At 34.5% G+C, this 115,988-nt stretch overlaps 2 protein-coding genes across 5 annotated transcripts; one reads left to right on the top strand and one right to left on the bottom strand.

Moving 5' to 3' along the window:
- Positions 1-53,396: 53,396 nt before the first annotated feature.
- LOC128214750 (uncharacterized) lies at positions 53,397-89,250 on the bottom strand. 4 transcript variants are annotated; one of them, XM_052921381.1, is made up of 3 exons: positions 89,104-89,250; positions 54,163-54,777; positions 53,397-53,827 (listed from the first exon to the last, which is right to left on the bottom strand). In XM_052921381.1, the coding sequence occupies exons 1-3, from the start codon at positions 89,150-89,152 to the stop codon at positions 53,727-53,729; spliced, it is 765 nt and encodes a 254-aa protein (XP_052777341.1). In that variant the 5' UTR covers positions 89,153-89,250; the 3' UTR covers positions 53,397-53,726. The 4 variants fall into 4 exon arrangements, with proteins under 4 accessions (XP_052777341.1, XP_052777343.1, XP_052777340.1 ...); XM_052921383.1 differs by lacking the exon at positions 89,104-89,250 and adding an exon at positions 87,864-88,017; XM_052921380.1 differs by lacking the exon at positions 89,104-89,250 and adding an exon at positions 74,676-74,832.
- Positions 89,251-102,998: 13,748 nt separating this feature from the next.
- On the top strand, positions 102,999-113,905 carry LOC128214749 (uncharacterized). Its single transcript, XM_052921379.1, has 11 exons — positions 102,999-103,094; positions 103,211-103,248; positions 103,997-104,045; positions 104,649-104,887; positions 105,603-105,623; positions 106,998-107,134; positions 109,180-109,331; positions 110,127-110,223; positions 112,023-112,227; positions 113,035-113,164; positions 113,592-113,905. Exons 2-11 carry the CDS (start codon positions 103,213-103,215, stop codon positions 113,747-113,749), a joined length of 1,224 nt encoding a protein of 407 aa, XP_052777339.1. The 5' UTR covers positions 102,999-103,094; positions 103,211-103,212; the 3' UTR covers positions 113,750-113,905.
- Positions 113,906-115,988: the final 2,083 nt, after the last annotated feature.

Raw genomic sequence — 115,988 nt, 5'->3', positions numbered from 1 at the left:
GTCATAATTCTTTCATTTTACTGCATTGCAAGTGGATTGCGTTGTAATTTTAATTCAGCAGTTTAATCAATGGACTTCACTCTTATATAAATATTGATTTTTTATGCAATATTTAACTTTACTGGGAATCAATTTGAACTACGTAATACAAATTACACGTTAAAACACTACAATCAATTAACATTAGTATTATATTCAGCATAGGAACAACTTCCAATTAATACAGCGGAATACATGACCAATACTTTCCGATATTTCCCCATACGCCATTCAAGTATGTAATAAATCGGAGCATTTTGGCCATTTCCCTCGATGAAACAACGTCGTATGGGGGAGATGGCCAAGTTGTTCCGTTTAGTATTACATTATATAATATCCAATCGGAACACTTTGGCAATTATCCAATAGATTCAACCTCCGAAATAATACGGGTCTATAAAGTCCATCATGCCAGCGCCCATAATAGAAACGTGTTGTGTGTGTTTTTCAACCATTAAAGGCACGTATTTAATGTTTTAGGGAGAAGAACAATCTGAACATCTCGGCCAGTTTCAACAGGAATTGACCTCGGAAATAATACGGGTTATTAGAAAATAGTCCATCATGGCTGACCAAAGAGATGTTCAAACAACCAAGTGATATTTTAGACCAAAAACAGAATAAGGGGCGAACTAATAACACTTATTTGTGTGTAAGTGTTATTTTTATACTTGATATATTTATTAAAATATAAAAATGTTATAAAAGGGGTCCTAATGAGAATAAATGGAAATGCCATTTTTTTTAGTGGGTGGGGTAAGTATGCTTCCATTTGACAGATGCTAAGACAGGAAAATAATTTTGGAGCTCCAATGATCAGTGGCAAATATCAAGAACACATATACTTTATTTGATGTCTGTAAAATACACAAATTAGACTGAATCAGATTGATAATATGTTAGACTTTCTTAACTCAGTGTTTTTACAAGTTTTATTTTTTTTTATAATTAAAATTTAGATGTCTTTAACAACGGACGTATGGTTTATATGTGCTAAAACAAACCTCTTCTCCAAATATAAATTATAATACGTTGACTGTCAGTGACAGTCGACGGGTGGGGAAAGGTCACCTCCGCCACAACCTTGTACTCTAGACAGTAGCCCCTCACATATCGTACCAGGGTCAGGGAATCTTTGGAATAGTGGGGATTTGGCCGATATTGACTTACTAAAACAATTACCTGTAGACGTAAAAATGAACGTTTTGCTCGAGAACATGGTGGCATTGAATTGACACATATACGGCTAATGTAGGCTAGTGCAATCGTGTATTTATAATCTTGCCTAGCACGATAGTGTGGATGGGCGATTGCGTCTATTGGAATACAAATCCATTGATCTGGAAGCTAGTCGGAAAGAAACTAACATTTTCATCGGTGGCCTACAGGAAGTCGTGGGAAAAAATTGCACTGAACTGGTCCTGAGCGTCATAAAGGATAACCTCCAGCTTCATGAGGAGGACTTTGCAGTGATAAGTGTCTACAGAGTGGGGCGTAAGTCCTAAAGTCAGGGTACCCACAACCACAGGCAGATTTTTGTTAGCTTTCCACACCCAACCCAAGTAAATCAAATCATGAAGAATGCTTTCAAACTAAAGGGCACCACGGTGAGCCTCAACCGAGACTACCCTAAAGAGATCAGGGACGCGCGGCAAATGTTGTGGAGTGAGCATAAGGAGTACAGGAACAAATTTGGAAATAACAATGTTAAATTGAGGTTCCCTGCAGCCCTAGTGGTCAATGGTGAAATAGTAAGAGACATGCTCCCCCATTGGTTTAGTGTATTTGCTGAAAGCAGAGCCACCAACCTCCAGAAACGTGAAATGGGAGCTTATGAATTCCGGAGAATGGAAGTACACCAGTCACTACCACGGGAAATGCCGGAACAACTAAAAGCAGCATAATCGCCGGTAACGAAGTAATCGGCAACTTCCGGAGAATCACCGATTGAAACGACGCCGACAGATCAGGGGCCTACGGAGAGTGAAACCGTCCAGGAAACCCCAAAGCTACCTGAGCCCAGTGCGTTGATCCCCAGCGCGAGGAGTGCGAATGAAGCAGAACCGGAAGGGAGAACATCACGGGACAATGGCTCAAAAAACGCTTCATTACATAGAGCAGGAAGAAGTGTCGCCCCTCGCGGTCGCGTGACACCAACAGGAGCAAACAAAACCAGTAGCAACAGTGCTCCCAGTAAAGCGCCTACACAAAAACAGGCTTCCACCGATTTGCAAGAGCCATTTATCTAAATATGTTTATGTTGTGGGAACTGAATCTGATTATGTTTTGTGAATCCATATAAAGTAGGGATGCAAACGAATATTCGAATATTCGATTGAACGTTTGATATTCGAATGTCAAAATCGGTATTCGAATATTCGATGTTTTTCGTTTGATTAAAAGAATACCCGTAATTTTACGAAAACTTGCTTTTAGATAAGTGACATCAAACAAGTTTCAATTATTTTCCATTTTTCAATATAACGTTGGTGCTGTGAAATGTAACTGCATAGAATATCGTTTTAGGACATTGTTGTACAATAAATGAGTCAAAATTCAGGGTTATTTTCGTTTTATTTTTTAACTGATTCCCGAGTAGGTTCGGTTTTTCCATAGTTATGTTTGGTAGAGATCAATCCCAGAACGAAGCTGCTCGTCCTACAGAACGACCATCCGTTAGTGCATCACGACATTCAACCGGGAATTTACAATCATCTCACAGGGTTATTTTGGGAAAAATCAGGGTCCGTCGCGTGTACCGGCTATTACAAAGGCCCCGGCTATAACTGTAGCGAATGATAATAGTAGTTTACTACATTTCTTAAATATTCATTTTAGTAATCGAATATTCGAATATTCGATCGAAAGAATTACCGAATATTCGAATATCAATTCTGTCATTCGTTTGCATCCTTAATAATATGAAATAAGGCATTGCCTTAGACTGGCTCTAGTTATGTTATCAACTGCAGTAACTGCTAATGCAGTACATTTTTTCTTAGGTAAACAAGTGTCAAAGGCAAAATTCATTTTATATGACATACTATGACTTTGACCACACAAATTAGATTATTAAGGTGCATAACAAGTAAGGTTAAGGCAATGCAAAGCAAATTTAATATTTTAATGTTTGTAAAAACTCATAATAACAAACACAAGTATATTAATTTACCTAATAATGAATATCATACAAGCATTTACAGTACAAATAAATGATTCCTACTTTAAACATAAGGTAAACGAAACAGATTATGTTTACTTAAAACTAATTATTACAGTTATCTGACAATTAACCTGTACTAAACTTTTTTAATATGTAAAACAGCATTGTGTATATTTTAGATTTTTAAGGTTCTGCAAATAACCTGGAAAAATGGTTTGACTACCTCAGCAGTTTGAAATGAATATAAATTCCCTGTAGTTAATGTTGTTAGCACCATTCCATCATTGAATATAACAATGTATGCAGAAAGTATGAAAATATTTAATTATTTAAAGTATGAGTCTTTAAACTGAATTATACATCTATAACAGTTAAAAAAACAAGAGGGCCCTGAAGGCCCTGTATCGCTCATCTAATCCAATACAGATCATCAAGAATAACAATCTGATCAAGTTCCATGAACATATGGTCATAAATATGGCCTCTAGAGTGTTAACATGCTTTTCCTATTTCTTGACCTGGTGACCTAGTTTTTGACTGCACATGACCAAGATCGAACTTGGTCTAGAGCTAATCAATATAAACATTCTGACCAACTTTCAGGAAGATACAGTCGTACATGAGACCTCAGGATTCAATTTCTCGAAACTTCTTAAGTCCCTTATAACCGGATTAAGCTAAACTCACTATTTTCGGTTTTCAATAATTTGGATAGTATTTACTTCTTTAAGAGTTTTTATACTTTAGATAGGAATTACCTATATGTTAGTTAAATTAAACCATTTTTCATTTATCAAAATTCCATTCAAGTATGTATTTTGAGTAATTGAAATATTAAAAGCTACTTAAGCCTGTTAAGCTTAAGAAGTTTCGAGAAATTGGGGCCTAGAGTATTAACAAGCTTTTCCTTCAATTTGACCAGGTGACCGAGTTTTTGACCACACTTGACCCAGATTCGAACTCTACCTAGAGATTATCAATATATAATTCTGATAAAGTTTCCTGAAGATACGGTCATAAATGTTACTTCTATAGTGTTAACAAGCTTTTCCTTTAATTTGATAGGGTGACCTAGTTTGAAACCCCAGCTGACCTAATATCGAACTCGTCCAAGATTTTATTGAGAGTAACATTCTGACCAAGTTTCATTAAGATATTGGCCAAACTGTGACCTCTAGAGTGTTAACAGTCAAATTGTTGACGACGGACGACAACGGACGACTACGACGGATGACGGACACAGGGCGATCACAATAACTCACCTTGAGCACTTTGTGCTCAGGTGAGCTAAAAACAAGCACATAGATTATTCAACAAAACATTAGTTCTTGTTATTGATACATATATATTTATGTTGTAAACTTATAATATATGCACAATAAAGCAATTTAACTGTTCACAACATTATCAGAACAAAAATGTACTATAATTATGCTTACATTAGCTCATTCATAAGCTCATTCAGTTTAAAACTACAAAAAGTATATACTTTGCCAATACACTTAATTGTTCAGAACATATTTGGCTGTGTTTTAATTTTAACAATGTCACTGTATTTTAGACATAATAAATTGCCCCCCCCCCCCAGCAAGAGTTTAACAGCTTACTGACAAGATGACTGTAATAAACTATGATGTATCGATCTATTGATAGGGGAATACTCTCCAAGAAAATTGACACATCTCTCTGCATTTGATACATATGCAATTCTTGTCTCTTATTTCAATTGTTCATGATGATTACAGTACTGAAGTCATCGATCCAAGATATATAATGCACTCTGGTATAGGGTACTGAAGTGATCGTCCCATATGCCAACTCTGGTATCCTGGATGAAATGTTACTGGTGAATACAGTACTGAAGTGATCAAATCCTGATGCCACTCTGGTATCCTGGATAAAACCTTACTGGTAAATCCAACTTACTGAAGAGATCAATCCCAGATGCCACTCTGGTACCCTGGATAAAACCTTACTGGTGAATACGGTACTATAGTGATGAATTCCGATCTGAAACAGATTAACACCTATTTTGAACTCAGAATATAATAAACAAGGGTCAATTTGTTTACATTGACGCAGATGAAGAGACTATCACACTAACAAATGAGGTCACCGTTGTTAAAAATATGTAAATATAGACCACAGTTATTCTAACTATATGTTTCATATAGACACTAACCAAGCTTACAATGTATCTCTTCAAAACAGTATTTTCATATAATATTTTTGCAAAAACAGACTTCAAAACTCCAATAGTTCAATTTCAGGCAGCGCCATAAAAATGGCCTGCCTACTCTATTAAGATTTTTGTAAAGCAAAATAAGATTTTTCCACTTTATCAGCTAAGCGTTTATATAAAAAATGAAATAGAGCCAAACTGAAATGCTTCCAGGGACAAATGGCGCAGCAAAGGAAATGGTAAAAAACCCCACCAAAACTGAAAGATTCATGACAACTGCTAGTGTTTTCATGTATGAGATGGCTACATGATGTAGTTTTAAAAAAAATTGCTTAAAGTATCTGTTTTGAAGGCTAGATTTGCCTTAAAATTAAGATTACAGCTCTTAACCAGTGTCTATAAGTTGCTTATTTACACCTGATTAGTATAAATCTCACTCTTTGGAATCATTTACACACAAACAAGTACTACAAAGTTAACTTACATCTTCATTCTGAAATATTAGATTCAGAGCTGCAACTCCTGGATCTAGATTGCAGGACCACTGCCATGGGCGAAAAGCCGCAGCAAACTGGAGCTTATTGGCACATCATATTCTGCAAGCAAGACACAAAATCAATGTTTGACACAGAATAAGACTTCTTCTACCGTAAAAGTATGAAAAATGCCTGTAAACACTCATTTGAGACATACATAACCTTTTATGTAGGAATTATGCTCCAGTCAATTGTAAACACCACTCAAGCCCGGGGAATAGCGGGGACTTTGACTTTCAGTCCAGTCAACCCAGGGTAAAATCCCCGCCCTGCAGGGAAGAAATGACGTTAAAATACCCACCAAATACCCCCCGCACTGCCAGATTTTGCACCAAGACAAAACCACCGCATTCACCCGGCACTGCAGTGACACCTGAATGGTAAAAACACAACCCTTTTCCCCGGCTATCCCCGGTTTACCACTGGACCTGGAGGGTCCAAGGTTACAACTGACTGGTGCATTAATGCGATAAATGTGCAGAAAAGTTCATTAATTCCAAAAATTTATAACAAAAAAATATTAAATATATAGTCTTTTGGGCGATTTGCAATAACTTTTTTAACAACTCAAAGGTTAATCTTTACTAATCGAGCACCCAGATGCATTTTGAAAGCCTTTAAACCAGACTTTCTTAGAAATCTTTCTTACTTGCAGACAATATTCCTTATTAAAAATCCTTGCCAATAACGGGTATGGAATTCCATCACTAGACCATGTTTTGATCAGCATTGGTTCTTGTCCTTGAAAATACCTCTGTGGCTTCAGCAACCAGGATGGCTATATTAAATAAACAATAAATTAGTGATTTAATTTATTAAAGCTGCACTCTCACAGATTGAACGTTTTGATCAAATTGTATGAAACAATTGTACCGAGATTCGCTACAGAAAATAATATTTTGGTGCCAATCTGGTGTACCCTTTAAGGCATTTTAAGTGTATTTAGGTTTTTTCTTTAATGCATAAAGGGAAAAGGTACTTATCTAACCCCCCTGCTCACTTTTTATTGCTTTTGCCATCAGAGTTGAGATGCAAATGTTTTCAATGTATTAACTTCAAGTAAATGAATATATTCATAAATGATTGACAGTATGAATGAATGAAAAGTAGCAATAATTCTTTAGATAGGGATCTCATTGTGTTGCTGTGATTGTTTAAGTAGATGTTTTTCATGTTCATAAGCTAAAAATCATATGCACACTAAATGAAACATAATTCTGCATCATGTGTAGTAAGTTGTAATACTTGTTTGCAATTAATGCAATGTTTGCCTAAAAGAGCAAATAAAATGTGCAAATAGATGCACAATACAGTCCAAAGACCAATGAAGGTCAGCAGTTTTATTAGAAAATGATATTATTTCAAAGCCGCAACAAAAACGGCATGAAAGAAATTCAATTCGGAAAGAAACAGTTCATCAATGAGCTATTGAAATAAACACTGATCATGATGTCATAACAAGCGAATGTTAATATCAAAGAGCAAGAAACATACTGGCAATTTATTTCAGGGAAACCTTGACAAAAGTCTGGTTTATTTCCAAACTTATTGCCTCCAGTAATACATAACATGGCAATACCTGCATTGCTGAAAATCTGTCCACAGCAGTAATGTCAAAAGCCAGTTGGCATGGATGCATTCTGAAATACAAAAAAGTCTGTAATTTGTGCTAATCTTACATATCCCATTTACAAGTGATTTACACTGAAATCTAAACTATAGTAACACAACTACTTTATGACCAAACATATTGCTATTGAGCATTAGTACACTCTATGTACATGACTTTTTTATTTTGTATGTCATGTTTCTTTGCCCCAATTTATGGAAATATTTTATAACAGGTTCAAGCTTTTTAAGTCCGTTACGCTTAAGATTTATCGAGAAGCTGGGGTCTTATGCACCAGTCAATTGTAACCACGCCCCCCCCCCCCCAGGTCCGGGGGTATACAGGGTATAGACGGGGAAATGGGCCATGTATTTACCTTTCAGGTGGCCCTCAGTGTCGGGTGAATGCGGTGGTTTTGTCTTCGCTTTAAATATAACGGGTAATGGGCCTTACCTAGGGTCCCTGGGGTGCAGGGGCATTTGACAGGGATCTTACCATCTGTTCGTCCCCACAGGGCGGGGATTTTAGCCAGGGTTGGCTGGACCAAATGTCAAAGTCCCCACTATTCCCAGACATGGCATTTAGAAATGGTATCACAAAATAAAAGCAACAACGTATTTGCGTCGTTTGCTTTAGCTTGCCATTTAACGTAACTTTGATTAAACGAATCATTGTCTGTCATTTTACGTGGCGTATACACTAAGATTATTTAGATTAAACGGATCAGTTTACACTAATACACCATACACTAAGGCTATATTGTCATTAAACAAGCCATAGTTGTTCTTTAACAAGCTTAAAGCTGCCATTTAACAAGCACAAAGCTTTTATCAAACACTCCAAAAGCTGTCATTAAAAACATTAAACTGCCACAAGAATGACTAAACCTAAATGGCATAAATCAATCCACCTGTTGCCATTATACATGAGGCATAACCTGACATTGATAATCCATACGCAACCATTGAAAAGCAATCAAACATGCTAAAATGAAGACGCTGTTAAACTACACAAGACATCAGCTACCATTAAATATTGCTCAGTAGTGTTTTATATTGGACCTCTTACTATCCATTTGTTCTGAACAAAGACACGCGGCATAAAACAAAGACATCACCTACCATTAGACAAGGTACAGGTCAGTATTTTAATACTTATCATGCTCCTATATTAAAGTCAGTTTTCATATAAGGAAGACATGGCTACAGTATGTGTATAATAGGGTAATTGCCATTAACTGCACCGAAATGCAATCATATTCTATGGGAAACATTTTACCTCTTTTAAATATACTAAGTTAGATATCTTATGTAAAGCACCTATTGTGCTTTATGTTATTGTAGAAATGTAGTGTTGTAAATACGTGTTGTTTTTTTTCATTTGGGCATTTTTATTTATGCATGATATTTTTAAAATAAGAAACAAGTAAAGCGAAGAATACGAGATCAATGTGACCGTTTCACAAGAGTAGGAGAAGCGTGATATAGCAATGAAGCATGTAATATTTCTGTAAAAGAAATGTGAATCTTTCAGATGAAACTAGAAATAAAGCCTCAAGAGACCCGTTATGTTGACTAATGGTGTATCTGGAGTATTTGGGTTAATTTTATTGATATAGTCGTGATTTTGGTGTATATTTTAAAAACAAATACTACAAGTATTTCTATCATATTCACGTATTGAGAAATGCCTTTCACCCGTTAACCTGACGACTAACAAAGCATTTGACACATCATTTACTACAGTCTCTTTTTCCTTACACAAATTTGGTATTTTCAAACATCATATAAACTCATTTAAATCAAAATGAGATTAATAAGATGTATATGACCGCCTTTAGGTCATTGTTTCTAATTGTTGTCTGGTTAAATGGAGGCCGACAAGGCTGTGAGCATGTGACCTTGGTATGGGTTTTATGATGAAACGAGGGACGCTAAATGCCTCGACTCAAATATATGATCCATTCGAGGTTTTTGTTTTTCTGTGCTTACATTTTAATAAGACTTATATAAGTGTCTACATTATAATCATATGTCAAGAAAATTCTCGGATACACGACGTTATGTCTCCTCTAACCATTAGTAAAATATGTGAGTTGCTGTGAGGTTTTTGGTTTTCTGTGTCTAGAAGATTCGCGGACACCTTTAAGTCTCTTCTAACCATAAGTACAAAATGTGTGTTGTTGATCTTATTCCGTTGATTTATATCATACTACTGCAGAATAGATCATACGTAGAAACTTTACAATATGATGATAATGGAAGAGGAAGACTCAGCTGCTAACTTCTGTTTTACATTAGGCAGTATATTTAATGATTCATAGGAGATTAGCTAGGCCAAAGTAGAAAAAAAAAACATCTTGAAGGCATAACCATCTTGTCGGATTTTGAGGACATTTTTCACTTTTGACACGTAGTAGTTCTAGGAAAATATCTAGGACAACATAAAATCAATTGCGTGCCATGGGTTACAATACCTGATGCAGCTTCCCTAGTATTTGTTTTGACTTTGCGCCCAAAATAAATGAAGAAAAGTCTGGTTTGGGGCTACTTATTATCTAAGAAAGAACACAAAAATAATTATTTATCAAAATGAACCGACCTTTCACTCTATAATTCGTTTTGAACTTTGAACATAAGTTGACATAAAGAGAAAAAGCAGTAAGTATTTGTGAACGCAATAACACGAATAATTCACTTTTATATTTTCAGAATGTTTAAATAACAGAAAGGCGATATTTCTTAAACACGCTTAAACAATTTAAATAACGACGCGATTTCCTTTACATTCATAAGAATGTAATTGTTTGCCTTTTTATTGGATACAATCTTTTGAAGACACTGTTATAACCTAAGGATATAAATGTTTTATATAGGTATTTCAAAAGGAGAACGTATCATCATTTGTGCAAATTTCTAGACCGTCATCACACCGACAGGTGCCCTGGATACAGGAGAATGTTCCCTGACACGGAAGCCGATAGAACCAACACATGCTCCCATTACTGCACTCGGCATTAATGAAGATTAATAAACGTGTGGCAAGGAAACAAGTACAGTAAATCTGCGGTCGTTCGAACAGGCGGTCGTTAGAGAACCGGCGCTCCCTCGAGGTCGGAGCTTGGTCCCGAACATGTTTCCTTCTTTTTTCATATAAAATATACCAAGCTGCATCGAAACCTAAATAAGTCGAGGAGTCGAGAACAATAGCCGGTCCCAAATACACAAATCATGCACAAAACATTGTGGCTCCCTCGAGGTCATAATTTCACACTTTATCCCGAACGCATGTTCCAAAATAAACAAACATTTGCTAGGCGTTTTCGCAAGTTGTAAAAATTGCAATGACAGTTAAAAGGAAATTTGAAAAGATGTGAAAAGCTGTTTATCACTGTTTAAACATGACCGATGATAGTTTATAAGGGCATTTGAGAAGATAATTATGAGTTTGAACAGTTTCGCGAGACAGACAAGATGCGCCAATTATCAATCCTTGATTTTGCGAAACTTTAATCTGACTAATGGCATAATATGTACAGTCATATCTAAATGTTGCTTGTTTAGAAAATGTGCTTTTTGTAAAAAAAATCATAACTATGTATTCATTTATAATTGTTTTTTTCTTTTACATTTCGTATAAGACAGTCTTTGAACATATGAGCGATTTCCACAACGCAACACATAATCGGTGTCGTAGTCAACAGTCGGTTTGACGACTTCAAACTTAAAATACATTAAAAAATATTTCATAACAGACTGGAAAACTCGGGTCGTTCGAAACATCGGTTTCCTCGGGGTTTCAGCTCGGACCCCAGCGTCCTCAAGCGATCGCAGTTTTACTGTATATTGCATGTTTCTTTAAATTTTTTTCTACATATTGGATACGACTAAGGCATTAAAACAAAACCACTTACATATGAGGCAATAAAAATGAAATAGTTTATTTCGTTACGCAAAAATGCTGATAAATCCTTTAAGTTACAAAGCATAACACATGTTCATATATTTGGTATATTTTCTCGAGTAAGTTGTAATTTTGGACTTAGTTGTACATTAATTGCGAAGAAAGAAAATGTTTCATATAGTGTATGAATAGTTGTGTTATCCGTTTGAAATAAATACAAATCTCAGAAGGATCAAGAACAGCAAACAAACCATGAAATATATTTAAATCAAACGTTAAGCCTACCTTCTCTACACTGACACTCCCCTCGATAATCACAGTAAGGGTAGCTATTCAACACTAAACAAACAATGATAAACTGGATATCATGGAAATTTCTTGAGCGATTAAAATAATATAAAACACTTGATAATCAAATGAGGTGTTTTATCATTCAATAAAAGATCAAAATAGTATACATGCAACACACGACGAGCTAAGATAGCATTGTATTTTTTATAGCCCTTAGAAATATTGAAGTGCTATATTGTATAAAACATATTAACTTGTTATAATTGATACTTAAAAGAGGAGACTGTATATACATATATAAATGCTTTCAATGTGTCTACCTTCTAAAATGTGATTGAAAACTGACCATGTATTTGCCACCAATTATAAGACCCTGACATTTTTAGGATGATTTTAAAATCGACCCAATTATTTCCAATTTAGATTTTTTTTTTATTTATTTGCAGATAAGATGTTAGTTTGCATGCATTGTATGTCTGTGCGTTCTTTTTATTTGAATAATAAAAAATATCTAAAAAATAAAGAAAACCATAACACAAAATGGTAAAAAGTCCATGTTTTAGATGACAACAGAAAACATATTAGTTTTCAAGGAAAAGTGCTGCTTAAAACAAAACTCCAGTCTATGAATAAGCGTTGGTAGTCTGCTTAATTTTGGCATCTATTAAATATGACAGTTTTGTACAGGGATTTCAAATGTGGGGATTGCCACTTAGTTTCAATGGTATCATTTAAAAAAATACTTCGAACAATTTTTCGTCTCATTTAAAGTCGGAATCATCAAACAATTTAAACTCAAAAATTGTTTAAAAAGGATTTTAAGCAGACCCTGAAGTTAATTATAAGGAGTCGATAAGTGTACACCATTTTAATAAAAGAATGTAAGGCTTCTACGTCTTATTAATATTTGAAACATATGATTGATTGTCAGCCATTTCAAGATACAAATGTTACTTCACAGATTCTTCGATAAGTATCATACAATACTACTTCGTGTGAGTGCTTAAACTCGCAGCTTATTAATTCTTGATATTCCCAGATTGCCAGATCCTTGGTATTTCATTTAAGTGTTCGATACAAACTGAAATTATGGTGTACAAAGTCATTGTCTCTGTTAAGTTCTATATTACGGAACGTTTAAGACTTCAAATGCAATCATGTCTGTTGTTTTGTATGATCCCGATTAAAGCTGTATGATATCTAGATAGCAATGTTTCGCTTCCTTTGGATTTTAAATATTTATGCAATACACCGAATGTCGTTGATAATTATAAAACTGTTCGAGGTACTCTTAATGCCGTAGGACTCTTGTAGTATATCGAGGTACTTTTCATCTACGTAGGACCACTACTGTATATTTATCCAAACATTTACAACAGCACCTTCACAAATGCTCACCACTTATGCATGTATTTATATGTTCACATGCAACATAACGGAAAGTTGCTAAACTAATGCATCGGATATGCAAAATGTTGTCAATGTTTCCTTTCATAATACTTGAGATAGAACTCAACGACCTTTCACAGCAAACTGTTACATCCATAAATAATCAAACGTTACATTAATCTGGCAAAGAAATAAAATACAAATTACGTTTTTTTTGTATAATTTCCCATGACAGAATTAAACTTAATTCCGGAATTAAACAGTCCAAATACTATATCAGAAATATTTAGATCAATATTCACTCCACTTCGTTCTAATTGTGTCATTGAAACTGTTTCGTGGCTATGTATTATATTGATTGTTACAAATACAAAACAAGAACTTTTTTCATTAAGTTGGTTATTAATTAAATTCCCATAAAAACAATTCCGGCACCGAAGTTCCACTATTCGTCACTAGGATAAGAGTAACAAGGGCGAAAGATGGCAACAAATTGTCCCGGCTTAAGTCCATAAGAGGTACGATTGTTTTTATTGTAATTTTCTTATATTAGTTTTATTCGTAAGTTCCGTAATAAAAGGCGCAATTTTCTACTCTGTAAGTAAATAAAAGTCATGTTTATACTTTCAACTTGAAACAATGCAGCTGGAGAGATAAAACTGTCATAAAATCGCTGTCAGAAGAGCACACCCTGTATGATTCCTTACGCTGAATGAAAAAACAGTCCCAACCATTTTTTTCCTTAGTCGAGATAAAAACGAGACATCTTACAGAGGCAGCTACTTCTGATTGCCCTTAAATACATTTTGGTGTTTATGTTTTTGTGGGGACCAATGACAATCGAGGATTTTTCAAATGTTCTGGTCTATAACTTTACGTAGATCGATACTGACTAATGCACCACAAAATAGTTTCAGTGAGTGAATTTCAGTCAATGATATAAAAAATTTTATACATTTTTCAACTTTAATGTATTGTCGTGTTAAGCTTATTCGACTTAAAAGATAAAACAATACCACATATGATTTAAGAATGGCTGAAAATAAATTTATATATCTTCATTAACGTTTTGTTTGATTAATTAGTTTAAACTAATTTATTTTACAACGATTGTGAAACAAGTTATTACAACATTATATTAATCACTCTCGTTGGCACGGTTTTACGCCAGAGTGTGGTCCTGTGTTGTGTTTGATTAATTGCGACGTAGACATAACATCCCCAGTTTAAAAAACCCGTTTTATCAGTAATAGAAATAAATTATTTTTGCGAATAAACCAAAACTACCATATGAGTTGTAGTCATATTTTGACCCTCTCTATTTTCTGTGCATCGCCACAATTGAACGGTAACATATGCTATATGGTACAAAGGTGATCTCAACACTGTAGTAACATGAAACAATGGTGTAAATGTGCATAGAAAATGCAATAAATTAGTATCTTAACTGTTATCCATACGTTCATGTTTAATGTTGTTGATTTTGCTATTTGATATAAAAAAAATTATTTTGGAAATTTTGGGGACTAAACGTGTTCTTCAAAATAAATCTTTGATAAGCGAAAACATGTTCAGCCCTTTAAATTCCCTGTTTATTAAATTTCAAGACACTCTGTTAAACTTTATTCACATGAATGACGGACCACTTCAATATCTGGATTATTTTGTTCTGAGTTATATCTCTACAAGTGAGAACATGTGTACACAATTCTTTTCTTGTTTCACTTCTTAAGTCTGTTGATATGTTTTAAAGATAATCTAATACAGTTACTGTGAATGACGTGTGTAATGGTGTAGGATTTTAACTCGACTTCGATTGACGTACTGAGATGTTGGAAGTTTTGGCGGGGACTAGCCGATTTATGCGGGAGAGGGCACACCCGGCGACCCCCCCCCCCCTGTATAATCGTTTAAGTTTACTTTTTTATTTCAAGAAAGAAGAAAAGGGTAATAAATGCACTATTTTGGGCTAAAATTGTTAAAATGTTTTGAGGGGAATAGCAGCAATCCCCCTGCCAAACCTTTAAACCAAATAATTTCTGTTCCGCGGTAGGGGCAAAAGTCAAAAGTTTAAAACCTAAGTAACGTCCCCTGATACGTCAAACCTAGGACAGCCCTGTTAGCCGAAAACAAAACAAAACTATTATTATTATTATTATTATTATTATTATTATTATTATTATTTACCAAAATTATATAGCGCCCTTTTCATATACACGTTCAAAGAAGCTTTACAACGATATAATCTGATAGCTAACTACAAGCAATATCATTAAAATACTAGACAGCTTTTGAACAATAAATGTAAAACATACTAAAAAATATGAAACACAATAAAATGAAATTCAAATTTTATGTTTGTTACATTTACGTAGATCGATTCTGACAAAAGCCCAAAGAGGTATGCTCATAGATTATACTTCATTTATTTTTTCTCCTCCATTGCTTACCTGTTTAACTAGTGTATGTAGTAAAAAGAAGCATATACTTTGTGTTTGCATTATGTGTCGGCCAATTACAAACGATTTTCTTCTCAAATTTTCTGTTCATTAATTTATATATCTAGCATCAGACGAATGAACAAAAACCATCCAATAAGTGAAGAGTCCAAATATGACGATCTAAAGAAAGAAAAGCTGGCTAACCCGAAGTGCATTGATTTTCGCTTTATATATTTTTGTAGATCGCCAAAATTGAATCTGAATGTACCGTTTTAACAGAAAAAGCCTTTTTAAGCCGGATTTCACTTTATTCGGATCTATTAGTGCAAGCATTTGTACCATTGCACAAAGGTAATGCATATCAACATGATATTTATGAATCAATAACTGTTCTCCACTACGATAATGTTAGGTTTTGACATCTGTTTGATATATGTGAACACTTTGCTTTCTTGTCAGTCTAAATAAAATGAACTAAAAATTATTTTACATTGCGAGCTAACCAAACAATAACCTGATGACAACTTATCAACGTTCTATACAATTGGCAGATGTCTAGCATTCAGAGCGGTTGTTTTGATAGCATTTCATACAATATTTGATATTCCCTGATCGCTAAGTTCTGAATATTCTATTTATTGAACAATCCAGAATGAAACTCAATATGATGTACTCATTGACGCCATTGTCCCCGTTAAATTAGACAGTATGAAATAATACATATATAATTCATAATCATGATCAGTTATCTGGCATGGCTTCATTAAATCTGTTCGTTAAATTGAAATGGTTTGAAATATGCATCAGCTAATTTGGCGTTAGATTGCACAAAGCTTGTTCATTAATAATACAATTAAAAATGAAGGGACAAACCCTGAAGTCGAACATTGTGAAGTAAAGCATCGCTGGAGCTATGGGACAGCATTGCATACTATCTCAATATTTAGTATAAATGTTTCCTCTTTGTGTTTATCTTTAATGCAACTGATTTAAATCCTTTTTCCGTGAACATGATCACATAACTTCATTAACGAGCGGCTTAGTGAACCTTTCTGTAATTATCTTTACAATCAGTATGAAAATTTTCTCTCTGTGTATTTGGCACTGATATAAAAATGGTTAAATAGGTATTCTAATTCACTTTTGAAATACTCCCTTTTTGAAAAGGTGCTTGCTTTGTTGCTACCCGTGGGACGCCCCTAACGCATAGTTTTGATCGATGATCACGTAGCTGTCAATTCTACTTCGGTTCGTGAAGAAATTCAAAGATATTCAATGTGGTTTTTTATCAATGCATGTATGTTCCTAAATCAATTTTAATACATTATTGTGTTTTTATAGATTATTCATGGCATGAATACATGACCAAATTACGCCGGTCGCCATTTTCAGAATAAATATTTGAAAGGTCAAGTGCGTATGCAAAACAAACAAGGATTAACATTTGATTGAATACAGATTTTCGAGTTTTAGAGTTTGTTTCATGATACATGTGTATTCAGTCACCACTCACTGTCAGATTCACTTCAAGAACATCGAGGGCTTATCATCAGAAAAATATTGTCATCAATTTGATTATTGTTATTTCTGCCCGTGTCTCCGGAATAGCGCCGATATACAGCTTACATTAAATAGCCATGACTGATTAATATGGAATCATCTTACCCATTTTGTAATAATACTATGAAAATTACAAGGTCAAGTTTAGTAGTCAAATAATCAAGCATAAAAACTGCTTCACATACACAAGCTAAGGGCAACCTATTTTTACACAAGATACTTAACGGTTAAAATCGTCCCCTTTAGCTGCATAACATATACCGGTCATTGCGTAACTTTGATCTAAAGGGTATCACACAACTGATGGTTATTATATTTCCCTCAGAAATTGCTCTTGAAAACTCCTTTGGGATAAATTAAAGTGTGCCTCAAAACAGGAAGCATGTGATTGTTTCTTCAAATCTCGATTTCTCTTCAACATAGTACGAATCAAAGAAAAATTCAATAGGCAATTTGATTGTTAATGAAAAACATGACACAGCTATCGTCCGAATCTTTTATCGGTTGGTACATTGTATAAAGAAATATAATAAGATGCATTGGGTTTTAACATATTTGTTTGAGCAGTTGAAATTCGGTGTTCTTTAACTGATTTAATCTAAATTGTATCTTTATGACACAATCTTGAAATTATCAAGTGATGATATCATTTCAGTGAAAGTCTTGTAAAAAACCGGAAATTCTATCAAGATTTCTTTTATTACGGATTAACTAGCCCTGCTTCATTATCGCCAGTCCATAAAATCAGATTGAATTCGATCGTATTAATCACATGAAGTTCTTCTCCGGTGAAGTTAACACCAAGAAGTATTTCCTTTAACGATCAGTTATAACTCTCAAATTGACTGATGTCCATATTCCATGTCAAACAGTTCTTGAAATAAGACGGGTGCTTCTGGCCTCAATAGCTCGAAACCTATTAAGCGTAACAAGCTTACGTAAATTAAATAATAAAGCCAAATGCCTTTCTTAATCTAGATTTCATCAAATAAATCAAAACGTTTATCGTGAAAAGCATAAAGATAATTTCCTTTTAAAATCCAAAATACTCAAGTATATTACTATTACACAATTGACATCAAAACACATATATATTGAACTAAACTTAATTCAGACTCATAATGATTCAAAAATAAGGGCTTGAACACTTTCCAGATGTCGACACCCCATATCCAATGATCTGTATGTTTTCTTGTTTAAGAGCTATACGGTCGTAAAATGCCCGCATCTTAGCGTGAGAACGCGAATACAATAATGATTCTGTTTCTTTTTTATTATGTGTGTCCTGAATTCTAGCCACACAACGGATTGATGTTCTGTTGAGTAGTTTCTTTACCTTAGACGCATATATTGCCATTAAATAACGTGATTAGTCTGCATGCTTGTGATATTCCTGAAAGCAACAAAGGAGAAAATAAATGTTCTCTGTGTAATCTTACAAAAGCAAGAAATAAAATGTTAATGTATCTAGTCTTTCAAAATCTGAATACTCATGTAAGTTTGTGTACATTCAATCTTATAAGGTCTACAAAAATGATCGTGAAAACAACGTCAAATTTGTAAATTTGATAAAAATACCTAGTTTTTATATAGTTTATTTGCACTGTGTTGTTTGCGGAGTTTTGTGCTGTTGTTCCATGTTTCTTGTTTGTGATTTTTTGTTTTGTGTTCTATGTCTTTGGCGTTGACCCTGTGCCATTTTAAACGGGGTTTATGTTTAAAAATTTGGCTACTGAGCTTATTTCTGTAGTTTTTCTGGAGAAACTACCGAGAGCGGACATTTGGCAATTGTGTGTCCTGACCGCGAATCTCAATCTATTTCTTAATAGCCATACATCTTATGTTAAGCAAAATACATTCCGACAACTATAGCGATATGATATACTATTGTTTGGTTGAGCTGTGCAGTCAGTGTGTCTCTGTCTGTTTTCTAAATCTTGCTAATTTATTATAAAACGTCATGATAGCACGAACCTATTTGTTTTACCATATAAGCTGACGGAAATTAACAAAATCGTATAAATTTCTTCACAATCTCTCATAACCATTACCATAAAGCTATGCTCTTTGTCCAAATTCTGCATTCTTATGGTAATTGGTATGTCTTAAGTGTTTTAGTCTTAATATGTTTTCTTTAAATATGTAGAATACTTTTACATTTATTCATAGATTAGTGATAAGATAAGTGTTCAAGAGAACATATATATAAATAGCAGTACGTTCATTTATTCAATTTCTGAGGACCGATTCATTCCTTTGAAAAAAATGACGTCTTTAAACATCTTATAAATCAATTTAATCGGATCTTCTATTTAATGCAACTGAAAAACAGAAATGAGGTACCCGACAGCTACATTGATGACATTGATTTATGCAACTGAATATTCTGATTATTTAAGCCATTAATGAACAGCACGGCAGTATACCCATGCAATTATTCTGTGTTTTTCTATTTGTTGGACTGCCTTTACATTTTATAAATGTCATTGTGTACAGTGTGTTTACATAAAATGCATTCGATAAAGCTTAGGCCTAAAAAAATAAATTTTGTGGTTCGGGTATCATGGTCCCCAAGAATAGGTAGGGTAGGTCGGGATTTTTTTTTTTAGTTTGGTACAGGTTTGTTTGCTTTGTTTTTAGTTAGGAATAATTTATAAACTGTACAAATGGCAACATACCCAGTTTTCAGTTTAAAAGAAAGTCACATTTTGTCAGGCACCAGCCTATGCCGGAACTACCAGTATTTTATATTTCCTTTCAATACTAGTAGTATGTTTGCCCTGCTGCTATTTTATTTAAACTATTTTTTATGATTGCATCTGACAACATGACAAGTGAAAAGGGCCATGCCCTGTCCTGCAGTGGTGGGTAGGGTATATTAAAATTAGACCGGTATTCATTTTTATGTGTGGGAAAACTTATACTTTTATCTAGAGACATTTTGTTCCATTGTATATACCATACTCTGAAGAGCGAAAAGTCGGAGAATTTCTTGATAAATTGTACGACAGGAATATCGTACAGCTGTTCTTACTATTAACGGGTCCATGGCCACTTGTCGGATGTTGACATGTCAATCTCGGATGCAGATCCCGGCTCGAACAAAAACATGAATTCTACATCTTCGAAACTCATCTTGGGTGTTATGAGCTTAAACTCCCGACGTTCTGGATTTTTTTTTTCGCAAGTCGCACAAAAAAAAAACAGTAGGGTCGGCGATATTTTCCAGGTAGGGTCGGGTGACCCGAACCACAGAATTTTTTTTTAGACCTTAGTTTACTTTTGCCGTTCGAAAATCAATTCAGAAAAATTGTACGAACATGCTAGTCTCGATACAAATTGATTGCCAAAAGTGTATTATTGTTTAATAATAGACATAAATATTAAGATAACTATTGTTTCAGACGTCATTAGGCTTGCTTCAAGTGTTTGTCTGTAGGCTAGTGTTATGGGCATACAGAACAGCATATACCGTATACGAAAGAATATATTGTTGTATATATAGTATATTTTTGTATATTGCATTCAGTGAAATATGTAATTCTGGTGTGTTTTTGAGCTGAACTATTTATTTATTAATTGAAAGTAATATACTATTATGTCTCATAATATAATTAATAATGATTTATATAATTGTACGTTTTTGCATTTTATTTTTAAATAGTTTATTTTATTATACGGGTGTTCATATTGCATTATATGACTTGTACGTGTGCATGTATTGAAATGTTTGATCATAGGTCACATTGGCCTACTTCATTTTTGTGTGAATCGATGACATTTATATGTTCATTCATTTAATGTAGATCGATTCTAACAAATAGAACAGATAACACCAAGTAAGTTATAGTCCCATTTTAACGATCTACAGAAAAATGAGCGGGATACCTCGGTCGCCGAATTGCTCTAGATGGCCCAAATTGAACTCTAACATAAACATAGCTATTCAAAAACACACACATCTGTCAAGAATACTGACTTTACTACAAGAGGCAACCTCTGTAGTTCCAATTTTTTATTAACAAACCGTTGAAATTTCTCGAGTGTAAATACCAAAGGCTGTGTTAACTTATCATAACTGTAATAGATTTTGAAATAAACAACACAGTTAGTGGGGGTATTATCTAATAGAATAACCTAATTACGAGATAATATCTCATAATATCTCATAATTATGACCAAAATTCAAATTTATATTGTGACATGCATTTTTATGATGCGCACTAAAGTGATGGACTTTAAGCAAAGGGCAAACAATCATGTCCATACAAAAAATGGACGTGGAAAAAATTACTGAATTCGGCTAGTCCAAAACGTTTCACTTAGTCCAAATTGCAAACCTATTTCTGAAAGACTTAAAGTGCATCATCTATAGTTACAAGATATTTTCAAAATGTCTACCATTACTATTAAAATAATACGATAGTATCTCATGCTCTCACTATGTAAACAATTCATTATTTAGTGTGTTCTTCAAGCTGTATTGCTGAATGAGTCCTATTTTACAAAAATACGTAAAAGTAATCTAGCTTTGCCAATCACATAAGGGAAGGAAATTTGTTTGATGTATTTCCCCCTGGAGACAATAACCAGATCATTATTGAAGCAATGACATGGCAGTTAGTGCGTGTACCGTTTTCATTACTGATGTATGTTATGTTGTACTTTATATTTCAGACTTTTACATTGGACCTCGTCAATAACACACAACTATTACAGAGCATGAAATATATCAACGTGTATGTGAAAAGTATCAGGCGAAAATAACTCCAATAAATTAAAACATAAAACAAAACACACTAAAGAACATCATAATATATTACGGTACATTATATGTTTAACAATTTATAAAAGAGAGATAAAGAACTAGTTCTGTTTAATTTAATTCCTATATAAACAAAATTGGATTACTCTTTAAGAGACTCATAAACAAAACCATCAATTTATCATTCCTTCGGGTGCTCATGCTTCACCAAGAAGAGAAGGTCACTGAAGCGTTACATCGTGAAAACAATAGTTTTGAGTAAGTATAATGCCGTAATGATAAGTATCATCACCGTTGAAACATAACAATCAAGAGAAACATAATGGATTACATAAAATAATAATATTCATTTGAATATCTAAGTATTGTGATAAAAGGGAGGATAAACGTTTAAAGCCGGAAAGCACCTGAACCTCCCCTGGGTGAAAGGTGACGGACAAAGAACCTGGACGACCACCATTTGACCGGGACTTAACCCTCTTTCAAGTCTTCTCTCGGTTGTGAAAAGATTTAAGTATTATTCATCGTTATCATATAACATTATTATTTTAATTATTTTTTAAATATGAGGAGTACGGAGGGTACTAAAATAATCTCTTTGCGTGTAAACCTCGTTCAAGAATGTACGGGAAATGGTGTTGATTCAAGCCATGCAGCCAATAGGTGCGGGCAGACCTTTATAACCCAAACACTCTGTAAACCTGTTTAATCTAAGTTAAACACCATACGGAATGCCTTTACAATGGGAATAATACATTAACTGTACGCAAAGTGTAAAATATTTATCACCATAAACAAATCCAAACACCCATTCCTTAACTTGTTGAATTTGGGCAATAACAAATTCGATTTTTGTATATTTGTGATACTTTCCTTCGTAAGGGTTTCTTTTTATGTTATTGTTTTTTTTAAATAAAGTTTGATGCATTTAAGCATGTGTTTTATTTCAGGTTGATGACCATAAAAATGGTTCGATAAGAGGGCTTCATTTCTTTGCAATCAGTTTGAGGCCTTTATCTCGTGCTTTTATTCATATATAACTCATCGTGATGATTTCCGGGATGAATATAATTATGTTTAAAAGCGTTAAGAGGATAAACGCACGCACTGGCCGAGGCACTTTATTAAGGTATAATATGATAAGTGAAATATAATAGATTTGTACCACTGATAACAGACAAACGCGAATGTACCTTATTTAACGGATTAAAAAAACATTTCCCAGAAAGTGTGATTTTTAAAGTTTAAATACAAAAAGGTGAAACTTACTCGTGGAAACTATACCACATGCACAGAGGTAAGCGAACAAAAGCTGCATACCCTCGCCTACCTGTACCTGGAGCACTAATGCTAATGACAGCGTTGTCACAATATCAACAGACCGTGTGCTATAGTTCCAGTTCCCATTACCACAATGTGGAGCTATCGCTGCGCTCACATGCGTTTATCAGTTTAACAGAGTGCGAATACTCGATGTTTGATATTTCCAATAGAAACGCCTTTCGAGGCAATATAGGAGACGTGCATTCCGTTGGAATGTTGTTGAAGTCCAGAACTTTTTAATTATTTCTGGGTGGTATCAAGGTGATATTACCTCAATTATTCATATTCACACATAGGTCCAGCAAATCTTACACAACGGACTGTATTTATTTCTGAGCCAATCTGTTTGGAGAGCAGCAGTTGAAGCGGAAAATGCTAAGCGAAAAAATGCAAAAAATAAATTTTAGTGGCTCTAAGAAAAGTCTAGAAATATATTTTGCTTAGCTTTGCCTTTTCATTAGATATTTCCAAATCAGTGATGTTTTTTTTCGGAAATGTTTAAGGAAGCATTTTAAAATGTTTGACAAATTCATTGCCATTTTATTTTCGATTTCCGATTTTAATTTTGTGTTATAGTTTAAATGCAAAAAAAATAAATATAATAAATAAATTTCAAATTAACGAAAGAAATCTGAATATATATATATTATTATAGATTATTTTAGTTAAGTTTCATCATAATAAATTTAATTTACCTAGAGGTCGCAGGACTGTTTTATCATCACGTGATTTGTCTAGTTGTAGAATAGTTTTTTTTAAATATCCCTACGCGGTCATGTATGTACATTGTATCGATTATGTGCAGTGAATACTTTTTAAAATTCCCCTACTCGGAGGTTGACCTCATTTATGTGCATTGTATCCATTGGTTGCATGGAATTCTTTTATTGATATTTCCTACGCGGAGGTTGACCTCATTTCTGTAAATTGTATCCATTCGTTTCAGAGTGTACTTTTATAACTATACGGCGGTTAATTCTGTAGAATCTGTAGATTATATTCATTAGAGTAGTGAATTCGAAAAGGATATTTCTACTGTTTTTCTCTTGCAATGCATTCATTATCCATTCCGTTTGTTGTTCTTTTGTCGGAAATGGCATTGGCGTCGCAAGCCTGCACAGACGCTTTGTCTGTGACAATGCTGGACGAATACCATTCAAATATGAGATTGAGTGACTTGACTGCTCACGTCATGTTACGAGTTATCGATTTGATTAAAATCCTAATTAACTGCAAGTTATGATCCAAAAGAGAAATTTCCTTGAAAGCCTAGGGGTTGTACATTTAGATCTTTAGCAAGGTCTGCAAATGATTTATATATTATGCCCTATCATTCTTCCCTTCAACCTTCAATGAAATATATTGTTTTTGCACTTAATTGTATGTAGATGAGAAGTGAGTTTTAATACAGATTTTTGCCTGATTAAATTCCATAGAACGCTTTGACTATGACTATATTTTATAAAACGAATTATTCTTGAGAGATTGTTATTGGAAAAAGACAGTATTGTGAAAGTAGAACATTCGACGAAAAAGTCCTACTGATAGTCTTTCTGAAAATATTGGCCCGGAAGTTTTTTATCCAAAACTATTATGGTGCACACTTTTAACTTTTGAACATAGAATCTGTGTGAGTCAAAGTAATGTGTTCTCACTTCGGGCTCTTCTCTTTCCTATAGAACGTTAAAATAACACCATTATATATATTTGGTTATAGTATACCAATCCTATAGATTAAGCTAATGCGGTTAGGTAAAGTCGAAGGCGAGAATATTTTCAAAAACAGATTAAAATAGTGTTTGTATACCACGTGATATTTAACGTCATAAATACAACTAAACACAAATGCAATTTTTCTGATTTTTAATAAAACATAGCGCATTCTACGTCGCTTACAACGCCACATGATTATCTACCAGAAATTGCTTGGTGATCTATTTTCTTCAAGCCCTTTCAAACACATGTTCTTAGTACAATATATCTAAAGTCTTGTCGATACATACGTACCCAAAACAAGTCAAGTACAATCATTTAAAGTTGAGCCGTATCTTAACAGAAGTGTTGCTGAGCACCGCAGTTATCAGGAACATGTAAAATGATTTCAATATACAGGAATAACATGATATACCATGCTCTTTATATACTAAAAACTTAAATGTTTATCTTTATTTGTTTGATATTACAAGTATGCTCTTACGAGTGTGGATATATTTGAAATACATATATGTGTCTACCAATTCTTAGCTGATAAGCAGGCAAATAAAAAAGTGATGAATGACAAAGGTAACAATGCCTCGTTTCGTACTTGATCTCTGTACCTTTTACCAGGATCTTTCTTAACTTTTAAGCTCCTCAGCATTTCTCCGTTTTATTTATGACAAACAGCGAGACGGTACTTTCTGAGATCAAACCTTGACAAAATGTAGTTAACTTCTTAGATGGCAATACTATAAATTGTGAAAATATGTCATAACAGTCATAGCGAATGCTATGATAGACCAAAAAGTGCCTGCAACACTTCTTTGTGAACTTGTTTTGAGCAGGAAATTGACATTAGCTAGTTTTTCATACTGCAATTGTCGGTGAAAGACTTTTGACATATCGTGTGTGTAATCAAATAGTTTCTAGAAGCATCTTTACGTTTCATTGTCCTTTGGCTTTGAAATACAGTCTACAATTAAATTCTTGCTATCCAAAGTGTTTTCATAATTTAATACCGATATCAATGTGACATGGTTGTTTTTATGACTTATAAATATAGTGCCATAATAACCCGTTTGAAATCCATGATTTTCACCAGAAACTGAAATAAGAAATTTAATTTTTGCAATCCCTCTAGGATCCAAATGAACCACATCGCTAAATATTGTGCTGGGTTCAGTCATGTATATAACAAATGAAACAATCATGAATACAAATGCCAAAACAGGTGATTTTTCAATGGGGTTAAATGTATTCAAATCTTCTTTCATTACAAAGATTGTCAATAGCGCAACGTTTTCTTGGCGATTTATGACAATTACTCAGCTCATATTTTCATAGCAACCGCTAATGATTTACCAAACTTTTCGGTATTAATGTTTCATTAGGATTCTGTTCTTCGATAAAAAAAACACTAGTTTTTAGTATGAAGCTGGTTGTAATATTGATACGATAAGTATGCCTATCATTGCAAAACAATGCACTTCTATTATAACCTAATGTGTATAACATCAAATTTAGTATTCGAAATACGCAATGCATGATCTTCTTTGTAAGCACGTATCTTTTGCAATTTTTATGATATCGTTATGAACTCTTCCGTTTGGCCAAGCACCTTAAATATAATTTCATGAAAATAAACAATAAAACGCTAAATACAAATTTACATCCAAAGTATTTCAATGAAGAAATTATAAGCCATATGTGGTAAAGAGGCCTAAAGTCGCACAATGCCACTGATTTGCTTGATATTCCAACTTTTTAGAAATTTAACCTGATACACTCTTTAGCGAAAAACAAGTTCGATAGCACCAATTGGTCTATCTTGATAACATTAATTAATTATTGATATCATTATTTTTGTCTAGAAATTTCGGAAGTTCTTCTTTCTTTCGTGACTGTTTAATCGGTAAAACAAACATCGTCAACGAAGTGCCACTATTCGCCAATGGGACAAGAGTGTCAAAAGCGGATAGATGGTGACAACTTGTCCCGGCGAACATCCTCGAGGGGTAACAATAAATTATGGACGTGTGTTCCTTATTCTATGCAGCTAACATAACAACTGACACAGGCAAGCAGGCCCAAAATACACTTTAAACACTGAAGTATTTTTTAATCGTATGTGGTATCAAGGTGAGATAAGATTTTAACAACATAAAACATAAACCAAATGTGCATCGCAAATGCAATCATGTATTACCTTAAATGTTATCCATATTACGGTCATTTTTGTTTCATTTGTTTGTGCTGCTTTTTTGTTTAAATTTTGAAACTGCTAGTAAATACGGAGTTTTTATCTTCCAAAGTTTCATGGCGAATGACTTTCAAATGTTAACCTTATTAGCAGGACTTTTTATAATGTTATAATGCATAACCAAAGTTGTAAATGTCTGGAATACTTTTTCGTAGTGTTTTTTGCTACTAATGCGGGCATGCTCAAACAATATATTTCGGTTTACCCTTCTAAAGTCTCAAACAAAGTTCTTAGAGCTGCGGGAGAAATCGATCGGATGAATGTGCATCATGAGGCACCTTAACAGGAAGGAACATCAGTGTGAAAACAATGCATATGTGCCCTGTGTTGACCCGGTTCAAGCACGTAAACATTAAAGACACCATTAAAGCTGCACTCTTACAGATTGAACGTTTTGACAAAAATATTTTTTGTCTTGGAACGAGCCAAATTTTGCGAAAATACAAGGAAACCACTTATATAAGACTGCTGACAAAAAATTATATCGCAGATTTTAATACAAAAATTGATGTTTCATGTATTTTCCTTAAATCGTTAGTAACCATAAAACATTATTTTTTTAACAGAAATATGAAAATCTACGATCTGACTTTTTTCAGCAACCTTAAATCAATGGTTTGCCGATATTAACGAAAAATGTTTCTTTTTTCAAGACATAAAATAAAAAAAAATGTAAAGATGGTATATCTATGAGAGTGCAGCTTTAAGTTATGACCAATATGATTCCCAACCCTTCTGTTATAGTGGCAAATAAAAAAGGTTTCAGGTTTTCAAAAGTAAACGATAACTTTGTCTTTAATATGATAACTTGTAGTTGTTATCTCTAGAGATATAAATATCAATTAGGACATGATTTTGTATTTGTCGAGTATCATTCCGGAAATAAGAAAACTGAACAGAAGCGCCAGGCTCAATACTTTGACCGAAGTAAAGCGTAATCATAATTAAACATTAAGTAGTGGACAAACAAATAATGATGTATTTAGAGGACTGAGAATTAATTTGATATTTTAGAGGCTATTTTTGTATTCTGTGATTTTAATTTGGTACTGAATTCAGCATGAAAATTGTTATTGATTACATGAAGGAAATTGAAAAGAGTAAAAACAGAAAAGAATATGAATCATGCAATGCTGTCAGATATGTCGAAGGATGAGTTAAGATTAGGATTAAGAAATGACTTCTTTTTTTTAGTTAAATTGCGATCAGTTTATTAAACTAAGTAAGATATATTTATGACAATACGTGACTCCTAGACGGAATTAAACCTGTCAAATATCGTCTCTTTTGTCTACGCACATTATCCCACTAAAGCATCAACAAATACAACCATAATATGATAGTAGAATAATGTTTTGAAATGTCGAGAGAAATAATAAGTTATTTTGTACCAGAAACATAAGTGCAATGAGATCCCTCGGGCATCTACCAAAGCGATCATGTTGTCATTACCAGAAATTGAGATTAACCGAGGAACATGATATTGAAAGGGAGAAAATCGGTTAATATATAGATTAAGTATATGCTTTCCGACCGTTTATACAAAAAGTATTAGTGACATAAAAGTGACATATCACTGTTTCACCTATAAAAATATCAATTCAATAGTTTTTACTTTTAGAGATTTGTGACCGGCCTCATTTGCAACGCAAAGGTCAGTCAACATTGGATTGGGACAACATTTATACAATCGCGTCTAATTGGTTGAGATTTTCCACAAATAAAATGCATTTAACTGTTGCCTTATAATATCCTTTTTGGCATAAACTACAAAGCAAAACGTTTGTTTCAGTGTACGATTGCAACAAAATGTCACCTTGTAATCACAAAACGTAAGTATAACTGTTGGTGCTTTCTCGGTGAAACTTTACACTAAAACAAACACTTATCCTCTATACCTTCAAACCAAATTTGGATAATTCATTCACATGGATTGGTTTAGAAATAATTACGTACGAAGGTAGTTATTGTAAAATATGTTGACTCCATTATTCTCTTATCTTTTAGCTTCATAGCATAAATGATAACAATACTGATATGTCTTTATCACTTTTCATGTCAGTGTCTTAACAAAAACGATTCATCGTCAACAATTCAATGTAACAATATGTTTCGAGTTCTAGGCAATGTCCATCTATCAAAGAAATCTAAGTATCAACGTAAGTCCAAACCTAATTGCCAGATAATTTTTACCAATATGGCGACAGGAAGGAATCACCACGTTGAAGTTCGCTCAATTCCTCGCCATTAGCAAAATGTGCTAATGACAGCTTGGAAGGGATGTCGCTTCAAAAACTGTCATTAAAAATTCGAAATAAAAGTAATAACAAAATGCTATACTAACGTTTTGTGTTTACGGGGTAACATTTACTGCACTCGCTCACTGAAACAAACGTTTCGCTTTGTCATTTATGCCAGGGAAGGATATTAAATGACAGTTATTGTATTTTGTTTGTAGAAAAGCGAGCTCAATTGAATGTTATTGTTGAATGTTTTGTCCCAGTCAGGTGTTGGCTGACGTTTGGACCGGGATTAATTCTCAATACTCACCGATTTCTTCAGTTTCAATGTTATGTTACAGGGAAATGACAACATACCCGCTTTGGCAGATGCCTGAAGGCATCTCATTGGATTCATGTCTCTAGTACGAAATAGATTTTTATTTCTCTCGACATTTAAAATATATTATTTATACAAGAATGCTTGTATTTGTTTATGTTTTAGAAGAATAATGTGCCTAGACAAAATACTAGGCTTTTTTTTTGTCTGAAAGTCACGTGTTGTCGTAGAGATATGTTATTTAGTTAAATGACCCGATCCCTATATAACAATAACTAAAGTTATTCCTCAATCCTTATCTCAACTTTATCTACCACATATCTGGCAGCATTGCAAGATTAAAAGTCTTATCCGTTTTTACTGCTTTTAAATTCCCTCAGAGGATCTCGAACCAAATCCGTTTAGATTCAGTACAAATACTCACAGAATAGAAATTGGCTTCTACGAAATCAAATTGATTTTCAACAAAGTAAATAAATATTTAATTATTTTTCCGCTATTTGATTGCGATTAACCTCGCATTGTAATAACTCTTCAAAGCCTGAGGTTTGTGTTCATCTTACAATAAAGCTGCCAAAGAGTCACTGATATATTTGGTCAATGTAATTATAACTCCATTTAGATTTTTAGTCAGCAAACTGTAGCAAATCTCCTGGTTACGAGTGTTAACGGCAAACTTTAACTGTATTTTATGAAATATAAAGACATACTAGCGGAATCAGAAGGGAAAATCTCCAAACTAGCTATGTCCATTTTCATAGAAACACGTTATTGAAGTGTTTATTAAATACAACACACCCAATTGAACCATTTTGGAACAGAATTACGGTACAATGCCTCTTATAATAAACATGAATTCCAAATTATGAAGTCTTTTCTAATTCAAATCGCTTTTAACGACAACATCAGCCAACAGTTAAATGCCCCAATGCCTAAATAGTGTGTTTGCATAAGAGAGCTTGCGTTTTTCCTTTTTGGTATGAAACAGACAAACACCTATATTCAAGGATAATATGCATCTAAGTATCTCCAAAGAACGAAGTTTCTGAATTACTTGTCTTCAAAAGAATTATCGATAAATACAAAAACATGACCTAACTGTAATGTATTGCTCAATGGATGAAAGGTACAAGTTCTCAAATGATAAGACAAAACTTCCTTTTCATTTACTACCTTTCCCTTTGTATTTGTCATTGTAAAAAGGGTTTGTGGTCATATATGACATGCCTGAATTGCATCTCTTTGCAAGACATGCATGAAGAAAGAGCTGAAATAAATAGTTTGGGCGCGCCTACATTCGTAGGAAAAAACAAAGGATTCCAATCATTTACGTTTAACGTCAGGCACCGTAATGTATCCTGTTATTTAGGTCAATAATTTATGGTCATTTGACATGACAGTCTGGAATATCAACTCTGTATTTAATGGCATTGAAGAAATATAAGCAAAACACAACAACAGCAAATGACAAAATGGCAAAAAAGCAAGCAAAAATTTGTTAAATTTACGTACACGTGATTACATGTACAATGCACACTTTAATCATTGTAATCAAAGAATGGAGTTCATCTGTTATACCACATGATTTATAAAATACTTTTGTGTTTAAAGTCTTTTGAGAACATCAAATGTGATTCCCTTCTGGCAGATGTCGCGGTAATTATCTCGATTAAGGAACACCTACTTACACTTCAATGTTACCCCTCGAGGATGTAAGCCATAATCTATCCTCCCTGTGGCGAAGAGTGGCAATGTGGGGCCGATGTTTGTTAATTCCGGATTTAACATCAAAGACGAATTCGCTTCCGCCTTTCCTAGACAAAGATATTGATATCAATCATTTTGGAAGTAAATAAATAATGTCACCGGGAAAAGAATATATCATGTAAAATTGCATGCAAAGGAAATTTTAAGTTATTGTCACGTTTAAATTCGTTGTAATATGTGATGAATTGCGCATTGTTTTGCCGCAGACGTAATTTTGCTTTTAGTACTCAATTCGTTATTTAAATTAATGTTATTTAAGAAAGCAAAACGGAACATTTCATGACGATATATCTTAATTCGTATGATATGTTTACAAGTAAGACCGTGCATTGCGCAATTCAAATACATTTACGCCACACACATGATGAAACAATCTCTATGAATGTAGTCGAAGTCTGGTCTAAAACCCTGGTTGCAATGGAAAGATAATTGAAGGAATTGTCATTTATCGTCAAGACAATGTGGCGCCAATGACAATCATTTCAAAGATAGAAAATTGCAATAATTTAAATATGTTAAGTAATCATTACTTTTGGGAGTATATTCATGATTATTCCATTCGTTATATTTCGCGCGATGTTGAAATGGATCAATGTAATATAATTGCAACCATAGCGGGATTGCAAAAACACAAATGTTAGCTATGTTCCTAGTGAAAAACTGATGGATTCATACGGGTTATGATGACACCGTATTAATCAGTTATAAAAACGACCATGCCATTTGAAGAAACATTAATATCGGTATTAAATTATGCAAACAATAATCCAATTGTTGGCAGTATTCCAATGAAAACCATGGGAAACTGAAATGTGGCAATGCTTCCAGGATCTGTTTGCTTTCACACAAGAAATGATAGAAGTTAGCAACAGTACCATTGCCATATGGAAAATATGGCAATTTTAGATTTCAACTTTCTGCTAAATGTCTAGTTCACAAAAGGGAGACGTCGGGCTATCTCTAATTATTCATAGTTTCTATTTACAGGTCACCAGCTCTATGTAATGTATGTTTGTTATTCATGTCGAAATATAGCTCATCGAGATAATGTTTCTTGTTAACATATGCCCTACTTTAGATAAAGATTATTGTACCTGGTATATTGTGTTATTTCAACTGTGTTCTATTTTCTATGAATGTAATGGCAACTGTACATAATTAATAGTCTGGACATTAAAGATGTCTTTTACTGTCTTGCTGTTTGTCGTAAATAAAACAGTGTAAACTACAGGGGCATGATATGGCTTTACACTGTAGAAGGATCCTATTTAAAAGCACCAGTATCAGGCTCGAATCAAGAGGGTAATAACCCCGCAAGCTGGCATACATCTACTAAACTTTCGATTATTAGTATCGTCCTTGGTTACTGTTGGGGTAGCAGTCTCATTAAGTCCATATCGGATTGCAGTGTAAATTATATAACATGTCCTCCAGGCACGAAAGCCATTGTAAATATCCGTACACAATGCATCAGGCAGCGGCTTAATTTGAAACCTGGTTAAGTCTTTTTGACAAAAAATCTAGTAGCTTTGTTTATAACGCGTATGAACTTCAGGGTTTTGCATGTTATGCGTAGGTCCGCTCAGTCACAATTAGTCGATCGTTTTTGAAACGTATTGAATGTATTTTTTTATAGACAAAGAAAGGGCTGGAAAGACAGTTTGTACACCCAGTGTTCGTATTTACGTCCGGATGACACATTTATCAAAGTGCTTCTAACTGCACCATTAAGCTCTGCCCACTTGGTTAACTCTCTTTCATAGAACTAAATGTAAAGACCTTATAAAACAAATTACCATATAATATAGTACACAACACTATTCTATAGCTCGTCTGCTCGTCATGTAAAAAGAATTAACCATCAACGTAGTGAAGGACACGACACAATCAATTAAGTACGTAGCAGTGAATTATGTGGAAGGACACACGCGTAAAAGCTGAACTATCTGACATTGATTTAAGTCTTTCTCATAAAGTATGTATACCGTTTCACTCCTAAACAATGTTTAATCCCTCATTGGGACCCTATAGCGAATGATTGCGTTTATGGGGTTTATTTGACAGATTAATGTGTTTCTTTTTGGTTTACTGAAGGAATATATCTAAAGAATGTCGTTCTAAGGAAAATGAAATGAAACATTGGGAGAAATATGCATAGCAATGCAATGGTTCAGCAACAGTCCTTAATGTAATAGCTGTCGAAGAAGGCGTTAAAATAAATGTTTAGAGAAACATACAATAAGGGTCATTGGCAGAAAAAGAGTACCTTCTAAAGTTTTGAGCATATAATAGGGGTTCTACGCGGAAATATAGTACCTCCCACAGTTTTTATATATATAAAGTAGGGACCCTATGCAGAAAAAGAGTACCTCCCACAGTTTTGATAAGTTTATAATAATGACCCTACGCGGAAATATAGTACCTCCCAAAGCTTAGATGAGTTCATAATATGGGTCTCACGAAGATAAAGAGTACCTCCCAAAGCTTAGATGAGTTCATAATAGGGGTCTCACGAAGATAAAGAGTACCTCCCAAAGCTTAGATGAGTATATAATAGTGACCCTACGCGGAAATATAGTACCTCCCAAAGCTTAGATGAGTTCATAATATGGGTCTCACGAAGATAAAGAGTACCTCCCAAAGCTTAGATGAGTTCATAATATGGGTCTCACGAAGATAAAGAGTACCTCCCAAAGCTTAGATAAGTATATAATAGTGACCCTACGCGGAAATATAGTACTTCCCAAAGCTAAGATGAGTTCATAATATGGGTCTCACGAAGATAAAGAGTACCTCCCAAAGCTTAGATGAGTTTATAATAGGGGTCTCACAAAGATAAAGAGTACCTCCCAAAGCTTAGATGAGTTTATAATAGGGGTCTGACGAAGATAAAGAGTACCTCCCAAAGCTTAGATGAGTTTATAATAGGGGTCTCACGAAGATAAAGAGTACCTCCCAAAGCTTAGATGAGTTTATAATAGGGGTCTCACGAAGATAAAGAGTACCTCCCAAAGCTTAGATGAGTTTATAATAAGGGTCTCACGAAGATAAAGAGTACCTCCCAAAGCTTAGATGAGTTTATAATAGGGCTCTCACGAAGATAAAGAGTACCTCCCAAAGCTTAGATGAGTTTATAATAGGGGTCTCACGAAGATAAAGAGTACCTCCCAAAGCTTAGATGAGTTTATAATAGGGGTCTCACGAAGATAAAGAGTACCTCCCAAAGCTTAGATGAGTTTATAATAGGGGTCTCACGAAGATAAAGAGTACCTCCCAAAGCTTAGATGAGTTTATAATAGGGGTCTCACGAAGATAAAGAGTACCTCCCAAAGCTTAGATGAGTATATAATAGGGGTCTCACGAAGATAAAGAGTACCTCCCAAAGCTTAGATGAGTTCATAATAGGGGTCTCACGAAGATAAAGAGTACCTCCCAAAGCTTAGATGAGTTCATAATAGGGGTCTCACGAAGATAAAGATTACCTCCCAAAGCTTAGATGAGTTCAGAATAGGGGTCTCACGAAGATAAAGAGTACCTCCCAAAGCTTAGATGAGTTCATAATAGGGGTCTCACGAAGATAAAGAGTACCTCCCACAGTTTTGATAAGTATATAATAGTGACCCTACGCGGAAATATAGTACCTCCCAAAGCTTAGATGAGTTCATAATAGGGGTCTCACGAAGATAAAGAGTACCTCCCAAAGCTTAGATAAGTATATAATAGTGACACTACGCGGAAATATAGTACCTCCCAAAGCTTAGATGAGTTCATAATAGGGGTCTCACGAAGATAAAGAGTACCTCCCAAAGCTTAGATAAGTATATAATAGTGACCCTACGCGGAAATATAGTACCTCCCAAAGCTAAGATGAGTTCATAATAAGGGTCTCACGAAGATAAAGAGTACCTCCCAAAGCTTAGATGAGTTTATAATAGGGGTCTCACAAAGATAAAGAGTACCTCCAAAAGCTTAGATGAGTTTATAATAGGGGTCTCACGAAGATAAAGAGTACCTCCCAAAGCTTAGATGAGTTCAGAATAGGGGTCTCACGAAGATAAAGAGTACCTCCCAAAGCTTAGATGAGTTCATAATAGGGGTCTCACGAAGATAAAGAGTACCTCCCAAAGCTTAGATGAGTTCAGAATAGGGGTCTCACGAAGATAAAGAGTACCTCCCAAAGCTTAGATAAGTATATAACAATAGGGGTCCTACGCAAATAAAGCATCCCACAGTTTTGTACTTATCAACGTCTGCAGTGATTTACATGAAAATATTAAAATCCAAGGTGTTTTATCCCCGCAAACCAATTAAGAAGAGGAAGACAGAAATGTGTATAACAAAAATATACACGTTCGTAAGGACATTCTAGAGATAAATAGTTCAGATATTACTTAAAAACGGTAATGGTATACCAAGCTGTCTTAAAATTGTACCAACTCGTTCAGAAAAACGTAGAGTAGCAATGGGGACAGACAATAACACTGACGAAACCCCATTGAACTACCTAATAATTCAGTTTCATCCCTTTTGTTTTTGAAAATCGGTAAGATCTCATCGTTACACCATATATCAGGCATCTCACCAGAAACAACAGTACTATTAAATCATTTACAGTAAAGAAGTTACACTGCATCTTGAGAATACTTTATCAACATTTTAATTGCCTTATCTAAACTAAAATTGAATGATGCAGGGCCTGATTTAAAGCAGAAATGAAGTGAAAAGCAAATGCATCATCCGAGTCATTGTTGTATAAGAATGCATACACGGATTGTGGGATCCGGAAGTCATGCCCTTCATCGTGTTCCGGGCAAGGAGTTTGTGCATACTCTTATTGTGATTATCGAGGGGATGGTCAGTGCAGAGAAGGTAGGCTAAACGATTTTAAAGCTTTCTTCGTCTGTTTGCTTTTTAGTGTTGTTTTCGTTCGTTTCTTGTGTCTGATGGCTTTGTTTTTAATTTCAATAGGTCGATCAAAATATTTATACACACTACAGGACTATTTGTTAACTTTACAATTATCGCACAACTTTGTCCAAAACCACAACTTACTCCTTACAAGGTTGTATTTTAAAACAATTAAATGACCTGAAGTAACTCTTTAATGATGAAGAAACGCCACGCTCACTTTTAATCATTAAAATGTCACTTCATGTCATCTAACTGTTCCACAAAGAAACAACGGTGTGGACATCATAATATTAAATACCGAGAGAAATGATTTGCTTTTTTTGTACGGAGGACAAAAGGCTAATGAAACCCCTTCGGGGTAAAACTAATATGAACATGTTGTCATTTCCAGAAATTGTAATCGACCGAAATCGGTTAATTAATATATCTCTTTATTTGCTTAATGATAGTTTATAGATATTTATCAGTGAAAAAAAATACTGTTTCAAACAATGAACGAACCAAGTATGCGTTTCACTGTTTTGAGATTGTTCTCACTTCCGAATCATCGTCTGCACGCCCAGAAATGGGGACAAAATTTCAACGACAGTTAATTTTGCGCTCTTTTCTAAATAAAAATAACACTTTTACGCTGGTGTTTAATATCCTCCTACTAGGCTTAGAACAAACATGTGTTCATTTCAAAGTAAGAAATATAAGCAGCAAAACAATCACCTCATGAACACCAGAATTAAGTGTTTCACTCGTGGCTCCTTCTCGTGAAATATAGCCTTATTGGTGCCCCTCGGTGAAATATAGTGCGATCTTACACGGAAACAAACACTTATCCACTATTTCTTTTAAACAAATATGAATATGTTCATTTATATAAATCTTAGAATAAAACTGTTCAGACATAATTTGGTACGAAGTTAGTAAGTGTAAAACGTTTGTTTATTGTTTACATGACGGCTGGGTCGCATTTACGATCAAAGCATTGTTTATCAAATTGATTAATTTTTAATTGATTTTTTTTTAAGTTAGTTTTTTCAATAAAGGTCTGAATGAATAGCATGATATGATAAAACATTCATGATAAAGCTGGTATAATAGGAGGCATTAGCTACCAATTAACACACCACAATTTGCCGTTTCGCAACGCAAACGCTGAATTTGAAAGCGCATAGGCTGCCATTTAAAAGCCATAAGCTACCATCAAACAATTATTTCAGAAGACGCTATAAACGAGACATAAACTTCCACTACAAATGGCAAACTTGTGTTTTATATTTGACTTATTTCATTCAAAATGCACCGATGAGAATGCGTCTTTGTATTTAAAAAAACACAGGACATGAGCTACAATTGGGTTCGGCAAAGTTCAGTATTTTATACTGAACGCGCTGTAATATAAATATCAGTTTTCAAATCACAAAGAAAGACATGCTTATAGTTTGTGTTTGATAAAGTAACTATCATATATTTCTGCACCCATCTGCCATCATTTGATATAGCGATTACTTTGCCTGGAATAAAGATACACGCTACCAAATTTTTAATACTTTACAAAATATGTACATGTACAAATTATTCAGAGCGTGAATAATTTGGCTGGGAATTGGTTGTTTTGTGATCCGAGTCGGATTATCAGAAATGAAGTGATGTAAACATGCATTTTTTGGAATGTTGTTAACAAAAAGCAGACTACGTGGGAAAACAAAGAATACGGGGAAAATGCTATCTTTAATACAAGAGTATAAACTCGCAATTGCACTATCGTTTGTCATTTTTGAAAAATACATGTATATTTTGAGATTCAACAAGAGACCCATAAATATTTACTAATGGTGAAAATGTATCATTTTATTGAAATGGACGTGACGTGAGTATGTATTTTGAAAGTAATTACTTTTATTATTATTACTATATTCACATGTTGAGAAATGTGTATAAATATTTTCTAGTTGAGAACAATTATATTTTATCATTATCATATTTTTCCTTTCTGTTTACACAAACTTGGTGTTTTTACAAACACTCTGTATGTACATGAACTTAAACGTATACTGCTGTCTGTATGCCATCAACGGCAACAAGGGTGAATCAACGCGTTGAAGTTTTGCGTTATCCATCTTGGAGCTGAGAAACGTGTGCCGAATGACAACTGTGGTGGCAAGAGCACTTCATTTGACGTAACAGGCTTAGCTACACTGTTTTAGATCTGTTGTTGATGCGCTCACGAATCAGCTAAAATGACAAATAAAGTCAACGCGTGAACAATTGACATTTTAAATGCTATCAGGTTCTGTAAAAGAATAAAGCAAAAGCAATTTTCGTTGTTTGCTTTCCATATATCATTTCTACACATTGTCTGTCATTTAGTTAGGCGTATACCGTCATAGAACATGACAGAGGTTGCTTATGATACGCCTTAATCTGCCATTAAAGAAAATTTAAAATGCAATTAAACAATCTATGGCTTTCATTGAACAAACCTAAGACTGTCATTAAACAAGTCTAAATATGTCATTGAACAAACCTAAGACTGTCATTAAACAAGTCTAAATATGTCATTGAACAAGCCTAAGACTGTCATTAAACAAGTCTAAATATGTCATTGAACAAGCCTAAGACTGTCATTAAACAAGACTAAATATGTCATTGAACAAGCCTAAGACAGTCATTAAACAAGACTAAATATGTCATTGAACAAGCCTAAGACAGTCATTAAACAAGACTAAATATGTCATTCAACAAGCCTAAGACAGTCATTAAACAAGACTAAATATGTCATAGAACAAACCTAAGACTGTCATTAAACAAGACTAAATATGTTATTGAACAAACCTAAGACTGTCATTAAACAAGACTAAATATGTCATTTAACAAGCCATAGGCTGTCATTAAACAAGACTAAATATGTCATTTAACAAGCCTGCCATTAGACAAGGCATAAACTGACATTAGCAATATATTAGCTGTCCTTAAAAAGCCATAAAACAAACAAGAAGGTCGCTATAAAAACAAAAACAATCAAACTCGCTATGTCGACGTCGGATATCTTCATTTTCCGACTTTCTCGACACTACCATTAACCATGACCAAGTCTTATTTTGTTTTCGACTTATTCCATTCCATACAAGGTAAATGCGACTATTTTACAAGAGCAGGAAAGAGCGTGGTAGAACAATATCATGTGTATTTGTTTTGTAAAAGAACGTGAATTTTATCAGATCAAACTAGGATTGATGCCTCAAGAGACCGAGACTAATGGTGAAACTGATAGTGTTACGTTAATTCTATTGATATGGCCGTGAGGTTGTTGTGTATTTTGAAAGTAAACACTTCAACTATTTATATTATATTCACGTGTTGAGAAATGCGTCATTTAATTTTGTATTGAACAACATTTGCAATTCGTCATACGGGTCTATATGTATTTGTGAATTGCACTTGTTTTCAGTGTCCAACCTCCGTTTACCTGACGATTATCATGCCATTTGGCACATTATTAGCACAAGTATCACGTGGATTTTATATTCACAAACATCTTAACATATTTAATGAAATGTGAGTAATTTAATGTATTCGACTATCTGTAGGTCATCATTATTTTGTGTTATTTTTGGGTATGTGCCTATGTTTGTCTGTGTGTGTGTGTGTGTGCGTGTGTGTGTGTGTGTGCGTGTGTGTGTGTGTGCGTGCGTGATTGCGTGCTTGCGTGTGTGTGTTAAGATTATGTGAGGTCTAGCCGCGTCTTAAGCTCATTTTGTAAAAGAGGAAATCAGAGGTCTAAGAGGCAAATTTCCCCTCATTGGATTAGTTGTAAAGCCTAAGCAAATAAGTAAGAGTCCTAGTAGCATCTAACAGCAACGAATGACATCTAGAACGTTACACAACGGAGTGAAGAATGATAAGAGGTGCCAGCCCAGGTAAAATAAGGACCAACCGGGCCATATACACGTTACCTTGGTTTCTTGGTCTCGGTTGAAAAATTCATGGAATCACCTCCAAGGGACACCCAATGCCTCGATTCTATTTGACATTTTTTTGCTCTGCTTACATATTTATAATATAGATATATGAGCCAACATTTTAGTATGTGTCTAGACGTTACTTTTCGGAAACAAGGCACTCTACTCTATCCATTAGTAAACATTGCGATCTGCTGATCTTGTTCCGTTGATTTATTTATTATAGCTAAGAGTATGGAATACCTAGAAACTCTACAAGATGATGTTAATGGAAATAGATGATTCAGCTGCGAAATGTTTTACATTAGGCAGCATACTTTATTGTTCAGAGGGGAAAAGATAGGTCTAAAATAAAATTAATAAAACTATCAAAACATGCAGGCAAAATCACATTGCCGTGTTGGAGGACATGTTTCCCTTTCGGCACGTGTTCGTTGTAGTTTTAACCATGAAATACATCAAATTAGTCTGAATCACGCTACCAAGAACGATCACTCTGTCATTCGTTTTGACCTTTGAACAATAGTTGACAAATGTAGAAAAAAACAAGTATATTAAGGGTTTTTTTGTCACGCAATAATACAACTATTTTAGTTTGATAGTGTCAGGAACAAATACAGGAGTGCCATTTGCATTTACAACTATAAATAAACCGTTAAGCAGAAAATAAGCAGTAGTGTTTGAGAGCACCGCCGTTCTCAAAAAATTGTAAAAAAAGGATACTGTTTTAAGATAACTTGGTATGCCATAACCTTTGTTAAGTAAAAGCTGAAATATATAGTTCTAGTCGTCCTTACGAGTGTATAAATTTGACATACACATTTCAGTCTTCCAATGTTTAAATGCTCGGTTACTCAATTGTAACATCATTATCAACCACTATAACAGATCGCCACAGAAAAACAAACGTAAACGGACGTTTACTTGCGTTTTAGTCAATTCATAAGTGAAGTCACACAATCACGAATTATTTATATTCATACGCCATTCATATTTTAAATTGAAAATGTATACTTGGTACTATTTCTTCTAATTACTTACGTGTTTGTGGGTTCGATGAAATTAAAACGTAAACATAGCTTGTGTTTTACTCAGAAATAGTTTGAAGGTATATAATAAAAGGCAATAATGTTAGTCGGTTGATCCGTACTGTTGTATCCCTTCTCGTTGCTTGTGGAATAATCCATACGGATTTCTCAACAGTCAACTCGAAGTGACAAAACACCACGGATCAACCGACTAAAATAATTTCCCCTATATATAAGCTATGAGAGGTACTCTTCTTCTGGATCGGACCTACATTATATGTTTATATAAGGTATTGGCGGTACTCATTATATGCGTCGGAATCCTTTTATATGGTCAAATAATCTGTGAGAGGTACTTTTCTTCTGCGTGGGATCACTATCATTTGTGTTGTGTGTTTTTTTTCAAAATACTTACTGCAAAGTTTTTTTCAACTCATACACCATTAAGGAATGTTGCTGAACAATTGCATTTGATACGCACTTTTCTGTCAGTGTTTCAATTTCCTTATACTGAGAACGACATTCATCAGATGTAATCCTTAAATGAACAAAATAAAACACACTCATCCGTCAAAAAAAACACCATCAACGCAATCATTTGTTAAATGTTCCCGTGAGAAAATAAACAATGTTTAGGAATGAAACAGCAGTACGTACTACATGAGAAAGGCTAAACTAAAATCAGATATTTCTTCATAACGAGTGTGTCCTTCCACATGTTTCACTGCTATGTACTTATACACTTTCTTGTATTGATTGTTTCGTGTCTTTCACTAAGTTGTTGGTTAATTAGTTTACCTGGCGAACAGACCACCTAGACTGCGGATAGAACACAACGATATTCACTTATACTAACGCTAGTTTTTGTACTTATAGTCTTGACACAATGGTACAAACTATTTACTTCATCACAACCTCCGTGACAAAAATTTACAACTCGCCGCTGGTGCAATCACCAATTCTCATATTGCATTGTTTATGAAATATTAATTTTAGATCGACACAGGACATCATTATGTCTGGGGGGTTTTACTTCAGCTTTTTTACTGCTTTTTGGTTTGAATCAGACATTTTAAATTATTTTAACAATTTTTCACAAGGCGTATGGTTCGAATCAAAGGTAGATTTAAGACTTAACAGATTTCAAGACAAGCCGCTTCCTGATGCATTGTGAACGGATAATCAGATCAAGTTGAAATATTGCAATTTGGGCCAGGAGGTTACTACTACCCCAACAGTTTCCAATGACAATAATTATTGATAGTCGAATGAATATGTGTCACCTTTAGCGTTATTGTCCTCTCGTTTCGTGCTTGATCTGTGTGCCTTTAAATAGGACTTTACACTTTTAAGCTCCGCATCGTGTCCCCATAGTTTACACTGTTCCTTTTAGTGCAAACAGCAAGCCAGTACAGAATGAGGAAAACACTTGACGGCCAGACTAAGAATAGAGTACACTTGTCATAACTGTAATGAAGAAAAAACACAATTGTAATAACACAACAAACAAGATACTGGAATCTTTATTTAACGTCCGTTAAATTAGCTTAATGAGATACATCTATAAAATTATACTCATATAAATAATATAACAAAAAAACACATAACAAAGTGCTGGTGACCTCGAAAAAAAACCGCCTGGAGTGACCCGACGGCTCTTTTCTGTGAACTTGTCTTTTAGCAGGATGTTTGAAATTGCTACAAAAAATCATACCGCAATGGTATGGTTGCTGACGTCTGCCCTTTTGTGTTCATAATCAAACAGTTTCTGGAAGCACCGTAACGTTTTAGTTTTTTATTGAAATACTGTCAACGATTGAATTATTGTTTTCCCCAGTGTTTGCATTATTTAATACCGATATCAATGTTTCTCTAAAAGGCATTGTCGTTTTTATACTGATTAATATGGTGCCCGCATAACCAGTTTGCATTAATCGGTTTTTCACAAGTAACAGAATTAACAATTTTATTTTTTTTCAAACCCGCTATGTTTCCATTTATATAACATTGATCCATATGAAGCACATCGTGCGATATGTAACATATTGGAATAATCATGAAAAATATATTGCCAAAGTTATTATTGTTTATTTTCTTTTAATTAATTCAAATCTTCCTTTTTTGAAGGATTGTCGCATTATTTTATTGGCGATTTATGACAATTTCTTCACATATATTTCCATTCCAAACAGGGCTTTAGACCAGACTTATTTCTACTGCATGTATAGGGTTTGTTTCAAACGGCCAAATTATCAAAAAAAAACGAACATGAATCATCAGACAGGTATATCATAGACATTTATGTTCTCTATTTTCCGTGTAGGACCCCTTTCATATACTACCAAAACTGTGGGAGGTAAGCTTTTTCAGCTTAGTACCCCATTGTATGTTATGAAAACATTTCCTTCAACGCCTTCTTTAACACAAACAACACTAAAGACAATTGCTGAACCATTGCATTTGTTATGCTATATTCCGTCAGAGTTTCATTTCATTATCGCCAGAACGACACTCTTTAGATGTATGCCTTTTGGAAACCAAATAAAACACATTCATCTGTCAAATAAACCCCATACACGCAATTATTCGCTATATTTTTCCCATGATAGGTTAAACATTGTTTAGGGATGAAACGGTCTACATGCTAGATGAGAAAAACACAATGTCAGATATTTTACCGTTACGAGTTTGTCCTTCCAAATCATTCACTGCTTTGTACTGAATTGATTGTTTCGTGTCTTTCACTAAATTGTTACTTATTTCTTTTGGCATGACGAACAGAAAAGCTTTATTAATATAGTGCTAAACATAAGACAATGTACTATATTAGATAGTAAATTTTGTTATAAGGTCTATACATTTAGTCATATAAAATAGCGTTAACCAAGTAGGCGAAGCTTTATCGCGCAGTTTGTAGCACTTGGTTAGATGTGTTGTCCGGACGTATATACGGACACGGGATGTACGAACTGTCTTTCCAGCCCTTTCATTGTCGTCAAACATTATACAGTTAACACGTTTCAATAGAGATTCTAATTAATACTTAGCAGACCTCCTTATTACAGACAGAACACTGAATTTCATGGTCATTATGAACAAAACAACGAGATATTATGTCAACAAAATTTCACTTCTCGTAACATCCGCTCCATTACCATGCACTAATCATTGCAGTGTTCATTCAGTACGCTGCACATATGTAATTACTGAGAAAGTGAGGCCACATCCGTTCACAATACAATGGAGCACTTATTTAATAATTTGAGAACTTGTACCATTCATCTCTTGAACAAAACATAGCAATTATGACATGAGTTGGTATTTATCGATATTCATTCGAAAGACAAGTGATTTAGAATCTTCTCTTTTCTGAGATATTTAGATCCACTGTATACTTTAATATTAGTGTATGTTTGATTCGTACCCAAAAAGGAAATACGCAAGTTCTTATATGCATACACACTATTTTAATGATTCGAAAACATCATTGTTTTCATGGCGGCCGCGACGCATTTACGATCAGCGCAATGTTCATCACATTGATTATTTTTTAAAGTAAGTTTTCTCTTAAAAGGTCTGAATGAATAGCAGGATAATTATGATAAAACATACATGATAAAGCTGGTATCAAAGAAGACTTAGGCTATAAACCACACCACATGTTGCCCTTTCGCAATGCAAACGCTGAATTTGAAAGCCCGTAGACTGCCATTTAAAAGCCATCAAACAATTAGACAGAAGAAGCTTTAAACAAGAAATAAACTACCATTACAAATGGCAAACGTGTTTTTTATATTGGACTTATTTCATTTAAAATGCACTGCAAAGAGTGCGTCTTTGTATTACAAAAACAAAACAAACGACACATAAGCTACAATTTGGTTCGGCAAAGTTTAGTATTTTATACTGAACGCGCTGTAGTATTTATATCAAGTTTCAAATTTCAAAGAAACACATGACTATGTGTTTTTGTATGATAGAGTGACTGTAATATATTAGTGCACCAATCTGCCATCATTGAATATGGCGATCACTTTGCCTGGTATAAAGATGCACGCTATCAAATATTTAATACTTTGTAATAAATAATTTGGCTCGGAATTCGTTCTGTGATATCATCAGAAATGAAATGCTGTAAACATGCACGTTTTTGGAATGTCGTAAACATAAAGCAGACAACGAGAGAAAACAAAAAATACGGGGAAATGCTGTATTAAGATTTTAAACTCGCGTTGCATGACACTATCGCTTATGTCATTTTTGAAAAATACGTGTATATTTTGAGATTCATCAAGAGACCCATGAATGTTTACTAATGGTGATAGTGTATCATTTTATTGAAATGGACGTGTCGTGAGTATGTTTTTGAAAGTTGTTACTTTTATTATTATTACTATATTCACATATTGAGAAATGTGTATAAATATTTTCTAGTTGAGAACAATTATATTTTATCATTATCATATGTTTCCTTTCTGTTTACACAAACTTGGTGATTTTACAAACACTCTGTATGTACATGAATTTAAACGTATATGACTGTCTGTATGTCATAATCATTTGCACACAAAAAACCGGCAACAAGGGGGAATAACCGCGTTGAAGTTTGCGTAATCCCTCCTGGAGCGGAGAAACGTTTGCCGAATGACATCTTTGGAGGCTAGAGCACTTCATTTGACGTAACAGGATTAGCTACACTGTTTTAGAATTGTTGTTGAGGCGCTCACGAATTAAAATGACAAATATAGTCTACGCGTGAACAATTGGCATTTTAAATGGTATCAGGTTCTGTAACAGTATAAAGCAAAACCATTTGCGTTGTTTGCTTTCCATATATCATTTCTTCATTTAATCAACGCATTATCTGTCATTTAGTAAGGCGAAAATCGTAATAGAACATGAAAGAGGCTGCTTTTAATATGCCTTAAGCTGCCATTAAAGAAAATATAAAAAGCAATTAAACAATATATGGCTTTCATTGAACAAACCTAAGACTGTCATTAAACAAGACTAAAAATGTCATTAAACAAGCCTTAGGCTGCCATTAGACAAGGCATAAACTGACATTAACAATATATAAGCTGTCTTTGAAAAGCCATAAAACTAACAAGAAGGTAGCGCTATTAAAAAAAAATACAGTCCAAACTCGCTATGTCGACGTCGGATATCCCGACTTTCTCGACACTACCATTACCCATGATAAAGTCTTATTTTGTTTTGGAATTAATACATGCAATACGAGTTAAAAGCGACCGTTTTTCAAGAGCAGAAAAGAGCGTGGTAAAACAATATCCCGAGTATTTGTTTTGTAAAAAAACGTGTATTTTATCAGATCAAAATAGGATTGATGCCTCAAGAGACCGATATTGTTGACTAATGGTGAAAGTGATAGTGTATCGTTAATGCTATTGACATGGCCGTGAGGTTGTTGTGTATTTTGAAAGTAAATACTTCAACTATTTATGTTATATTTACGTGTTGAGAAATGCGTAATTCAATTTTGTATGGCATCATATAAATCTATGCACTTGTTTACCTGGCATTTGGCACAATATAGGCACTAGTATCACATGGATCACATTGATTTGATATTCACAAACATCTTAGCAACATATATAATGAAATGTGAGTAATTTTACCCATTTGACTGCTTGTAGGTCATCATTATTTGGTGTTATTGATATGTTTGTGTGTGTGTGCTTGTATGCGTGCTTGTATGCGTGCGTGAGTGCGTGCGTGCGTGCGTGCGTGCGTGCGTGCGTGCGTGCGTGCGTGCGTGCGTGCGTGTGTGTGTGTGTGTTAAAATCAGTTGAGGTCTACCCGCGTCTTAAGCCTATTTTGTAAAAGAGAAAATCAGAAGTCTAAGGGGCAAATTTCCCCTCATCATTGGATTAGTTGTAAAGCTAAAGCGAAAAAGTAAGAGTCCTAGTAGTAGGTAACAGCAACGAATGACAGACATCTAGAACGTTACACAACGGAGTGAAGAATGATAAGAGGTGCCAGCCAAGGTTAAATGGAGGCCTACCGGGCCGTGTACACGTTACCTTGGTTCCTTGGTTCCGGTAATATGACGCAACGAATCACCTCAAAGGGACACCCAATGCCTCGATCCTATTCGACGATTTTTTTTGCTGTGCTAACATATTTATAAGACTTATATATATACCAACATTATATTATGTGTCTAGACGTGTTTTTTTTCGGATTCAAGGCATTTAGCCTCCTCTATCCATTAGTAAACAATGCAATCTGCTGATCTTGCTCCGTTGATTTATTTATTATAGCGAAGATTATGGAATACCTAGAAACTCTACAAGATGATGTTAATGGAAATAAATGATTCAGCTGCTAATTGTTTTACATTATTCACAAGAGAATGGATAGGCCTTAATAGAAATAATAAAACAAACGTGCAAGCATAATCACATTTTCGGGTAGGAGGACATGTTTCACTTTTGACATGTATTTGTTCTAGATTGGTCGTTAAAACATACCTAAGACAACATGGACACACTTCTTAAAAGGTTTAACATTTGCAATTACGACGCGACTTTATTAGATTCATGATAGGGGTATTTGTATTTTTATTTTTTATAAGAGGTTTGTTCGTTCGAATACGAAAACATACAAAGCAAAATACCGAAAACAAATCTTTATGTAACGCTTCATAACACTTCTTCATACACTTCTTCATACACTGTAATCTATTTTCCGGTGTTAGTTGAGGTTTGGGACGTAGTTGTAGATTGATCTTCATTAAAGGCATCAATTCTCTTTCCTCAAACAACGCAGTTCGTTAAGTGGTGATTTCATAATCATTTCTGCGTAGGACCCCTATTATGTGATTTTCGAAGCATTCTATTTACACGCCTTCTTTAACAGGTACAACTTTAAGGACAGTTGCTGAGCCATTGCAGTGCTATACAATTTGCTTTCAATGTTTCATTTCATTATCGCTAGAACGACCTTCTTTAGATATATTTCTTAAGTCAACCAAATCAAAACACAATCATCTGTATAAACCCCATAAACGCAATTATTCGTTATATTTTTCCCATGAGGAATTGAACATTGTTTTGGATTTTAAATGGTCTAGATACTATACGAGAAAAACTAACTTCAATGTCAGTTACTTCACCATTACTAGTGTGTCCTTCAACAAAATTCACTACTTTGTACTTAATTGATTGCTTCGTGTCTTTTAAATAGATAGATGATGGTTAATTATTCTTAGAATACGAGCTTTACTTACATAGTGAATACCAGATGAAAGTGAACAATATTAGATAGTAATTTCGTTAATAAGGTCTTTTAAACATGTAGTCATATAAAGAGCGTTTACCAAGTAGGCGGAGCTTAGTCGCACTCTGATAAATGTGTCGTCCGGACGTTAATACGGACATGGGGTCTACGAACTGTCAATTCAGCTTTTTCTTTGTCTATAAGCATTATATATTGAACACGTCTCAATAGTATTTGTTACCTAGCGAACCTACTTATAGCATGCTAATTTCTGAAGTGCATACATTGTATGAACCAAGCTACCAGATTTTATCTAAATGTAATATCCCTTCACATAGCATGCGCTTCATTTCCATGCATTACTCTTTGCAGTGCTGGTTCAGGACTCTAAACATTTATCATTACTGAAGCCAGTGATGGTACATCCGTTCACAATTCAATGCAACACTAAGAAATCTAAACATAATTCACCTTATTAAACAAGAGTACCTTGTTGGAGAGTGACTACTTTGTTATCGTGTATACATTAACTTCCATATAGGATTGGAACCAAGGAGGCGGAACTTAACAGTGCAGTTTTTAGACTGCGGATAAACTGTAACGTATTTCACTTAAATGCTCGCATGAATTTGCAAATTGAACTTGACAATATGATACAAAATATTGACTTCTTTACAACATCCTTGACTAAAATTATGTACAATTTTAATAACACGCGCAGTTGTTTCAATCACCATTACGCATATTGCATTGTTTATGGATATTAAAGCCACATGAAATATCGTTTTTAGACCATCACAAGAAACCATTTTGTCGGGGTTTTTTACTGCAGCTTTATTGCTACTATTTGGTATTTTACTAGATATTTTAAAGAAAATTGAACAATTATTCCCAAGCCGTATGGTTTGCATTTAAAAGACTTACCATATTTCAAGACAAGTCGCTGCCTGATGCATTGTGAACGGATAATAAAGTTGAAACATTGCCAATTGGGGCCAGGAGGTTATGTTACATATTTAACATTTCATTCAAAAATGTACGCCATGTGTGACTTCTACCACAACAGTAACCAATGACGATAATAATTGATAGCCGTGTTAATGTGTGTCGCTTTTAGCGTTATTGCCCTCTCGTTTCGTGCTTGATCCGTGTGCCTTTAAATAGGACCAGTCTACAGGTATAAGCTCCTTATCGTGTCCCCGTAGTTTACACTGTCCCATTTAGAGCAAAAAGTAAGCCAGTACAGAATGAGGAAAACACTTGACGGCCAGACTAGGAATTGAGTACACTTGCCATAACAGTAATGAAAAAATAACCCAATTGAAATAATACAACAAGAAGATACTAGAATCCTTATTTAAAGTCCGGTACATTAGCTTAGATACATCTATAAAATTATACTCATATAAATTACATAACAAAAACACATAACAAAGTGCTGGTGACCTCGAAAAAATAACACACCTGGAGTGACCAGGAGGTGTTCCGACGACTCTTTTTTGTGAACTTGTCTTTTAGTAGAATGTTTGAAATTGCTTAATTTTTCATATCGCAATGGTATGGTTGCTGCCGTCTGCCCTTTTGTGAACATAAACAAACAGTTTCTAGAAGCATCGTAACGTTTTTGTGTTTTTCATTGAAATACTGTCAACGACTGAATTATTGTTTTCCCAAGTGTTTGCATAATTTAATACCGATATCAATGTTTCTGTAAACGGCGTTGTCGTTTTTATACTGATTAATATGGTGCCCGCATAACCATCCATCGGTTTTTCACCAGAAACAGAATTAACAATTTTATTTTTTTTCAATTCCGCAATGTTTGCAACATTAATCCATCTGAAGCACATCGTGCGATATGTAACAAATGAAATAATCACGAAAAAATATTGCAAAATTGATGATGTTTAATTTCTTCTAATTTAATCAAATCTTTTTTTTGAAAGAAATATATATATATATATATTAATGTTTCTTTTTTTCCGTGTAGGACCCCTTTTATATACATACCAAAACTGTGGGAGGAAATCTTTTTAAGCTTGGAACCCCATTGTTTGTTTTGAAAACATTTCCTTCAACGCCTTCTTCAACACAATTAATACTAAAGACAATTGCTGAACCATTGCATTTGTTATGCTATATTCCGTCAGTGTTTCATTTCATTATCGCCAGAACGACACTCTTTAGATATGATACTTTTGTAAACCAAATAAAACACATTTATCTGTCAAATAACCCCCACAAACGCAATCATTCGCTATATTTTCCCCATGAGAGATTAAACATTGTTTAGTGATGAAACGGTCTACATACTAGATGAGAAAAACTCAATGTCAAATATTTTAAGGTTACGAATGTGTCCTTTCAAATCATTCACTGCTTTGTACTTAATTGATTGTTTCGTGTTTGTTTTTCACTAAATTGTTGGTTATTTGTTTTGGCATGACGAACAGACGACTTTTATTGATATAGTGTTGAACATAAGACAGTCAACTATATTAGATAGTAAAATCTTATAAAGTCGATACATTATGTCATATGAAATAGCGTTAACCTAGTAGTCAGAGCTTAATCGCGCAATTAGAATCACTTTGATAAATCGTCGTCACTTTGGCGTCCAGACGTATACACGAACTGAGGATGTAAGAGTTGTGTTACATTGTCGTAAAGCATAATACAGTTAAAACGTTTCAATAGAGAAACTAATTGTTTCTTCGCGGACCTACTAATAACAGGCAGAACCTTAAGTTCTAATCATTATGAATCAAGATACCGTCAATAAAATATCACTTCTCATTAAATCCGCTTCATATCCATGCACTAATCATTGCAGTGCACTCATCTTTATTATAAGGCGCATTCTACCATTATTATTTTAAAATATGGTAAACTGTGGTGTGTTGTAGATGATAAAGACTTGAATTACGAGTTTTTATGAAAATGGACATAGTTTTTTTATGAGATTTAACCCTCTGAATCCACTTGTATGACTTTATAGTGCATACAATAAAGAACTAGTTTGCTATAAACACTAGTTACCAGGAAACTAGCTACAGTCCGCTGACTTAAAAATCGGAAATTAGAATTATATTTGACACTGGCCAAACATATCAGGGACTCTTGGTCAGCTTATTTGTAACTAGATGAACAGAACCTAGGGCATTGGAGAGATATTGAATGCGAGGTAAAGTGTAATTAAGTTGAAAACATCAAGGGGTGGACACACAAAATTAATTATTTATTTAAACTGTCAATCAATTTTGCAGACGCTATTTTCTATTATGTGATGATATATTAGCACTGAATCTGAAGCGGATTCCCTGAGGGAAAGCGGTTAAAACAAATAAGATTTTAAATCTTGCCATGCTGTCAGATATATAGTAGAACGAGTTCAGATTAGTATTGAAAAAATAACTTAGGTAATTGGTGTAAAAGGATCGGTTCATTAAGCTTAATAAGCTATCTTTATGACATCATGTGACTTTCAGATAGAAAAAGAAATCAGTCAAATATCGTATATTTTGTGTATGAACACAATCCATCTACAACATTAAAAAAATAGGAAATTTTGTAGAATTAATATATTTATGTCGAGAAAAAATATCAGCTTTTTTGTACTAGAAACATGAATCCAACGAGATCCCTTCAGGCATCATCCAAAGCGAGTATGTTGTCAGTTCCAGAAAATGGGATCGGCCGTGGAACATGACATTAAATTTGAAGAGATCGGCAATAGATCTCAAATAAAGCGAAGTATCAACGTAAGTCCAAACTTAAATGCAAGATTATTATTCACCAATACGGCGATAGGGGGCGCTTACGCTTGCTTAAATCCTCGCCATGAGCCAAATGTACAAATGACAGCTTTGATATGGTCGTGATTTTGGTGTATATTTGAAAGAAAATACTAAAAGTATTTATATCATATTGACGTATCGAGAAATGCCTTTCATCCATTTGTCTGACGACTAACAAAGAATTTGACACATCATTTACAATAGTCTCTCTTTCCTGACACAAATTGGTATTTTCAAACATCAAAAAAACTTAATATTTAAATCAAAGTAAGATGAATAAAACGTATATGACCGCCTTTATGTCATTATTTCGTATTGTTGTGCACAAGTCTGCGTGTTTGTATGGGATTATGTCAATGAAATTCAGTACGTTACATAACCGAGAAGCAAACAATGGAAAGAAGAGTTAGCACTGGTTAAATGGAAGCCGACAAGGCTCTGAGCATGTGACCTTTGTTCGGGTGTTATTATGAAACGAATCACCAACAAGGGACGCTTAGTGCCTCGACACATATCATATGATTCATTCGAGGTTTTTGGTTTTCTGTGTCTAGAAGATTCGCGGATACACAGCTTTCAGTCTCCTCTAACCATTAGTACAAAATGCGTGTTGTTAATCAAATTCCGTTGATCTATATCACACTACTGCAGAATAGATCATACGTAGAAACTTTACAATATGATGTTAATCGAAGAGGAAGACTCAGCTTCTAACTTCTGTTTTACATTAGGCAGTATATTTAATAATTCATAGCAGATAAGCTAGGCCTAAGTAGAAAAAAATCAAAACAATCTTGAAGCATAACCACCTTGTCGGGTTTGAGGACATTTTTCACTTTTGATACGTAGTAGTTCTAAGAAAATATCTAGGACAACATAAACTCAAGTGCGTGCCACGGGTTACAATACCTGATGCAGCTTCCCTAGTATTTGTTTTATTTTCTGACTTTGCACCCCCCAAAAAAATATCAAAATGAACCGTACTTTAACTCTTTAATTCGTTTTGAACTTTGAACATAAGTTGACATAAACAGAAAAAGCAGTAAGTATTTGTGAAGGCAATAACACGAATAATTTACTTTTATATTTTCATGATGTTTAAATAACAGACAGGCGATATTTCTTAAACAAGCTTCAACAATTTAAATAACGACGCGATTTTCTCTACATTCATGAGAATGTATTTTTTTCCTCTTTTTTGTTGATACAATCTTTTGAAGACACTGTTATAATCTAAAGATATAAATGTTTTATATAAGTCTTTCAAAAGGAGAACGTATCATCATTTGTCCAAATGTCCAGAAGTGACGTCATCGACCGTCATCACACCGACAGGTGCCCTGGATACAGGAGAATGTTCCCTGACACGGAAGCCGGTAGAACCAACACATGCTGCCATTACTGCACTCGGCTGTAATGAAGATTAATACACGTGTGTCAAGAAAACAAGTGTATTGCATGTTTCTTTATTTTCTTCTCCATATTGGATACGACTAAGGAATGAAAACGAAACCACTTTCATAAAACAATACAAATAAAATGGTTTATTTCGATACGCCAAAATACTGACACATTTTTATAACTTTGGTATATTTTCTGGAGTAGGTTGTAATTGCGAAGAAAGGAAATGTTTCATATAGTGTATGAATAGTTTTGTTAATCACTTAAAATAAAATACAAATCTCAGAAGAAACACGAACATGCAAACAAACCAAGAAATCTTTTTAAATCAACCGTTAAACCTACCTTCTCTACACTGACACTCCCCTCGATAATCACAGTAAGGGTAAGCGCAATCTCCTTGACCAGAACAGGATGAAGGACATGACTTCCGGGTCCCACAATCTGTGTATGCCATTCTCTCTTTGAGGGGGCATCTCAAAACGTCGTTCGTTTCGCTATTTTCATTGCTTTGATTTTGCGTATGTGTACCTTCTAATGTGTTTGGTATAGGGTAAGTTGTGGTGTTTCCTGTCGTGTTTCTGTCGTGTTCATTGTCAAATTCGATTTTTGTTTCGGATTTGTTGGACGGTAAAGAACCCAAAGTTTTTGATATATTGATCTTCGTTAAAGGCATCTGTTTTCTATCCCCTAACAATTTTGAATTTAATCTCGGTGTGTTTTGGAATTTTGAAAGGTTGTCATCAGAGAACACTGATTTTAAAAATTCTTCCCCTAGATAACTGTCCCTGTTTTCAGCATTTGCAGTGTCTGAAACTTCGCTTGATGTACCATAGTAATTTCTATTCAGTGTTTTTAGCCAGTCAGGCCATAATTCTCGGCTTTTGTCATCTTTAAGAGCCTTGGACAACTGCCCTTGTATTTTGTCTGCATTTTGAGGCGGAATATTGACTGCCACTACTGAAAAGAAAAAACAAACAGATTTATATGAAGATATTCGTATAATTTCTTTATCATGTCGTTTATTTCATCTATCCCATTTTTGCCGTGATAAATCGCTTTTCTACACTAAATAAAAAATGGTAAATCTTCGATTAAAATAATCTTAAAAACACTTGATAATCGAATGAGGTTTTCATCATTCAATATAAGATCAAAAGATATACATGCAAGTATCGACGATCTTAGAAAGCATAACTTTGTATAGCACTATGACATATTAAAGTGCTATATTATATATTATATAAAACAAATTAACTATATTTTTAAAACTGTGATTGAAAACTGACCATGTTTTTTTTCCACCAATTATAAGTCCATGACATTTTAGAATGATTTTAAATCGACTCAGTTATTTCCGATTATGAAAATGATTAAACTTTTAACCTTTTACAGGTAAAAATGTTATTTTGATTGCAATGTATATTTTTAGTACTTCTTATTTGAATAAACGAAAATGACCGAAAAATAAAGAATTTTTTTTTTTTAAATTTCCGCCGATTTAAAAAATAAAATAAAAAAGAAATGTCCATGAAAGAAAATTACAACAATATTTCAATGATAAATGTCTTAAAATGTTTTAGATGACAACAGAGAACATCATAGTTTTCCTAGTACTTTTAATAGTGTTACTCCAGTCTATAAATTAGCGTTGGATGTCTGCTTGATTTTGTCATCTATTGAATATGATAACAGATCTGTACAGGAATTTAAGCGGGGGTTGACATCAATGGAATTATTTTAAAAAACTTCGAACAGTTTTTTATTTTTTTATTTTTATTCAGTATCGTAAAACAATCTTAACTCAAACAATGTTAAAAAAGGACTAAAGCAAATTATTCCTTCCTTTGGATTTTAAACACATCCTGAAGTTAATCATAAGGAGTCGATTACTTTACACCATATTTCATAAAATAATGTAAGGCTTCTACGTCTTATAAATATTTGAAACATACGACAAATGTTTCTAGACAGTTTAACCTTCGGTAATAATCATACAACTACTATTTCGTGTGAGTGCTTAAACTCGCCGTTTATAAATTTGTGATATTCCCAGATTGCCAGATTCCTGGTATTTCATTTAAGTGTTCGATACAAACTGTTCATATGGTATTCAAAGTCATTGTTTGGAGAAGTTCTACATAACGAAACGGTTAAGACTTCAAATACAATCATGTCCATTGTTTTATATGACTTCGATTACAGATGTATGATATCTGGATAGCAATATTTCACATTCTTTGGATTTTAAAATAATCATGCAATACACTGCACGTCGTTGATAATTACTAAACTGTTGGAGTTACTCGTAATACGCGCTGGACTCTTGTAAGAAAGGGAGGTTCCTTTTATCTACGTTGGACCATTATTGTATATTTTTCCAAACATTTACTACAACACTTTCATAAACGTTCATCACTTATGCATGTATTTACATGTACACATGCAGCATTACGGAAAGTAATACAGAAATCAACGACCTTTCAAAGAAAACTGTTACATCGATAAATATTTAAGCATCACATTAATCTGGCAAAGGAATAAAATACAAATCATTATTTGTATAATTTTTCCTGACAAAATTAATTTTAATTTCGGAATGAAATACTATATCAGAAATATTTAGATCAATATTCACTACAAATCATTGTAGTTTGTCATTTAAACTGTTTCGTGGCTATGTATTAGATTGATTGTTACAGATACAAAAAAGAACTTATTCCATTAAGTTGTTAATTAATTAAATTCCCATAAAAAACACTTCGGCACCGAAGTTCCACTATTCGTCACTAGGATAAGAGTAACAAAGGCGAAAGATGGGAACAAATTGTCCCGGCTTATGTCCATCAGGGGTACGATTGATTGTTTTTTTTTTGTAATTTTCTTCTATTCGTTTATTTCGTTAGTTAAAGTAAGAAATGTTCCGTATAAAAGGCACAATTTTCTACTTTGTTAGTTTATAAAAGTCAATATTTATACTTTCAGCTTGAAAGAAGTCAGCCGGAGAGATATAACTGTCATTGAATCGCTGTCAGAAGAGCACACCCTGTATAATCCCAGTGCCAACCAATTTGTCGACAAAAAAACAATACATCTTACAGAGGCAGCTACTTATTGCCCTTAAATACATTTTGCTATTTACGTTTTTGTGGGAACAAATGACAATCGCGGATTTTTCAAATGTTGTAAGAGTTAAGATCACCTTTATACAATGTTATAACATGGAATCATTGGCGTAAATGTGCATCGGATGCAATAAAGTGGTACCTCAAATGTTATCCATACTTGCATGTTTAATCGGCTTTTTTGGCAATTTTTAATTCTCAATTTTGGATAGTTTGAGCCTAAACGTATTCTTCAAAATATATCTTTGCTTAGCGAAAACATTTTTAGCCCTTTAAATTCCCTGTTAATTGAATTGCAAGACAATCTGTATAACCTGATTCATATGAATGACGTACCAATTAATGTCTTGATGATTTTGTTCTGCAAACACTATCACCAAATATTTTTTGTTCTGCGGGAGGGGTAAAAGTCAAAAGTTTAAAACCTAATTTACGCACCCTCTTACGTCAACTTCAGGACCCCAACAAAACATAATTGTTTTTATATTCTTTTGTTGGTCAATGCCAATCGAGAGTTTTTCAAATTTTCTGTTTTTACATACTATTGCATCGTTTCTGACGAATGCCCCAAAATATATTCTCATAGAGTATACTTCAGTCGGCCCTTTTTCCACCTAAGCTTACTTTTTAAACTAGTGTAACTAGCAAAAAGAACCATATACTTTGTGTTTACATTTCGTCAATGACAGTCGCGTTTGTTTTCGACTTTTCTGTACATAAATGATATATATGTAGCATCTATAGCATGCACCCAATACACCAAATAAGTGAAGAGTCCAAGAATGACGATCTTGAGAAAAAAATGCGGGCAACCCCAAAGTGCGCACGCTCTATTGTCTGTAAATCGCCAAAAACATGAAAATATCGTTTTAACAGAGAACACTTCTCAAATGGCATAAACTAAACTAAGTTAATTTCAATTGTTCCAGATTTGTTATTTAAAGAAAAGATCCACATTTATTAATGTTTCTAATACACTCACATCATACATATTATCGAAATTATAATTAATTAAGAATCATGTTTTAGAAGAAAGTATTAGAGGCAATTTTGTTATTTTTAACTTGTTTTTGACTGAGAATCCTTTTAAGCCAGATTTTGCTTTACTGGGATCTATCAATGCAAGCATTTGTACAATTGAACAAGGTGATGCACACTAAAATTATATTTATGAATAAATAACTGTTCTATACACGAATAATGTACGGTGTTGACGTCTGTTTGAGATATGTGAACAATATGCTTTCTTGTAAGTCAGTCTAAATCAAATGAACTAAACAATCATTTATACTGTAAACTATCCAAGCAATAACCTGATGACATTTTATCAACATTCTATACAATTGGCTGATTTCTAGTACTCAGAGCGGTAGTTTAATAGCATTTCACACAATATCTGATAATCCCTTGTCGCTAAGTTCTTAATATTATATTTATTGAACAATCCAAAATGAAACTCAATTTGATGTACTCATTGACGCCATTGTCCCCGTTAAATAGGACAGTACGAAATAACTCATATATAATTCATAATCACGATCATTTATGTGGCATTGCTTCGTTAAATATGTTTGCTTAACTGAAATGGTTTGAAATATGCATCGGTTACATTGGCTCACAATAAAGCATATAACTAAGAAGACTGATTGGGGACAGAATATTCAATTAAGTTTTGAGTATATATTTATGTTGAAGACATATTGAGACTGCCTTTAGTGGAATATTATAAACTAAGTTGTTTGCAGATTGACGAGAAAGATCGAAAAGAGATTTAAGGCGGAACTGAGAGAGACAATGTAACTTTTGTAATAGTTTATTAGTCATGAACGTGACTGCAAATAAAATTTGACAAAAAACCTTAAGTTTCATTATCTTAATTTTATTGTTCATGAGTAATGGCTCTTACTTAGTTTTTCAAATAAATCTTGAAATTCTCAAGTGATGAGATCATTTCAGTGATAGTCTTGTTAAGATACGATAATTATTTCTATATTTCATTTTAAACGGATTAATTAGCCCTGTTTCATTATCGTCAGTCAATATAATCAGATTGGTATCGATCTAATTAATCGCGATTCATTACTTCTCCGGAAAATAAATAACGTAACGCAAGACGTATTTTCCAAAGACGACCAGTAATTACTTTTGTATTGACTCATGGCAATACTCCGTGTCAAACAGTTCTTGAAATAAGACAGGAGCTACCAGCCTCGATTTCTCGAAAGCTATAAGCCTAACAAGCTTAAGTAACTATCATCAAGGAAAATGTCTTACCTGAATCCGATCTTATTAATCCCCTAACGTTCTTCTCCGTTGAAGTTAACACTAAGAAGTACTTTCCTTTAACGATCAGTTATAACTCTCACATTGACCTATGTCAAAATTACGTGTCAAACAATTCTTAAAATAAGACGGGTGCTTCTGGCCTCAATAGCTCAAAACCTATTAAGAGTAACAAGCTTAAATGAATTTTATTATCAAGCCAAATTGTCAGGTAATGCTACTGTTCACTTAACTTGTTGAAAGTCTTTAAGTTATTAAACAACAACCGTTCGAATGTCAGTTCTTTATTGTTCCACGTTCTTTTTAAGTATAATAATAAGTTCTAAATGCAGTATGACATTTAAGGTAATCCCGCATCCTAACTGCAGTCCATTAAGGACCCAAGGCCGCTTTTCTTGCTTTCCCTAACCCTTCTGTTTTTACATCCAAAATCATCTCTCTTATACTAATTTGTTGTATAAATATGACAGCTTTACAACCCCAGGAATACATATTTTTGTAATTAACATGACCATTTTGTACATTTGTACCAGGTCGGCTGTCAACCACCTCCATATTCAAATGACAATCAATTATACCCTACATTACTAAACATACAGTATGTAGACACATATACATTTAATTAAATCTTAATTATATCTTAAATATAACTTTAATTAATGTATTACGGTATAACGTCACAAAATGTATTACTTAATCTTGATTATATCAAATAAATCAACACGTTTATCGTGAAAAGCATAAAGATAATTTCCTTTTAAAATCCAACATACTCAAGAATATGACTATTACACAATTGACATCAAAACACATATTACATTGAACTAAACTTAATTTTGTTATAAATGACTCATGGTGATTTAAAATTAACGGCTTGAACACTTAAGTTCTTTCTTAAAACACAGTTGATTTGCAGAAGAGCTTCAATTACTAACAAGAGGCACATCAGTGCCTGTGCTCCACTGGCCAAAAAGTTCAAGCAAAGACCACCTAACGAACATTTTCGTCAAGTTTCATAGAAATACAATTATCAATTTTTGAGGAGAAGTTATTTAAAAAAAAAATTACTTTAATAGCTCTGGCTGCCATGTTGTGCAGTGGACCGAAATGATTTGGGCAATTTGAGTAAAGGAGCACCAAACAAACTTTTCTGTCAAGTTTTATCGAAAAAAGGTCATCGGTTTCGACGACAAGTCGTATAAAGTTTTTTTTATTTTTTAGCTCTGGCAGCCATGGTGTGCAGTGGACTGGAACCATTTAACAAATTTTGGTAAATGACCACCCAAGAAACATTTCTGTCAAGTTTCATCAAAATCTAATCATCGGTTTCTGAGGAGAATTGGTGTAAAGGTTTTTCCTATTTTTAGCTCTGGCTGCCATGTTGTGCAGCGGAACGGAACCATTTGGGCCATTTTGTCAAAGATTTTGTTGAGATGACCCTTGTTATTAAGTCTCATAAAGATTATGTCAAAATTGTGACGCAGGCAATTTGTGGACTGACGATTGACTAACATGTAATCTTGTCTTGTCATATGACAGGCGAGCTAAAAATTACAAACCATTGTTTTCCAAATGGAAATGGAGATGTTTATTATTGTTTTTTGCGACTTTTAATGGCGACACGTCTTTTAAATAACCCGTTACCGAGTCATTTTCACGTTTTCTTTTCGCAGCCATGCTTGTTTTTCCGCGGGAAATTATCTGGAAATCGACGAGACGTTCCGAATAATCGCTGTCACTAAAAACCGACAAGAACCAACAACAGCAGAAAAGAACCCTCAACCTGAAGTAATATAAGCATTTACTGTCTTTTTAGTTTTTAACTTAAGTGATATCGATTTTAATCACTAGTTACTGATTATCAAAATATATTTATACAAGCAGCATTCAACACGCATCCACTTAGTCCTGCATAAGACCATCTTTTTTTCACTTCTGATGTGATGTCGGGTCTTTTGCCACTCGCGACACGTTGTCGCTGTTTAAGATATAAGTTTTTCCTTTAAACTATAAATATCGACTCAAAATAATGCTTAAAAGTTAAACAATTAATAAACATTTAATCTGAATAGATTATGAAGCAAATATCTAACCTGAACAAGAACTGACGAGATAGAATCGACTTGGTGTTTCACTTACACTTTTCGGCCATTTAAGTTACTAAAAATAGCTGTTTCATAAACTTTCAGAATGTCACTTAAACGAAAATTAATGTTCAGTCTATATATACTTTCCTATGTATAAATGTAAGGTTTTTAAATTGATCTTTTTGTGAGAACTTTATGCTTATATGTTTACTCATAAATTATTATTGTTTAAAAATTATTTAAAGATGCTATACGTGAAAAATTAAGACATTATTTTTTTTTCTATTAAAGGGAGGTAATTCAGTAGTAAAATGTAATCAAAGCTATTAAAGCATGGCATTTCTTATCTAACCATGTTGATATTATTACAGTCTATTCAAGCAAGATGCCTTTTGTTTTTACATAGTACCCATAGGTTCTGAAAAACAAGGAGCACTATTCCCAACAGAAGGATGTCACTCCCTATCACTGCATGAGCATCATAATAAAGAAATGTTTACTCAAACTGCAAGCTGCTCAATTGAAATAGGTATTTACCTCAAGCATACAGTTTTATAATGTGGCAAAATAGTCGGACTACTAGATTGTCATTCGGACTAGTAAAATATGCCATTATGCTAGTCCAACTGGCTAGTAGGTTAAAACGTTTTTCGTGAAGACTGCGGACGAGAAGTCCTTAAAGGTTTTTCTATTTTTAACTCTCGCAGCCATGTTGTGCAGCGGACCGGAACCATTTGGGCAATTTTGGTTAAAGGGCATCCCGATGAACATTTATGTAAAGTTTCATCAAAATCTGATAATCGGTTTCTGAGAAGATGTAGTTTAACGTTTTTTTCTATTCTTAGCTCTGGTGCCCATGTTGTGCAGCAGACCAGAACTGTTTGGGCTATTTTGGTTAAGGACTACCCAAGTAACATTTCTGTCAAGTTTCATTGCAATACGATCATCGGTTTCTGAGGAGAAGTCGTTTAAAGGTTTTTCTATTTTTACCTCTGGGGCCATCTTGTGCAGTGGACCGAAACTATTGAAGCAAATTTGATAAAGGACCATCCAAGGAACATTTCTGTTAAGTTTCATCAAAATCTGATCATCGGTTTCTGAGAAGATGTTCTTTAAAGGTTTTTCTATTTTTTTGCCCTGGCAGCCATGTTGTGTAGCGGACCGGAACCATTTGAGCAATTTTGGTTAAGAACCACCCAAGGAATAATTCTGTCAAGTTTCATCAAAATCTGCCTATCCGTTTCAGAGGAGATGTCGTTTAAAGATTTTGCTATTTTTAGCTGTGGCGGCCATATTGTGCAATGGACCAGAACCATTTGAGCAATTTTGGTAAAGGACCACCAAAGGAACATTCCTGTGAAGTTTTGTCAAAATCCGCTTATCAGTTTCAGAGGAGATGTCGTTTAAAGTAAAAGTTTACGCACGCACGCACGCACGCACTCACGACGGACAATCTGTGACGACATAAGCTCCATGGCCTTCGGCCAGTGGAGCTAATAAAACTATAGTTATATTTAATAGTTGAAATTAATGATAGTTGTGCAATTATTTTGAAATTCTATCAAAATGCATAATCAATTAAACGGAAGGGTCGCGATGCCTTAAATACACAATGGTCGTCTTTAAGGGCGTACAAATCAAATCCAAAATTAAATGGTCTGACGAATAAGAAAATCGTAACTGAACAAAGTCTTTTAAAAAATAGGTATCCTTAATCTGAATGCTTGGATATATATATATATATATACAACAATATAGTCTTCCATATAGTACGATATATGCTATTCTTTATGGCCATAACACTAGCCTATAGACAAATACTTGGAGCAAGCCAATATATATATATATATAAATATATATATATATATATATATATATATATATATATATATATATATATATATATATATATATATATATATATATATATATATATATAGTATATTTTTGTATATTGTATAAAGTGAAATGTGTTATTCTGATGTGTTTTGAGCTGAACTATATATTTATTAATTGAAAGTTATATATTATTATATCTTATAATATAACTAATACAGATTTACATTTTTTTTGGTACATTTTTATAGCATTTTATTTTATTTTGAAATTGTTTGTTGTATTTCATATTGCACTATTTGACTTGTACATTTCTATGAATTGAAATGTTTGATCATAGGTCATATTGATCTAATTCATTTCTGTGTGAATCGATGACATTTTTATCTTCATTCATTTAATGATGATCGATTCTAACAAACAGAACAGCTAACAACAAGTAAGTTAGAGTCACATTTTAACGATCTACAGAAAAATGAGCGGGATACCTCGGTCGCCGAATTGCTCTAGATCGCCCAAATTGAACTCTAACATAAACATAGGTATTCATAAACACACCCATCTGTCAAGAATACTGAAATTACTACAAGGTTGCCTCTACAAGGTTGCCTCTGTAGTTCCAATTTTTTATTAACAAAACGTGGAAAGTTCTTGAGTGTAAATATTATCAGCTGTGTTAACTTACCATAACTGTAATACATTTTGAAATAAATAAACACAGTGCGTGGGAGGTATTATCTAATAGAATAACCTAATTACGAGATAATATCTCATAATATCTTAAAATTATGACCAAAATTCAAATTTATATTGTGACATGCATTTTTATGATGCGCACTAAGGTGATGGACTTCAAGCAAAGGGCAAACAATCATGTCCATACAAAAAATAGACGTCGAAAAAATGACTGAATTCGGCTCGTCCAAAGCGTTGCACTAAGTCCAAATTGCAAAACTATTTATGATAGACTTAAAGTGCATCATCTATAATTACAAGGTATTTTCAAAATGTATAACATTACCACTGAAATAATACGATAGTATCTCATGCTCTCACTATGCAAACAATTCATTATTTAGTGTGTTCTTCAAGCTGTATTGCTGAATGAGTCCTATCTTAAAAAATACGTAAACGTAATCTAGCTTTGCCAATCACATAAGGGAAGGAAATTTGTTTGATGTATTTCCCCCAGGAGACAATAACCAGATCATTATTGAAGGGAAATAAAGCAATGACATGGCAGTTAGTGCGTGTACCGTTTTAATTACAGATGTAGGTTATGTTGTACTTTATACTTCAGACTTTTACATTGGACCTCGTCAACAACACACACATACTAAAGAGCACGAAATATATCAACGTGTATGTGAAAAGTATCAGGCGAAAATAACTCCAATAAATTAAAACATAAAACAAAACACACTAAAGAACATCATAATATATTACGGTACATTATATCTTTAACAATTTATATTAGAGAGATAAATAACTAGTTCTGTTTAATTTAATTCCGATATAAATAATATTAGATCATTCTTTAAGCGACTCCTTAACAAAAAGAGAAGATCACTGAGCGTTATATCGTGCTTACAATTTTATTTGTAAGTTTAATGTCGTTATGATAAGTATCCTCACCGTTGAAACATAATTAAATTGACATAGCAATCAAGAGAAACATTTGGATTACATAAAATAATAATTTTTATTTGAATGTATTGTGATAAAAGGGGGGGATAAACGCTTGGAAGGCGGAAAGTAATATAGTTTGAACCTCCTCTGATGTTTGAATATTTGTAATACTTTACGTTGTAAAAATTTCTTTTTATAATTTTAATGAACTTCGATCCATTTAACATGTGTTTTATTTCAGTTTGATGACTTTGAAAAAATATGAAAGGTTCCACAAAAGGGCTTCATTTCTTTGCATTCATTTCATTATTTGAGGTATTTGCGAGACAATAGCGAACTTTGCTTACTGAACGCATTTTATAAACATTTCCCTGAAACACAAAGATTAAAGTTTAAATACAAAAAGGTGAAACTTACTCGAGGAAACTATCCCACAGACACAGAGGTATGCGAACAAAAGCTCCATACCTAGAACAATAATGGTAATTCCACCGTTGTCACAATATCAACAGACGCGTGTTATCGTTCCAGTTCCCATTACCACAATGTGGAGCTATAGCTGCGCTGACATGGTTTTATTAGTTACACAGGGTGCGCATACTCGATGTTTGATATTTCCAATATATTCGCCTTTCGAGCCAATATAGGAGAGGGGCATTCCGTTGGATTGTGTGTTAAAATCAAGGTATATTTTTAATTATTACTGGGCGGTATCAAGGTGTGATAACCTCAATTATTTATATTCGCACATAGGTCCAGCAAGTGATTCTTTGGTAATAAATCTGGCTGCAACGGATTGCATTCAGGTCAGAAACTTTTTGTTGTAGACCAGTGGTTGAAGTAAAGAGAAAAATGCAAAAAGTAAATTTGAGTGGCTCGAAAGGTATCGAAATAGCTTTTGCTTAGCATTGCATTTTCATTAGATATTTCCAAATTTATGTTGTTTTTACTAAATGTTTGTCATGAATTTATAGGAGATGTTATGGAAATAGTTTAAATCGTTTTACCAATTCATTGACAACATTTTTATAGTTTTAATTTCAAACAACATGTATCATGAATAAATTTCAAATTTATATAGGATATTGTGAGAATTTTAAACAATACGGGCTGCATACTCAATTTCTTGCTTGCGGGACATTCCTTCTAAGTTGACCTGGAAACATATACTTAGAAGAAACGTCCTAATATATGTGGAAACAACGTTGTTGAACACTCTAGTGTCTGATAATGAATGGTTATATCCAGTTATCATTGTGGATAACCATAAATTTTAAACATATGATTGATTGTCAGCCATTTCATAATACAAATGTGACTACACAGATTAATCTTCGAAAAGTAGCATACAATTATTATTTCGGATGAGTGCTTAAACTCGCAGTTTATAAATTTTTGATTCTCCAAGTTTGCTTAAGTCTTGGTATTTCATTTCAGTGTTCAATACAAACTGCTCGTATTGTGTGCAAAGTCATTTTCCGGTTAATTTCTGTATTACGCAACGGTTAAGACTTCACATACAATCACGACCGGTGTTTTGCATGACTCCGATTAAAGCTGTATGATATCTAAATAGGAATAGACTTCCTTTGGATTTTAGATATAATTGCAATACACTGCATGTCGTTGATAATAACAAAACTGTTGCAGGAACTCTTAATGCGTGTATGACTCCTGTAAGATAGTGAGGTACATTTCATCTACGTAGGACCAATTTTGTATATATATTCAAACATTTACTACTAAACTTTCATAAACGCTCAGCACTAATGCATGTATTTACATGTACACATAGAACATTACGGAAAGTTGCTAGACTATTGCACCGGCTATGCAAAAGTATGTCAATGTTCTATTTCATAATTTATGTTAATACTACATAAAACAAGCTCAGTAGCCAAACGTTTAAACATAAACCCCCTTTTATTGCACAGGCACAGGCCAAAGACATAGAACACAGCGACCTTTCACAGAAAAACTGTTACAATCCATAAATATTTAAACGTTACATTCATCTGGCAAAGAAGAACAAAATAAACCATATTTTGTATAATTTCCCATTAAAAAGTCCAAGTATGTGCTGCTCTTTTTAAAGTAAATTCAACTTGAATGTACCGTTTTAAGAGAGAAAACTAAAATAGCGTAAACTAAATTATGTTCATTTCAATTGTTCCAGATTTGTTGTTAGAAGAAAAGACCCACATTCCTTGTTGCTTCCAATAAACTCACATCATACACAGTATCGAAGTGATAATAAATTAAAAATAACGTTTTCGAGAAAGTATTACAGGCATTTTTTATTTTGAACTCGTTTTTGAAAGATAATCCTTTTATGCAAGAGTTTGCTTCACTCAGATCTATGAAAGCAAGCATTTGTACAATTGAACAAGGTGATGCAAACTAACATAATATTTATGAATCAATATCTCTTCTCTTCTAGGATAATGTACGGTTTGACGTCTGTTTGAGATATGTGAACAATTTCCTTTCTTGTAAGTCAGTATAAATCAAATGAACCACAGAATCAATTACATTGCAAACTAACCAAGCAAGAAACTGTTCACAAGTAATCAACATTCTATACAATTGGCTGATTTCTAGTATTAAGAGCGATTGTTTAATAGCATTTCATACAATATCTGATAATCCCTGATCGATAAGTTCTGAGTATTCTATTTATTGAACAGTCTAAAATGAAACTCAATTTGATGTTGTTATTGGACAATACGAAATTACTCATATATAATTCATATTCACGATCAATAATCTTGCATAGCTTCGTTAAATCTGTTTGTTAAATTGAATGCTAACGAGAGTGATTAATATAATGTTGTAATAACTTGTTTCACAATCGTTGTAAAATAAATATGTTTAAACTAAATTGAATGCTTTGGAATCTGCATCAGTTAAATTGGTGTTAAATTGCACAAAGCTTGTTCATGAATAATACAATTAAAAATAAAGGGACAAACCCTGAAGTCAAATATTGTGAAGTGAATCATCGTTGGAGCCATTATCTGCTTGGGACAACATTGCATACTTATTTCAATATTTACTAAGAATGTTTCCTCTTTGTGTTTATCTTTAATGCAAATGAATTAAATCCGTTTTCCGTGAACGTGGTCACATAAATTCATAAACGAGCGGCTTGGGAAAACCTTTGTATAATTATCTTAACAATCAGTATTAATGTTTTCTCCCTGTGTATATTTTAATGGCACTGATATCAGTTTGTTTAGTTTAATAAAAAAAAAAAATATTTTGAAAAAAGTGTTTGCTTTGCTTCTACCCGTGGGACGCCCCTCACGCATAGTTTTAATCAATAATCACGTAGCTGTCATTTCTACTCCGGCTCGTGTAGAAAATATATTTAAAATGTTTTTATAGTTTACTCGTGTTTCAGCGCAGACAGTTAAGTGGAAATTCATCAATGAACTTTTCTTGATGCATGTATATTCCTACATAACAGTTAATGCACGATTGTGTTTTTAAATTATTCATGGCATGAATACATTACCAAATTACACCGTTCGCCATTTTCAGAATAAATATTTGAAAGGCCATATGCGTATGCAAAATAAACACGGATGGACATTGGATTGAAAACAGTTTTTGAAGTTTTAGAGTTTGTTTCATGATACATGAGTAATCAGTCATCACTCACTGTCAGAATCACTTGAAGACCATCGAGGGCTTATCATCAAAACAATATTGTCATCAGTTTGATTATTGTTATTTCTGCCCGTGTCTCCGGAATAGTGCCGATATACATCTCACATTAAATAGAGATGACTGATTAATATGGAATCATCTTACCCATTTTGTAATAATACTTTGAAAATTACAGGTCAAGTCCAGTAGTCAAAGAATATGATAGTTTCTTACTTCTTGCATTTTCTGGCAGAGCAAATCTCGATTTCTCTTCAACATAGTACGAATCAAAGAAAATTGAAAAGGCAATTTGATTGATAAAGACAAACATGACACAGCTGTCGTCCGAACGTTTTATCGGTTTGTATATTGTATAAAGAAATATAATAAGATGCATTTTGTTTTATCATATTTTATTGAGGTGTTGGAATTCGGTGTTCTTTAACTGATTTTGTAACGGTCGAATTTGTATCTATATTACAAAATTCTCAAGTGATGAGATCATTTCAGTGAAAGACTTGTAAAAAAACGGAAATTCTATCAAGATTTCTTTTATTACGGATTAACTAGCCCTGCTTCATTATCGCCAGTCCATAAAATCAGATTGAATTCGATCGTATTAATCACATGAAGTTCTTCTCCGGTGAAGTTAACCCCAAGAAGTATTTCCTTTAACGATCAGTTATAATTCTCACATTGACTGATATTAATATTTCGTGTCAAACAATTTTTGAGACGGGTGCTCCTGGCCTCAATAGCTCGAAATCTATTAGGCGTATCAAGCGTAAGCAAATTATAACATAAAGCCAAATGTCTTACTTATATACATTTTATCAAATAAATCAATACGTTTATCGTGAAATGCATAAAGATAATTTCCTTTTAAAATCCAAAATACTAAAGAATATTACTATTACACAATTGACATCAAAACACATATATATTGAACTAAACTTAATTCAGTTATAAATGACTCATGATGATTTAGAAATAAGGGCTTGAACACTTAAGTTCTTTCTTAAAACACAGTTGATTTGCATAAGAGCATCATTTACTAATAAAACTATAGTGATATTTAATAGTTCATAATAAATTAATAACAGTTGTGCAATTATTCTGAAATTCTACCAAAATGCATAATAAATTAAGCGGAAGGGTCGCGATCCGAAAATACACAATGGTCGTCTTTAAAGGCATAACAATTAAAACCAAAACCAAAATTAAATGGTCTGACGAATAAGAAAATCGTAACTGAACAATTAAAAAATCTATATATTCTTAATCTGAATGCTTGGACGGCGTTCGTCTTATCACAATTTAATAGGTTAAGTCTGATAGATCTTTGACTCAAGTCTGACCTTTCTTCCCAAGTACATTACGTCGTATTAAAGATTTAGAAAAGCTGAAGACATCAGGTAAACATAATGAGTTTGCTTGATGTCTCTCGGATTCTCCAGTTAATTGTCATTTAGAGACGTTTAAATAGCATTTATTGCGTCATGTTCCTGACATTGCTGATCTGCACTCTTGAGGATTAGTTTGAAATATTAGTAACTATATTGTTATTTAAGGCGGAACTTGATGATTTGATGTTTTATGTCTATTTTCCGTAGAGTTATTTTTATTTGTAGATTACGCAGTGGTTGTTACCAGCGAAGCTCACTACTATAATTTGAATTAGAGAATTTGGTAATGTAAAGCCGTTCTTTTGCAAGTGTAAAACATGTTTAAAATTGAACTTGAAAAAGTACACGCTATTGCTTTAAGGTGTTACCAAACAACTTTTATAAACGCGAAGTGTACTCGTATTTTGCAACACGCGGTTATGCGACACACGCAAATGCTTCCCGAAGATATTCGGCACACAGATAAGCTACTTTTTCGTCATTTATTTTAATTTAAGGAACATGTATTGCATGGAGACCTTCGGTAATATATTTTGGGTTAATAAAAAAGGTACCAAAACCTTCTACTGGTACCTTATGGCTTGTTCGATATAAACGAGTTTTCGTTTTGGGATATTTTGGACGATATCGAATCTATGAGTACATTTGTCACACACAAACAAGAATTTATACCTGTATGCGTCTGCAAAATATCTATTTGTCTTGATTTGCGTATCTTTATAAGACGGATGTCGACACCCCATATCCGATGTTTTGTATGTTTTCTCTTTTTATTGCTATACGGTCGTTAACTGCCCACATCTTGTTTGTCCTGAATTCTAGTCACACAACTGATTGATGTTATGTTGACTAGTTTCTTGACCTTAGACGCATATATTGCCATTAAAAAACGTGATTAATCTGAATGCGTGTGATATTCTTAAAAGCAACAAAGCAATTGTTATCTTACAAATGCAAGAAATAAAATACTAATGTATTTCAATATCTGAATGATCAAGTTTGTGTACATCCAATTGTATTAGGTCTACAAAAATGATCTTGAAAACAACGTCAAATTTGTAAATTTGATAAACATACCTAGTGTTTTATATAGTATATATGCACTGTGTTGTTTGTGGAGTTTTGTGCTGTTGTTCCATGTTTCTTGCTTGTGATTTTTTTTTTTTTGTGTGTTCTATGTCTTTGGCGTTGACCCTGTGCCATTTAAAACGGGGTTTATGTTTAAACATTTGGCTACTGAGCTTGTTTCTGTAGTTTTTTTCTGGAGAAACTACCGATCGCACACATCTGGCAATAGTGTGTCCTGGCCGCGAATCTCAATCTATTTCTTAATAGACATACATCTTATGTAAAGCAAAATACATTTCGACAACTATGGCGATATGAAATGCTATTTTTTTTGAGCTGTGCAGTCAATGTGTCTCTGTGTGTTTTCTAAATCTTGCTAATTAATATTAATTAATTGCTATAAAACGTCATGATAGCACGAACCTATTGGTGTTACCATATAGGCTGACGGAAATTAACAAAAGCGTATAAATTTCTTCACAATCTCTCATAATCATTACCATAAAGCTATGCTCTTTGTTTAAATTCTGCATTCTTATGGTAATTAGTATGTCTTAAGTGTCTTAGTCTTAATATGTTTTCTTTAAATATGCAGAATACTTTCACATTTATTCATAGATTTGTGATAAGATAAGTGTGCAAGAGAACATATATATAAATAGCAGTATGTTCTTTTATTCAATTTCTGAGGACCGATTGATTTCTTTGAATAAATGACGTCTTTAAACATCTTATAAATCAATTTAATCGGATCTTTTATTTAATGCAACTAAAAAACAGAAATGAGCTACCCGGCAGCTACAGTGATGACAATAATTTATGCAACTAAATATTCTGTTTATGTAAGCCATTATTGAACAGCACGGCAGTTTACCCATGCAATTGATTCTGTGTTTTTCTATTCGTTGGACTGCCTTTATATTTTATGAATGTCATTGTGTACAGTGTGTTTACATAAAATGCATTCGGTAAAGCTTAGTTTACTTTTGCCGTTCAAAAATCAATTCAGAAAAATCGTACGATCATGCTAGTCTCGATACAAATTGATTGCCAAAAGTGTATTATTGCTTAATAATAGACATAAATATTAGGATAACTATTGTTTCAGACGTCATTAGGCTTGCTTCAAGTGTTTGTCTGTAGGCTAGTGTTATGGCCATACAGAACAGCATATACCGTATACGAAAGAATATATTGTTGTATATATAGTATATTTTTGTACATTGCATTCAGTGAAATATGTAATTCTGGTGTGTTTTTGAGCTGAACTATTTATTTATTAATTGAAAGTAATATACTATTATGTCTCACAATATAATTAATAATGATTTATATCATTGTACATTTTTGCGTTTTATTTTTAAATAGTTTATTTTATTATACGGGTGTTCATATTGCATTATATGACTTGTACATGTGCATGTATTGAAATGTTTGATCATAGGTCACATTGGCCTACTTCATTTTTGTGTGAATCGATGACATTTATATGTTCATTCATTTAATGTAGATCGATTCTAACAAATAGAACAGCTAACAACAAGTAAGTTAGAGTCCCATTTTAACGATCTACAGAAAAATGAGCGGGATACCTCGGTCGCCGAATTGCTCTAGATCGCCCAAATTGAACTCTAACATAAACACACCTATTCAAAAACACACACACATCTGTCAAGAATACTGAATTTACTACAAGAGGCAACCTCTGTAGTTCCAATTTTTTATTAACAAACCGTTGAAATTTCTCAAGTGTAAGTACCATAGGCTGTGTTAACTTATCATAACTGTAATAGATTTTGAAATAAACAAACACAGTTAGTGGGGATATTATCTAATAGAATAACCTAATTACGAGATAATATTAATATAATAATAATAATATAAGATTTGGTCTCATAATTATGACCAAAATTCAAATTTATATTGTGACATGCATTTTTATGATGCGCACTAAAGTGATGGACTTTAAGCAAAGGGCAAACAATCATGTCCATACAAAAAATAGACGTGGAAAAAATGACTGAATTCGGCTAGTCCAAAGCGTTGCACTTAGTCCAAATTGCAAACCTATTTCTGAAAGACTTAAAGCGCATCATCTATAGTTACAAGATATTTTCAATATGTCTACCATTACTACTAAAATAATACGATAGTATCTCATGCTCTCACTATGCAAACAATTCATTATTTAGTGTGTTCTTCAAGCTGTATTGCTGAATGAGTCCTATCTTAAAAAATACGTAAACGTAATCTAGCTTTGCCAATCACATAAGGGAAGGAAATTTGTTTGATGTATTTCCCCCAGGAGACAATAACCAGATCATTATTGAAGGGAAATAAAGCAATGACATGGCAGTTAGTGCGTGTACCGTTTTCATTACAGATGTAGGTTATGTTGTACTTTATACTTCAGACTTTTACATTGGACCTCGTCAACAACACACACATATTAAAGAGCATGAAATATATCAACGTGTATGTGAAAAGTATCAGGCGAAAATAAAAATAAATCCAATAAATTAAAACATAAAACAAAACACACTAATGAACATCATAATATATTACGGTACATTATATGTTTAACAATTTATAATAGAGAGATAAAGAACTAGTTCTGTTTAATTTAATTCCGATATAAACAAAATTGGATTACTCTTTAAGAGACTCATAAACAAAAAACATCAATTTATCATTCCTTCGGGTGCTCATGCTTCACCAAGAAGAGAAGGTCACTGAAGCGTTACATCGTGAAAACAATAGTTTTGAGTAAGTATAATGCCGTAATGATAAGTATCATCACCGTTGAAACATAACAATCAAGAGAAACATAATGGATTACATAAAATAATAATATTCACTTGAATATCTAAGTATTGTGATAAAAGGGAGGATAAACGTTTAAAGCCGGATAGCACCTGAACCTCCCCTGGGTGAAAGGTGACGGACAAAGAACCTGGTCGACCACCATTTGACCGGGACTTAACCCTCTTTCAAGTCTTCTCTCGCTTGTGAAACGATTTAAGTATTATTCATCGTTATCATATAACATTATTATTTTATTATTTTTTAAATATGAGGAGTACGGAGGGTACTAAAATAATCTCTTTGCGTGTAAACCTCGTTCAACAATGTACGGGAAATGGTGTTGATTCAAGCCATGCAGCCAATAGGTGCGGGCAGACCTTTACAACCCCAACACTCTGTAAACATGTTTAATCTAAGTTAAACACCATACGGAATGCCTTTACAATGGGAATAATACATTAACTGTACGCAAAGTGTAAAATATTTATCACCATAAACAAATCAAAACACCCATTCCTTAACTTGTTGAATTTGGGCAATAACAAATTCGATTTTTGTATATTTGTGATACTTTCCTTCGTAAGGGTTTCTTTTTATGTTTTTTTTAAATAAAGTTTGATGCATTTAAGCATGTGTTTTATTTCAGATTGTTGACCATAAAAAATGGTTCGATAAGAGGGCTTCATTTCTTTGCAATCAGTTTGAGGCCTTTATCTCGTGCTTTTATTCATATATAACTCATCATGATGATTTCCGGGATGAAAACAAACTTAAGTTTAAAAGCGTTTAGAGGATAAACGCACGCACTGTCCGAGGCACTTTCTTACGGTATAATATTATAAGTAAAATATAATAGATTTGTACCACTGATAACAGACAAACGCGAATATACCTTATTTAACGGATTAAAAAAACATATCCCAGAAAGTGTTATTTTCAAAGTTTAAATACAAAAAGGTGAAACTTACTCGTGGAAACTATCCCACATGCACAGAGGTAAGCGAACAAAAGCTGCATACCCTCGCCTTCCTGTACCTGGAGCACTAATGCTAATGGCAGCATTGTCACAATATCAACAGATCGTGTGCTATAGTTCCAGTTCCCATTACCACAATGTGGAGCTATCGCTGCGCTCACATGCGTTTATCAGTTTAACAGAGGGCGAATACTCGATGTTTGATGTTTCCAATAGAAACGCCTTTCGAGGCAATATAGGAGACGTGCATTCCGTTGGAATGTTGTTGAAGTCCAGAACTTTTTAATTATTTCTGGGTGGTATCAAGGTGTAATTACCTCAATTATTCATATTCACACATAGGTCCCGCAAATCTTACACAACGGACTGTATTTATTTCTGAGACAATCTGTTTGGAGAGCAGCAGTTGAAGCGGAAAATGCTAAGCGAAAAAATGCAAAAAATAAATTTTTGTGGCTCTAAGAAAAGTCTAGAAATATATTTTGCTTAGCTTTGCATTTTCATTAGATATTTCCAGATTATTTTAGTTAAGTTTCATCATAATAAATTTAATTTACCTAGAGGTCGCAGGACTGTTTTATCATCACGTGATTTGTCTAGTTGCAAAATAGTTTTTTAAATATCCCTACGTGGTCATGTATGTACATTGTATCGATTATGTGCAGTGAATACTTTTTGAAATTCCCCTACTCGGAGGTTGACCTCATTTATGTGCATTGTATCCATTGGTTGCATGGAATTCTTTTATTGATATTTCCTACGCGGAGGTTGACCTCATTTCTGTAAATTGTATCCATTCGTTTCAGGGAGTACTTTTATAACTATACGGTGGTTAATTCTGTAGATTCTGCAGATTGTATTCATTAGAGTAGTGAATTCGAAAAGGATATTTCTACTGTTTTTCTCTTGCAATGCATTCATTATCAATTCCGTTTGTTGTTCTTTTGTCGGAAATGGCATTGGCGTCGCAAGCCTGCACAATCGCTTTGTCTGTGACAATGCTGGAAGAATACCATTCAAATATGAGATTGAGTGACTTGACTGCTCACGTCATGTTACGAGTTATCGATTTGATTTAAATCCTAATTAACTGCAAGTTATGATCCAAAAGAGAAATTTCCTTGAAAGCCTAGGGGTTGTACATTTAGATTTTTAGCAAGGTCTGCAAATGATTTATATATTATGCCCTATCATTCTTCCCTTCAATGAAATATATTGTTTTTGCACTTAATTGTATGTAGATGAGAAGTGAGTCTTAATACAGATTTTTGCCTGATTAAATTCCATAGAACGCTTTGAATATGACTATATTTTATAAAACGAATTATTCTTGAGAGATTGTTATTGGAAAAAGACAGTATTGTGAAAGTAGAACATTCGACGAAAAAGTCCTACTGATAGTCTTTCTGAAAATATTGGCCCGGATGTTTTTTATCCAAAACTATTATGGTGCACACTTTTAACTTTTGAACATAGAATCTGTGTGAGTCAAAGTAATGTGTTCTCACTTCGGGCTGTTCTCTTTTCTATAGAACGTTAAAATAACACCATTATATATATTTGGTTATAGTATACCAATCCTATAGATAAAGCTAATGCGGTTAGGTAAAATCGAAGGCGAGAATATTTTCAAAAACAGATTAAATTAAGTAGTGTTACTTCTTATACTATAGTGTTTGTATACCACGTGATATTTAACGTCATAAATACAACTAAACACAAATGCAATTTTTCTGATTTTTAATAAAACATAGCGCATTCTACGTCGCTTACAACGCCACATGATTATCTACCAGAATTTGATTGGTGATCTATTTTCTTCAAGCCCTTTCAAACACATGTTCTTAAAACAATATATCTAAAGTCTTGTCGATACATACGTACCCAAAACAAGTCAAGTACAATCATTTAAAGTTGAGCCGTATCTTAACAGAAGTGTTGCTGAGCAGTTTTAACATAAGAAGGCAACAATTCTGCATATGGCATCTTAGAATATAACAACAACACATTTCCGTCGTTTGCTTGAGCTTGCAATGAAACTGTGGTTACATTTAACGAATCATTGTCTGTCATTTAACATGGCTTATACTGCCATATAACAAAACAAGTATGTCATTAAACAAGCCTAAAGCTGCCATCAAACAAGCCAAATATGTCGTTTTATGATATCTGAATAGCAATCTTTGACTTCGCTTGGATTTTAAATATTTTATGCAGTACACTGTATTTCGTCGATAATAACATCTGCGGCAGGTACTGCTTATCTGCGTAGGACTTCTAAACTTTTTATCAAACCACAGTGAGGTACCTTCATCTACGTAGGCCTCTAATTGTTTATGTATCCATGTTCACATGCAACATTACGCAATGATGCTAAACTATTGCGACGGCCTTGCAAAGTTCTATCAATATTTCATTTCATTATAATTAGATTAATCTTACATGAATATTTTTTATTCAACAAAACAATTTAAATGTACAAACGAAACACTAATCCGTGTTGGTAATAAATCACAAAATATTTTTTTGTTATAATTTCCCATGAGAAATCAATCTTTGTTCAGGAATGAAACGGTCCCAATACTTCATCAGAATGATTAATATCAATGTTCACATCATATCATTATGCGTGTTTATTCTATATGTATTAAATTGATACATAATTACAAACACAATAAAACGTCTTTCATTAAGTTGTTAACTAATTAATAGATTTGAATAGAAGAGATGGATCAAACTAGTGTTTACCGAAAAATAGTGTACCATATTGAATAGTGATTTCTTTGATAACTGTTCATTTTCATATTTTAGATTGTAACTAAAACAATATCCAGCACAAAACAAGCATTTAATCCATTACAACGCAGGCTTTATCTCTTTCATTAAACTCTGGTCAACAAAGCTTCTTATGCCACTGCAAACAATTTTGCAGGTGCCCTCTCGTTATGTTTTGACAGAAAGGAATGAAAACAAAACCACTTAAGCTCTTACTTGTTCGTTATATATTGTCCTTTCATGTATGAAACGAAATATGAAATAATATATAATGGTAATCTGGTTTGTTTTTATGAGCCTTTATAGGCGTAATATTGCTAAACCCAATCGGAATGAATTGGCCATAAATTGCGACAAAACAATTTGTACGTGAACGATTTGACATATTAAAACACGTAAAGTAATCCGTTTAACAGTTTATTATATTACGTCACAATAACGAGGGAAATAATCACTACATAGTTAAAACGTTAAATCGCTTTTTAACGTAAAATTGAAAGGCTAGTGCTAACAACGCAGTAAACATGTCATAATTAATAAATAAAAGTGTTTGTGGACTCCTGACACTATACAAACGATAACATGATAACAATTTTCAATGTTTATATTTATATATCCGAATCGAAAAAAATCGCCACTGCCAAACGGCAGTTCATTTAAGGAAACAAGGTTGAGGAGTAAATATTTATCTGTGGGCCAATGCCAATTGGGAAGTTATGTTCGTTACTATTATGTATATCTATTCGGATGATCTTACCAAAGATATTTTCATAGAGCAGTCTACTCAAAGTATAGTTCCATCATGGCTTTCTTGCTAAAGTAGTGTCAGTAGTAAATACCATATATACTCCGTGTTTGCATTTTTATGTCGGCCACTGACAATCCATAATGTTCAATTTAGGTATTTATTAATTGTTCAAAGATTGGGACTAAAATACAAAATAAGGAAGTGACCGATTTGACAATTTACGGAAAATACAGGGAAAATTACCCCTGTAGATATCGAAAATTGAACTCGAACATAAACTTGTCTGTCGTTTCAACAAAGAAAACTTCTGAAAAGGCATAAACTAAAGAAATTTGTTTAAGTTATTCCAGTTCTGTTTTCGAAATAAATGTTACGTTATTCTGAACATGTTTTGTTTACAGAGAACACTTGTAAGGCTGATTTTGCTTAACTGAGATCTATTGGCGCAAATATCAGAACAATTAAACAAGGTGTTGCACATCAACATAATATTTTATAAGGAATCAGTTACTGTATCTGCTAGGATAATGTATGACTTCGACGTCTTTTTGAGGGATGCGAACAATTTGCTTATTTTGTTGTCATTCTAATCGAATGAAGCTACAACATGATCATTGGCCAATTGTGTAAAACGGATTAATTCTTTTGTTTGGTTAAAGTCAACCAAACCATTTAATGATTGGTTAATTTGTATCGATAAAATTCCAACGATATTCTGTGGACAACTAATCAACGTTTCATACAATCAGAGGAATTGTTTATACTGGCATTTCATACAATAGTTGATATTCCCTGGTCGCTATGTTCTGTGTATTTCATTTCATAATAAATACATACTGTAACTCGATAGGCTGTACTCGTTCAAGTCATTATCCCTGTTTATTTGAAAGGTACCTAAACAGTCAACTTTAAATCTGAGATAGCTTTGTTAAATCATTCTGTTCGTTAAATGTGAATGGTGGTTTGAAATATTCATTAGTTGATTTGGCATTGAATTGCACAAAGCTTCTACATGAGTAATATAACGAAAAATACAAGAACAAGCCCAGAAGTTGAAAATTTGTGAAGCATCGTTGAAGCTATCAGCTTTAATTTTAAATTTAATTTATTTTTTCGACATGTTTTTATATTTTTTCATATTAATATTGAGACAACAATCGCATAATTATCTCACGATTTGGTATGAACTTTTCTCTCTTTGTATAACATTTATAAAACTAATATTAGTATGTTGTCTGTGAAAATGAACACTTATCAGTAAGTATGAACTTTTCTTCTCTGTGAATATCTTCAGTGGCATTACCAGGACGGCTCAGAACCCACTCGGTACCCACTTTGAATGTAATCACTTAATAATATGATTCCACAACTTTCACAAGGCAACATTAAAGATCCAAAATGGAATCCACGGACATAGTTGGATTTGGATAGTTCATTCGTTGAAATTAAGAAATGATAACAACAACAAAAACAACAACAAAACCATCACCATAAATAACAAAAAGGTGCAACATGTCCTCTTGAAAGTTTCTCAATACCGTACTACCTGATAGCAAAATCCAATTAACACAATTACATGTATAGCGTATGTTCACTTCAACCAAAACAATCCTAATAAGCATTCAAATGTTAATATGCTCGCTTCAATATTGACACATTCCATGTTACATACAATTCATCAAAAGCGTATGTGTAGCATGGTGCAATGAATATGGAAGCTGACTGCAAATCTAGCGGACACAGGATTTGATACATGCTGCCGACGAAATATTTATTGTTGTTTTTTCTTAATTATTCAAAATGTCACTTACTGCATATTCAAAACAAACACTTACACTTGGGAGCTTGAGGTTATATACTCGCAATATCTGTCATCAATTTTGAGGTATATTTATTTAAATATTTTTTTAATTATTCAAATATTAATATGTATCTTAATGTGACAATCATTTTTGCAACTTTTGACTTTTCATCAGAACACTTTTGTCATCAATTTCATTGCTATTTATTCCCGTGTTTCCTGAATAGTGCAAATATAAAAATGTTAAAATAAATAGCGATGACTGATAAATGTGGAACCATCTTAAAGCCTTTGTAATACTGCTATTAAAACAACACGGACAAGCCTAGCAGTCAAATAATCAAATATAAAACCGCTTCAGAAGCACAAGCTAAGGGCAACCCATCTTTTACACAATTACTAAAGTGTCCTCTTTAGCTGCTTAAAATGTACCGGTAATTATATAACTATGATCTATTGGGTATTACATAACTGATGGTAATTATATTTTACAAAGAAATTGCACTTTAAATCTCCTTTGGGATACATTAAAAAAGCGTCTAGAAACAGAAAGCGTGTGATAGTTTCTTAGTTCTTGCATTTTCTGGCAAATAAAATCTAGATTTCTCTTTAATATAGTACGAAAAAAGGTAAGTTAAAATGGCAAACTGGTTGTTAATCAAAAAGTTGACACAGCTGTCGTCCAAACTTATTATCGGTCGCTATAAAAAATATAAAATAAGATGCATTTGGTTTAAACATATTATATTGATCAAATACGGTTTCATTTCCCATATCCAGAATTGTAACGGTATATTAAATAAACTAATAAAGTTGCTATCTAAGTATCTATCTTCATTACACTTGACATTAACGGCAATCAGTATAAAGAAAAAAAACACTTACAGACTCATAAGACAGCATATAACTAGCCAAAAAAAACTGTGAATTTAATGAAAAATTTGGAAAATTTATGTTGAAGAGATTGAGACTTCTTTCAGTAGAATATTATAAAATAAGTTGATAGCATATGGAAGAGAAAGGTCAAAAAGAGAATCAAGGTGGAACAAGCGTAGGCTACTTTCGCGTATTTTGTAATTTATGAACACTAATTGCAAGGAAACCTTCGATAATATGTCGTGGATTAATACCAGAAAGAACCAAAACCTTCTACCAGTACATTATGACATTAAACTTACGATATCAACGATTATTGTATTTAATTATTCTGTCTTTTAGACGCTGGTGAACCTATCAGTACAATTTCCATAACCAAGTTTGACTTTAGATCTCTACGCGACTGCCGAATACCCATTTGTCTTGATTTGCGTATGTTTATAAGACAGATATCGGCACCCCACTTCCTATGATTCTTTTTTTAAGTGCTTCACGGTCGTAAAATTCCCCTTTCTTGGCCCATGTTGTAGGAGTTCTTGAGAAAGTAAGTCTAATAATGATTGCTTCTCCTTTTATGGGGTTTGTCCTGAATTCTAGCAAGACAACTGATTGATGTTCGGTTGAATAGTTTGTTGACCGTAGACGCGTATATTGAAATAACAAATCAAATAACGTGATAAGTTTGTGTGTTTGTGATAAATATGAAAGCAGCAATAACGAACAGAAATGTCTTCAATCTTACAAATACAAAATATAAAATGTCTAGCCTTTCAATATCTTAATGAGCATGTAAGTGCATATTCCCCCAATTTTCTTACGTCTTCCTAATAAAATTGTGAAAAAACTTTGTTATTCGGGGAGGAATGACCAAGAGCGGACATCTTGCGATTTTATGTCAAGGTCTCAAATCTCGAAGGGTAACTTTTATTTATCTTAAGTAACCATAATAAGACTGTATCTCTTGATACAAACCAATCATCAGAAGATGTATATCTTCAAACAAACGTGTATGCAATAGTACATACTCGGCTCCTAATGAAGCTTTAGTCTTTGTGGCTCAAACCTCAAACTTTATTACGTTCAATGAATGACAGTTATAAATATTTTAACATCTACAAAATTAATTTAATCGAATGTCCTATTTAATGCAAATGAAAAACTTAAATGAGCCAGCTACATCGGTTGCAATGATTAATGCAACATAATATTATGTTTGTGAGAGCCATTAATGAACAGCACGGCAGCTATATTGATGCAATTGATTCTGAGGTTTTCTATTTGTTTGACTGCTTTTACACTTAATTATGTCATTGTGTTTTGGCTGTTTACTTTTTATGCGGATGGAAAACGTTTGGTAGCGTTTGTCATGCGATATAATTAACTAATATTGAGATTACTATTTTTTCAGATTTCCTTAGACTTGCGTCATATGATTTGTATTATATGTATTAACATGTTTGCAGTACGGGTCATATTGACCTAATTTAAACATATATGTTGTTGTTTACTGAATATTGAAATCAGATCTATGTTACCGCATTAAGCTTATCTTGCCTCTACCGAGCTACCGAGACATGCCATTTAAAAATTACCCTTACCATGATCTTGGTAAATGCTATCTATGCTACCGTTGTAAGACTATGTTGGTTTGCTTTCTTTTATAATGTTTGTTGGTTGTAATTATATGTCCAGCATCCAATGACGTTTACCATGGTCTTGTTAGATGGAACATTACTTAAAAGCTTGCCGCAAACAAATAAGTACACACGAACTACACTCGGACGAAAATGCATGGTAAAACACAATAGTTGATATAAATAAACCTATACACTTATAAGGCCTTGGAACTGTCATGCATTGCAAACAGAAAATGACTAAACCGATTTAAAGTAGTCATTCAACCTTATGTGTAACATGTATTTGCTACCACATGCTTAATACTGTTGAGTTTGGGCATACAGTCAAACAATAGAACGCATAAGAGGTTGATAGGAATGATCTTTTTTAAAAATCGACTTGTCCAAAGTGCATCCTTTTAACCAAATTAGAAAACTTCTTCTGAAAAAGTTCAAAACATCGATCATAAAAAGAGTTGATATTACTTTCTGAAATAACTACTGACATACTTCGGTAGTAATTCATACTCTCGGAATGTAAACGCTGAATTATTTAGTAAATACTAAGCTAATTAGAACTGCTATTACCACAATGTAAGACTGCGTACGTACGAAGTAATATAGCATTGCCAATGAGTGGAAATATTTTGCCATGGACCTATAAATAAGATAATTCTTGAAGCGAAAAAATGTATTGTGTGAACACGTATCTTTCAAATATATCTGCTCAGCTTTTGTAATGACACATCACAATTGTTCTCTTAGCGTTGATTTTAAATAGTGATGAGTTGAACTTGCTTTACTATAGCCAAAGTGTGTGGCTTCGTGAGGGGTAGTATTAGCATGGGAATGCCATTATATAGTTACCTTAACATAAATCTTGGACTTTTCCTGATTGCTGAAATCATTTACATTAATTAATTATCAGAGTTACTCAATAATTGATTACATAATCCTATCAACAGTTAATTTTAGAATAGGCAAAACAATATCCATGAACATTATCTTACAACAAACCATTTTACTCTTTGGTGTTCGAATTTCATTAATTTTGCATTATTAAGTATTTTTAATTACTTTGATGACGTTACGTTCGTATGGTGAGCTTTTTTGAGGCTTAAAGTAAGATTTTGAAATGTTGATAAATGTTGGGACAAGTGTGGGCTAATGGCCGTACAATTTAAGACTCCAGTGAAACCTTGTGTTTTCATAAACCGTTTCAAGACTGCTTTGTACTTTGTTTGTTTCACTGCCTTCTGTTCTTCGTTTGTGGCCGTTGACTTGTACTGTAAATACTTCGTTGGGGAGTTAAGGAAGAAATGTGAGGTTTTGGACTATATAAACTAGTTTAAGCCCTCAGTTTTCAGTTGAACTGGTTTTTACTGACTGTTCCAATGCAGTAATTCCAACACTTATCGATAAAGCTATATTGATGCATGTGTGGTCCGTTAAAAGTGTTTGAATTTGTGAATGTGGTGTTTATACGTGTGTGACTCTAGTTCAATGTCGTTTGATCCCTTGCCTGGTGCCTCCAAACATGGCTTATTTTTAATCTTAGACTACTGGGCTTCACCCTGTATTTAGCATTGTTTTATTGTATTCAACCTAGCTTTTTCAGTAACTGAGGTCCAAGGCAGATTGCGCCTTGTAACCGTTTTTTTGTTTGAAGAACGTGGATATTAAATTCAAGAGGTTATATATAATTGTGCAAACATATGCAAACATCAGCATGATTGAAAATACACTTTGTTAAAGCGTATATCCATTCGAGGTTATATTGCCGCAGTCCATCTGTTTAAACAGGATAGTGATTACATTCAACGCTACTGAGTTGCCCTATAGTTCCCAATGTTTATTAACAAAACGCGGAAAATTCTCCATTGGCAAGACAATAAACTCTGCTAATTTGCCATAACTGTAATATATTTTAAAAGAAGCAGACACAGTTCGTGTGAGGTATTATCTAATAGTACCTCCTAATTACGAGATAATATCTCATGATTATTACGAACTACCACGTAATGATGAGTTAGTATTTCCTAATTAGAACTTACTAACTAAAGGCTAGTGAGGCCTTAGCATCTCGAAATAAGGAGACAATTTATCTCATTATCATAGACATTGTAAAAACGGTTCGCAATTTCAAAGTGGGAGCAATGCTGTGCTTGGAAAAGTTTTGTACGTTCATACAAATGAATACAAACCCAAAATTACTGGACAATATGAGCGAAATGAAGCAGCGAAGTGAATTATATATAATGAGACTGAACTTACCAAAGGAAATCGAAGGGTAAAAGAGATCGTTTTAAACTTAATTATAAGGGAAAGAAGTCCCCGTTAGATCACTTTTGTCTTTTAACTGTAGTATCTACTATTTATAGAACGAGAACACAGAAATTTTTTCACAATTATTATGATCAATTTTACTTCTAGGTTCTCAACCACACAATTCGTCGCTGGGACGACTGGGGGCCGATCAGACAGATGGCGACCACATGTCCGGACATTGGACCTGGGGAAATACTACTGTTGGTGTTTTCACATATTTGTTTACTTCCTTATTACAATGGGAACATATTGCGTACAGTTCTCTTTTGTTTGTAAGCTTAAATGAATATGGATATAGATCGCCAAATAATCAAGCCAAGGGGATATTATCGCATTGCGTTACCGTTGTGAGAACAAGTCATCCGTTCTCATTTGTACACATAATACCACACATGTCACAAGACAAAAGCTACGATATGTATTTCCTGGTTTACCGACACGCAATGAAGCTGAACCAAGAAAGAATTCGAAACACACAATCAGAGTGGCTCTGAATACGAGAAAATAAACAAGATATCCGGGGCAATCTTTTTGATAATTCGGCTCACGGGACATTTAATGTTCCCTTGAATATAAAATGCCATAATAGCACGAGCTTATTTGGTTTTCCGTTTTAAGCAAACTGGAAACTACAACTATTCAACTTGTTTATCGGATTAAAAAAAAAAACAGGAATATTTTTAACCCGGGGTATTATATATTATTATAGTATGTTCCAGACTCACATATTTGCACTGTAGTGTTAAATTGTATTTAGTTGTCTATGTTTGAATGGACCGTTGGCCTATAGAAAACATAAAAGGTATGTTTGTATGTTCGTTGCACTGAGTCGGAGGTTGACTAAATTAGTTTTAGTCCTCTTAAAACCTTAGTGAGCTCCTGTTAAACTGACCGTTCCAAGGCGGTAACCACAATTTGGGACAAGAGTACGGTTTGGTACTAATCCACTAGATAGACCCATCAACTAGTTTAAGCCCCTGCTGTACTCCTTTTTAACTGACCGCTCCAATCCCAAAATTTACTAATTGAGAAAGATTGTTGTATTTGTAGTGCAACATACATACTGGTCAATCTCTAGTATAGAGCTTGAATCCTTAAATGCAATAACAAGTAACAGATTTATTTTTGTTTTTGAAAGAACGACGTCTCTACTCAACATTTGTATAGTTAATAAATCAATTTCAAACGGATGTGCTATTAATGCAGTTGAAGATTCTGTTTGATTGAAGCCATTAATTAAAAGTACGGCAACTACATTGTTGACACTGATATTGAGACACTCCATTCATTAGACTGCACTGACACGTGTTAAGAACTTTGTGTAGTGTGTGTTTACATAAAGTACATTAAAAACTCTAGTTCGCTTATGTCGTTCAGTTGGAACTCGTGGCAATCGTACGAACAAGCCTTCGACAAAGCTTTTTTTTAGCAATAATGCCGTAATGTGTTTGTCTTGCTCTATAATGCTGGTTTGTTGTAAATAAAAAACTAAAGAAACCAAGACATTTCAAATAACCAATGACCTTAACAACAACCGAGCAATGTCCAGAAGCGAACAACCCTGACATCTACCGAGAATTGTCCAGTAGCGAATAATTATTACAGTCGCCGAGACATGTCAGTAGCCAAAAGCCCTTACAGCTACCGAGACATTACCAGTAGCCAAAGGCCCTTACAGCTACCGAGACATTACCAGTAGCCAAAAGCCCTTACAGCTACCGAGACATTACCAGTAGCCAAAAGCCCTTACAGCTACCGAGACGTTACCAGTAGCCAAAAGCCCTTACAGCTACCGAGACATTACCAGTAGTCAAAAGCCCTTACGGCTACCGAGACATTACCAGTAGCCAAAAGCCCTTACAGCTACCGAGACGTTACCAGTAGCCAAAAGCCCTTACAGCTACCGAGACATTACCAGTAGCCAAAAGCCCTTACAGCTACCGAGACATTACCAGTAGCCAAAAACCCTTACAGTCAACTAGACATTTTCAATGACCTATTGCTACAGCTACCGAAATATTTTCAGTATCCAATAACACTAACATCGACATATTTTAGTGAACAATAACCCGTTCAAAGACCTGTAGAATAACACAAATTTACAATTAATTACCAAAACGACAATATTTAACACAAATGGTTTATCTGAAGAAAAAAAATCAAAACATTTGGTGATACCGTATTGGGCTGTCATCGATGAGAAATTAACTTTGACAGAAAATGGTTTCTGAACACTCATTTGAGTTCATATTGCGACATGGATGTTTAATGGTGCACTCTTTAGCGATGTAATCGAAGCTTAAAGGCAAACAATGATGTCGATACTAAAATATAGACGTCGAAAGGAAATGTCGTAATTCGTAGGCTATACTGCAAACCTATTACTGAAAGAGATAAAGTGCATGATCAAACATAACAAGAGATGTTTAAATTTGTAGCATTACCACTGAATTAGTACTAAAGTAATTTTGCTCTAACTATGTAAGGTCTTCGAATTGTAATGCTGAATGTGGCATATCTTACAAAACAAAACGTAAAAACAATCTATCTTTGCCAATCGCACGAAGTGAATGACATTTATCCGATTAATTTTCCTTGGAGACAATAACCAGATCGTTCTTGAAAGAAAAACACAACAATGGCATGACAGTTATTGCGTGTAACGTTTTCATTACTGATGTAGGTTATGTTTTACTTCAGATTTCCGACTTGTACATTGGACATTGTCAACAACATACACACTATAGAAATATATCAACGTGTGCGTAATTAGTATTAGATGAAAACACACATACAATAAAGTAAAACATAAAACAAAGCTAAACACGAAATGAACATCATTAAAATGATCATAAAAATCAATATATTACGTAACATTATATGTTTGACAATTTATATCAGTGAGATGGTGAACTAGTTCTGTTAATTCCATCCAGATATACATAATATTTGATCATTCTTTAAGAGACTTCTTAACAAAAAGCATGTTTTGTCAGTTAAATTGTATTGTTGGTTATTCCAATAATAATTACTTACACATATTTCAGAAACACCAAATACATTGAATGGGCACAGCTAGAATCGGCATAAGCGGATTTCTGTTTCAAGAACAGGAACTCATATTATATAATCCATATAAGGTCACCAAACAATAAGCAATGTGTACTGTTGACAAAGTACGAAGCGTCCTTTACGGCTCCTATACAACAGACAAGCACAACAATATTCGTTTATCGCTTCTGGACCTCATGCACTAGGTGGAACCGAGTTGGTGTTGAATATCAGTAGTTTGATAGCAGGTCCCTTTATTTATTACCTACTCGAAGCCGCTACCATACTCGCTGATGCCTGAAATGAAACCGGTTGCGGTTTCATGATTCATGGCTATCTTTTTTTCAATTTTTTTTATATAAAAGCTGTCAAATTGCAATGCAACGTTTCAACAGGGCAGACGTTAGTCATTTAATTCTATAAACATAAGTGTTGCCTTAATTAATGAATTTTAAACCCCTTTTTTTAAAAGTAGCTAAACGCAAATGTTTCTATAAATCTAATAAAATATTTACTAAAGAAACACTTCTGATAACGTAACTAAACTTAAACGAAAATTACAAAATAAAGCGATACGAAATAAATTCATATTAAGTTTAACTCCAAACGTAATGCCCAGGTCTTTCTTTAGAATGGAAATATTACACAAACTGTATGCACTAGTACCATTCATATAAAAATAGAATCGTAGCAAAGGATCAAACCTCCCATTTTCAGCTTGTTATTTAGGTGGAATTCGGCCGATTTAGTAATTGATTTTTGGATATTTCTGATACTCGATATATTTAAATCGTATCTAAATCGTAAAGGTTTATTTTTATTATTTTTTAAAACATTTCGATGCATGTAAACATTAAGGGAAATGGAAATATAACGAGTTTTAGTTGAAAGTGATTAGGATCAAAATGAATATGTTCAACAAAAAGCCTACACAAGTTTGCAATTAAGTTGATACCCTAATCTAATGCTTTTATCCATATATAATCCATCATGATTTAGTGCTTGATGAACATATATTGAAGTTTAAAAGTGTTTTGAGGATAAACGCACGCTCTATCCAGTTCACTTTCTTACGAATATTATTGATATGATAAGTGAAATATTATACTTTGGTACAACTGCTAACACACAAACGCGAATTTATACTATTGAATAAATTTAAATAACGTTAACCTGAAACACAAAATATCATTTTTAAATTTAAATACCGAATGGTGGAACTTACTTGTGTAAACTATCCCACAGGCACAGAGATAAGCGAACAAAAGCTCCATACCCGGCGATATCCTAGCCTTGTTGTACCTGGAACACTAATGCCAAAGCCACCGCTGTCACAAAATTAACCGACTGAGTTCTATAATTCCAGTACCCATTATCGCAATGTGGAGCTATCGCTGCGCTGACATGGGTTTATTAGTTACACAGAGTGCGCATACTCAATGTTTGAAGTTTCCAATATAAACACCTTTCATTGCGATAAAGGAGACGGGCATTCCGTTGGAATGTTTGTTGAGGTTCAGATATAATTTTTTTTAATTAATACTTGGCGGTATCAATGTGTGATAACCTCAATTGTTCATATTCGCACAATGGTCCAGCAAATCGTAAACAACTAATTGTATATATTTCTGATTTAGTATGTTTGGAGACCAGCGGTTGAAGTTAAAGGGGAAAATGCTAAGCGGAAGAAAATGCAAAGGTATTATTTAGTGGCTCATAAGGTCTCCAAATATCTTTCGCTGAGCTTTGCATTTTCATTAGATATTTCCAAATCAGTAAACAAATCTAACTGGTTGTCATGAATTTATAAGAAATGTTAGGGGAACATTTTAAAGCGTTTAACCAATCGATTGCCAATTCTTCTAATTTTCGATTTAGATCCTGTGTTATAATTTTAAATGCAAATATCATATATCATAATTTAATTTCAACCTTAGGGGGGAAAAATAAACATATATTAAGATATTTTAGTTTTATCATAATCAATATAATTTACATGGGATCGAATTACTTTTTATCATCATGAAATTTGATTGAATGCAGTAAATACTGTTGATATCTCTACGTGGAGATTGAACTTATTCCTGTAAATTGTATCCATTAGTTGCAGGGAGTGCTTTATAAATATCCCTACACAGAGCGTGACCTCATTTCTGTAAATTGTATTCGTTAGTTGCAGGGAGTGCTTTATAAATATCCCTACACAGAGTCTGACCTCATTTCTGTAAATTGTATTCGTTAGTTGCAGGGAGTGCTTTATAAATATCCCTACACAGAGAGTGACCTCATTTCTGTAAATTGTATTCGTTAGTTGCATGGAGTGTTTTATAAATATCCCTACACAGAGCGTGACCTCATTTATGTAAATTGTATTCGTTAGTTGCATGGAGTGCTTTATAAATATCCCTACACAGAGTCTGACCTCATTTCTGTAAATTGTATTCGTTAGTTGCAGGGAGTGCTTTATAAATATGCCTACACAGAGTCTGACCTCATTCCTGTAAATTGTATTCGTTAGTTGCAGGGAGTGCTTTATAAATATCCCTACACAGAGTCTGACCTCATTTCTGTAAATTGTATTCGTTAGTTGCAGGAAGTGCTTTATAAATATCACTACACAGAGTCTGACCTCATTCCTGTAAATTGTATTCGTTAGTTGCAGGGAGTGCTTTATAAATATCCCTACACAGAGTCTGACCTCATTTCTATAAATTGTATTCGTAAGTTGCAGGGAGTACTTTATAAATATCCCTACACAGAGCGTGACCTCATTTCTGTAAATTGTACTCGTTAGTTGCAGGGAGTGCTTTATAAATATCCCTACACAGAGTCTGACTTCATTTCTGTAAATTGTATTCATTAGTTGCAGGGAGTGCTTTATAAATATCCCTACACAGAACGTGACCTCATTTCTGTAAATTGTATTCATTAGTTGTAGGGAGTGCTTTATAAATATCCCTACACAGAGCATGACCTCATTCCTGTAAATTGTATTTGTTAGTTGCAGGGAGTGCTTTATAAATATCACTACACAGAGCGTGACCTCATTTCTGTAAATTGTATTCATTAGTTGCAGGGAGTGCTTTATAAATATCCCTACACAGAGCGTGACCTCATTTCTGTAAATTGTATTCGTTAGTAGCAGGGAGTGCTTTATAAATATACCTACACAGAGTCTGACCTCATTTCTGTAAATTGTATTCGTTAGTTGCAGGGAGTGCTTTATAAATATCCCTACACAGAGTCTGACCTCATTTCTGTAAATTGTATTCGTTAGTTGCAGGGAGTGCTTTATAAATATCCCTACACAGAGCGTGACCTCATTTCTGTAAATTGTATTCGTTAGTTGCAGGGAGTGCTTTATAAATATCCCTACAGAGAGTCTGACCTCATTTCTGTAAATTGTATTCATTAATTGCAGAAATTGCTTTATAAATATCCCTACACAGAGCGTGACCTCATTTCTGTAAATTGTATTCATTAGTTGTAGGGAGTGCTTTATAAATATCCCTACACAGAGCGTGACCTCATTTCTGTAAATTGTATTCGTTAGTTGCAGGGAGTGCTTTATAAATATCCCTACACAGAGCGTGACCTCATTTCTGTAAATTGTATTCGTTAGTTGCAGGGAGTGCTTTATAAATATCCCTACACAGAGCGTGACCTCATTTCTGTAAATTGTATTCGTTAGTTGCAGGGAGTGCTTTATAAATATCCCTACACAGAGAGTGACCTCATTTCTGTAAATTGTATTCATTAGTTGCAGGGAGTGCTTTATAAATATCCCTACACAGAGTCTGACCTCATTTCTGTAAAATGTATCCATTAATTGCAGGGAGTGCTTTATAAATATCCCTACACAGAGCGTGACCTAATTCCTGTAAATTGTATTCGTTAGTTGCAGGGAGTGCTTTATAAATATCCCTACACAGAGCGTGACCTCATTTCTGTAAATTGTATCCATTAGTTGCAGGGAGTGCTTTATAAATATCCCTACACAGAGCGTGGCCTCATTTCTGTCAATTGTATTCGTTAGTTGTAGGGAGTGTTTTATAAATATCCCTACACAGATCGTGACCTCATTTCTGTAAATTGTATTCGTTAGTTGCAGGGAGTGCTTTATAAATATCCCTACACAGAGCGTGACCTCATTTCTGTAAATTGTATCCATAAGTTGCAGGGAGTGCTTTACAAATATCCCTACGCAGAGCGTGACCTCATTTCTGTAAATTGTATTCGTTAGTTGCAGCACAGAGCGTGACCTCATTTCTGTAAATTTCATTCGTTAGTTGCAGGGAGTGCTTTATAAATATCCCTACACAGAGTCTGACCTCATTTCTGTAAATTGTATTCGTTAGTTGCAGGGAGTGCTTTATAAATATCCCTACACAGAGTCTGACCTCATTTCTGTAAATTGTATTCGTTAGTTGCAGGGAGTGCTTTATAAATACCCCTACACAGAGTCTGACCTCATTTCTGTAAATTGTATTCGTTAGTTGCAGGAAGTGCTTTATTAATATCCCTCCACAGAGTCTGACCTCATTTCTGTAAATTGTATTCATTAGTTGCAGGGAGTGCTTTATAAATATCCCTACACAGAGTCTGACCTCATTTCTGTAAATTGTATTCATTAGTTGTAGGGAGTGCTTTATAATTATCCCTACACAGAGCTTGACCTCATTTCTGTAAATTTTATTCGTTAGTTGTAGGGAGTGCTTTATAAATATCCCTACACAGAGCGTTACCTCATTCCTGTAAATTGTATTCGTTAGTTGCAGGGAGTGCTTTATAAATATCCCTACACAGAGTCTGACCTCATTTCTGTAAATTGTATTCGTTAGATGCAGGGAGTGCTTTATAAATATCCCTACACAGAGTCTGACCTCATTTCTGTAAATTGTATTCGTTAGTTGCAGGGAGTGCTTTATAAATACCCCTACACAGAGTCTGACCTCATTTCTGTAAATTTTATTCGTTAGTTGCAGGAAGTGCTTTATTAATATCCCTCCACAGAGTCTGACCTCATTTCTGTAAATTGTATTCATTAGTTGCAGGGAGTGCTTTATAAATATCCCTACACAGAGTCTGACCTCATTTCTGTAAATTGTATTCATTAGTTGTAGGGAGTGCTTTATAATTATCCCTACACAGAGCTTGACCTCATTTCTGTAAATTGTATTCGTTAGTTGTAGGGAGTGCTTTATAAATATCCCTACACAGAGCGTTACCTCATTCCTGTAAATTGTATTCGTTAGTTGCAGGGAGTGCTTTATAAATATCCCTACACAGAGTCTGACCTCATTTCTGTAAATTGTATTCGTTAGATGCAGGGAGTGCTTTATAAATATCCCTACACATAGTTTGACCTCATTTCTGTAAATTGTATCCATTAGTTGCAGGGAGTGCTTTATAAATATCCCTACACAGAGAGTGACCTCATTTATGTAAATTGTATTCGTTAGTTGCAGGGAGTGCTTTATAAATATCCCTACACAGAGCGTGACCTAATTCCTGTAAATTGTATTCGTTAGTTGCAGGGAGTGCTTTATAAATATCCCTACACAGAGTCTGACCTCATTTCTGTAAATTGTATTCATTAGTTGTAGGGAGTGCTTTATAATTATCCCTACGCAGAGCTTGACCTCATTTCTGTAAATTGTATTCGTTAGTTGTAGGGAGTGCTTTATAAATATCCCTACACAGAGCGTTACCTCATTCCTGTAAATTGTATTCGTTAGTTGCAGGGAGTGCTTTATAAATATCCCTACACAGAGTCTGACCTCATTTCTGTAAATTGTATTCGTTAGATGCAGGGAGTGCTTTATAAATATCCCTACACATAGTTTGACCTCATTTCTGTAAATTGTATCCATTAGTTGCAGGGAGTGCTTTATAAATATCCCTACACAGAGAGTGACCTCATTTATGTAAATTGTATTCGTTAGTTGCAGGGAGTGCTTTATAAATATCCCTACACAGAGCGTGACCTAATTCCTGTAAATTGTATTCGTTAGTTGCAGGGAGTGCTTTATAAATATCCCTACACAGAGCGTGACCTCATTTCTGTAAATTGTATCCATTAGTTGCAGGGAGTGCTTTATAAATATCCCTACGCAGAGCGTGACCTCATTTCTGTAAATTGTATTCGTTAGTTGTAGGGAGTGTTTTATAAATATCCGTACACAGATCGTGACCTCATTTCTGTAAATTGTATTCGTTAGTTGCAGGGAGTGCTTTATAAATATCCCTACACAGAGCGTGACCTCATTTCTGTAAATTGTATTCGTTAGTTGCAGGGAGTGCTTTATAAATATCCCTACACAGAGTCTGACCTCATTTCTGTAAATTGTATTCGTTAGTTGCAGGGAGTGCTTTATAAATATCCCTACACAGAGTCTGACCTCATTTCTGTAAATTGTATTCGTTAGTTGTAGGGAGTGCTTTATAAATATCCCTACACAGAGCGTGACCTCATTCCTGTAAATTGTATTCGTTAGTTGCAGGGAGTGCTTTATAAATATCCCTACACAGAGCATGACCTAATTCCTGTAAATTGTATTCGTTAGTTGCAGGGAGTGCTTTATAAATATCCCTACACAGAGCGTGACCTCATTTCTGTAAATTGTATCCATTAGTTGCAGGGAGTGCTTTATAAATATCCCTACGCAGAGCGTGACCTTATTTCTGTAAATTGTATTCGTTAGTTGTAGGGAGTGTTTTATAAATATCCGTACACAGATCGTGACCTCATTTCTGTAAATTGTATTCGTTAGTTGCAGGGAATGCTTTATAAATATCCCTACACAGAGCGTGACCTCATTTCTGTAAATTGTATTCGTTAGTTGCAGGGAGTGCTTTATAAATATCCCTACACAGAGCGTGACCTCATTTCTGTAAATTGTATTCATTAGTTGCAGGGAGTGCTTTATAAATATCCCTACACAGAGCGTGACCTCATTTCTGTAAATTGTATTCGTTAGTTGCAGGGAATGCTTTATAAATATACCTACACAGAGTCTGACCTCATTTCTGTAAATTGTATTCATTAGTTGCAGGGAGTGCTTTATAAATATCCCTACACAGAGTCTGACCTCATTTCTGTAAATTGTATCCATTAGTTGCATGGAGTGCTTTATAAATATCCCTACACAGAGTCTGACATCATTTCTGTAAAATGTATCCATTAGTTGCAGGGAGTGCTTTATAAATATCCCTACACAGAGCGTGACCTCATTTCTGTAAATTGTATTCGTTAGTTGCAGGGAGTGCTTTATAAATATCCCTACATAGAGCGTGACCTAATTTCTGTAAATTGTATTCGTTAGTTGCAGCACAGAGCGTGACCTCATTTCTGTAAATTGTATCCATTAGTTGCAGGGAGTGCTTTATTAATATCCCTATACAGAGCGTGACCTCATTTCTGTAAATTGTATTCGTTAGTTGTAGGGAGTGCTTTATAAATATCCCTACATAGAGCGTGACCTAATTTCTGTAAATTGTATTCGTTAGTTGCAGCACAGAGCGTGACCTCATTCCTGTAAATTGTATCCATTAGTTGCAGGGAGTGCTTTATTAATATCCCTACACAGAGCGTGACCTCATTTCTGTAAATTGTATTCGTTAGTTGCAGGGAGTGCTTTATAAATATCCCTACACAGAGCGTGACCTCATTTCTGTAAATTGTATTCGTTAGTTACAGGGAGTGCTTTATAAATATCCCTACACAGAGCGTGACCTCATTTCTGTAAATTGTATTCGTTAGTTGTAGGGAGTGCTTTATAAATATCCCTACACAGAGCGTGACCTCGTTTCTGTAAATTGTATTCGTTAGTTGTAGGGATTGCTTTATAAATATCCCTACACAGTGCGTGACCTCATTTCTGTAAATTGTATTCGTTAGTTGTAGGGAGTGCTTTATAAATATCCCTACACAGAGCGTGACCTCATTCCTGTAAATTGTATTCGTTAGTTGCAGGGAGTGCTTTATAAATATCCCTACACAGAGAGTGACCTCATTTCTGTAAATTGTATTCGTTAGTTGCAGGGAGTGCTTTATAAATATCCCTACACAGAGAGTGAACTCATTTCTGTAAATTGTATTCGTTAGTTGCAGGGAGTGCTTTATAAATATCCCTACACAGAGTCTGACCTCATTTCTGTAAATTGTATTCGTTAGTTGTAGGGAGTGCTTTATAAATATCCCTACACAGAGAGTGACCTCATTTCTGTAAATTGTATTCGTTAGTTGTAGGGAGTGCTTTATAAATATCCCTACACAGAGCGTGACCTCATTTCTGTAAATTGTATTCGTTAGTTGCAGGGAGTGCTTTATAAATATCCCTACACAGAGAGTGACCTCATTTCTGTAAATTGTATTCGTTAGTTGCAGGGAGTGCTTTATAAATATCCCTACACAGAGCGTGACCTCATTTCTGTAAATTGTATTCGTTAGTTGCAGGGAGTGCTTTATAAATATTTCTGTAAATTGTATTCGTTAGTTGTAGGGAGTGCTTTATAAATATCCCTACACAGAGCGTGACCTCATTTCTGTAAATTGTATCCATTAGTTGCAGGGAGTGCTTTATAAATATCTCTACACAGAGCGTGACCTCATTTCTGTAAATTGTATTCGTTAGTTGCAGGGAGTGCTTTATAAATATCCCTACACAGAGCGTGACCTCATTTCTGTAAATTGTATTCGTTAGTTGTAGGGAGTGCTTTATAAATATCCCTACACAGAGCGTGACCTCATTTCTGTAAATTGTATTCGTTAGTTGTAGGGAGTGCTTTATAAATATCCCTACACAGAGCGTGACCTCATTTTTGTAAATTGTATTTATTAGTTGCAGGGAGTGCTTTATAAATATCCCTACGCCGAGGTTGACCTCATTTCTTTACATTGTTTTCATTACAGTAGTGAATTCAATATGAGTATTTCTACTGTTTTTCGTGCAATGCATTCATTATTTATCCAGTCTGCTCTTTTGTCGGAAATGTCAATGGCGTCGCAAGCCTGCACAATCGCGTTGTCTGTGACAATGTTGGAATAATGTCATCCGGATATCTGATTCAGTTACTTGATTGCTCACAAAATGTCACGGTATATCGATTTGATTAAATTCTCATGAACTTAAACAAAAGGATCGCTTCCTTTAAAAGCATTTTGGTTGCACATTTCGATTTTAGCAATAGCAGATAGAATTGTGCATGTATGAGAATTCAGTTATGATTCAGATTTTGGCCTGATTTAATACTATGAAACGCCTAGTCGAATTATTTTTAGAGCCTGTTATTGAGTATTAAGCTTTGTGACAGTGGACCCTTCGACGAAATAGTTCTTGTGATAATCGGGACTGGCTCGGAAGTGTGCTATGACACATAGCAGTTTGAAGAAAAACTCGTTTTTTATTGGTCCGATTTGTTTTCATTCAAGAAACATTATGGTGCACACACACAGAAAGAGAAGGCCTCATTCGGGCTGTGTCCTCACTTCGAGTTCTTCTCTCTTCTATAGACGTTGATAACACAATATTCTATGTTACGTTCTAATTTACCGATCCGATATATAAATTATCGAATTACAGGCGTAAATATTTAAAAAAAAAATACATATAAAATTAAGTAGAGTTACTACTTCTATTATGGTGCTTGTATACAATGTCAAATATTACGTCATAATTGCTACTGTGTACAGCATATTGTTTTGATTTCTATACAGGAGATTGTTTGGTGGTTTACTTCTATTTTCGTCTTACCTGTTCTCAAAACAACATATGTAATGCCGTTTTGATACATACGTACCCAAAATAAGTCATCGAATATCGACGGCTTTCCATTATTTTATTAAATTGATTATTTATTTTATTTTCTGTGACTATTTCATTTGCAGGTACACATGTCAAACAGTGATATTGTTTTGCTGTGAATGAATTTTGCAATATATTGTTAATTCGAAATATTACCGTTTTGCGATATATTGTTAATTTGAAATGTTACCACTAAATAATAACTTATGTGTAATATTAACTTTTGTTTTCGTATACGCAGAAAACATTCACAAGATATTACATCATATGGCCAAGCCCATCAGCACGACCGAGAATCGAGCTCTAGTGTTCACGAATATACCCGAGCAGCTGCGCTCCATTTTGAAGAATAATATTTTTTCTAAAAGCCATCATCTGCTCGGAATGTGCGTAAGTTGACTTTTTTAATAGCTACCTTTTTTGTTGCTAAGAATTCGTCGCTATGTCCTGAAAGTCCGAAAAGGAGTCTTGATATTTGCAAATCGAAGGAGTACAATTCACGAACCGACAGTCAAGAAACTTCTTCAACTTTCAGAACCTAATGACACCAGTGTGTGTATACCACGTGATAAATTGCGTTATAAATGTTAAACGGAAGGCAACATTTTGCTTAAAAGGAAGACTTAAAACAAGAATAACTTTTTTTTTACTATACCATTTTAAATAAAACAAAGGGCAGTTTATGCCGTTTAAAGAGCCCTGCCTTCGTTTTATTACCGGAGTTTGATAAGATGATTAGTTTCATCAATCACTTCGAAAAACCTGTTTTGACAGTGCTCCGTCAGACGGACGTTTTGTGAATGGATTTGTCGAAGTGTTTTAAGAAATTAAACTCTCAATCAAACTCTGGTAAAAGAACAAAGGCGGGGCTCTGTAAGCGGCGTAGATTGTGCTTTGTTTCATTTAAAATGGTGAAGAAATACTGAAGTTATCTTTGTATAAAGTCTTCATTCGAAGCAAAATGTTGCCCTCCGACGTAGCATTTATGACGCAATTTATCAAGTGGTACACACACTGGACACAATTCAAAGCAACGAACAAGTTACCGCTTTTTATTGATGTTTTCCTGTTAAGTAGTTTAGCAACCTACGGGGAAAACGGCAATAGCATTTATACCTACGTGTTGAGAAAAATGAGCCCTAGAACATTGGCGTTAAAAATTCACCCGATATACTGATTAAAAATTCAAAACATGAAAACTTACCGGAACTGATCAACTTCGCAAGAATTTGTTTTTTCTACTTTATCAAAACAATCCTCTTGTGAAATGCATATCGCTTTTTTGTCCTTGATCCATCTAGTGCAATCCGGCCGTATTCAACTTTGCTGACGAAACCTGAATAAGGGGTCATATAACAGGACGCTTTTCTGGTGACTTATATCTGTATGTGTTTTGTCTATGAGATCTGTCAAACGCCCAAAAAATGGAATGGCTTGCGCGTATGAATATGTTTCGTAGTTTTGTGTATTGAAGTCAAGGGAGGCTGCTCTAGCGAAACATTTTCTTGAGCAAAATAAAAATAATTTGTTTTATATCACACCAAAATAAATAAATTGCTAATACAAAAATAATTATTGAATGTCAAAGAACAAAATAAATAACAAACATAAACGGTACTTATTCTACGAACATAAACAAATCGTCATTTGCTAAAGGCGTAACGCGGCCATTTTAACAAAGTGAATGTTCTTAGGATTCATTATATGCAGAACTGGGGGAAGTTCGTGAGTCAATTGCTTTAACTATCGATAGCGCAAATTCGCCTTCTTTTTTGTATTGCCGAGCTGCTCATTTCTATGATTGTGTTTTTATGACAATTGATGATCTTCGAATTTGCAAACAATTGGTTGTCAAGATAAATCGAAAGTGTTTGCTGCTTCATGCTTATCCTCATGTTTCTATGTTACTTGCTAATGGTGGCGTCAGTAAAATTGGGCAATGTTCTGTATACTAAAATTGACCGGTTTTATCAGTCATTTCGTCATGCTATTTTAGCTCCTTAATTCCTAGACTACACGCCGTACTAGCATGATACGGAATCAGAAAAAAGACAGTATGATGATACGGATTTTTCGATACGGAGTGATGTATTTTTACCGTTGGATATGGAAAAGGAAATTGATTTGCATATAATAAAACACGAGTATCATTTAACGCTGTTGTTAGGACGTCATTAAAAGTAGTACACTATTAAAAACGTGACTTTTATGTAATTTAAAACAGTAATATATTTTTATAAAGGTTTATTAGTACTGCGTTTTGATATCGAAAGTCGTGTTTGTCTCTCGTTGATTTTTGCATACATATATTTTGATTTCACTCGGCTCGGGCTTCGTGAAATCCAAATCTTTAAAAATCCGTTCGAGTCGAGTTAGACTCACAAGTAACCCTGTTTTACTTGGCGAATCAAGAAATTAAGTTTTCTCTCCCTTACATTAGGCAGTATCAGTTTTAATAAAGATATTTGGACCCTTTGTCAACGATTGTATCTTACGGTTACTTTTTCGAGTAGTGAAAGGGATTATATCGGAATATAAATAAAAGCAGGTGTGGGTCTAGATGTAATTCGCAAGTAACACTTCCAGTTCAATAAATAACTTACCGGAAGCCTCGATATTACGATATCCTCGTTGAACAGATCATTCCGTAGAGTGAACGTATCTTAGGGGGCAGTATTCAATATCATACTTATGCACCAGTCAATTGTTACCACGCCCAACCCCCCCCCCCCCCCCCCCCAGGTATGGGGATTAATCGGGGATTGCGGGGAAAATGGGCCGTGTTTTTACCTTCCAGGTAGCCCTGCAGTGCCGAGTGATGGCGGTGTTTTTGTTTTCGCGCCAATAGTGGCGGAGAATTGGCCTTACCTAGGATGTCCCCGGATTTTACCAGAAGATTGGCTGGACCGAAAGTCAAGCTCCCCGCTTTTCCCCGGACCTGGGGAGGGGGTCAGTTGACTGGTACATTATTCTTATCCTTAGATGTACCTTAGTGATTTAATTCAGTATATTGGCCAACTACTTAATTGTCAACTCAAATCACACACATTCTATTTAAACATGTTTAAGTTAGATCTAATTCGGTTTTTTAATACGGCTCAGGGCCATGTACATTTGGAAAAAACTTAATCAGCATGCTGTATATAGAAAAGCGGTCATAATGTTAGCTCTTATCTAGCTCGTTAAATCTAACTATTATATACAGTTGAAACCCGTTGCCTCGACCTACCTAAGACCGGCGAAAACATCTCCAGTCTCAAAAAATTGAGCCAAACTGTAATGCTTACCTTCAGTTAATAGAAATTGCTCCTTTGCTTCACGTTCGAGCCAAAAAGGAATTCGAGCCAAGCGAGTTCGAGCCAAGCGAGTTCGACTGTATGTAAAATATAAGGGTTTTTTTTTAAATGACTGAAAACTCGATACTGACAGAGAACCACATTATTGCGATACAAAGAGCGTAATTTGTCTAAAATATTTCAACTAGTCATTGTGTTAATTCAAATTTAAAGCATAAGTTATAATTGCCGATTTTTCAGAAATAGGTTCAATTTAACAACGTGATTAACCTTACGTCGTTAACTTTTTAAGGTGAGACATTTCATGATGTGAACACATATCTAAATATAGAGAACTACAGCTGAATCATTTTCTCAAATCTTGTTAGAAAAACAGCAGAATAAAAATTTATATATTAATCTTCTAGGAGTGGTATTCATAAAACATTTTAAGTCATTACCTAACTTAAATCATTGTTTTCAGTTAAGAAACTAACTTAACATATGATATAATAATTTCATACTATCTGAATTTCTTCATTACCATTGATTTCATTCAAAATTCATGTTTAAATCACTTTTTTCTTTTAATTTGAAATTGATATAAGTTAAGAAATGACTTTATAGTTTTATGAACACCACCCCTGGCAGGACAGTAACGATTTGAAAGTCAACAAACATGATTATAAAGACGTTGTTAACTTTAACAAAATTCTGAACTATCGGCCCATTAAATTGTTAGTGACTTGTTTTAGTTAGAGTGTTCAAATTGCTATATATTCGTGCCTTATACCTCCAACAGCAAGCATCATTGAATCACAAGTTTCTTTTTTTGTATTCCATGCTTGATTAAGCATGACTTTCCACCCATGAAACAGTGAATAAATTTATGACTACGCTTGAATTAATTGTTCATATTCGAACGTTGTAAAAACCTTAAGAAGAAAACTTCATCTACCAGTAAAGTTAAGTATTGCATAACTAATTACTATTTTTGATAATATTAGGAATATACATGGGAAACGATGAGATTAAAATGAAATTTGACTAAAACATAAATATTTTGACCCAAATATATTGAAAAGTATATCGTACATAAAGATGATGTGATCGTGTTGTCTTGTCGACTTCTTAAATTTGGAGTCGTCGGCCTTCGGACTCCACACACTTTGACCAGCCCAATTGCGTGCAAAACCCAGATAATTCATTCCTTAAAGGAAGCGCAATAGGTTGTTGAAATATTATCTAGAGATCAACATAATATTTTGTCTAATGAGAAGGCAGTATAAATTTTAGTTTCCAATACATTTATTTTAGTAAATTAGTAGTCAGCCGTTGTTAGTTTTAATAAGGTGAAGCAGTTGATTTAAACACTAACAGGCCTAGTGGGTGAGTAGTTAACAAAATATTTTGTAGGCCATTTAATAACTTAAAGACCGTTAGTATATACTTATACAAAATAAATGGCTATGCAACTGTGTCTCGAACCATTTTTTTGCAAGCAGATATAACCAATCTCTTACAACTTCTAAATACACTAGCGGATCTAGGGGGGGGGGGGCGCCCCCGGCGAGCGCACTCCACCCCGACCTCAAATCGTACGAGTTTACTTTTTATTTCAATATAGTAGAAAGAAAATTAATAAAATACGCCTAAAATGCACCTTTTCGGACTAGGCTGTTTTAAATTTTGTTGAGGGATTACCTCCAACCCCCTTGCCAATACTTTATACCAGAATAAAAGGTTACACCCCATCTAACATCGAATCCTGGACCCGCCTCTGAAATGGTATCCCGACTTCGAGCTCAAAACTAAATGGTATGGCGGGTCCCAGACGAGAGGACGCGACAACCTCATTGATGGGTGTTTGAATGTGCATTATATAAGAAAACAGAGTTACCGGTTAAAAGCATTTTCAAAACTTCTTTCCATTATTTTAATGGTCTCTTCATGGCTGAGCTACCTATGGGTGTAACATATCAGGAAACCAACCATGCAAAATTGAAGTTTCTTTTATATGCATCAGTGGTGCGTGAGATTACAAATATCACCATAGCAATGTATGAACTATAGCTTAAAATGCACCTTGCGTACGGATTATTAATATCGGAATAGATCTGGGCTCTTGAAAACAGGTAAGGCTGAAATGGATTTTTAGTTTGGTAAATTTAAGTGAAAGATGTTTTTTTGTGCAGATTGTTTTAGCCAATAATTAAACCAAATTAAATCTTAATCTTCTGTTACGTTTCAGTCATGGGGATGTTGAGGGTTTTCATTGCCTTTGCAGTGGTAAGACAATATTTGTTATTGGTCTTTTATGTTTTATATATCTGTTAAATATAATTTATAAGTGTTGTTATTTCTTTTGTAATTAGTCGTTTTTATCGTACTGTCGAACCCCGTTGGCTCGAAGTCGCTTGGCTCGATTTCCTCGTTGGCTCGAACTGGATGTAAAGGACCGATTGTTTCTACTAAATGTTAGCATTTCTGCTTGACTGGAATTTCCCGAGAGTCGAGGTATTTTCCCCGGTCCCTGGGAGTTCGAGCCAACGGGATTTGACTGTATGATAAAAGAGAAAGTGACAATTATTTCAGGCGTGTATGCAGCGGTTAAATGCACAAAAAAATATGGAAAACAATTGTATCACCCAAAATTATTAACTTAATTAATATGCATTTCAGGAGTATCCTACAAAAGTCACTTCTGTGTTTAATAATACCATATATGTACTTGCATTGGACCTTGTCCAACTTTTATGAAAATATAGATTTTATACTTCAAAGCTGTACTCTCGGAGATTGAAACTTTTAACATCGTTTTATTTTATTTTTTTGTCAGAATCAACTTATTTTGGTGTCAATGCCTTCAATTCGGTCATGTAAAATAACTCGATATAGAATTGATCTCAATTGTCAAGGAAACTGGCGAAAAAATCTTATTTTTTTTAAATTATCAAATTTAAAAATAAAATGTCAAGGCAGTCAATCTGTGAGAGTCGAGCTTTAATTTGAATTCGCGTCCTTAATACTGTTGCAGATAGCATGCACGCAAGTCATAAATGGACAAAGAACTCCTTCGCAGGAAGGTTAGTTATTATTTTACATAATGGTTCCGTTGTTTCTTATCTTGTTTACCAAATATTATATATAGTCGAACCCCGTTGGCTCGAACTCGCTTGGCTCGAACTTCTCGATGACTACAAAGAACCGATTTCTTCATACTGAATTTAAGCATTTTCGCTTGGCTCGAACTGTGTAAGGCTCGAGGTATTTTCGCCGGTGTTCGAGCCTACGGTATACGACTGCATGTCGTAAACGATAACGAGCTTAGCACAACCTAGCCACCATGCCATGTTTTAAACTAATGGGGAAGATAGATATGCGTTTAAATACAGACCGCCTGGGAGTTGGAATCTAAGTGTTTGTATGTTCAAGATCAAGGTCATTTGGTCAAAGGCAAGGTCAGCGACTTTATTAAACTATGAAACTACTGCTTAAATTTAGCGGTTTGAGTCCAAGAACTTAGAAAAAGTTTAGAATGCAAAATGTTATAATGGAGTAATTAGTTAGACTTTCAATCTAAGAAATTTTCAGTGCATTTTTTTTCTTTCAAATTACATTAATTTCTATAGATTTTATGTTTCGAAATAACAATGAAATTGATTTTTGCATTTTGTTTTCAATCACAGCGTCTGCCGTGTGTATAAAGGAGCAGAATAAGACTCCTAACCAGGTCAGGATGACGTTATCGTTAAACAGGAAGACAGATCCTCTCGGAGTTCTCGTTGCCTTACAGAGCTCCGGCATTGAGGATAACACGTGCTCTATTGAGTCATCGGGTACAGGAAATGGCGGAGTTTACAACGTAGTTAGCGAAGTTCCCGTCGATAATTCCATCATCGTCAACGGTTGTGGCGTGAACTCAGTGGTACGTCACGTGCATGTTTCTTTTTACCCTGTTTCTTAAATGATATAATATTGTGATTAATTAAGTCAACTCATATTGGCTCAGTTATTTTTCCGAGGTAAGCTGTATTGTACAGAGCCTGGAGGGCGAAGGCTAATACTGCTGACCGAGGGCAAAGACTCGGTCGATAAAACAGTCGGTAAAACGGAAAAAAATGGCTACCATTTAAAAAAAAAACAGCATTGTCATATAAGGGCGAGTTTTGACAGCCAATGAAAATTGTCCGTTCCTCGAATCCCGTATTTAGTAGCCAATCAAAACGACAGAAACTCAAATTGGCCGACTTTGGTCGATATTGGGCGAGTTTTGGCGTATAAGTACTGCGATTGTCCCCGTATCGTGTCAAATACGTACAGATGCATTGTAGTTGATTAAGAAAAATGGTATATGTGTCCGCCAGCTTGTTTCTAACTTTGATACGATTATAAATATATAATGAAAAAACAAAATGAAAAATATGCGTTGTTAAACATTAGAACATTTTCTCTAAGTTGAATATTTCACAAGAAACTTAATGATGACGACCACATATCTCCTTTTCCGCTCATGTTTGCATACTGTGGTTCGGAAGCGCCACCTTTTTAAATTGTGTTTATTAAAAGGTTTTCCATCTGCAGAATGAATTAATGCCAGACAATGAATGATATTGTCAGTACTTATTTTATTTTTATTGCAGTTGGGAGCCAACAATGTTCGGGTAAGTGAAACAGCACGCTAGTTTGTAGTTTCTTAGTTTTGCTGTTTATAACACACAGTCGAACCCCGTTGGCTCGAAATCGCTTGGCTCGATGTCCTCGAAAGCTCGAACTGGATGTAAAGTATCGATTTTTTCTACTAAATGGTGGCATCACCGCTTCACTCGAATTTCCCGAGGCCCGATGTATATTCGCCGGTCCCTGGGAATTCGAGCCAACGGGGTTCGATTGTATACACAAATATAGCAGTGAACACTATATATAGCTTTTGCCGAGGTCAACTAGTTGCCTCTAGTTGATAAGACAAACTGTTCCCTTCAACAGGCACGGCATCCATTTCATTATACCGACAAAATTAACTTATTTTGAAATTGTTTTGAACCTCGTCATTGTCTATTGATATGAAAATATAAACAACGCCTTAACGATATAGACGAAACGGTAGGCGGTAAACCCCGTATCGCATCGTACAGTATGACGTCAGCGTGTATGTGTATAATACACGGGGAGAAAAAGCATCTTTCATAGCCGCTCTTGTAAGATAGGTTCATCCCGACCCTCGCGCAGGGTGTTCTACGGAAACTCGGTTAACCTCGTTTTCGCAAAAACACAATACGCCCGGTTTTGGATCTTACTCTTTTTGCCATGGAAGATACTTATAATATGTGTGCCAACACTCGACGTGACTTCTATAAATTATCATTGTAACAAAGTAAATCGGTATTCCACATTCCTTCCCGTATTTTGACTTCAGTACGCATTCTGTTTTTCGACTTTACGCATTCCTGTATTTTTACGCATATCTGTTATTCGTTTTTACGCATTCGTGTATTTTTAACCTTCCTGTATTTCAACTTATTCTTGTATTTCGACTCTACGCATTCCTGTATTTAAACGATTCATGTATTTTCACCTTATGTATTCCTGTATTTCGACTTTATGTATCCCTGTATTTCATCTTTACGTATTCCTGTATTTCGACTGTTCGAACTCCTATATTTTTACGATTCCTGTATTTCTACTTTACGCATTCTTGAATATCGACCGTCCGCATTCCTGTATTATGAAGATTCCTCTTGTTCAACTAAACACATTCCTGTATTTTACGATTCCTGTATTTTGACTATATGTATCCCTGTATTTCGACTTTACGTTTTCCTGTATTTCGACTGTTCGCATTCCTATATTTTTGCGATTCCTGTATTTCGATTTTACGTATTCTTATATTCTGACTTAACACTTTCTTGTATGTTTATGCATTTCTGTTGGGGGTTTTTTCACAAAATTCCTTTTATTCTACTTTAAATAACGCATTCCTGTAATTTTACGCATCCCTGTTTTCCGACTTTACGTTTTCTTGTATTTTTCCTTTACAGACCATGACATGGCGGTTTAGGTACTACGAATTCCCGCAAGACAAGAACATGGATTACGGCTACAATCGTATTTATACAGTCACGTGTTCGGACAACAACATCCCGAACAACCGTCTCCAGTCACAACTGACAGTCGAGTGAGAAATTTAAATCGAATTATGAAAGCTGCACTCTCACAGATTGAACGTTTTGACAACTTTTTTTTATTTTTTGTTTTGGAACGAGTCGATTTTTGCGAAAATGCATGGAAACCAGTTATATAAGACTGCTGGCAAAAAATTAGATCGCAGAATTCTATGTTTAAGTTCAAAATTGATGTTTTATGCATTTTCTTAAACCGGTAGTTACGGTTAAAGCCATAAAACATTAATTTTCGAACGGAAATATGAAAATCTGCAATCTGATCTTTTGTCAGCAATCTTTTATCCTTGGTTTGCAGATATTTACACAAAAAAATTTCTTTCCAAGAAAATAAAAAAAAAGTTGTAAAAACGGCATATCAGTGAGAGTGCAGCTGTAAATTAACTCTTATGAGCTCTTATGGGCCTTCCACAGAGCAAATGTTTAATGAACGACCGAAACATAAAATGTTTAAAAGTTAATAATTAAGTTTTGAGGTTCAATATTTAGCAAGCATAATACATGCAACCGTGTATGTCTTATTAGGAGTTGGGCATTTTTTACGAAAGAAGATTTTATCAGATTTTCAGTCAAAAAGCATTCGCATTATTTCCAAAATCTGAAAAAAAATATTTATTTTTTTAAATTTGGTCAACTTATTATTATCACAAAGTATGTCGCAAAGGATGTTTGTTTTCGTCCTGAAAAAAATGCTCCTCAAAAGAAACTAAAAACATGAACTTTTGAGATATTATAATTTTATGGCCTTCCCCACCCACCTTTGCACTGTGATAGGCCAATAGGGTATTTTACTTTTCTTTTACTTTTGAAGATAATTTGCTTTATTTTTTTAAACAAGTCATGCTTTGAGAGTGATGCCAAAATGCCATCCATATTCAATGTCTTTGTTTTAAGCTGGGACCATTATTACGAAAAGTCTTAAGTCCAAATCTCGAATCTAGCTAATAAAAGCACGTTTATTTTCAAAGAATCATCTTTACACCATTCGTTTTTTTTTTAAATTGTAAAGGATTATTCAATTTGGAAAAATAAAAAAAAATAAAAAAAAAAAATCGGCAGATTTCATCAACAAAACTCAATTAGAAAGAATTTTACAATAAAGTGAAGATTTGCAGTTTTGCCACTCGAGTCTAGACTCAGACTTTAGACTGTTCGTGATTACAGCTCTAGGTTTGCAGGGGCGGATCAAGGAATTGACGTTTGAGTAGGTCTAACTTGGTGGCACAACTTTTTGACATTAGCCCCATCCTCAGAACCGAAATTTCAATAGTTTTATTTTTTGGTCAGGGGGTTTCTAGTCGGGAATGATGCATTTTGAAAGTAATTTAATATATTTTTTGACATAAAAAGTAAATTAGGAATTATATAGAGGGCGTGAGTTGTGCCACCCCCTCCTGGATCCGCTAGTGGTTTTAGTTGAAAGATAAATACAACACTGGCAGCTACATTAGGTTTGAACGTAATTTTGTGTACGATCTTGAAAAAAGACGAAAGCACTATACAGTCGACAAACGCCAGGCAAGTAAACGAAATATCACACACATGTAAACATCATTGCCTCGCAAATGCGAAAATTGACAAATTAGCAGTCGATCGTTCTGTGTGTTTTGTTCCTTGCCCCACCAACATAACGCGAAATACGTCACTCGGAATTCCTCGGCCATTTTTATCCAAAACAACCTCGGATGTATATGGACGGTTTACATACTCATTAATCGGTATATTTAAGTCCGCTGCAAGTAGATCGCGTAGTTATTTAATTAAGCAGTTAAACTTAATGACTTTAACTCGTGGGAATCTAAATAATGTTTGCTATAATACAAATACAAGCTTAAACACTACATTTAATTAATATATAATTAATTTAATTAATATAGTTCATTTTTTTACGAAATACATCTACTTATGTAACGGCATACCACCGATGTTGTTTTCGATAGAGAATGGTCGAGGAGTTCCGAATGCGCTTTGGCCGGTAGCTCTATACCTATCAATGTCTGATCATTATTTCCTGCAAATGCCAATTATATGTCTTTTTCAGAACGCCGAACCAATCCCAAAACGTCCCGATCTACACCCCAGCCCCGACATTACAATTGCTTTACGCCTCAAACAACCAGCCTGTTACAGGTTCCGTCGCCATCGGAACATTGGTGAAACTACGTCTCAACTATCCATTTGGAACATTCAGGCGTGAGTGAACAAATTCATCGCCTGATCTCGTACCAATCGGAGCACCTCGGTCATTTTCAATCAAAAACAACTTTGGATGTTTGGAAAGTTAACAATGTCAGAATTCTTACAATTGCACTACGCTGCAAGTAGATCGCGTAGTAATTTCAATTAAGAAGTTAAACCTAGGGATTTTACTCTAAGGAATTTGAACTATTTATCTATTTAGACACTTCTCAAGGAATCAATTAAAACTGAATATCAAATTACATGTTAAATCACTACAATTAATTAATTTTATTATTATTATTCAATTTACGAACTACTTTTTTTTCAAATGGACCCTCATACATCCAAGGTTCGCAGTATGGCGGAGATAGCCCTAGTGTTCCGATTGGATAACTTCGTGTTTTGGGCGAGTTGCTCCCCTTGCGATTAATACGAGACCGGTTTCAATCGATTAAAACAGTTTCATTCCGCCGCATTGTGCTTCTCGATGCAATATTCGGATGCATTCGGCACTCACCTGCCATTTTTTATCAAAAACAACATCGGGTGTATGCCGGTACATCATTAGAATTTGTTCGTAAAATTTTGATTTTTATTAGTAATTAAAAGTAGTGTTTTAATTTGTAAGTTGAAATTCATTGCCAGTGAAGTGTAGTATTGCAAACAAGAGTTTTTCGAGGTTGTTTTCGATAAAAATGGCCGAGGAGTTTCGAATGCATTCAAGTGTGTTACCACTAGACCACAGACGCCACAAATAAATCAGTTAGTCAACGCAATTGGATTTAAATAAGTCATGTTTGCTTTCAGTCGATCGCCACTACGGAGCTACTGGCCTTCTTACAATGGTTGACAATACTCCGACGATGAATTCAGGAGATCAAGTTACTTTCTTCAACAACAACGGGTGAGTTTCGTTTTATTCATTCTTATTGTTCACCATTTATGCTCATATTTTGTGGCATAATTTGATTGAGAATTATTGTTTGCTTCAGTGTTAGATCGTAATATAATTCACCAAGTGAGCACCAAAACTTATATTTTACGAATGGCGTAACCACAATTGAAATATTCACTTTTGGGGCTCACGTATCACATCGATTGCGTATGTCCGGTAACGAGCACCCCCATCCCCAAGCACACACATACCCTCCCCCCCCCCAACACACCGTACCCGCCACACACTCTCTCTCATCTTACACACACCCTTCCCCCAACACTACCCCCACACATCCTCCCCAAACACACACCCACACACACAACCTCCCCCACCTCACCCCCCACACACATAACACACACCCTCCCCACACACACACACCCTCCCCCACCACACACCCTCCCCATCCACACACCCTCCCCACCCATACACAAAACACACACACCCTCCCCACCACACACCCTCCCCATACACACACCCTCCCCACCCATACACAAAACACACACACCCTCCCCAACCACACATCCTCCGCACCCACACACAAAACACACACACCCTCCCCCACACACACCCTCCCCCGCACATATCCTCCCCCACACACATACCCCCCTACACACCCTCCCCCCAGACACACCCTCCCCCCACACAAACCCTCCCCCCACACACATATCCCCTACACACCCTCCCCCCCACACACCCTCCCTCCCACACACACACACACCCTGCCCCACGCACACCCTCCCCCCCACACACACTCCCCCCACACAGCCTCACCCCACACACACCCTCACCCCACACATACCCTCCCCATCCACACACACACTCCCCCCACACACCCTCACCCCCCACACCCTCACCCCACACACATACCCCAGTCACACACACACACCCCTCACACACACATCCCCATATTCCATTTACCGCTTACTAATTCAAGATACCGGAAAACGCGTACACGGGCATCTATGGATAACAAAAAAGCCCGAGTGAGAACGGCCCCGGATCCTCAACATGGTGGGCATGCGTAGATTATATGATAACTCATGTAAAAGTTAAATGACATTATTGCTTAAGAATGCTCGGTTTGAGTCTTTATCATTAAGGTTTGCTCTAGGCCATTTTACTGACTTAGAACACAACCACATTGGCTGACACATTGTCAACGTAAATACGTGACGCAAGAAATGGGTATCGGATTAGTGGCAGTACTCGGACCGTTAAACACCCGCGAAAGATGAATTTCTTAATGATTGAGCATAGTGATTAATGATATACTATCGGTCATTTTCATAGGCTAAAAATGTAGGTTGTATTCTAATGACTAATAATTTAGGGCAAATTACACCATTCTGAAATATCTGCAAACCAATGATTTAAGATTGCTGACAAAAAAATCAGAGCCGTTAGAAAATTAATGTTTTATGGTTTTAAGAACGGTTTAAGAAAAATGCATAAAACATGATTTTTTGAACTTAAATACAAAAATCTGCGATCTATTTTTTGTCAGCAGTCTTATATCACTGGTTTCCATGGATTTTCGCCAAAAATGGCTCGTTCCAAGACAAAAAATAAAAAAGATGTCAAAACGTTCAATCTGTGAGAGTGCAGCTTTAAAGTACGCAAGCGGAACTTTTATCCAATATATGCTGTTGGAGTTCGTGAAACACTAGAAATCAGTGTTATCTTGCATAAAAATTGGTCAATTGACTGTAGAATACATAGGACATTTATTTAGTGATCTGTGACCATTATTTAACTTTTCATTACAGATGCCCTGTGTCATCCAGCCCCAATCCCGGCTACCGGTATCTGCAAGATACCGGGACCGATCAAAACAACAACAGGGTTTTTGTTCAGGAATCCGGAACCTTTAACATCTTCAGTGTTGGAAACTCCAACGCGCTCTACATTATTACCTACTATGACCTTTGCCATGGGTTCAGTGGCTTCCGACAAGATCAGAAATGCGAAAATGTAAGTTCATGTCTATAAAACAGTTGGTTGCGTACATGTGCGAATTATTCATAGCGGTACTACGATTCGCATGGGTTTAGGTTAATTAAAATTTACTATTGTAACAATTATTGCGAGGAATCACGTGACTTAGAAGATTGACTAATTTAATTATTTAATATAAGAAGAAAATCTAAAATACTTCACACGTGTAGAGGCAGAAAAAAGCATACTGTTTTATTTGCTAAGGAATATTTTCATAGTTTTCGATGAAAAAAGTTATTTAGAAAATGACGTCACTTACTCGAGTATTTACACTGGTTGTCACTCGTGGTGAAATTTTAACGAAGTTCTGAACATTCGGCCCATTATAAGTTAAACTGCTCTTTAAAGCTGCACTCTCACAGATTTACCATTTTTACAACTTTTTTTTTTTTTTTTGTCTTAGAAAGAGCATTGTTTGCGTAAATATCTGCAAACCAATGATAAAAGATGCCTGACAAAAGATCAGATCGTAGATTTTCATACTTTCGTTCAAGTATTAATGATTTATGGCTTAAACCGTTACTAACAACCATTTTTGAACTTAAATATAAAAATCTGCGATTTAATTTTTTGTCAGTAGTCTTATATAATTGGTTTCAATGGATTTTCGCAAAAAAAATGGCACGTTCCAAGACAAAAAATAAAAAAGTTGTCAAAACGTTCAATCTGTGAGAGTGCAGCTTTAAAAAGAAACTGTTGTAATAAATCGTTATCTTAGGTGCATTTATCTTTTGTAAAAAAACACAGAAATTAACCGTTTAAAACTTAAGTATTTAATTTCAGCCCTGCTCCTTTTTCACAAACGCTCGTCGCCGGCGTAGCGAGCCCCAGTACAACACATCTATGTTGGAAATCCGTCTCGAAATGGAGGGTACACCACAGCAGAACATTGGCACGGAGGATGAATACAAAGGTAAGCTAGTAATTTAGAAAATTGTATCATATTCGGGTGCGTTTCCGTGGTTTTCGTCATAACATTTGCTCATACCAGGGGTGGTTATTAATATGCAATCTTATGGTCATATCATTGATACCATTCACTGTATTGGTTTGTTATTAATACATCGCAATCCGATACGCTATATCAATCTTAGAACAATTTAAGACTAATATTGAATAGGTAACCATTAGGCAGAGCTCTTGCAGTGCAATACGGAACATATTTCAATATACGCACGCTAGTTTTTTTGCACGCTGGCCTTGACAGTATGATGTTAAAGTAATTTATTTATTTTTTAAAAATTCAAAACACAGTCGTACACTTCTAGCATAAGGAGTATGCAGATATGTTTCAAAGCTTTATATTAAATTGAATGTAGTTCTATGTTGTACTATTTCAGAGTCTGTGTACGTTCTGATTGGCGCATGCGCACTTGTGTGCGTCATCCTGCTGGTGTTGCTTTTCGTTGCCGTCTGCTTGTTCCGGAAGCGCAATTCTCATCTCGCGAGGAAAGAACGGGAACTTGCATATGATAACAAAGTTCGGATGCCTTACTGACATGCTATTTTCTGACGATGATAATTCCTTTTCTTTATATTTTATCATGATATATCTTTTCTTAAACGTTAAAAGTTTGTTGTACAAGGTCTGCCTTGATATCTTTTCAGTGCTTTATAAATATACGTAATCTGCCGAATAAAGATCATATACTTATGTTTTGTTTGACTTTTAAAGACATACACTAGTTGGCCTAAGTCCAACGATATTTTTACTATACGTTTCATATAGACACAAACTTGGCTTTTCTCAGACCGTATTGAAAAACAAGCAACTGGTTGCTGTAGCACAATCCAAGACACAAAGTTCACCACACAAAATCACAAGAAAACGAGAGTTGATCAAGGGGAACATTCTGACCAAGTTTGAACATTTTCTGATCAATGCCTACCAAGATATGGTACCGGACAGACGGACGGAAGGACGGACGGAAGGACGGACGGACAGACAACGCCAAAACAATATCCCCCTCCCGAAACCTTCGATTCGGCGGGGGATTACAACGTTGACAAATTCCGCGTCTCACAAACTTGAGTTCTATTACATGACCCTACGGTCGGGAAGGAAAAAGGCTACACACAACCAATTTACAGAGTTCCACAAGCAATGATTTTACAAATATTTACACTGGAAACTATTTTTAGTTTGCAATACAGTGTCAAATTATGTTAAGTTGTATGCAATTAGAGTACCTGTTTCTTCTTTTTCATCGGAATTCAATAAGATATTGATATTTGAAAATAAGCACTTATTTTTCTGTATTAGCATCAGGATTTTGGTCAACCGGGGGCGGATAAGTGTGGTCTTGAGTCAACAGGGTCAGATAACTGTGGTGCTTTTTAGCAAGTCGGAAATATAGCTTCGATCTAGTCTTTTCCAAATGCCTTATATCTTGGAATGTTTACACCTTAACTTCCATTCCATTCCATTAAAAGAACGGCCTTTCGGCAGTAGCAAATATTTTCCGGTGAACACAACATCTTCGAATTTGTTCCGATCGCGAATAATCGAGTTTCAATATAATTTAATATTGTCTATCTTGTTATTGTTTGTGTCACCTGACCACAAAATAACTTCAATAAACATATTCAAACGAGTAAATTTATGATTTGTTGAATTAGTTGTAGTCATTGGCCTTTCGCAAGTGTTTTGTAGCGATCAAATTATTCCCGCGTGATTGTGACGTCATTTGATAAATTGTTTCCGGTTACGATCGGGTCGTTCTCTATTCAGAGGGAGAGTGAGTGAGAATAACTGTAAGGTTTTCATGAAAGTAAGTATTGTTATAACAGTGTGTGTATATACCACGTGATAAATTGCGTCATAAATGTTACGTCGGACGGCAATATTTTGATTTGAAAAAAAAGACTTTAAACAAAGATAACTTCACGATTTTAAATGAAACATTGCGCACTCTACGCCGCTTACGGAGCCCCACCTTCGGTCTTTAACCAGAATTTGATTGCGAGTTTAGTTTCTTAAAACACCTCGACAAACCGTTTCACAATACGACCGTCTCACGGAGCACTGTCAAACATTATTTCAGGTTTGTCGAAGTGTTTGAAGAAACTAATGCACCAGTCAATTGTAACCATGCCCCCCCCCCCACCCCAAGGTCCGGGGGTATACCGGGTTAGTCGGGGAAATGGGCCGTGTTTTTACCTTTCATGTGGCCCCGCAGTGCCGGGTGAATCCGGTGGTTTTGTCTTCCCGCCAAATATAGCGGGGAATGGGCCTTACCTAAAGTCCCTTAGGTGCGGGGGCATTTGGCGGGGGTTTCCCGAGCAGTTCGTCCCCGCAGAGCGGGGACTTTGCCCGGGCTTGGCTGGACCGAAAGTCAAAGTCTCCGCTATTCCCAGGACCTTGGGGGGGGGGGGGGGCGTGGTTACAATTGACTGGTGCATAATGACCTCATCAAATTTCGGAAATAAAATAAAATGCGGGGCTTTTTAAGCGGCATAGACTGCCCTTTGATTCATTTAAAATGGTTTTGTAAATGAAAAGTTATTTTTGATTTAAGTCTTCATTTTAAGCAAATTTTTGCCTTCCGACGTAGCATTATCGGGGATATGAACGCAGTTGGGCTTGTAAAGGTACGCATGTAGTCATTCGGACACCACGTATTTTAACCATCCATACTGCATTTTTTATCCCGGTAATAACATCAATCACGCAATTCGTTTCTTAATTTAAAAACGTCCTTGTTTAGTACAATATAAACATTATGTACCAGCCAATT

The sequence above is a fragment of the Mya arenaria genome, chromosome 13, assembly GCF_026914265.1.
Source record: "Mya arenaria isolate MELC-2E11 chromosome 13, ASM2691426v1".
NCBI classification, from domain to species: Eukaryota; Metazoa; Mollusca; class Bivalvia; order Myida; family Myidae; genus Mya; species Mya arenaria.
This window is presented reverse-complemented; position numbering and strand designations above follow the sequence as displayed.

Bases quoted from the DNA above. Each gene is read 5' to 3' on its own strand.
- LOC128214750 (XM_052921380.1), bottom strand. From the start codon at position 74,769: ATGCTGCCATTAGCATTAGTGCTCCAGGTACAGGAAGGCGAGGGTATG. The intron at 54,778-74,675 runs GTAAGTTTCACC...TTTTCTTTTCAG, and splicing joins ATGTGGGATAGTTTCCACGA to TAGTGGCAGTCAATATTCCG. The intron at 53,828-54,162 runs GTAGGTTTAACG...TCTTCATTACAG, and splicing joins GGAGTGTCAGTGTAGAGAAG to CCGAGTGCAGTAATGGCAGC.
- LOC128214749 (XM_052921379.1), top strand. From the start codon at position 103,213: ATGGGGATGTTGAGGGTTTTCATTGCCTTTGCAGTG. The intron at 103,249-103,996 runs GTAAGACAATAT...ATACTGTTGCAG, and splicing joins TTTTCATTGCCTTTGCAGTG to ATAGCATGCACGCAAGTCAT. The intron at 112,228-113,034 runs GTAAGTTCATGT...ATTTAATTTCAG, and splicing joins AAGATCAGAAATGCGAAAAT to CCCTGCTCCTTTTTCACAAA.